Source organism: Arvicola amphibius, chromosome 6 (genome assembly GCF_903992535.2).
Source record: "Arvicola amphibius chromosome 6, mArvAmp1.2, whole genome shotgun sequence".
NCBI classification, from domain to species: domain Eukaryota; kingdom Metazoa; phylum Chordata; class Mammalia; order Rodentia; family Cricetidae; genus Arvicola; species Arvicola amphibius.
The window spans coordinates 22,605,008-22,725,672 of NC_052052.2; the positions used below are offsets into that span (position 1 = coordinate 22,605,008).

Genomic DNA, 120,665 nt, shown 5'->3' on the forward strand with positions numbered 1-120,665 from the left:
AACAAAAACAAAAACCACACAAAAGAGTGCTGAAGATGAAGCTCCTGGCCTCGCACCCGCCAGTGCCCACAAGCAACTGAAAATTTCTGGAGAGAAAGGTGCCATTTTTTCCTTTCTTTGTGTGAAGTAAGGTGTTCATGGGGTTGGGAGGAGTTTCAGACAAAGCACAGGCTCAGTGAACAAGGGCTGTGGGCCCAGGACTCAGAATTTCAGCTTCATGGGAACAAGAATCCTGTCTGCGTGACTCATTCGTCTATCTCCCAGGCTCACAGTGATCCCTTGATCGCTTTTGTTGAACAAAAGAATGAATGGTGGTGGCGCATGCCTTTAATCCCAACTCTTAGGAGGCAGAGATAAGCGGATCTCTGAGTTCGAGGCCAGCCTGGTCTACAAGAGCTAGTTCCAGGACAGGCTCCAAAGCTACTGAGAAATCCTGTCACAAAAACAAAACAAAACAACAACAACAACAACAAAAATTGCTTCTCACAGCCCTAACCAACCAGGGCCTGTAGAGGCCAGCCAGACAGTTGTGAGCCACCATATGTGTGCTAGAAATTGAACTCAGGCCCTCTGGAAAAACAGCCCGTGCTCTTAACCACTGAGACATCTCCCCAGTACTGCTGAGCATGCATATCAGGATCCACACACAGGAGGTAGAGAGCACACTTTTGAAATCTCAAAGCCCACCCCCAGTGACACACCTCCATCAACAAGACCACACCTCCTAATCCTTCCTAAGCAGTTCCACCAACTGGGGACCAAGTATTCTCCTTCAAACCACCACACCCCCTCCTCAAAGTGGATGGCTGGCCTCAATGCTGAGATAGTCACATGACCCAAGGCTAACCAATCGGAGTCACAGGAACCGAAGACTCAATCAAATGCAGCTAGAACTGAAACTATTGGAAAGAGGACATTACTTTCCTTTTGAGGAAGCTAAGTCAAGAGACCATAAGAGAGTTCTGCTACTGACCACATCTTGACACGAAAGAGTCTCCCTAGGCACGAAACACACAGAGAAAATGGGCTGAGAGATACAAACGCTCCTGGCAGTGTCCTTGAGGAAGTCTATCTGGTCCAAAACCAAGCCCTTGACCTTTCTATTAGAGATCATCAAATGCCTTTGCTTTTTGTTTGTTTTGTTTCCTCAACTTGAGCCGGATTTCTGTCACTTAACTCCAATAGATTCCCGGGTTAAGGTTCTCTAGACGAAGGGTCATAGTGGATATCCACCCACACCCTTGTCGTAGTCTGTTCCACAGAACAGACTAACAGCCTCGTGGGTACTATCTAGCCCTGCTCCCCCAGGCTACACTTGGTTAGAACCGAAGTGGACACACAGTTCAAGGTAATCAAGGCAGATTGTCACCTCTGGGGATTAGAGCTGAAGATGAGCAATCTGGGCAGGCTGCGGGTCTGAACAAAGGCGACGTGAAATCGGAAAGCGGGAGCAGGGCGTGTTCTCAGCACTGCAGAGAGGCCGGCAGTCTGCCGAGGAATGATGTAGGGGAGCCTGCAGAGAGAGGCTGAAGGCCATGGTTTCCCAGGGAGAAAGAAACAGAAAGAGGGAGAGAGCGCGCTGCTTCCTCAGCCCTCATGAGACTAATTACTTCTCCTCCCCGGCCCCAGGAGACTTCTCCTTGCTCATAAGTCGCCTCCTCAACCATTACTCCTTAAACTTAAAAGAGTGCCACTGTTGCTTGTGCTTTTGTTTTTTACTCGCCTTGAAAAGGCCTTTAGACTGCTGCCCTAGAAACAAGATTACAGCTAAGCCCTCTTGTTCAGTAAGCTGACAACAGCCCTGGCTCACTGATCCAAACACCCAAACATCGCATTACTAGCTTTGTACCCTTGGCCCACACACCTGGCTTCACAGTAATGGATGGGTCCTCTGTACAATGCTCACAATAACGGCTGGCTTATGGGGTCCTCTGAGAGACAGAGCGAAGGAACGGTGGACAGGAGCTCTGAGCACAGAGAAGCCATGTGGCCAGCGGCTGAGAATGCAGAAAAGCGACTCAAGCCTAGAACCAGCCCTCTGGGAGGGAGGGCCCAGCAAGCACAAGGAAAAGAAGCCCACAGGGACACACGTTTCCCTATTACTATCTTCTCATCTCGTTTGTATCAATGTTTCAAAAGCATCAAGGAGCAAAAGAACATTCTGGAACTCCGCTCTAATGCTATTGTCAGACTAGAGAAAACACGCAGGCACAAGGATGCTCGCTGCGCCAGGGCTCAGATGAAGGAAGAACTACAGTGACTTAATGTCCCATACTGTGCTCTGCTCCATCTGTGCATCAGAATGTCACAGAGATGCAAGGGATGGTACAGGGGCTCACACCTGTACCCCTAGAGAGGCAGAGGTGGGAGTTCAAGACCATCCTCAGCTACACAATGGGTTCAAGGCCAATGAGACCCTGTCTGAAAGACAGAATTGAAACAAACAAACAAAAAAAGACATAGGGGAGAAAAGACACAGTATTTAATTTTTTAGAAAACTATGCTGGGCATGGGGTGATAGAAGACAATGGTTAAGATCATTTGTTGCAAGCCGGGCGGTGGTGGCGCACGCCTTTAATCCCAGCACTCGGGAGGCAGAAGCAGGCGGATCTCTGTGAGTTCGAGGCCAGCCTGGTCTACAAGAGCTAGTTCCAGGAAAGGCTCTAAAAAAGCTGCAGAGAGCCGGGCGGTGGTGGCGCAAGCCTTTAATCCCAGCACTCGGGAGGCAGAGGCAGGCGGATCTCTGAGTTCGAGGCCAGCCTGGTCTACAAGAGCTAGTTCCAGGACAGGTTCTAGAAACTACAGGGAAACCCTGTCTCGAAAAACCAAAAAAAAAAAAAAAAAGATCATTTGTTGCTCTTGCAAGAGACCTGTATTCAGTTCCCAGCACCCACGTGGTAGCTCACAACCACCCTTAACTCTTCTGGCCTATAGGCACCAGACACACATGTGATACACATACATACATACAGTCAAAATACTCACGCGTGGGACTGGAGAGATGATTCAATGGTTTAAGAGCATTGGCTGCTCTTGCAGAAGACCCAGGTTCAGTTCCCAGCACCCACATGGAAGTTCACAATTATAATTCCAGTCCCAGAAGATATGATCCTTCTTCTGGCCTCTGCAGGCACCAGGCATACAAGTGATACATGCAGACAAATCACCCATAAACAGTTTTTTAAAAACAAAAAAACTTATACACATAAAGTAAAATAAATAGCTGGGCATAATGGCCTACGGCTTCAATCCCAGCACTCAGAAGGTAGAGACAGGTAGATTTCTGTGAGTTCCAGGCCAGCCAGGGCTACATAATGAGACCCATTCTCCAAAATGCATACAGCTTCTCTTGTATGTGCACATGTATGTCTGGTGGGGACAATGCCCCCATGTCACTGTTGCGTGTGGCGGTCAGAGGCTACTTGCAGGACACTGCTCTTGCTTCCACCGTGTGGTTCAGAGGATCAAAGCGGCCATCACATGTGACCTGAGCCATCTTGCCAGCCCAAGCCACAATATTTTTTAAATAAAAACAAGCACGGAATAGAATTCAAGATATTATCTTGTCTAACACAAAGTCTGTCTGGAAGTTTTAAAGATAAAAATCCAATATACCAAGCCACTTCCTCCTGCTCGTTTGCATTCCAGATCCACGCAGCCTCCCAGATCCCCTGCCTGGGAAGGCATTCATCTTCTCTGCCTTTGGGGTTACCTGAGCCGGAAAAAAAAATGAAGCATTTATGTAAGCACCTGGCCCGAGGCTTCCAACACTAAGGATATCGACAAGGATAGATACCCACAGCTTTCTTCAAATGAAAAAAGCAGGTGTCTAAAATATTTACCAAATCCACGACTGGTGCATGTCTCAGGCTGCAGCCCATCAGGGGATCTTCCTTTTCTACTATGTATTTTCGCAATCGTTAGAAGATCCTATAATATACATAAAAAATTGCACTAAGCTATCTTCATGGAGGCTACACACCTTGCGTTTACTCTTTTCTGTGTTGTCATTAGACCATGTCCAAGAGATTTCCTCTAACACATCATCAGCCTTCTTGGAATAGGAGGGTTTACCTGGCTGCCTACCCTTCTGTGAGGTTGCTTCAGGCAGGAGCCTCTTTTACAGGGAAGAGGCACTTCCTTGAGCCTGGTGGAACTGCTAGACGGCTCACTAGTGCCCTCTAGTGGGGATAGCAGGTGTTTGTTCCTCCTAAATAACTCAGTGGCTCACAAGGTCATCCTCAAAGGTTGATTTGTTACTGTTACCACTGCAGTCGGTGTGCTTGATGGCAGGTCGCCTCCCAAACAAGTCGTGATCTTGGCTGACCTAGGTTGCAAGCTCACGTGAATGACACATACTACATCCTTCAAACCAGAGGTTCCTCAATGCTCTTTAACAACTGTTGGGGCAAAACTTGGCAGCTTTCTGGTCTGATAAAGAGGACCAGTGAGCAGGACTAAGGTGGGGACAGTAGAAAGCAGCTTGCAAGGAGAAGACACAGTCATCCTGATCATAAAAGGTTTACCCCTGTGGGGGCTGGAGACTTTGCTCAGCGGTTAAGAGCACTGACTGCTTTTCTCAAGGACCTGGGTTTGATCCCCAATACATGGTGACTCGGGATCATCCATAATTCCAGCTCCAGGGGATCTGATGCCCTCTTCTGGGCTTTACCACCCCGTATGTGCATATTACACCAAAGCACTTATACACACACACAAAAAGAAAAAAAATGCTTGTTTTTTTGAGACAGGGTCTCTCTATTACATAGCTCTGGCTTTCCTGGAGTCAGTGCTATCCTATCTATGTAGACCAGGCTGCCCTCAAACTCACGGAGATCCATCTGCCTCTGCCCCCTGAGTGCTGGGATTAAAGTCTCAACAATAAATTTGTGGTGGTTTGAATAAGAATGGCCTTCATAGGCTCATATATTTGAGTGATTAGTCACCAGAGAGTGGCTCTACTTGAGACAACTATAAGGATTAGGAGATGTGGCCTTGTTGAAGGAAGTGTGTCACTGGAGGTGATCTTTGGGGTCTCAAAAGCCTGGGCTAAGTTCAGAGTTTCTCTCTGCCTATTGATCAGGATGTAGAGCTCTGGTATTGTCTGTCACAGCCGGGCATGATGGCGCACACCTTTAATCCATGCCTGGCTGTGACATACAATATTTGTAAAACATAATCTTTCTTTCCTTTTTTTGTCTTTTTTGTTGTTGTTTTGTTTTGTTTTGTTTTTCAAGACAGGGTTTCCCTGTGTAACAGTCCTAGCTGTCCTGGAACTAGCTCTTGGCCTCAAACTCACAGGGATTCACCTGCCTCTGCCTCCTGAGTGCTGGGATTAAAGGTGTGTGCCACCACTACCCGTCCCAAAATTTCTTTTAAAAACTCAAAGTCTTGCTGGGCGGTGGTGGCACACCACCTTTAATTCCAGCAATTGGGAGACAGAGGCAGGCAAATCTCTATGTGTTCGAGGCCAGCCTGGTCTATGGAGCAAGTTCCAGGACAGGCTCCAATGCTACACAGAGAAACCCTGTCTCAAAAAACAACAACAAAAAAAAATTTAAAGTCTCTCAACTGTAGGTGCCTATAAAATAAAGAATAAGTTAAATAATTTCTTACTTCAAGAGGAAAGAATTATGCTGGACGGTGGTGACACATGTCTTTAATTCCAGTACTTGGGAGGCAGAGACAGGCAGATCTCTGTGAGTTAGAGGCCAGCCTGGGCTACTGAGTGAGTTCCAGGATGGCTAGGCTGTTACACAGAGAAGCCCTGTCTCGAAAAACCATGGAAAAAAAGGGGGGGGGAGAACCAGGGCACAGTCACAATCTGAACAAAGCAAAATTGCATTCCAACAGTGTAAATAATTAAACATCCAACATCTGAGATTCACTCAGGATCTTCTGGGCTCTTCCAAGGGTTCTTGGGTCACTCCTCCTGCAGCTCTGCCCACTGCAGCTCTGCCCACTGCAGCTCTGCCCACTGCAGCTCTGCCCACTGCAGCACACACAGCTTTTCTTCTGGCTCCAGATGGCTCCACTCCACTGTGGCTGCTCTTCTTGATGTTCATCTCACGGTCCTGGCACCTCCAAAATGCGGGGGTCTTCTGCTGCAATTGGACTGCCTCTTACCTTTAGCCTCTCCTGGGTTCTCTTCGCTGTGCAAGGCCTCGAATTTTTCGCATGACCCCTTCAATCCTAGGGCTCCCACTGCTACTATGGTTGCACCTTTACCAATGGCCTCTTGCGACCCTCACAGTGTCAAGCCTCAGCTGTTCTCCATGACTCCTTCATGCCTTCAAAAACAATACCACAGGTTGGAGAGATGGCTCAGAGGTTAAGAGCACTGGCTGCTCTTACAGAGGTCCTGAGTTCAATTCCCTGCAACCACATGGTAGCTCACAACCATCTATAATGAGATCTGGTACCCTCTTCTGGCGTGCAGACATACGTGCAGACAGGACACTGTATACATAATAAATAAATAAAATCTTTTAAAAAAATACCATCTGGAAGGCTCTTACACATGACCAAGTTTGGCTGGTAGCACAAGATACAACCGTGGCCACCTCTGACCATGGCTTGCATGTGCTGACCCTGAGGAAACACTTCCCAGATTTCACCTCAATGATGCTAGCCGCTTCTTCATCATGGCTGATTCTTCAGCCCCCACTGACCAGTATCCATGGTCCCAGCAAAACAAAGGTTTTACTTTAATGGTTCTGGTCTCTAATCAAAGCCAATTCTTCAGCTCTGGCTGATCAGAAACCACAACTTGTTGTATGTCAAATTGACGAGGGGTTAATTGCTCTGGCTAATTCTTTGTCAACTTGACACAGGTTAGTATCAGCTGAGAGGAGGAAACCCCAACTGTGAAAATGCCTCCTTAAGGCTGGATTGTAGGCAAGTCTGTAGGGCATTTTCTTAATTAGGGGAGGGGAGAGCTCAGCCCATTGCAAGTGGTGCCATCCCTGGGCTGGTGGTCCTGTGTTCTATAAGAAGGTAGGCTGAGTATGTCATAAAGAGCAAGTCAGTAAGCAACATCCCTCTATGGTCTCAAAGTTCCTGATTCCAGGTTCCTGCCCTTCTTGGGTTCCTACAATAGCTGCTTTTATTGATGAACTGTGTCTTAGGGTTTCTATTGCTGTGAAGAGACACCATGACCATGGCAACTCTATAAAGGAAAAACATTTAACTGGGGTGGGTTATATTTTCAGAGGTTTAGTCCATTATCATCATGGTGTGACATGGTGCCATGCAGGCAGATACGGTGCTGGAGAAGGAGCTGAGATTCCTACACCTTGGCTTTCAAGCAACAGGAAGTGGTCTGAGTATCACACACTGAGCAAAGCTGGAATAAAAGAGATCTCAAAGCCCGCCCACATAGTGTCACACTTCCTTCAACGAGACCACACCTACTTCAACAAGGCCACACCTCCTAATAGTGCCATTCCTTTTGAGGGGTCATTTTCTTTCAAACTGTTACACAGAACTGTGAAATAAACCCTTTCCTCTCCAAGTTGCTTTTGGTCATGGTATTTCATCAGAATAATAGTAATCCTAACTAAGACAAATATAAATCTTAAAATACACACACACATTAGACCTGCTTGTGCTGCTGTGGAGCAAAATTCCTGATGTGTTGTTACTATTTATTTAAAAAATAATCTGGGTGGGGCTGGAGCGACGGCTCAGTGTTTAAGAGCTTTGCCTGCTCTTCCAAAGGTCCTGAGTTCAATTCCTAGCAACCACATGTATTCACAACTACCTGTAATGAGATCTGGTGCCCTCTTCTGACCTTCAGGGATATATACAAGCAGAAAACTAAATACATAATAAATAAATCTTTAAAAAAATAATCTGGGTGATGATGGTACATGCCTTTAATCTCAGTACTTGGGAGGCAGAAGCAGGTAGATCTCTGTAAATTTGAAGGCAGCCTGGTCTACAAAGCAAGTTCCAGAACAGCTCAGGCTACACAGAGAAACCCTGTCTCAAAAAAACGTGTGTGTGTGTGTGTGTGTGTGTGTGTGTGTGTGTAAAGGAAGAGCCAGAAGTCAGATATGGAGACTCATGCCTGCAATGAAACCGGGGCAGGAGAATTTCTGAGAATATTAGGCCAGCATAGGCTATACAAGTGAGTTTCAGGCCAGCCTGGGCTACAGAATGAGGCCCTGTCTCAAAAACAAAACAGGTCAAAGACTAGAGAGGTGGCTCAGTAGATTAAATGAGGACCTGAGTTCAGATCCCCAATGTAGAAGTCTGGGCTTGACAATGCTCCCCTGTAATCCCAGCACTGAGAAGTGAGGACTTGGAGGCTCACTATTGGTCTAGTCGATCAGTAAACTCCAGACTAGGTGAAAGACCCTGTCTTAAAATATAAGGTGGAGTTTTGTGGGGTGACACATGCCTTTATTCTTTCTGGAGCCAGAGGCAGATGGAACTCTGAGTTCGAGGCTAGCCTGGTCCACATAGCAAGCTCCAGGCTAGAGAGGACCACATAGTGAGACCTTGTCCCAGGAGGGGGAAAAAAAGGATGGGGTGGAGAATGATAAAGGATGACATTCAACAAGGACCTCTGGTTTCCACAGGTGTATATACAGGTATGCAAGCATACATGTACACATACACACAAACACAAAAATAAAATAAAACAAATTAATAAGATAAATAAAGCTTCAGGGCAATATGCATGAACGTCATTAAGATAACACACGTATTTCTGGTAAAGATCTATGTAACTTTTTTGTTCAATTTAGTTTTTTTTTTTTGGTTTGGGTTTTGTTTGTTTGTTTGTTTGTTTTGGTTTTTCGAGACAGGGTTTCTCTGTAGCTTTGGAGCCTGTCCTGGAACTAGTTCTTGTAGAACAGGTTGGCTTCGAACTCAAAGAGATCCACCTGCCTCTGCCTCCTGAGTGCTGGGATTAAAGGCGTGTGCCGCCGCCCAGCTCATTTGTTTTTTAAATTTTATTTATTTATATGTATATAGGTGTTTTGCATGTCTGTGCACCACATGTGTGTGTACAGATAAATGAGGAAGTCAGAGATGTCAGATGGAGCTGGACTTGTCGGCCATTGTGAGCCAAACTCAGGTCCTCTGGAAAAGCAGTACACACTCCTAGCCACCAAGCCATCCTGCCAGCCCCCTGCAGCCCCTGCAGCCCCTGCAGCCCCTGCAGCCCCTGCAGCCCCCTCTAGTCCCCTCCAGCCCCCTCCAGCCCCTCCAGCCCCCTCCAGCCCCTCCAATGCCCTCCAGCCTTATCATAATTTAAAAGTGGACTTGTGACTCTGGCTAAGTTGATGAGAATCTGAGACTCCTGGAAGTTTTGTTTAGCTTAGTTTAGTATAGTTTTTTCTTTTGTCACTGGAGAGAGAACTCAGAACCTGACAGTACATCCTACCCACCACTGAGTAGTAGCCCCAGCCCTTTTTTTTACATTTTATTTTCTTTTTTCTTTTTCTTTTTTTCATTTTTCTTTTTTTCATTTTTCTTTCTTCTTCTCTTTTCTTTTCTTTCTCTCTCTCTCTCTTTTTTTTTTTTTTTTGAGACAAGAGTTTCTCTATGTAGTCCTGGCTGTCCTGAAATTTGCCTTGTAGACCAGGCTGGCTTCCAACTCACAGATCCGCCTGCCTCTGCCTCCCAGTGCTGAGATTAAAGACATGCGCCACCACCACAGCTTTCTTTTTACATTTTCATTTTGAGACAATCTCTTACTCAGTTCCCTAGGCTGGTCTTGAACTTGCAATCCCCCTGCCTCAGACGTCCAAGCCGCTAAAGATTTCAGACCTGTGAAACTGGGAGAACACAAAGCAAATCAGGGGACTGGAGCCAAAGGATGGACATTCTGTGGCCTACAAGCTTGTTTCTAAACTCAAGCCTCAACTCTTGGATAGACTTGTCTAAAGTTTATGCCTCAAGTTTCAGGTACATGAGGCATGCATATATATATATATTTCTCTCTTTTCTTTCCTCTCTCTCCCTCCCTAACAACCAAAAGAACCCTTATTTGGCAAATGTATCAGTCAGGGTCCCAACAGAAAACAGATGGAACTCTCAAATTAGAATAATTTCAAGAGGGCTTATTCACAACAGTGTGGGCGGGTGTCGGGGAACTCACAAAGGATGGTTTGGAGACCTGCAGCCAGGAGCAGCTGAGGGATTGTCACTACCCTAAGGTCTGAGGGGCAGGGGAGATTGTTACCAGATCCCAGGAGGCGAGAGGCCTGTTTGAGAAGACCAGTGACTGTCAATCAAGGCTCATGCCAACCTGAGAAGGAAGAACAATGGCCCAGAAGCCTCTGATTCCTCTGCCTCACTGACTCCCCTCTCCTTGGCTGAGCACAGCCAGAAGCCAGAAGGCAAAGAACCTGTTGACAATGCCTCCAGACCCAGTGACACGGGGCCAAGCAGAGCAAAGTGTGGATCTGGACGAAAGCAGCAGATGGCTAGCTTACCCAGAAAGGGGGCAGCTGCCCTGGTTCCCTCTCACAACCCGACATGCTGGTCATTTGGAACCAGTTGAGTTTGATTTTTTTTTTTTTTTTTTGTAGCTCTGGGGATTGAGCCCATGGCATGTTAAACCCTCTACCACTTGGCATCGCCAACCCCAGGGCAAAGTTTTAGGGGACTGACTTTGTTTTGGTTTTGTTTTCCTGGTTGGCCTGGAACTCAGTATGTTGGTCAGATTGAACTTGATCTTTTGAGTGCTCTTGTCTGTGCCTCCCCTCATGGCCGGATGACAGGCATGAGCCACCACAACTCGCTTCAGGCCAGAGTTCTGGACATTGCATAGGTCCCTATCTTTAGAGATGACCCCACGGAAAGGGCACATTCTAGAGTCTGAGTATCTAGGAAGAGGCCACTTAACCAGCCTCATTGACTTTGCAGGGATGAGAAGGTCGCCAACCCTGTCTGCCCCTTGGCCAGAGAGTCCTGTTCTATCTTCAGGCCATTGTTCTGCCAGCTCCAGCCCCCCCCCCCCCCCCCCCCCCGCACCGAAGTCTGTCCTCAGGTCAGTGGCCCCAGTTGCTAGCCACCAGGCAGCAGCTTCATGACTTATCTTTCTCTCCACAGGAGATGTCTGCTTCCTTCTGCAGCAAGCTGGAGAAGCTTCTGGGGTTCCCCCTCTGCTGGCAGGGGCCCAGCGGTGCTCTGAGGACAGGGCTGAGCTGTGTCCAACAGTCTCATTTGGTCACACAGACACTTGTCCTTTCTTTTCTGCCCAAATGCTTATCCTCCTTTGCTGCCAAAGTGAGTTCTGGCATCTCTAAGAGAATGACCCTTATGCCCCTCAATGTCAGTATCCTTCCTTCTTCCCTCCCTTCCTTTTCAGTGCTAGGAATCAAACCCAGAGCCTTATAAGGAAGTGCTCCTCTGAGCTACCCCCCAGGGGTTCTCCTCACCTCTCAGATCCAGCTAAGTTAGACCTTGGCATCTCCCCAAAGGCCTTCCTCATACCAAACAGAAGAACTTCTGCAGCAAAACACCTGATAATAGCATTGAGTGTTTACTGAGCACTCTGCACCTGCCCATCTGAGCTAGCTCCCTTAAGGGAGCTATCTCAATCCTCGCAGGAGCTTTGTGAAGTGGGTGTTATCAATGCACGGGGTGTGCTATGACTGGCACCCCAAACACACACACAAGCACACTGTGCCATGAGGTAACTCTGGGAGCCATTCCTTTATCCATCTCCATAAGTGAGGAAAATAGTTCCAAAAGAATGCCTTACTTAAGTTCACGAGAGCAATCAAACGGCAGAGGTGGCACCCAAACCCACATATGACAGAGCCCAAAGCCGCCTTCTTGGCTCTGCAGTGTGTCACTGCGACTAGGCCGCGTGCGTAGTGGCTGGAGGACAGTTCCAGAATGGACCCTGTAATGTGGTTGCACACATCACAGTGAGTCTAGTTTCCCGCACAAGTGAAGTACATGGTGTGTTGTCAAGTGTTTTCAGTTAGGTTTTTGCAGCAAAGGCCACCTTTGTCCTTTCGCACTTAAAACTCCTTTGGTGGCCATTGTGGCTCTGGAGCCCCATAGGGATGGCAAACACTTGAGAAAGAATCCCATTAGTGATATCAGTGTGAGATTAAGAATACTCGACTCACAAAATGCAGAAACCAAAAGAACTCACTGGAAGTTTCTGGTGAGGTGCAGACTGTTAAGTGGCTGCAGTCCCTGCTTCTGACCAAACTGTCTTTAGCTACCTAGAAACATGGCCAAGCCCTCACTTCCTTCATTAAATGTTCTATGTGGTACCCACACTAATCCCAGGGATACTCATCCTAAACCCAGTGATATCCACCCTAACCCCAGTGACACCCACCCTAACCCCAGTGACACCCACCCTAACCCCAGTGACTCCCACCCTAACCCCAGTGATATCCACCCTAACCCCAGTGACACTCACCCTAACCCCAGTGACACTCACCCTAACCCAAGTGATATCCACCCTAACCCCAGTGACACTCACCCTAACCCCAGTGACACCCACCCTAACCCCAGTGACACCCACCCTAACCCCAGTGACGCCCACCCTAACCCCAGTGACACTCACCCTAACCCCAGTAACACCCACCCTAACCCCAGTGACACCCACCCTAACCCCAGTGACACCCACCCTAACCCCAGTGACTCCCACCCTAACCCCAGTGACTCCCACCCTAACCCCAGTGATATCCACCCTAACCCCAGTGACACCCACCCTAACCCCAGGGACTCCCACCCTAACCCCAGTGACTCCCACCCTAACCCCAGTGACACCCACCCTAACCCCAGTGACACTCACTCTAACCCCAGTGACGCCCACCCTAACCCCAGCATCAACAAGTCCCTTTACATTAACCAGTTCGCTTAGTTCTCACAGCATTGGGTAGTATTGTCACCTCCGTTTGCTATCACACCCAGCCCTGTCCTCTTAGTCTAGAATCTGTATACTCTATAATGTGGAAGATCCCCCCCCCCCAAGTATGTGGAAATTAGGATTGCGGCTCAGTACTAGAGCCTGTGTTTAGCATGACTGAGGTCCTGGATTCAGTCTCAATTCCCCTACCAAACGAACATGGACTGTCAGGTGGGCGAGGCCCAGGACTCACTCTCTGAGCCTCTCTCTAGTGCTTCACAGCCTGTCAGTCACTCTCTGGGGGACAGGCATGAGATACTTCTTTCCTGTTTGTTCCAGCAAAATCCTAAACCTGTGGCGCACGCCTTTAATCCCAGCACTCAGGAGGCAGAGGCAGGCGGATCTCTGTGAGTTCGAGGCCAGCCTGGTCTACAAGAGCTAGTTCCAGGACAGGCTCTAAAAAAGCTGCAGAGAAACCCTGTCTCGAAAAACCAAAAAAAAAAAAAAAAAAAAAAAAAAATCCTAAGCCTGGTTCTGATCAACCACCGGGTCCAGGGTTTAGCACTGACTCTGTAATGAGGCTAAAGAGGGGACATGTCAACCAGCCAGGAATGGGTCACAGGCACACCGCTGCATCAACCCCAAAGAGTGAGGAGGGTTCCCCAGAAAACTGAAGTGCTAAGGAGATGGGAAGTGAATGCTGAGTAAGCCAAATGCCAGCTATCTGGTCCAGAAATTCAGGCAATGACACTGGTAATTACAGCCCACAGTGAAGAATGGAATCGGGGTGGGGGGAGCACAGGGAGAGAGAGTGTACTGAACATCTGACCCCCAGGAAGAGGCTGATAAGCTGAGACCCCCCCAGAGGAGACATCCAGGGTAAGGAGAGAAGGAGGCAGGGAAGAAAAAGAGGGCAGGCCAATTTCTTGAAGCGTGTAGGAGTGTGGACTGAACACTGACAAGGGACAGTGGGCATGAAGATGAAAGAAAACATGCCTGGCACCTTGACGTGTGCCTGAAGGAAAGGGAGGGAAGCGGATTTGGAGCTGAGAAGAGATTGGAGAGTTTGGCTTGGAATGCTGATTTTGAAAGGCGAGCTACCAGAGAGGGGGTTATGTGAGCGTGGAGTTAGGGTTACAGTCTCTGGACGGAGACCTCAGAATGGTGAGCACAAAGGTGATCCATAGTGAGCCCTAAGTGGTCCTTGGGAGAAGAGGTAGTCCTGGGTGAAAGAGCTAGAACAAGCTCTTCAAAAAGTACGTCTAGAGATGGGCATGGTGGCTCACATCTGTAAGTCCAGCACTCCAGAGTCTATAGCTGGAATTTAGAGGATTGAACTCAAGGCAAAAGGACTGAAAGTAAAAGACAAAGGTTAGGACTCCCAGGCGCTACAGATGGGACTATAAATTAGTGCATTCACCTTGGAAGACCCGTGATATCACTAATGTTAACTGAGTACCGCTCTAAACCGGGTGGTGGTGGCGCACGCCTTTAATTCCAGCACTCGGGAGGCAGAGGCAGGCAGATCTCTGTGAGTTCAAGACCAGCCTGGTCTACAAGAGCTAGTTCCAGGACAGGTTCCAAAACAACAGAGAAGCCCTGTCTTAAAAAGCAAAAACCAGAGCCGGGCGGTGGTGGCGCACGCCTTTAATCCCATAACTCCGGAGGCAGAGGCAGGTGGATCTCTGTGAGTTTGAGACCAGCCTGGTCTACAAGAGCTAGCTCCAGGACAGGCTCTAAAAGCTGCAGAGAAACCCTGTCTCGAAAAAAAACAAAAAAAAAAAAGCAAAAACCAAACCAAACCAAACAAAAAACCCGAGTACCCCTAATGATTGAGCAATTCCACTCAAATATACAGTCGGGAGAAACAAGGGCTAAGTGTTCCTAAAGTCAGCACTCACAATAGCCAACAGCTGCAAACAGACCAGATAGCCATTGTCGTGTGTTTGCTGGTCCTCAGAAATGAGCCCACAAAGTGGACTGGCTGGACTTCACACAGCCTGTCCGGAACAGCACAGGCAGACAGGGGTTATCTGTACTCTCTCCTGCCTGCCCTCCAGGCAGGATTCTATGAAGACTTGGGTTGTAATGAACCCTGTCACACTCTACACAGCTCAGGGGACTGACCTAACTGGGGTAACAGGAATGAAGAAAGTGTATGAACACATACACATAGAGAGAGAAAAGCAGGGATCCGGTGACCTGTGCCGTTCCCGTGGGTCTGAGGCATGGGGTGTCCTTGCTCTGACTGTGCTCATAGCAACAACACACAATCACAGAACTCTCTTTCCAGATTTCTCACCCATCCAGGAGGATTGAAACTGACCATAGGAAGGAAGACCAGAGTTGATTCCGTACTCAGAGCCTAGCCAGTCTTTGGCCCCACCTGCTCTCTGTTCTTGGGATCCATTCATCTCCCCTGAAAAACAATCTGCTCTTCCTTTCAAATAACTTCCATGTCCCTCCCTGGGAAGTGGTGTAAGCTTCTAAATCACACGGGCTTATTGAATTCTTCCTTCCTTGTGGTATACACGTGCACACGATAAACTTGTGTGCTTGGTCTGTTAATCAGTTTATTTCAGCAGATTTAATTAGTGAGCCTTCAGATGGCAGAAGGGAGCTCCTTTTGCCCATACAAGTGTAGTCAAAATAGCAATCCCCCCCACACGCCCACACACCACTTTCCAAAGAATTAAGAACTTACATGAATGAATCTTTATTGAATAGAAGAATGCCAGATCAAAATGATACATATCCTAAGATATGCTGGTGCCTGCCTATAACCCTAGCACCCAGAGGCAGAGGTAGAGGAATCAGAAGTTCAAAGTCACCCTTAGCTATGTAGCAAGGCTGAGGCCAGTCTATGCTACACAAGTCACTGTTTCAAAATACAGAGGCCCAGCAAATTGGCTCAGGGGGTAAGTGCATTTGTCTCCAAGCCTGTCCTGAGTTTGATCTCCAAGACCCACAGGACTGAGAGAGAGGATCAGCTGCAAAGGTTGTCCCCTGACCTCCATTCCCATACTGTGGCACTAGCAAGTGCACCCACATACTACGCAAAATAAATAAATAAAATGTCATTTTAAAAATAAAAATAAGGGGCTGGTAAGATGGCTTAGAGATTCAGAGCATTGACTGCTTTTCCAGAGGACCGGGGTTCGATTCCCAGCACCCACAGGCAGCTCACAACTGTCTGTAACTCCAGTTCAAAGAATCCGACACCCATGGTAACATACCAATCCACATAAAATAAAGGTAAATAATTAATTAAGAATCATAATTTATATAGCTGGAAGTACCACTGTGGTTCAGGGTTCGCCTAGCATACATAGGCCCCGAGTTTTACCATGAGCGGTACCACCAAAAGCATAGTTGAGCCCTCAAGGTGGCTCACTTATAAAGGCAACTGAAGTACAAGGCTGCGTACATGTGAGTGCACAACTCTTAAGTGAACAACTAGAAAGACTTTTACACACATTTATACCTGATTAACTTCAATGGCCCATGGAAAGTTGGAAGGAGAGAACCAACTTCACAAAGCTGTCCTCTGACCTCCACACGTGGGCCATGGCACACACCCACATACCTCATACACACACACTCACACACAATACAGAATAACAATTTCTCCAAGTGCGTATTACCATATCTATTTTGTACCTGTGAGGGCTTATTCCCTCCCATTAAAGACAGCACAGAACTAGAGATTGTGGGTATTTTATAGTTTATACTTTGATATGACAGATTCCTGAGTAAAATCCAGCTCGATGAGGAAGACCACAAGTCCAGAGGCGTTCTTTAATTTTCCCTCTGTTGTCTGACGTTTTCCCCTAGGGGCTCAGAGCAGAGCAGGCCCACAGCACCTGAGAGTCACCTGTGAGCTCAGAACAGCAGAGGAGCCCAAGTCAGCACACTCCCAAAGTGTCAGCTGTATGCCAGGCCTTGAGCTGAGAGAGGTGGGGACACAAAGTACTTTTTTTCCCCAAGACTTTAAAAACATGTATGTGCATTACACATGTGTGTGGGTACCCTCAGAGAACAGAAGAAGGTGCTAGATCCCCTGGGGCTGGAGTTACACATGGCGGTCAGCTACCCAATGTGGGTGCGGCCTCTTATCTTTTGTTTTGTTGCTTTATTTCTCCCCGAGACAGGGTTTTTCTGTGTTGTCTTGACCATCCTGGAACTTGCTCTGTAGACCAGGCTGACCTCGAACCCAGAGATCTGCCTGCCTCTGCCTCCCAAGTTCTGGGGCTAAAGGGTGAGCCCCTGCATCTTGCTATCTCTCATCATTTTGAAAGCAGCCAAGAAAGAAGGTGGAGCCGGGGCCGGGGATCAATGGGAGAGCATGTAGCACACGTGAGGCCCAAGATCTGATCTGTTGTACCACAAAGTGAAAGCAGGCTTTTGTGTGTTTGCAATGCTTGAGCTCAGAGTGTTTTTCGTGACTGCACAAGCCTGGGACATCGACAGGCAGATCCTGGGAGCTCCCTGGTCCATCAGCCTAGCCCTCTACCCCGAGCCACATCCCCAGCCCTTCATTGTTTGAAACAAGGTAGCTCAGTTAGTTCAAAGTCTCTGCCATCCTGCCACCGGCCTCCAGAGTGCTGGGGTTACAGTCTTGAGTGCCAGAGTGAAAGATGGGCAGCCTGAAAGGGAGTGTGGATTCCTCAAGAGGGAGGGAGGATCTTTGCAGCAGCCAAGGCAACGAGAAACCCATGGAAAACAATCCTGGAGACAGACGACCAGCCTGTATGAACTGCCAGGTGCTTTATGCACACAACAGATTTTTTTTTTAATTGCTATTTAAAACCCCAACTGCCTGCAGCTACTTTTGTCTGTCCTGGGAGTGGCATAATTTTTCTCCGGGTAGATGGCTCTTTGTTTAGGAAAACACTTAATAAGTTGCTTTGGCATAAAGAATGAAGCTCCCCAGGGCTAGCACAAGACAAAGAGGGCTGCAATGCCCTGCAAATGAGAGTGGGAAAAATTGGCAGTGGAAGAGGAAGAGGGGGCTAAAGCCGGAGCGGAGGCTGGAGGCTTGTACAGTTAGTGGGGTCGCTGTTGCTGCTGCTTTTCCAGACCCCTTTCTTCAGAGAACCACCCTTTTGTCTGACTGATCTCCCTCATCCTTCAATTTTCACCTTAAAAAAAAAAAAATCACTTCCATCTATCTTACGACCTTCAACAAGAAGGAGGAGCACTTGCAATTGCTGTGTAAAAGGCATTGTCTATATTGTGAAGTCAGGAGTGGGGAGCAACTGGAAGACTAGGTGCATTATATGATCCCTTTAAAAAAAACATTTTATTGGGTTAGAGAGATGGCTCAGCTATTACGAGAGCTGACTGCTCTTCCAAAGGTCCTGAGTTCAATTCCCAGCATTCACATGGCAGCTCACAACCCTCTCTAGTGGAATCTGATGCCCTCGTCTGACCCAAAGTCATACATGCAGATCAAGTATTCATGTACATAAAATAAATAAATCTTTAAAAAAAATAAGGAAAATAGCCATTCTACTGGCTGAAGACAGTCTTCTAGTTACCGCCGGGTCTGCTGCCCTCCCCTCTTCTTCTTTTTTTTTTTTTTTTTTGGTTTTTTTTCTAGACAGGGTTTCTCTGTAGCTTTGAAGCCTATCCTGGAACTAGCTCTTGTAGACCAGGCTGGTCTCGAACTCACAGAGATCTGCCTGCCTCTGCCTCCCGAGTGCTGGGATTAAAGGCGTGCGCCACCACCGCCCAGCTCCTCCCCTCTTCTTTAAAACATACATGTTTATTGGGACTGGGGAGAAGGTTCAGTTGGGCAAGCATATTTGCTGGACAAACGTGAGGACCTGAGTGTGAATCCCTAGCGCACACATAAAAAGCCATACTTGGTTCCTGACACTGAGGGACAGCCTCTGTGTGTGTGTGTGTGTGTGTGTGTGTGTGTGTGTGTGTGTGCGCGTGTGCGTGTGCGCACGCACATGTTGCACATACATGACTACATCCACAGCATTCAGAAGCCAAAGCAGGCGGTCAGGTGTCTTCTGTTGCTCTCTGCTATCGGTCTGGTTGCCTCTCATTGATCTCTCACTGAGAACTGGAAACTCTCTGGGTGGCTGGCCAAGGAGCTCTTTGGATCTGCTTATGTCTGTCCCTCAGTGTTGAATTGAACCTGGGTCCTCTGTAAGAGCAAACAAGTGCTCTTAACCACCGAGGCGTTTCTCTGGCCCCTGTAATCCCATTTTATAAAAAAAGGAGAGTAAGGACTGGAGAACTGGCTCAGCAATTAGGAGCGCTGGCTGCTTTTTACAGAGGACCCAGGTTCAATTCCCTGCACTTACAGGTGGCTCCCAGCTAACTGTAAGTCCAATCCTAGGGATCTAGTGTCCTTCCTGTATGGGTATCGCACACACATAAAAGCAAACATTTAACTTTAAAAACATAAAAAGGATCCCAGCACTCGGGAGGCAGAGGCAGGCGGATCTCTGTGAGTTCGAGACCAGCTTGGTCTACAAGAGCTAGTTCCAGGACAGGCTCCAAAGCTACAGAGAAACCCTGTCTCGAAAAACCAAAAAAAAAAAAAAAAAAAAAAAAAAAAACCATAAAAAGGAGACTATACAACTGAGCATGGTGACACGTCTTTAATCCCAGCACTCAGGAGGCAGAGACAGAAAACTCTCTGTGAGTTTAAGACTAAGCTGCTCTACACAGTGAGTTCTAGGCCAGCCAGGGCTTCAAAAGCAAACCAAACAAAACTAACAACAACAACAACAACAAAAAACCCACATAGATATAAATGTATACATTGAAATATTACGGTAAATTCCTAGAAAAGCACCTAACACTACACCCGTGGCTATTCCGACTCGGTAGAGAAGGAGCAATTAGGAGTGTCTATTTTCCATTCAGCCTACCGATTTCCAAGCATCTACCATGAGATCTTCATCCTCTTTTTAAAGCGTTTCCTCCCCCCCTGCCCCCAGCCTGTCCGCACTTCTGTGGCAGATGAGATTTCCTTGGCATCCTGCCCTCCTCCTTCATGACTTTCCACAGCCCTGTAGATGGCCTTTGCTTTCAGTCCCCAGACCACAAGGGCCAGGAAAGTGAGTCACATTAACTGAATGAGTGAATCCCTTCACCTTCCAGAGTGTTCTCCTGCCTAGAGAACATCTGTGCACCACCTGTGTGCGTTGCCCAGGCCTGGCTCACATCATTCCTGCTAATAATAATTCCCCGGCCCCGGGGCTGCATGAGCTGCCTTTTCTTGTTATGGAGACAAGTGGAAAAACAGCTGCCCTTGCCCTCCACCGCCTCAGCCCTGAGGGACACCGATAACCTGAGAGGAGGTGTGAGCAGGTGGCGAACCAATTACCACCACCGCCCAAGCACCCTGCCTGACCTTGGCAGGCCGAGACTGCTTGCCTTCCATCTTTTCTTCTAGCAGCTGGGGAAGTAGGGGGATGAAGGCCTAATTGCTTTCACCTTGAGAAAAATCGGCTGCTGACCGTGCGCACAGAAAATGGCTCAGTTATACAGCAGGGGGGTTGAAATTATATCAGATCGGGATGGCTGACATTTTCCCAGAGGCTCTCTGACTAACAACCCAGGAGAGGAGAGGCATTTGGCCCCATGCCCCTCCTCGCTCTGCCCTACCAATCACACAATGTCTGTAAGCTCACTCTCTCATTTCGGTCCAGAACCCCACAGGGAACTCTGGATGCCAGTCTCCTCCCTGCCCAGGCTGCTGTCGCTAAGATCGTGCCTTTACTTGGTCTTGCCCAAGCCGTAGCTAAGGCTGCTGGGAGAGAACTGGAGCTGTCACACAGGCCCCCGACTGCCAGGTGGAAGCTTCGACTGACTCAGTCAGCCTCTCCCCGCCGAGTTCAGAGGAGGAAAGTGATAGCAGCCATGGGAACTACCAGGGAGAGACACTGACCAGCCACATGTTCCTGATTCTGCCTGGACACTCTGACAATTAAGGCAGTGGATGAACTCTCACCATCCCTGATGAAAAGGAAGCTTAAAAGCTACACTGTCCCTCCTAACCCCTGGGGCGAAGCCAGGACTGTCTAAAGAGGAAGCTATGTATTTCACTAGAGCAGACTTGAATGGTGCGGGCGCTAGCAGAGCCTACCACCAGAAGCTCAGCATCCCAGCCACTGGGAACCACCCACGCAGGGCACCACGTTTAAATACTGGTTTAAACGATCGATGAATTAGAAGCTTCGGGGCACACGCTAGTCATCTCCCGGATCTCATATACAAAATTTCCCTTAAGAGATCCTGGGGCAGCAGCCAGGTACTTGGGAAACTGAGACAAGAAGATCATGAATTAAAAGGTTCAAGGGCAGCTGGGCTTCCTTTTACACGCCTTTAATCCCAACACACAGGAGGCAGAGGCAGGTGGATCTCTTTAAGTTTGATGCTAGCTAGCCTGGTCTAAAGAGCCTAAAGAGCGATTTTTCAGGACAGGTAGGGCTACATAGAAAGACTCTGCCTTTTAAAAAAAAAGGGGGGGGGGGGTTAAGGGCAATTTGGGCTACATAGTAAGATCCTGTGTCAAAACAAACAATAACAAATAAAGATTCCACGTGGAAAAACAAACAAACAAACAAAACCAACAACAACAACAAAACAAAAACAGGAACCAGGCAGTTGTGGCGCACACCTTTAAGCCCAGCATTTGGGAGGCAGAGGCAGGTGGATCTCTGAGTTGAGGCCACCCTGGTCTACAGAGTGAGTTCCAAGACAGCCAGAGCCACACAGAGAAATCCTGTCCCAAGTGCAAACAAAAACAAAAACAGGGACCGGTGTTGGAGAGTTCGATTAGTGGCTAAGAGCACTTGTTGCTCTTCCAGAGGACCCAGGTTTGGTTCCCAGCACCCACATGTCAGCTCATAATTTTTTAACTCCAGTTTGGGAGTATCCAACACCCTCTTCTGACTTCCCTAGGTGATAGGCACATATGTGGCACACATACATACACGCAGACAAATGCACATAAAATGAAATAAATAGGGCTGGAGAGATGGCTCAGAGGTTAAGAGCACTGACAGGTCCTGAGTTAGATTCCCAGTAACCACGTGGTTACTTGCCACCACCTGGAATGAAATCTGGCGCCCTCTTCTGGCCTGCAGACATACATGCAGACAGAACACTGTATACATAATAAATAAATATTTTTTAAAAATGAAATAAATAAATATGTACTTAAAAAAATAAGAGAGTGCCTGGTGAGGTGGCTCAATGGTTAAGAGTACTAACTGTTCCTCTAGAGGACCCAGGTTCAATCCCCGGCATCCACGTGGCAGCTCACAATGATCTATAACTTCAGTTCCAGGGGATTTGGCATCCTCACACATACATGCAGGCAAAACACCAATGCACATAAAATAAAAATAAGTAAAATTTAAATAAATAAATAAATAAATAAATAAATAATAAAGAGCCTTTTATTTTTGATGGCTCAGTGGTAAAGGCAGATAGTTGAGTCCTGCATGACGGCCTAAGCTCAGGCTCTGGGACTCACGTGGTCATCCTGACCTCCACATGTGCAGTATGGTATGTGCGCATGTGTGTGGCTGCACACACATATGCAAGAGATAAAGAAATAAAAATGTAATAAAGTCAGGTGTGGTGGCACACACTTTTAATCCCAGCACTGGGAAGGCAGAGACAGACAGGTCTTCATGAAAGTCTGAGGGCAGCCTGGTCTACGTAACAAGTTCCAGGATTGCCAGGGTGGCATAGTAAGACCTTGTCTCGAAAAGAAAGAAACAGCTATTCTTTTCCAAAGGATAAAAAGACAGAAAGAAATTCTGGGGAGGCAACAACCGCCTGCAGCTTCAGATATCATCTAATCGCTTCCTGGTCACCTGATTTGGGTCCTGCTATTTTGTTAGCATAGAGCGGAGACACAGCTTCACACTATCACCCTCAGCAGCCTGAGGAGATCCTTCCATCTAGCAGGGACCTTGATTCAAACCAAAGCGGGCTTTGAGGCTTCAGTGCAGAAGGGGATTTCAGAAGTATCCAATATGAAGCAGATTTTCAGATTTTTATTTATTTTTTTGGTTGTTGGAGACAGGGTTTCTCTGTGTAGCATTGGCTGTCCTGGAACCTGCTCTGTAGACCAGACTAGTCTTGAACTCACAGAGATCCACTTACCTCTGCCTCCCGAGTGCTGGGATTAAAGGCGTGCACCACCACCACCCAGCAGCTTTTCAGATTTTACTAAAGATATTTTCATATATGCTTTGAGCATGAGGACTGGGAAGGAAGAGGCCTTCACAAAGAAAGTAAGACATATCCAAGTATGGATATGGGCTCTTTAAGGAAGAGTTGGAATGAACTTTTTAAACATTAACTATAGAAACCATTTTTGTGGCTCTTAAGTTACATCTCCAAAGATTGTTAAGAGAGAGGAAATGGCTCGCGCAGGCCCACCCCAACCTAGAAGCTGATGACAAATCACGGACACTGGTGGTACAAGAGTCCTACCTGAGGTCACCTCTCAGGGAGGTGACCCTGAGAGGCCCCACATGCTGTAGACCAGTGCTTCTTGACCTTTTGTTCACAAACCCTTTAGAGGTCAAAGGACCTTTTCATAGGGGTAGCCTAAGACCATCAGAAAACACAGAAATTTATATTACAATTCATAACAATAGCAAAATTACAGTTACAAAATAGCAACAAAGATAATTTTATGGTGGGGGGGGGGTGTCTCCGCAGCACAAAGAACTGTATTAAAGCGTCCCAACATTAGGGAGTCTGAGAACCACTGCTGTAGATGGTCCTGCATCTGTGCGAACACAGGTAAGCACACTAAGTGGCCTCTAGGGTAAAAGCTAAGCACATGAATTTGGGAGGGAAAAGGAGTGGGGAGATGGGGGAGAAGTTGGAGGGGAGGGAAGGAGGAGCGGATTTGATAAAAACACATTATATGCATGTATGATAGTCTCAAATATAAAAGAATTAATTTAGAAAAAGAGTAGGGTAAAGGTTGCCAATAATTTTTTTTCTCCTTTTCTCTCTTTTCATAAGTGAGATTACAAGGTGGTTCCAGCAATGTCTTGAATGGAACTATAATCTAATAAGGTGAACGGGGGCCAAGAGGGCTGAACACAGGGTTTAGTGGGTGTTTTTTCCCTGTGAATGGGGTTCCTGACGAGATTCCCAGGAAACTGCTGATTTGCAGCTAGGAAGGGAGAACGGCCTTGAGACGTTGTTAACTGCTTTTCTGTCAGTTTCACCTGGATTTCTGTATAAGGGATATCCCTGCTTAAAAAAAAAAAAACAAACAAGACATATTGCCAGTTGGTGGTAGTACACACCTTTATTCCCAGCACTTGGAATGGATCTCTATGAGTTCGAGGCCAGCCTGGTCTACAGAGTGAGTTCTAAGACAGCCAGAGCTACACAGAGAAACACTGTCTTGAAGAGCCAAAAAAATTAAATATTTATATGTATTTTAAATAATTCATTGCATTGGTGTGTTGTCTGCATGTATGGCTGTGAGAGGAGGTAGAATCTTGGAGTCACAGGCACTTATTAGCCGCCATGTGGGTGATGGGACTTGAACCCGAGTCCTCTGGAAAAGCAGCCAGTGCTTTTAACCTCAGCCATCTCTCCAGCCCCTGAGACTTTTATTTTTAAAGTTTACATGTAGTGTAAGCTTCTGAGCCTATGTTGAGTATGTGTAGCACCACATGTATACAGAAGCTCACGGAAGCCAGATGAGGGGGGTCAGATCTCCTGGAACTGGAGTTACAGGAGGCTGTGGGCTGCCACGTGGGGGCTGGGTTTCAAACTCAATTACTTCTCAAGAGCAATTTGAGCTCTTAACCACTGCACCATCTCTCCAGCTGCCCCATCTCCCCAGCCTCCCCTCTCTCTGCGCCATCTCCCCAGCCTCCCCTCTTTCTATGCCATCTCCCCAGCCTCCCCTCTTTCTATGCCATCTATCCAGCCGCCCTACTCTCTTTTATGCCCATAATCTTCCGGGTCTTTCTATCCTATGTCAAGTTAACCTCTCCGAACTTCAATTTCCCTATCTGTAAAACGGATTAATAAAAATAATAATGGGACCAATAGAGGGCGGTCATAAGAATGACCTCAATATAGGGGCTGAGACTATGGCTCAGTTAGTAGAGTGCTTGTGAAAATAGCATGAATAATTGAGTTTGATCCCTAGTACCCACATGAGAGCACGAGCCTGGTCTCTTTCCTTTCCTCTTTCTGAATCCACCAGTGCACAGACATCGGAGGTTTGCTCTTCAAAACAGTTCCAACATTTATTTGTTTTGGATGCATGTATATACATGTTCATGTGTGTTCATGTTTGTGTGGGGTTACTCGTGTGTGCATGTATATGTGCTCATGTGTGCATGTGTGTACACATAGGTTTTGGGGTATGTGCATATGTGCTTGTGGGTGGGTGGGTGTGCATGTTTGTGTGTGTCTGTGCCCAGGTGTGTGCTTGTGTGTGCGCGCACTTAGGTATGAGTGTGTGCTTGTGTCTGTGTGCATGTGTGTATTTGTGCACGGTGCACGTGTGTGTGTGTGTGCTTGTGTGAGTGCCTGTGTGTGTTTATGTGTGTTTGTGCATGTGTGTGTGTGTGTGTGTGTGTGTGTGTGTGTAGGCCAGAGACTGGCATCAGGTGTCTTCCTCCATCACTCAATCTCTCTCCATCTTATTGAAAAATCTTAAATTACGTTTACTTATTTATTTGTGGTGGGGAGCATGAGTATACAGACCGCTATAAAGACCACAGTGAGTGCCCAGGACGTTCTCAGTCATCTGCCCTTTTACCCTACTCGAATACCATTAACCCCCTCTCCTTCTCCCAGCAGACTCAGCCCTGAAAGCCTTCTCAGGCTTTCATGCTTTTCCCATCAGGCTGCACCCATAGTATTCATTCCCATCCACATTCAGTTTTCATTCTTTGCCATTTCTGCATGAGGTACCAGCTGCCTTCTGTCCATTTCCTCGCCCCTTCAAAGCCATCCTTCAAGGCCTGGCTCAGACCACCCCCCCCCCTCAGACCTTCCCTGACCACTTCCTCCGAGTTCACGCTGAGGGTGCAGGGGTAAACAGGCCTTGGCTCTACGAAGTTAATGCCTGTTGGCACATGTGCGGTGGCCTTCCACCTATACCTGGAGGCAGCGACAGTGTCCTCCACTTCCTCCTGGGTGACAGAGCATTGTTCCTAGCTGTCACTCCACTCACAGGTCGTGAGGCCTTAGCCACTTCTCCAAGTCTCATTTTTCCTCATGGAAAAACGGGTCATAAAGGCCTCCTAGGGCTTGGAGACCGAACGATGGCATCCGCAGACTGTGTCTCACAGACCTGGCACATAGTCCGTGCTCAAGAAAAGGTGGAGATTATTATATCCCTGCCATTCTCTCGGCAGCCCCACTCATCCGCACAGCCAGGCAGTAATTTACATAGACAGTTATAGTTCGCTCTCTCCGCTTCCAAAGCAGCTCTCTTCTCCAACTTCCCATTTTTATAAATGACATCACTGTTCCAAGGCTCCCAGGCAAAAACCTTGGCAAAATACTCGGATTTTCTCCTGATCTTTGGCTGGCACTTAACCGTGGGCTGTCTCCAACTGTCCTGGGGATGTCTTAACACCCCACTGGGACTGTAAATACCCGATACTGCCTTGGAGTCTATTACGGTAGCACAGAGCACTGTTTTCTGAAAAGATTTCACCAACAGGTTTGCAGGGACCAGTGTGAAGAGGCATGACAAGGTGATAAAGGACGTGACAGGCTGATCTTGGCCCTTGGCTTTCTCTCCTGCACGGCCCTCCTACCCCTCCTACTCCTTCATTCACACTTCCCATGCAATTGCATAGGGATTTACCCAACTCTTACACCAGACGTTGAAAAGAAATGTAAATAACGTAGAAATGCCTAACGTGATGAGTTTCCCTATCTTCCCACTTCTCAGAGGCAACAGCTTCAAATGTGCTTGTGGGCTTCTCTACAGACCGTTTTCTGTCACGCTGGGAATTATCTTATGTGAAGAAAGAATATGAAAATAATCCTTTGTAAAAGAGAGAATAATCCTTTTAAAATAAGTGTTTCTCTAAGATTTTATGTGCCCCCAAATGGCCATTGGGTGGAGGGCTGGCTACATAAATCCCAACTGTGAAATGACTGCCTTGTCTTTGATAACGTTGAGAACTTAGCACCCTGTGTGCTTTCTCTATGTAGCTCTCAGAGCGAGCTGGTCCTCCAGGCAAAAGCTGACATTAATTTGTATGTTCCCAAAACCTAACTTGCGCATAAGTAAATAATCAACGAATGCTGAGTACAACTTAACGTTCATCTCATATGGTTTATGAGATTCCTTTGGAAAATTCTACAACTCACCTTGTTTTAGGATTTGCTTGTTTGAGACAGGGTATCTCTATGTAGCCCTGGCTGGCCTAGAAGTCACTGTGTAGACCAGGCTGGCCTTGAGCTCACAAAGATGGCCTGACTCTGCCTGTCTAGGGCTGTGATGAAAGGCGTGTGTCACCACACCGGGATGTTTGGGAGACTTTTTTTTTTAATTTTATGATGGGCAGTGGTGACACACACCTTTAATCCCAGCATTTGGGAGGCAGAGGCAGGTGGGTCTCTGCGAATTTGAGGTCAGCCTGGTTTACAGAGTGAGTTCCAGGACAGCCAAAGACAGAGAAACCCTGTCTCAAAATAAAATAAAATAAAATAAGTAGAATAAGTAGGGCTTTACTTTGTAGCCCAGGATGTCTTTGAACTCATGGCAATCCTCCTGCCTCAAAGTCTGGAGTGCTGATTATATTTGTGAGACAGCACTCCTGGCACAAATCACCTTTTATATTTTTTATTTTTACCTTAAAATGTATTATTTGGGACTAGAAGATAGCTCAGTGGTTAATAACACTTTGTTGCTTACAGGGATCAGGGTTCACTTCTGAGCACCCACAGAGTAACTCGCAACCATCTGTAACTCCAGCTCCAGGGGATCTGATCTTCTAACCTCTGTAGGCAGTAACCACACCAAATGTATGTATAAACATACATGTAGTCAAAACAGGCATGCACATATAATAAAGAGAGCTAGTTGGGCAGGGGTTCTGTACACCTTTAATCCCAGCACTCAGAAGGCAGAGGTAGGCGGATCTCTGTGAGTTTGAGGCCAGTCTGGTCTACAGAGCAAGTTCCAGGACAGCCAGAGCTACACAGGGAAACCCTAGCTCAAAACAAACAAACAAACAAACAAAACAAACAGAAAAACTAAAACAAAAACAAAGCAACCAAATCCTTTTCATAATTTATTTTTATTTTCTGTTCATTTGGTGTGTTGCCTGCATATATGTCTGTGTGAGAGCATCAAAAGCCCTGGAGCTGCCTTAGAGCCAGGCGTGAGCTGTCGTGTGGGTGCACTGGGATGCTGGAGTTAAGGGTCTTCTGTAAAAGCAGTACATATACACTCTTAACCACTGAGCCATCTCTCATCCCCTCCCCCTCAAAACCTCTTTAAGAAAAAAATCACATTTATGTATTTACGTGTGTGGACACATGTGCTATGGTTCATATGTGGAGATGAACAGACAGTTTACAGGAGTCAGTTCTGTTCCTCCACCTTGTGAGTCCAAGGGTTGAACTTAGGTCATCAAGCTTAGCAGCAAGTACCTTTACGTGTTGAGCCAACTCGTCAGCCCTTACTTTATTTTGTACAGATAATTTTATATAATATACAAAAAATTCCAGCAAAAAAGGCTGCAATATATGGGAGAGCACACTGTTGCTAAAGTAAGAAACAAAAACGTGTAATGCGAGAAAAGAAAAGAAGGGGCTGATGATGATTCAGCAATGAAGAGCGCTGGCTGTTCTTCCAGAGGACCCAGGTTCGATTCCCAGCACCCATGTGATGGCTCACAACTGTCTGTAACGAGTTCCAGAGAATTCTGACATCCTCCAGTGCTGCATGGGTGTGGTGCACAGACATATGTGCAGGCAAAATACCCATATGTATGAAATAGGAATAAATAGTATAAAAAAGGAAGGAAAAAAGTGTGAGTTCTTGACTCTAGTACTCAAAACGAAACACACGGAAGGCCCCTGTGCGACAGGAAGTGAGATGCGTACCCAAAGCTGCGTGCAATGACAGCTCGCCTTTAAATAACTGATCAGGATGTCAGCAGGAAACGGAGTTAACTTTAATCAAGCTTAACTTTTTCAGAGAAACTTTAATGTTGGGACCATTCAAGAGGCATAGGTAGAATAAAAAGAACCAAAATGGGAAGTTGAAGTGGGTAGAAGCTGGCAATATCAGGAAGCCATTGCCAGGCCTACTTGAGACGGCAAAGGGTGTAGGGGTGGGGTGGGTGGAGGTGGCGTGTCCTGAGCAAACAATAGGTGGTATAGGTGATGTCTTGGAAGGAAACAGCCACTACAAGGAAGGCTAAAGAGCAGCCAGAAAGCTGGGGATGGGGGGATAGAGGGTGGGAGAGTAGTGGGGGTGGTACACGCCTTTAATCCCAGCACTCGGGAGGCAGAGACAGACGGATCTCTGTGAGTTTGAGGACAGCTTGGTCTACAAGAGCTAGTCCTAGGGCAGGCTCCAAAGCTACAGAGAAACCCTGTCTTGAAAAACAGAAACAAAAAAGAGCCACCAGAACAAGGCAAACCCTAAACTCTCACTTTTCTTGTATACCAATATACTGGTCCTTTCTTTGACTAAATCCAAGAGCAGTTGATAAGCCCATGGAGATTCTCTTCTTGGGGCAGGAGATATACAAGGTCAGACAATGGGTAGGGGTTGGGAGAGATGACAAAGACGGGCACAAAGTCCTGGACTATCAACTATCAACTACATCGAAGTCAAGAGATTTCAGTGTATTTAGCCTTCCACTTGGAATCTAAGCAGCAAAATGAGCCACTGCTAATACTTTTCATATCGGATAGCGGGAAAACTGTGGAGAGAGAGGGAAAAAAGTATGTTGTCCATAGAACTGCCAATCCCAGTATATAGGAGTTTGAAGCAGGAGGATTGACAGCCCAAGGACAACTTGGGCCACATATTAAAACCCATTTCTAGGGCTGGAGAGATGGCTCAGTGGTTAAGAGCATTGCCTGCTCTTCCAAAGGTCCTGAGTTCAATTCCCAGCAACCACATGGTGGCCCACAACCATCTGTAATGAGGTCTGGTACCCTCTTCTGGCTAGCTGTATGCATAATAAATAAATAAATATTAATAAAAAATTGTTTAGAAAAAATAAATAAAACCCATTTCTAGTTACATAATACATAACCAGAAATGAAAAGCCAAACAATTAAAAGACATCTGCAGAACTATGCACCCTGCCTCGGCGAGTAGTAATGAGGCTATACTGATGGCTGCCTTCTTCCTCAACAGAGCCCATGTTCCCTTCACCACTGCCAACACATTGCTATAATGGCCCTTTGCTTGGTTAAGAAGACCTGACCTTCATTTCCGTGGTATTCAAGCTGTTAGTGGTTCCTTCTTTATTGCTTTGCTACAGCTTTTACACCAACAGTTATTAGAAACGGGAACACTAAGAGGCTCCCTGGTGGAGCCACTGGAAGCCAACAGTTCTCTTTGTCCCTTTGATAGTTGCAATCTAATTTCTGCACGATGACGAAGACCACTCCAGCCAATACTGTAAACTCCTTTTCTACAGTCGGCACAATAGTATGACGAGTCCAAGTTAACAGGGGGAAGTTTGAGCTCGCAAAACAGATAGAACCAATTTAATATGCACCTTCCCTGAAGGAAGCATTGCTCCTTTGGGACGCAGGCTCTCCAAACCCACTGAACAGAAAGTTGCAAGGACAGAAAAAGCCACTATTAGGGAGGAAAAAGTCATTACAGTCTCCACCCTGGAATCTCGCATTCTGACATGTTGAAGAGAGCACCTGCACCAGTGCCTTTTATTGGGGCGGAGGGGGTTGTTGAGACAAGATGTCACTATGTAGCTCTGGCTGTTAGCCTCAAACTCAGAGATTTGCCTGTCTCTGCCTCCCGAGTGCTGGGGTCAAAGGCAGGCGCCACCACTGTCCAGCAAGTTTCTGAAATCTTTCATTCATCATAGAGCACCACAAATAATTGTTAACATAAATACTTTGTTATTAGTGTGTGTATTTGTCAGTGTGTGTGTGTGTGTGTGTGTGTGTGTGTGTGTGTGTGTGTGTGTGCTCTTACCCCTGAGCTTTCTCCAGCCCCTTCTTAGCATATTTAAAGGCTGTGGTATAGCCGGGCGGTGGTGGCGCACGCCTTTAATCCCAGCACTCGGGAGGCAGAGGCAAGCAGATCTCTGAGTTTGAGGCCAAGTTATGAGTTCTGGTCTACAAGAGCTAGTTCCAGGACAGACTCTAGAAACTACAGGGAAACCCTGTCTCGAAAAACCTAAATAAATAAATAAATAAATAAATAAATAAATAAATAAATAAAGGCTGTGGTATATGGTAGACACATTGTACTCTGTATTGGGCAAAGCCCAGAGAGAAGAAATATGAGTGACAATGGCATACCAGATAATACAGAAAATAAACAAATACTGTCCAAGACTAGGGTTTGCCTAGATAACCTAAAGAAAATTAGATCATGGCTTTCTTGATTTGGGTAATAAAAATGCAAGATTGCAGTTGGAAAGATGGCTCAGCGGTTAGGAGCACTCACGGTTCTTTCAGAAGACCCAGGTTCTGTTCCCAGCACCCACGCAGCAGCTCGCGATCACCTGTACTCCAAGGGGCTCTGTCTCCCCCTTGTGGTGTCTTCAGGCACCATTGCATGTAATTCACTGTATACATTAAGAATTCTTTCAACTGGGCGGTGGTGGCGCATGCCTTTAATCCCAGCATTTGGGAAGTAGAGTCAGGTGGATCTCAGTGACTTTGAGGTCAGCCTGGTCTACAAAACAAGTTCCAGGACAGTTAGGACTGTTACATAGAAAAATCATGCCTCTGAAAAAGCAAAAACAGAAAAACAAACAGAAAAGATTTCACTAAAAGAAAAAGACTCCGGATTGTTTTTTTGGTGTTTGTCTTCATATGGGGTCGTCTAGACTGACCTGGAACTATGTAGCTGACCTTGAATTCCTGACCCCTCTGTGACCACCCTTCTAGTGCTAGCTGGGATACAGATGTTTGCCATCACACTTGGTTTCTACATTTTCTTTAGTTTGTTTTGTTTCTTGAGACAGGGTTTCTCTGTGTAGTCCTGGCTGTCCCGGAATTCACACCATAGACCAGGATTCTCTCAAATTCACAGGGATTCACCTGCCTCTGCCTCCTGTGTGCTGGGATTTAAGTCGTGTATCACCACGACCAATCAAGAAAGGACTCTTAATTGCTTGATTTGAGTTTTAGCATAGTAATTCAGTAGTTTCATAATTAATCAGTTCATTAAGGCTGACTAAAGCGTTTATGGATTATAAGTATAGCTGGTAGGCTATTAAAAGTGTTGCATAAGGAAATTACGTGATTAAAAAAAGCTTACCAAATTTTAAAGTAGAAGCCAGAATGTACCACTTCACATAATTTTAGGGGATTATGGCTAAATCTTGGATTTTAAATCCCTAAATTGGTCACAGAGGGGATAAAATAATGTCCTCAAGTCAGAAAGCAGATAAAAGACAAAACAGAGAAAAATAGTTGATTGTCAGAGCCACAACATTACAATGTTCAAATATCCATTTTTAAAACTTCACAAAAGCAACCCAGTTGTGGTGGTATATTTCTTTAATCCCAGCACAGGAGAGGCAGAAGCAGGTAGATATCTACGGGTTCTGGGCTAGCCTTGTCTAGCTCGTTACCTGCCTGCTCAAAACCAACTGCCAAGTATCTCAGAAATGAGTGCCAGGCTAGCGGGACCCCAGTTGAGATGGCTGCCTAAGCCACGTGACTCCGCAGAGCCCCTCAGGCGAATCCTGCCCAGAATGAGTATGGACTGTAAGTACAGGTGACAGCTCTGCTGGCTCCATAATCACTCTGGCCCCGATCCAAAGGCTGCTGGGGCTGCCGGTACCCACGGCATGTTTGAAGCCACAATACCCAGCTTCGGTGGCGTCATATCGCACTGGAAGAGGACGTGAAGCTGGACTGGATCTTCTAGCCGAGTGTGACCCTGTCTATCCACCACACCTGTGTTGATGCACCGGCACCTGATCAGGGCAGGTGTCCTGACCAAAGCCCTTCCTTGTCTGCCGAATACCAGAAGTGGACTGATTCTTCCTCTGCTCTTTGTCCATGGGTGGTCATCCATGTACATCCCATGAAGAGGAAACACCATGATGATGAGCCAGGGATGTCGGGGAGAGGTGACATGTGTAGGGGGGAGCAGTGATTTAGAAGGGGCTTCAGCCCATCCCTTCCTTCCTTGGCCTGTGGATCGTCTAGTTTTCCAGTCAGATTATAAAACAGGATCAACACTTTGTGGGGGTGGGGGAGTCACACACCTCAGAATCACAAGTATGATAAGCTTGTCTTAGGGACAAGTCGTCTTCTCTCACACGTTGTCCCCTGATCTCCACATACATACATATATGACATAGTATGCTTGTATGTATACACGTGTGCACGTGCATGCGAGTGTGTACTCGAGTGTGTGCATAAATAAATTCTTTTTCAAGCCTTCCCGTAGCATCTCCTGGCACTGGGTCCTGGATCTTCAGAAGCTCTAGGGAGACTCGGGCAGTTTCCAGGCAGGCCGTCACAACACTGAGAGCAGGAATGTCTTCATTTCCCTGCCTGTGCTCCCCTTCATCGTATTAGGCGAGAATGGAGGTGTTGTTCAGCCGGCGCGTTTGGCTTTCCTACACAGAGTCTGGTGTCAGGCTGGAGGCTCTGACAGGACGAATGGTTATTAAGACTGACTTGAGGAGATTAGGGAAAAGCAGGCGAGAGCTGGGCAGGCCCTGAACCATCATTCGGCTGCTGAGAAACCTTTGAATGCCTTTCCTGTGCACGCTCAAGAGGCTTATAAAAAGAAAATAAAATCAACTTAAGTGGATTTGCTTTTAAATAGAAGGGCTATCCCTCAGACCCAGACACGCTGAACTACTCAAGTTCCTCGCGCTGGCCAGGTTCTCTCTTCCCTTCAAGCCCCATCCTGTTTGGTTTCTTCCCTTTTTATCCCCTTCGGTACTGGGAATGAAACCCACAGCCTCACCCACGCTGCTGCTGCCAGTGAGTACATTCTCAGGTGCGTCCACATGGGTTTCTGTATGCATGTATGGGTCCATACGGAGTGTGTTCATGTGCGACCGTGTGGAGGTGGGTGTACAGGCAAATGTGTGTGCGTGGGCACGGAGACTAGAGGTCGACACTAGGTATCTTCCCCCAGCGATCTTAATTTCTTAGACAGAATCTCTTAGTGAACCTGAGGCTCACAGATCTGCACAGACCAGCTGGCCAGAAAGCCCCGTAAGGGTTTTCCTGCCCTGCCTCTCCAGTGCTGAAGTAGCAGGTGTGTTTCCCCATGCTAGGCTTTCCTCTGGGTGATGGGAATTGAATTCAGGCCCTCATGCTTGCAGAGAAGACGCTACCAACCGAGTCATCTCCCCAGCACCTCCAACCTTTAAAAACCTTTCAGTTACAATTTATTTAGTACCTACGGACACACACGGGCACATAGAAACCCACGCGGACACATGCACAATGGAGCAAAAAGGCCTGAGAATGTACTCAGCGGTAGCGGAAGCATGAGTGAGGCTGTGGGCTTGTGAGGGCACATGAGTGCTGTCGTGTGTGTGTGTGTGTGTGTGTGTGTGTGTGTGTGTGTGTGTGTGTGTGCGTGTGGCGGCCAGAAGAGGACCTGTGGGAGTCAGTTCTCTGCCTCTCGCACCTGGGTCCTGAGGATGGAACTCAGGGTGCCCAGCTTGAGGGCTAGGGTCTTCTGCGGTAGAGCCATCTAGTCAGCTCCTCCTTTTTGGTTTTCCAACGAGGTCTTGCTGAGTTGCTTGGGTTGGCATCCAACTCACTATGCAGTCCAGGCAAGCCTTGGACTCACTATCCTTAAGCCTCAGCATCCCAAATACTGGCACACAGGCCTGTGTCACCATGTCTAGTTTCCGAGCTTTCTCTTTTTTTTTTTTGTTTTTTGTTTTTTTGTTTTTCGAGACAGGGTTTCTCTGAAGCTTTTTTAGAGTCTGTCCTGGAACTAGCTCTTGTAGACCAGGCTGGCCTCGAACTCACAGAGATCCGCTTGCCTCTGCCTCCCGAGTGCTGGGATTAAAGGCGTGCGCCACCACCGCCCGGCCCGAGCTTTCTCTTGATGCTCTGAATATACTTCTCTGAGTCCCCTCATGATACCCTTGAAGGACATCATCTCCAGGAAGCGCTTCTGGGTGCTGATGTGCTGATGACCAGGTTAGGCAATTCTTCTCTATACTGCTAAATACCTGTCCTTACACACACACACACACACACACACACACACACACACACACACACACCCTGCCTTTTTTTTTCCAAAACAAGGTTTTCCCTGTGTAGCCCTGGCTGTCCTGAACTCACATTGTAGTCCAAGCTGGCCTTGAACTCACAGAGATCCGCCTGCCTCTGACTCCTCCTGAATGCTGAGATTAAAGGCTTGCACCTCCACCACCTGGTACTGGCTCCACTTTTTAAAGAGTTTTTGTAGTTGTTGTTGTTGCTTATGAGTGTTTGCAATATGTAGGAGCACTGCATGTATGCAGTACCTGCAGTAGCCAGAAGAGGGCACCTGATTCCTGGGAACTGGAACTGCAAGCCCTCATTTGGGAGCTGGAAATTCAACTCAAGTCCTCTGCAAAAGCATCAAGTGTTCCTAAGAGCGGAGCCATTTCTCCAGAGCCTTGCCCTTACTCTTATTCTAGTGTTTACCAAACTGACTGATTCTCAGTTGCCAGTTTTCTTACCTGTGTCCCCATTGCCATCAGTCACCTGAGGACAAGATCCCACATAGTGTTTAATTTCACCACCGTCTTTGTAGTGTCTAGCTCCCTTCCTGGCACGTATCACATGCTCAATAATAGCTGCCTAGTTGGTCGTCTTGATTCAATTTCTTCACTACAGTAATCTTTCACACAGGCTGCAAGGCCACACGATTTGACTCTAGCGGCTTCATCTACCTCACTGCCCCCTTGTGCTCACTGAATTCCCAGCTACATATTCTTTTTTATGTTTTTGTTTTGTTTTGTTTTGTTTTGTTTTTGCATCTAAATATACTGTGTTTGTGCCCAGTACCTTCAGAGGCCAGAAGAGGGCATCAGATAAACTGAACTAGTACATCAGCTAGAACTGGAGTTACAAATGATTGTGACCCACTGGGAATTGAAGAGTAGTCCGTGTTCTTAACCACTGAGCTACCTCTCCAGCCCTTATATTTTCTTATTTCTGACCCACTCAACCCAGTTCCTGCTTCAGAGCTCCTGCATACACTATTCCTTTTCCTCAGTATATCCTTCCTGCACGCTTCTCCATCAGGACCCCTGGGAGACTTTCCTGGACCACCCTACCTAAGCTATCCAATCCCACATCTTCTCAGCCACTCTGCCACCACTCCCTGCTTTATTCTCTTCCTAAAATTTCTACCCTGTTTGTTTACTTGGTGTTTGTTTTCCCTGCAGTGAAAACGGCACAGTTCACTGAAACCTCGAGAGCAATGTCTGGCACCTGCTTAGGAAAGTGTGCAAGGTCCATGTAGTGAGGAGATGCACGCATGTGACCATGGCGTGGGGGGGGACGACAAGCGCTGTCTTGAAGCAGCTCCTGTGGGTAGGTGTGTCCAGCTTTGTCCTGAAAGTGTCATCCTTGCTCAAAAGTACTTTGGAAGCTCATCCTTTAGAATGGCCTACCACACCACATTTGCAATCCCTGCACTTTGGAGGCCAAGGTAGGGGGATCTGGAGTTCAAAACCAGCCTCTGGTACACACTGAGTTTGAGGCCACTCTGTCAGCTCTGTGAAGCTACCCATGATCGTTGTCTTCATCATGACTGTGTCCCCACTTTCCAGCACAGTGTCTGCTACATACTGTTCAAAGTATCTTTGTTTTAAGTACTACATATATGTTTTTTTTCTTTGCCTAAATTATGTAAATGACCTCTATGCTCTAACCTTGGTGTGAATGTTCACACTTGTAATTCCAGATTTTACAGACTGAGCCAGCAAGTTTCCAGGCCAACCTTAGTTACAGTCTCAAAATACATATGTGATCTGGGCTTGGTAGCCTATGCATTTAATCCCAGCACTTTGGAGGCAGAGACAAGAGGATATCTGGAATTCAAAGCCAGCCTTGTCTATAAAGCAAGTTCCAGACCAGCCAGGGCTACACAGGGAGACCTTCTCAAACAAAAAGATACTCCTAGACTGTCCATTTCATGCGTAGAAAAGACGATTGTCTCATCTTTAGCTTTCTTTCCACAATGGAAAATTTAGGGGTATTGTCTCATTGAAATTCCTGTTGGTTCTTGGATCAATCATCAGCAGTTGGTTTCCTATTTTCCTTTTCTTCTCATGGAGCTCAAATAAAAGTTCTGATGGCAGAAGATGGATCCTATATCCTGAAGCCTAAACCAGTCCTCTCCCTGACCATAAGGCTGGCTAAGCCCAGGTTGAGCTATCTCTTGGGTCTAGGTGTCTTCAACTTGAATTCGAACTCATCTTTCTTTCTAGATGCTTTTGACTGCCATTACCTTCAGCTTGCATCCTACTTCAGTCTATTTATTTCCTGATCCCACTGCTAGGAAAAGCCCTCTAGAACAGGGTCGCTAATTTAAATGCTTAAGGAGACATGTGATTGTCTGGGGAACTGAAGGCAGTGGACACCGACAGGCCAAAGGTTTGAGGTGTATAGTTGGTCCCAGGGCTTCCTAATCTCCAAGAAAAACTGCTAGACTTTGTTGAGAAGAAGGGGGGAGGCTGGAGAGATGGCTCAGTGGTTAAGAGCATTGCCTGCTCTTCCAAAGGTCCTGAGTTCAATTCCCGGCAACCACATGGTGGCTCACAACCATCTGTAATGAGATCTGGTGCCCTCATCTGACGTGCAGGCATCCACACAGACAGAATATTGTATACACAATAAGTAAGTAAGTAAATAAATAAATAAATAAATAAAACAAAAACAAAAGGCCGGGCGGTGGTGGCGCACGCCTTTAATCCCAGTACCCGGGAGGCAGAGGCAGGCGGATCTCTGTGAGTTCGAGGCCAGCCTGGTCTACAAGAGCTAGGTCCAGGACAGGCTCTAAAAAAAGCTGCAGAGAAACCCTGTCTTGAAAAACCAAAAAAAAAAAAAAAAAAAAAAAAAAAGAAGAGGGGTCTCAGTGGGAGGGGATAAGAGAGGATAATGGGTGACATGAAGTAAAAACACATTATAAACATGGGTGAAGTTGTCAAGGAACTAAAGATGAGAATGCAGGTCTGTGGCGGAGAGCTTGCTTAGCACATGGAAGGGTGATATGAATTAAGTTGACCCGCCCTTGGAGGTGTGAGGAGCCCTTGTGGAGAAGAGGCCTGTGGATGTGTCTCAAGGATAGGTAAGAGATACCAGGACAAATCAGAGTTGGATGCGGGGGAGGGAGCAGTGGCTGAGTCTTAGGCTAAGGAGCCAGCAGGTATGTGGTCTGAGAGAGGCAGGAGTTTGTCTTGATGAAGGAACTGAAAGCTAGGGTTGTACACACAGGAACTGAGACACTACTAGCAGGAAGTAAGCAAGCCAGCCAGGGGCAGACATGCTGGCAGACCCAGATCAAACATGTAATAAGTGTTCTTTTCTTTATGCCCCTCAAAGGTTAAATTATTCTGTGTGTCTGTGTGTGTGTGTGCGCGTGTGTCTGTCTATAAAAGAGAATCAAAGGTCTAAGAAGATGGTTCCCTTGGTGAAGTGCTTCTTATGTGAGCATGAGGACCTGAGTTTAGATCCTGAGCACCCACATAAAATATCAAGTGCAGGGACATGTGTCTGGTCCCAGCTCTCAGGAGGATCCCTGGGGCTTACTGGACAGCCAGGTTAGTCAGTCTTAGCGCTCCAGGTTCAGTGAGAGATCTTATCTCAGTAAATTAGGAAGAAAGCAGTTGAGGAGGACATCCAATGCTGACCTCTGTCTGGCCTACACACACACACACACACACACACACGCACACACACACACACACGCACGCACATGCATCACGCTAATGAGATTAAAAGATATAATTCAATTTGGTTTGCATCTTGAGTATTGTCTTGTCTAGTTTTATGGCAACCTGACAAGTTAAATTCATCTGAGAGGAGGGAACCTTAGTTGAAAAAAAAAATGCTACTGCCGGGCGGCGGTGGCGCACGCCTTTAATCCCAGCACTCGGGAGGCAGAGGCAGGCGGATCTCTGTGAGTTCGAGACCAGCCTGGTCTACAAGAGCTAGTTCCAGGACAGGCTCCAAAGCTACAGAGAAACCCTGTCTCGAAAAACCAAAAAAAAAAAAAAAAATGCCACCATAAAATCAGGCTACAGAAGCCGGGCAGTGGTGGTGCGCACCTTTAATCCCAGTACTTGGGAGGCAGAGGCAGGAGGATCTCTGTGAGTTCTAGGCCAGCCTGGTCTACAAGAGCTAGTTCCAGGACAGCAGGACAGGCACCAAAGCTACAGAGAAACCTTGTCTCAAAAAAAAAAAAAATCAGGCTACAGGCAAATGTGTAGAGAATTTTCTTAATTACTGATTGATGCAGGGGGATGGGGGTTAGTGTAGGTAGAGATGTCCCTAGGCTGGTGGTCCTGGGCTCTATAAGAAAGTAAGCTGAAAACCATGAGGAGCAAACCAGTAAGCAGCACCCCTCCATGGCTACTTCTGCTTCCAAGTTCCTCTCTGTTTGAGTTTCTGTTTTGGCTTCTCTCACAGCCTGTAATTCAGGATGTGTTAACCAAATAAACCTTTTCCAGTTTATTTGGCTGACCAGTTGCTTTTGTCATGATGGTTTCATCACTGTGACACTAACCCTAACTAAAATAAGGTGTGTGTATATGTGTGTGTGTGTGTGTGTGTGTGTGTGTGTGTGTTGAGACAAGGTTTCACTATGTAGCTCTGACTGTTCTGGAACTCACTATGTAGACAAGGGTGGCCCTAAACTCACTGACATCTGCCTGTCTCTGCTTCCTGAGTGCTGGGATTAATTTGTTTTTAAAACAAGATTCTATTCTGGAATTTAAATTTAGGTCAATCCTTCTGTTATGGCCTCCCAAGTGTTAGGATTAGATGTGTGAGCTAAGAGGCCCAACTCCCAGACTTGCATTTCAAAAATAGTGTGCTAAATTCTGGCTTGAGAGTAATGAACACAAAGTTTAAGGGTGGGAAATTGTTGGAGATTTAGAGATAGAAATGATGGCTCCTCAGATAGAGGCAGTGGAAGCAGAGAAATTTGAGTGGGATTTGTGATACTATAGGGTAAACAACAGGATTTACGATTACAGGGGTAGGGCTGAGCAAGGTGGCTCATGTCTTTGGTTCCAGCACTTGGGAGGCAGAACTCTGAGTTTGAGGCCAGCCTGGTTTATAGAGTGAATTCTAGGGACAGCCAGGGATATGTAGAGAGACCCTGTAGAAGGAGGAGGAGGAGGAGGAGGAGGAGGAGGAGGAGGAGGAGGAGGAGGTCAGGCTTCTTCTTCTGCTTCTTCTCCTTCCTCCTCCTCCTCCTACTCCGCCTCCTCCGCCTCCTCCTCCTCCTCCGCCTCCTCCTCCTCCTCCTCCCCCTCCCTCCTCCCTGCGTCTAGCCCTCATTCTTATTACTTTCTTCTTTCTTACTTCTTCTCCTCGCCCACCTCCTCCTCCTCTCCTCCTCCTCCTCCTCCTCCTCCTCCTCCTCCTCCTTTCTCCTGTTTTTCTCCTTGGGGCTACTAGAGGGGGAGCCAGAGTGTGGTAGCACATACTTTTAATCTCTGTAAAGGCAGAGACAGGAGGATTTCTGGGAGTTGGAGGCTAGCTAAGGTTGGTGGAACAGTAAGGTGTGGAAAAATGTCAGGATAACCCAGGTTTCCCACATGTGCAGTGAATTGGAAGTACTCCCCTGTTGTCAGGGACCAGACTCAACAAAACACCTCTTGCCAGAGTAAGGGCGTGGGAATGAGAAATATAAGTAAAGAGTATGAAGATGCGAAAATAATGAAACAGAAACCACAGAATAGCACCGGAAGGGAATTCCAGTGAACACTGAAATTGCCTGTTTAATTTTTCATATACTTTTATACCCAATACCAAAGGGGGAAGAAGGCCACAAAAGACTTCTTCAGCATGTTACAAATGACAACTCGAACAGTTAATTGCTTCAACACTTTGAGACATCAAGTCATTAGAATTCTGTTGTTTAGGCAGTGAAGCCACTCTAGACCAAGTATCCTAAAGGCAGCCACTCTCCAGGTAACCTCATATTACAAAAGAAGGAGCAGAAGTATGCTTGCACATCCTGACCATCTGTCAGGATGGAATGGATCTACTTGTATGAGCTATTTTAATGTCAAAAGAACCAAGTAACCACATCCTGAGTCAGGCTGTGTAGCTACACTCGTTGTCAGCAATTTTGAGCAACCTCCAAACTCTCTGACCATCAGACAATGTGGAAATAGGCTCACATTTTTGGGCCTCCACACCCTGTCATACAATAATGTGCTGAGGCAGAAGAATTGCAAGTTTCAGTCCAGTCAGGGCTACATAGTGAGACCCTACCTCAAAAACAAAACAATTTAGGTATCATGCATACCCCAGTGGTCTGTAGGTTCCAGCAAAGCCACATGAACATTTATCTTCATTGTCTTAAGCTCTTGCTCTTGCCTTTGTAATGTCCCTTCAAGTACTTATGGAACTTCCAAGGACCAGTAACTGCAAGTGATGGAGCCTCCACAGGCGATGGATATTATATAGTTATATATTAGAACTTTAGTGACCCTATATTAGAATATCTCTTATTAGCAACATAACCATAAACATGGGTTAAAAGTTTAATGTAATTTATTATCATTGTCACAGATTTTATTTAAAAATATGTGTGTTTATATGTGCACAGAAGAGTAAGAGCCCACTGCAGTCGTCAGAAGAAGGTATAAAATCCCTTGGAGCTGGAGGCACAGCTCTGAGCTGCCTGATGTGGGTGCTGGGACCTGAACCCTTCCGGAAGAGCCAGCTTTCCAGCCCTGATTTATTATGTGACCATACACTAATGGTTCAATTTGTTTCTGTGCTTTTTTTAAAATATTTTTTTAAAGATTTATTATACATATAGTATCTTGCCAGTGTGTATGCCTACATGCCAGAAGAGGGCACCAGATCTCATTACAGATGATTGTGAGCCACCATGTGATTGCTGGGAATTGAACTCAGGACCTCTGGAAGAGCAGCCAGTACTCTTAATCTCTGAGTCCTTGTTTTGTTGTTTTTGAGATAGGGCCTCATTATGTAACCTTGCCTGATTTGGAACTCAATATGTATTCCAGGCTGGCCTCCAATTCACAGAGATCCACCAACCTCTGTCTTCTGGGTACTGGGTTGAAGGGCATACCCAGCCCAATAGTTCCACATCTTAATGTATATAAAAATAGAGGCATGGTGGTGCAAGCCTTTACTCTCTCCTCTGAGGCCCCGCCTCTGCCCACTGCCCCTACTGAAGATGACATCTGTGAGGGACACATTAGGAGCGAGTCATGAAGTTTAGCTGGCTCAGCACTCTCTCTAGGTGAGTCACTGCGGCAGGCTGGAAATGGGGAAAGTTTCACACGAAAACTCCGTGAAGCCATCTGTGCCCCAGACCTGCACTGGTAGTCACCATAGCTGTGTGGCTGGAGTCCTCCTGGGAATGATGATGGGCTTCTGAAACACCCGATTAACCAGGATGCAATCGGCTCTCTGGGTTTTGATTTCAGAAGTTCGAGCTACAGATCTAAATTCCAGAGCTGAGAATTCTGGAAGGGAATACTGGCATGGGACCAAGCTCTGCTGGAGGCAAAACATGGAAATGTCCTGCCCCCATCCTATCTGACAACTTCTCAAACACCCTACTTGGCTAACTCCAAGATGGGGTTGGGTGGGTCCCTTCTCCCTGAGCATGCCCACAGCTCTTTGTGCACCTCTGACAATACTGTCCCCTTACCCCCACCCTGCTGCAGTGCTTAGAATAAACCCAGGGTCCTGAACATAGTAGGCAAGCCTTGTCACTCACCTATATCTCCAACCTTTTTCTTAAAAAAAGATTTATTTATTATGCGTACAACATTCTGCCTCCATGTATGCCTGCAGACCAGAAGAGGGCGCCCACCAGATCTCATTACAGATGGTTTTGAGTCACCATGTGGTTGCTGGGAATTGAACTCAGGACCTCTGGAAGGGCAGTCAGTGCTCTTAACCTCTGAGCCATCTCTCCAGCTCTCCTCCCAACCCTTTTTGTTTATTTGTTTTGCTTATTTGTTTGAGACTTTTTCTTGCTATGTAGCTCAGCCTAGCCTGCAACTCATGGTGTAAACTCACTGCCTGTGCCTCCCAGCCGCAACCCATTTTAAGCCCTTTACTGATACTATCTCTTTGACCATGGGTAGCCCTGAGATGGGCATCATTACCCCTCTGATCAAAGAGGAGGGGCTGAAGAAAGCTAAATGATGCACAGATCCACACAGCAGGTCAACCGCAGCCCCTCATCCCATCCGAATCCCTATGTTTCAATCTCATTGTATCCTACCTCTGAGGAGCTGCACCAAGGGCGGCAAGAGGGCAGGAAAAAAAAAAAAAAAAAAAAAAAAAAAAAAAAAAAAAAAAGCAAAACAAAACTGGGGTTTTGGAACTTCACCTCTAAAACAAAGTCTAGCTAAAAGCCAGTCAAAAGGATAGAGACTGGAGAGCAGGCCCTTCAGATCCACAGCAATAAAATGCACCCCGAAATCTTCGTTAGGCACTAAGCGTGTGGGCATAAGCATTGATTGTTTTTCCATGGCTGTGATAAAACACAGGACCAAGGTTTTCAGGAGGAAGAGGTTATTTAGGCTTAGGGTTCCAGAAGGATGAGTCCATCTCCATCGTGGCAAGGAAGCAGCAGGCCAGGCAGGAAAAGCTGAAAGAGCTGAGTGAACTAGAAACGGAAGGAGTCCTTTAAAGTCTCAAAGCCCCCCTCCAGTGACAAGCGGCCTCCAACAAAGCTCACCTCCTAAGCCTCTCCAAACAGCATCAGCAACTGGGGACCGTGCAGTCGAAGATCTGAGACTGCAGGGGACGGCTTATTCAAACCACCACAGCTGGTTTGCATTCGTTCGCCTTATTCCGCACGCGGGCTTTTCAAGTCTGCTTCCCTCGGCTGAAGCTGGGGAAGTCCAGACCTCTAGGCTTCTGGGGATGGGACTGGCTTCCCCGGCCCCAGGGAACCCCTTCTATCAGCCCCCACCCCACATATCTAGAGGGTTAGTACAACAGCAGCCCCCTCAACTAAGGTTCTCAGAGATTAAAGTTTGTGTTCTCACCGGGAAGAGGACCTCATGTGGCCTCCCGTAAAGATGAGGCACAAAGCCGGGCTGCTTCTTAGTTTCTGTCCTGTGTATGTGGTAAAGTGTATTGCGGGATGTTCTGTTAGACATTTACAATAACTAGTGATGTCAGTCTTGAAAAACCCCCACCAGCTCCTTCCCAGCCACGGCTTTATCAAAGTTTTAACAACCTCCGCTCAAGGTTTTTCTATCTGGGCATCTTATTACAGAGCAAGGACGCGCCAACCATCTGTAACACCGTCACCCAGGGTTTTCATGGACGGGGGAGCACACAGGAATTGCAGGGGACCCATAAATCCTCCTCTCCCCTGCACCTCCTCTGGGATTTACTCTGCTCTCAAATTGGATTACTTCCACTCCCTGACAGCAGCTTCTACATTTCATTTCTGCTCATTTATTCACACTTCCTCTCTCCTGGAACTTATTCTCCCGATTAAAATCTGCCTTCTGCCTTGAACTCAGTAGCACACTTAATTTTCACTTGTGTCTCAGCTCTTGTCACATGGGATTCTTCATTACAATTATCAGAGACCATTCTTTTAGAAGGCAAGACTCACTCTATTTTATGGAATAAGGTGTTGCCTGATTCTAGGACATCAAATAAAAGCCAATTAAGACTCTTACATTTTCCACTCAGGAGGCAGAGATGGGTGGATCCCTGTGAGTCTGAGACCAGCCTGGTCTACAAGAGCTAGTTCCAGGACAGGCTCCAGAGCTATACAGAAACCTTGTCTCGAAAAAACAAAAAACAAAACAAAAAAAGTCTTACATTTTCCAAAGGCACCCCCACATATATACACATATATACATAACTAAATAAAAAATAGATTTTCAGCCGGGCGGTGGTGGCGCACGCCTTTAATCCCAGCACTCGGGAGGCAGAGGCAGGCGGATCTCTGAGTTCGAGGCCAGCCTGGTCTAGTTCTAGGACAGGCTCTAGAAACTACAGGGTAACCCTGTCTCGAAAAACCAAAAAAAAAAAAAAAAAAAAAAAAAAAAAAAAAAAAAAAAAAAAAAGAGCACATATTGTTCTTGCGGAAAACCCAAGTTCGAGTCCCAGAATCCACATAAGACATCTTACAATTCCTGTAACTCTAGCTCCAGGGGCTCCCATTCCCTCTTCTGGCTCTTCTGGCCTCTGTGGGCACTGTATTTATGTATGCAAAACTACACACATACATACACACAATAAAAAAAACAAAAAAATTAAATATTTAAAGCTAGGTGTGGTGGCACACACCTTTAGTTCTAGCACCTGAGAGGCAGAGGCAGGCTGATTTCTGTGAGTTCTAGTCCAATCTGATCTACATTGCAACTCCAAGCCAGGTAGGGCTGCAGAGTGAGACCTTGTCCAAAAAAAAAAAAGCAGCAGTCAAGAGAGAAACATGAACATTACAGGGTCTCATAAGGAAAATGTTTAGTTGACTGACTAGCTACCTAACTAAGACAGAAACTGACAACAAGCGGAAAGCAGGACCGTGTGAACTCTGGCTTTCTCTTCAGTGTGCTCGGGAGAGAATCCCGGCCCTCACACGCTCAAGCATTCCACCACTGAGCTCCATGTCTACCTCTTCCTCGTTTCATTTTCCTAGGGAAGAAACCGCTGGCCAGATGGCCAAGGAGATCTCAGAGAACCAAAGCTACAGCCTGACAAGTGAGTACAGGTCAGACAGTAGGATGTATTAGAGAACTCAATGGCAAATCTTCCATGAGAGGATAAACCGGTCATGGAATAGGATACTTGCAATAGGTCATCCATCAGAGATGTCGGGAAAGCTCGTGAGGTTGCAGAGATGTCTTAGTGGTTAAAGAGAGCTTGCTGCTCTATCAGAGGACAGGCGTTCAGGTCCTCTAGCCCACATTGGGTGCCTCACAAATGCTGTGGCTCCAGCTCCAAGGAATCAGATGGCCCTTCTGAACTCTATAGGCACTTGTGCATACACGTATGCACACATATACACAATACAATACATTTTTTTGAGACAGGTTTATGAAGCCTTGTCTGGCTTGGAACTCACCATGTAGACTAGTTTGGCCTCAAATTCATAGATATCTACCTGCTTATACCTCTAGAGTTCTGGGATTAAAGGTGTGTATTACAAACCTCAGCTAAAGCCTGGCAGTGGTGGCACATGCCTTTAATCCCAGCACTCAGGAAGCAGAGGTAGGTGTATCTCTGCAAGTTCGAGGCCAGCCTGGTCTACAAGAGCTAGTTCCAGGAGAGCTAGGGTTGTTACACAAAGAAACCCTGTCTCGAAAAACCAAAAACCAAAACAAACAGCTAAAAAGATTTCAAAAGAAAAAAAGATCATGCAAAGATCATGCAGAACTTAGTACACAACATGATTCTATGGTGTTTACCTTTTAGGCTTTGACTGGCTCTAAGGGACTCAATTGGACCAATTGTCAGGGTCCGATTCCCCAACATAAACTACTTTTCCCTCTCTGAACTGGCATGGAGGTGGGACAAGAGTAAGGGTCCCTTGAATTATACTGTGCTGGAGTGGTGTGGTAGTTTGAATAGGGATGGCCCCTGTAGACTCATGTGTTTGAATGTTTGGTCACCAGGAGGTTGTTGGAAAAAGAGTGTCACTGGGGGTGGGCTTTGAGGTCTCAGATGCTCAAACCAGGCCTACTGTCACTCTCTGTTCCTGTTGACTGCTGATCCTGATGTTGAATTCTCAGCTACTTCTCCAACACCATGTTTGCTTGTGTGCTGCCATGCTTCCTGCCATGACAATATGGCCTAAAGCTCTGAAACCATAAGCCAGGCCCAGTTAAAAGTTTCCCTTTATAATAGCTGCTGTGGCCATGTGGCTATGTGTCTGCATAGCAACAGAAGAGTGGCTAAGACAATGGTTATGATGGTTAGAGATGAAGAGATATCCTCAGAGTAAACCAGTTGGGGGGAAGAATTTGGGGGTGCCTAAAAGAGTAGGTAAAAGGCCAGGGGGTGACTCATGTCTGTAATCTCAACGCTCAGAAAACAGAGGCAGGAAGGTCACAGAAAGTTCATGGCCAGCATGATCTTGAAGTAAGTTTGTCTCAAAAAAACCAAAACAGGACTTGGAGATATGGCTCAGTGGTATAGAGTAATTACTGCTCTTCCAGAGAGTCTGAGATCCATTCCTGGTATGCACTTTGGGTAGCTCAAAATCTTCTGTAATATCAGCTCCAGGGATGAGGTGATGTCCTCTTCTGGTTTCATTGGGACCTGCACACACACACACACACACGCACACGCACACGCACACCACCCACCCACCCACCCACCCACACCCACACCCACACCCACACACACACAAATCTTAAAAAATTCAGGTCAGGCTGGAGGGATGGCTCAGTGGTTAAGAGCAGTGACTGCTCTTCTAGAGGACCTGAGTTCAATTCCCAACACCCACATGCTAAGTCACAACTGTTTATACCTCCACTTCCAGGGAATCCAACAACCTCACTCAGACACACTTGCAGGCAAAACACCAACACATATAAAATATTTTAAAAATTCTAGCTTGACACAAAAACTATATGGTATTTTTGTTGACTTTGTTTCATTTTGCTTTGCTTGTATTTTTTTTTTTGTCTAATTGGTCTTTTGCTTAAGTGTTTTGTTCTCTGTTTCTGTGGAGGTCTTTGTGGGTCTTTTAAAAAATATTTTTATTTAAGGCATATGGGTGTTTTGCCTGCATGTATATCTGTGCAATGCCAGTAAAGGCCAGAAGAAGACATCAGCTCCCCTAGGACTGGAGTTACAGATGGCTGTAACTGTGACATGGGAACCAAACTGGGTCCTCTGCAGGGACAGTTACTGCTCTCAATCATGGAGACATCTCTTCAGTCATTTTGTTTTTTAAAGAGAGAGAAAATAGAATATAAGGTTGGGTGTGTAGAAAGATAGGGAGGATCTGGGAGGAACTAAGGGATGGAAAAATAAGATATAAATTGCATGAAAAAATTTTAATTAAAAATACCGTGTTATGAAAATAAAACATAGCCCTCCAAAGGTCCAGTCATGGTCAGCAGAACTAGTTATTATATAAACTATGTAAAATTATATATTACTTTGCTTAGAATGTAGTTCAGTGTTGGGACTAATTGAGTCCTGGCCTTCAGCTGCTCTTCCCTGCTAGCGCCTACTAATTGAAGTGACTAAAAGCTGTGCTTAGGCTAGAGGATCAGAGGATGGGATTTTCACCTGTTGGCCATTGACTGCAGGGTATTTAAGCCTCCATGGTGCTATTAAAGAAGGGCTTTTGTACCAGCGATTGGAGGTCTGTGTGTCGGTCTGTCCCTGCTTGTGTTTCCTCAAGCTCCAGCCCCTTGCCCGAAGCTCGCGAACTGGGTTCTAGCGCATAGAGAGCGCAGAAAGGGGGCACGGTGCGCGGCAGTTCAGATTGCTTGAATGCTTACCTACCTAGCATACACAAAGCCCAAAGTTAGATTCCCAGTACCACAAAAGCATGGTGTGGTCATGCAAGACAGTAGACAGAGGCAGGGCATGAAAGGAGAGTGAAGGACCCAACAAAGACAGGACTGACACTCCTACTGACAGAAGGAGTGTGAGAACTAGACAGCCAACATAGATTAAAGGACTGGGCCTGTGATCATTTTTTTTAAAGATTTATTTATTATGTATACAACATTCTGTCTCCATGTATGTCCGCACGCCAGAGGAGGGCGCCATATCTCAGTACAGATGGTTGTGAGTCACCATGTGGTTGCTGGGAATTGAACTCAGGACCTCTGGAAGAGCAGTCAGTGCTCTTAACCTCTGAGCCATCTCTCCAACCCCACTGTGGTCATCTTTTTACAGAATAAACAGAAGGCAACAAAACGTATAAGCTAAAATGGCTCAAATGCCTAAATCTCACAAGGGTAGAACTACAGGTGTGTCATTTGCCTTGGTTTGTTCTGGGGGGACTGGGAGTCCCTTCAATACCCTAGGTGGCCTGGAGCTCCCTGAGTAGATCAGACCTATCTCAAATTTGCGGTAATTCTCCTGTTGCTCCCTTCTCAGCGCAGGTGTACGGTGTACGCTACAATGGCGCATCTTAACCGGACCTCCCTCACACGGGGTGGGGCACGACACATTGAATGCCAGTGTGTGTATGTGTGCGTGTGTGCATGCATGCGTGTGTGTGTGTGTGTGTGTGTGTGTGTGTAGAGGTTAGAGGACAACTTGTGAGGGCCGATTCTCTCCTTCCACCATTTAGGGCATGGGGATAGAACTCAGGAAGACAAGCGGATTTACCTGCTGATCCGACTCCAAATGCATCTTTTTTTTTTTTTTTTTTTTTTTCTGTTTCAAAAGGCTTTATTTTCACTTGGTCCAAGACTTGAGAGGGGCTCCAGGGCGTTACAAAGCTGCATAGTGGCTTCTTGAGAGGTTCGGGTGAAGGTCCTGAGGCCGGCTGCAGAGCAGAGGTGGGAGCCCCTTAATGAGAATTCTCTTGCCAATTTTGAACCTGCTATAATGGAAAGCTTAGTATCACGACTTCCTGGGTGCTTTGCTTTGGATCTGGAGCCACTTTCTTCCGGCCTTTGCGTCTCTGATTGACACTTCTCTAAGTCTTTTATTTATAAGTCTTCTATTTCTCCCTCCAGGCTTCCCTTTCTCATACCCACGACACTTATTCCTTGGGTCAGCCTCTCCCAGTGATCCCATCTTCCCATCCCGTTGGGGCAGTCTTTCCCTCTCTTCCGGCCTCACACTGCTCTAACCCTCTTTTCCCCTCTCCCGGTCCCAAGAAGCGTTCTTTCATTTCCTGGCTGGTGGGGCGGCCCCCGATTCCTCTCGGTCTTTCCAGGGAGCTCCCGAGACTCGGCCGTTGGAGGAGGCGTGGCCCACGAATAACAGGTCCGCGGCCCCACACTCTGCGGGCCCGCGCGCAGACAAAGACATTCCACAGCTCCCGCCCCCTCCGCCAGAGTGTGGGGAAGGGGGGGGGGGGGAGACACGTGTACCGCTAGCGCCGAGTCACGTGGAAAAGAAAAAAAAGAAACGATCGAAGGCGGCTGGCGCCCGCGCAGGCGCAAAAAACTCGAAGCCTGAGCGGGGAGGCTACGTCCTGAGTCGGCGCAGGCGCTGTGGCCCGACTGGGGACTTTGTTCTCCACGGAGAAACTCAAGGGCGGTGCCGGTAGACGCCTGCGCACGCGCGCCGCCTCATTTCCGGTGCTCTCTCGCTGGGTCGCTCGGGTCGGCTTCGGTCGCCGTCGCTCCCGCTCTTCCACCCCCGCCAACCGCCGCTCGGGCCTCGGCTGCCGTCGCGTCGCTTCCTCGCTCGCTCGCTACACATCCTCCCCGATGCAGCGCCGGGACGACCCTGCCGCGCGCCTGACTCGGTCCTCGGGCCGCAGCGGCTCCATGGACCCTTCAGGTGTCCACCCCTCGGTGCGTCAGACCCCGACTCGGCCGTCACCGCTGCCACACCGGTCCCGGGGAGGTGGAGGTGGGCCTAGAGGGGGCGTACGGGCCTCGCCCGCCACGCAGCCGCCACCGCTGCTGCCTCCCTCGGCCACGGGTCCCGACGCGACTGTCGTGGGTTCCGCGCCGACCCCGCTGCTACCCCCGTCAGCCACAGCCGCGGCCAAGATGGAGCCAGAGAATAAGTACCTGCCCGAACTCATGGCTGAGAAGGACTCCCTCGACCCGTCTTTCACTCACGCCATGCAGCTCTTGTCCGTAGGTAAGCGGGTCTTGGCGGTGGGTGGCTGCCGCTTTGTTCCTCTTGCTCCCGCCCCCTCGGACTGTCCGGGCATCGAGAGTTCCCTTCTCGATCTGGCCTTCGAGATCCTGCACCCACGAGTCCCACCCCGGCTCAGGGTGTAAGGGGAGATTTCTGAGCCTTGGACGAGGCCCGAAGAAGACTCGCGATCTGCGAGCGCGGGGAGCTTGATGGATAGTACGGTGCTCCCGCCCCGTTCCCGACCCTGCCTCTTCCTCTAGTAGTTGCCCCGCGCGCCAACGACCAGATCTTTCCAGAAATGAACCCGCTTTCCCAAAAAGGAAAAAAAAAAACAACAAAACAAAACCCTTTTTGATTGCGCGTGGTGGAGAGCGCCTTGAACTGGGGTGTAGGAGGGAAAGACGGCCGGAACCGGGAGGAACTGGGAGGGCGGGCCGGGATGCTCGTCAGCCGCTGGCACGGTCTAGTGAGAGGTGCGGGACTTAGCGGGAACTCGGTTTTAAGTTACTCAGAGTCTGGAGCGACGAGACAATCGGACGGAGGTTGAGGTTTTCTCGAACCGAGTTTTCCCGCTAAGGTCTGTCGAATATGAATAGCTGCGGACCCGGACGTTTTTTCTCCTTTATTTTAAAGTGTGTCTTTGCAAGCATGCAAAAGTAGGGAAAGTAAGCCAGAGAGACCGTGGGAAGAAATAAGAGGGAGGTAAGGGACCTAGGTTTTTTTTAGTGTGAGATGAACGAGAAATCGGTCTTGTTTTAATTTTGGCTTGAGTAGAGGTAGTTTAAGAAAGGTGGCCTTTGTTCTCTGCTTGCAGACTAGCGAGCTGTCTTAAGTTTTCTTACTCAGACCCTCATTTGTAGTTAAGGCATGGTTTTAAAGCATCTTATGATATCCAAATCTTACTATGCATATGAAAACCCACTGTCCGTCTCACTGAATGAGTAGTTGGACTCTGGCCAGAATGATACTGTGGACAGTTCATTGTGAAAATACCATTATCTGGTGGAGAGATGGATCAGCGGTTAAGAGCACTTTCTGGTCTTCCACCGGGATTCGGTTCCCAGCACCCACATCATGTGGCTCACAAACACCTGTAACTTCAGCACCAGGGGATCTGATGTTCTCTTTTGTCCTTTAGGCACTCAGATACTAATCTGAAATGAAATAAAAGGAAAAATATCATTTGCCTACATTTGTTCTCTATCTCCCAGCATTGATGAAAGAGCTTTACTATTTTTACATTGCAAAGAAGTCTTGTATCTACAGAATGATTTAAGAACTGGTTTTCTTTACAGGCAGATTATAAAAACAGCAATTAAGGGTCTTAAAGTACAGTAAGCAAAACTGGTCAGTAAATACAAACGTTTAAGATCAGTTGGTTGCATTTCAACTTAGTGTCCTTGGGTTGTGTCCCCCACCCCCACCCCAACTGGGTTTCTCTGTAGCTTGTCCTGCCTGTCCTGGAACTAGCTCTCCTAGACCAGGCTGGCTTCGAACTCACAGAGATCTGTCTGTCTCTGCCTCCCAATTGCTGGGATTAAAGGCATGTCCCACCACCGCATGGCCATACTCAAGTTCTTATGTCTCTTTTTCTTTTTTTGGTTTTTCATGACAGGATTTCTCTATGTTTTTCTGGCTGTTCTGGAACTTGCCTCAAACTCAGAGATCCACCTCTATCTCCCAGAGTGCTGGGATAAAAGCTGTGTGCCATCACTGCCCTGCTAGGTTCTTAGGTTTCAGTCCATTACATTCTAACAGGTTATTACCGATAAGAATTTTCATATTTTTCCTTTTTAATTTGAGGCAGGTCTAATGTAGTTGAGGCTACATGATGTAACCAAGGATGACTTTTTCTTATTAAAGATTCATTTATATATACACACACACAGCACACGAGAGGGTACCAGATCTCATTCTAGGTGGTTGTTGGGAATTGAACCTCTGGAAGAACAGCCAGTGCTCTTAACTGATGGAGGATGGTCATGGGCTTCCCCTTCACTTAACCTCTGAGCCATTTCTCCAGTCCCCCAAGGATGACTCTGAGCTTCTGTTACTTCTGCCTCTACCTGCAGAGTTTGGGAGGTGTGCCTCACCACACTCAGTTTGTGCAGTGCCTATGATCAAACACAGAACTTCATGCATTATTTACACCCTATTAACTGATCTACATACTCAGGCCATCTTTTTATGTTTTTCATACTGGCTTGCAAATAACAAACACCCGTGTTTGATTTACTGAGACCAAGAACCTGCAGACTGAAGAGTGTCTATGGTAAAGGCTGACTTGGTAGTAGTCTTAAATCTTTATAACCTGACAGATTAATTGCAGGAGAATTAAATATCTGTTTTAAGATGTTAACTTTGGAAACTGACCTTTAACTAGTTAATCTTGAGAAGCTTAATCTAGCGAGCTGTCTTAAGTTTTCTTACTCAGACCCTCATTTATAGTTAAGGCATGGTTTTAAAGCATCTTATGATATCCAAATCTTACTATGCATATGAAAACCCACTGTCCATCTCACTGAATGAGTAGTTGGACTCTGGCCAGAATGATACTGTGGACAGTTCATTGTGAAAATACCATTATCTGTATTTTCATCTGTAAAGTGTTTGAGAACTAAATTATATGTAAAATCAGCCAGTTTGTTGTGGCCTACACTCAATAGATTAAATGTCACCACTGTTTTCTTCTGGTTATAAATTACTGCATGTACAAGGTAGAGTTTGGCCTTTCTGATCTCAGGTGCTGGTGGTCATCTTGTAAAGGTTTTCTGGGTTCATCAAAAGGAAAAAAAAAGATTCTTAATGTTACTTTTAACTTTGTAGTCAGTTTCAACTTGGGTGTGTGTGTTTGCTAAGAGAGAATGCTTTAGTTAATTTAAGTTGGGTCTTTTTTCCCTTTGTTTGGTTTTGCTCTTTTCTTTCTTGAGTTAAAGTCTTAACTATGTAGACCAGGCTGGCTGGCTTTGAACCCACAGGGATCTGCATTGCCCTTTGGCTTTTACTTCCTTTAAAGTTGTTTAGTTGGGGCTGGAGAGATGGCTCAGAGGTTAAGAGCATTGCCTACTCTACCAAAGGTCCTGAGTTCAATTCCCAGCAACCACATGGTGGCTCACAGCCATCTGTAATGGGGTCTGGTGCCCTCTTCTGGCCTGCAGGCATAGACACAGACAGAATATTATATACATAATAAATAAATAAATATTTTTAAAAAAATAAAGTTGTTTAGTTATGTTTTTTGTTTGTTTAGTTTTGGTGGTTTCTTTTTTTCTTTCTTTTTTTTTTTTTTTTTTTCCTGAGACAGGGTTTCTCTGTGAAACAGTTCTGGCTAACCTAGAACTCACTCTGTAGGCCAGGCTGGCCTTGAACTCCCAGAGATCTGTCTGCCTCTGCCTCCCAAGTAAGTGCTAGGATTAAAAGCAATGCCACCACCTCCCAGCCTTAAAAATATTTTTATTTTCTGTATTGGAGTGTTTTGCCTATGTGTGGTGCTTGTGTGTTTGTTGCCTACGCAGACCAATAGAAAGCATCAGTCCCCTGGAAACAGGAACTGTAGTTACAGGTGTGTGTTGTACAGCCTTGTAGGTGCTGAGAACTGAACTTGGGTCTTCTGGTGGAGCAGCCAGTGTTCTTAGCTGCTGGGTCAGCTCCTCAGCCCTTTTCCTTTGGCTTTTTGAGACAAGGGTCTCATGTAGCCCAGGTTCTATTTCCCAAGTTCTGGGACTATAGGTGTACATTGTCATGTCTGTTTCAAACTGATACTTCCATTGGAGAAATGAGATTGAGGTAAATATCGACTCATTGAAGTACCAGAATTGGGATGTATGGAGATTTTTCTTAAGAATTTTAATGTATTTATTATTTTGAGACAAGGTTTTGCTATATGGTCTTGTCTGGTCTGGAAATTTTATATATTATGCCCTATTGCTTGTAGCAATAATCCTGGCTCAGATTTTCCAGTAACATTCATCCCTCTTTCCTTAACTGGTGCTAAGCAAGCACTACCACTGAAAGCTACTGGCTTTGTAATATTTTTTAGGTGGAAGATGGCAGTACACACCATTAATCCCAGCACTCTTGAAGTAGATCTCTGAGTTCCAGGCCAGCCAGGGCTACATAGTGAGACCCTGTCTCTAAAATCAAAACGAAACAAAAATTATTTTTATGTTTGTGTGGGGGAAAGTGGTATGCCATGAAGGGCCTATGGCAGTCAGAGTACAGTTTAGGGGTGTAAGTTCCTCTCCACCATGCTGGGGTAGATCAAAATAAAGCTCGGGTTATCTGTATGCTTGACATCAATAGAGCAGCTTTACCTCTGAACTCTCACAATCCTCAAAACTAAATTTGAGGCAGCTTCACTAACGTATTTAGGCCGCCTTTGGGCTCTCTATAGCTCGAGCAGGCAGTGAACTTGTCATCCTCATACGGAACAGGCACCTTGCCACTGGAGCTGCTTTCCCAGCCAGCTCAGACTGCCCTCTGATGTGAACTATTTTCTGCCTTCTTCCTTAATAATAAGATTATATGCCAGGTTTAAGATATTTCTGAATAATTCAGAAAAGGGAAAAATGTAGGTGAAAGTTTCTGTCCTGCCTGATCCTGTAGCCATTCAGTCCCCAAATAAGCACACAGAGGCTTATATTAAATGCAAACTGGGGGCTGGAGAGATGGCTCAGAGGTTAAGAGCACTGCCTGCTCTTCCAAAGGTCCTGAGTTCAATTCCCAGTAACCACATGGTGTCTCACAACCATCTGTAATGAGATCTGGTGCCCTCCTCTGGCCTGCAGGCATACATGCAGACAGAGTACTGAGAATACTGTATACATAATAAATAAATAAATCTTTAAAAAAATTGCAAACTGTTTGTTTGACTTATTGTTCGGGCTTATTACTAACTAGCTCTTACAACTTAACTTTTATCTATGTTTAGCCATGTGGCTTGGTACCTCTTCTCAGTAAGGCATTCTTGCTTCCTCTGCATCTGACAGTTGCATCTGTCTTTTCTCTTCCCAGAATTCTCCTAGTCTGCTTGTCCTGCCTATACTTCCTGCCTGGCCAGTTAGCTTTTTATTAAACCAATAGGAGTGACAAATCTTTACAGTGTACAAGAACATTATCCCAGAACAGAAAAATGTGAGAAAGGAAGACTGAATTTAAGCTGTAGACAGATCACATGTAAGGAGAAAACAGCTAAATGTTTATTGTGCTGGGCAGTGGATCAAAGTATATTAGCTTTTTTTAAAATTTATTTTTGCCAGGCAGTGGTGGTGCATGCCTTTAATCCCAGCACTCGGGAGGCAGAGGCAGGCGATCTCTGTGAGTTCGAGGCCAGCCTGTTCTACATAGAGCTAGTGCCAGGACACAGGCTCCAAAGCTACAGAGAAACCCTGTCTCGAAAAAAAAATTATTTTTATTTAAGTGTGTGTATGCCATGTGTATATAGGTGCCTCTTAACTATGGAGCCATCTCTCTATTCTATATTTAACTTACATAAGGACTATGAGAAAATAGTCTTTTTGTCTAGGCAGGGTTTCTCTGTCAAATCCTGACTGTCCTGGAACTTGATCAGGCTGTCCTCAAACTCAGATATATGCCTCTGAGTGCTGGGACTAAAGTCATGCCATGGCTGAGAAGATAATGTTATTACCATTACAGATAATAGTTGGTGAAAATTAAATTAGCAGCACAAAACTGGATTTACAGTCTACATTTTGATTCACACACTTGACTCTTTTTCCCTCCAGCACCTAAGTTTTTTTCTTGATTCCCTCATTATATACTACCTACTACACATTGAACTTTCAAAATAAGCTCTAGTTGGGTGAAATAAGAAAGGAATGATAAAGTATAGAGTGCTAGAAGGGAAGTGAGGGTGGAAAAGGTAAGATAAAGAACACTAGAGAGAGCCAGGTGGTGGTGGTGCACGCCTTTAATCCCAGCACTCGGGAGGCAGAGGCAGGCAGTCTAGAAGAGTTAGCTCCAGGACAGGCTCTAAAGCTGCAGAGAAACCCTGTCTCGAAAAACCAAAAAAAAAAAAAAAAAAAAAAGAACACTAGAGAGCAGAGCCCAACACTTAAGACATCTCTGTCCATTTCCTATAAAGTGCAGTAAGGTCCAGACCACCGTTCCTGTTACCACCACACAGCTCTCCCAGTTTATTTTGTATTTATCAGCTTCTGGTGTACTACATAATATAACAGTACATTATATGTGTATGTATAGTGTGTGTGTGTGTGTGTGTGTGTGTACACAGTATGGGGTACAGGGTCTTCTACATGGTGCTGGCTGTCCTGAAGCTCACTGTGGCCTCAGAACTCACAAGACTACTTGCCTCTGCCTCCTGAGTGAGATTAGCCACCAAGACCAGCTGTAATTATGTATTTGTTGAGCATCCCCATTTGCCATGATCTTTTGCACCTTCTTGCTTTCTTTTTCCTGAGACAGGGCTTCTCTGTGTAACAGCCTTGGCTGTCGTAGGAACTAACTCTTGTAGAATAGGTTGGCATCGAACTCAGGAAGAACCTCCTGCCTCTGTCTCCCAAGTGCCGGGATTAACAGCGTATGCCACCACCTCCCGTCTTGTCTCATTTCACCAGTTTTCCGTCTTGGAAAGGTGCTGCCCAGAGTGGCCTTACACTTTGTTATAAATGACTTTGATGGGAAAACACTGACAGAATTCTGAGGAGTGTAGAACATAGGCAGACTTCACTGCTACTTCTGTAGGCCAAATCCATGTTCAGCTGTGATAATAGATACCATGTAGATATATAAAGACTCGGTTACCTATCCATGCTAGACTTTTTTTCTTTTGGCTTTTTGGGACAGGGTTTCTGTCGTCTGTAGACCAGGCTGGCCCTGAGATCCACCTGCCTCTGATTGGGTGCTGGTATTAAAGGCCTGTACCACCACCACCTGGCTAGACTAGACCTTTTCCCAGGGAAATTCACATAAAAATTATAGTCTGTTAATGTTCTTTACAGTTAAGAAAGTAGGCATTATAAATGACTCAAATAGTGAAGAGTTGGGATAGAGTAAGAGTCATCAGAAGATCTTTATTTGAATCAGAAGAATCATGTTCAAGTAGATTTAGTTTTCTGTCTTGAAGGCCTGGAATGTAGTTCTGTGGTAGAACACCTGTTTGGCATGTGCAAGGTCTTGTGTTTGATGTTCTGCACAGCAAGGGATTTTAGAGGGTTGTGGGGGAGAAGAATATTTTTTGCCTTGATTAGAATATAAAGCAGCTAAAAGAGTAAATGAAGGTAAACAGTTAAAAGTCTTTAGAGACAGGAAGACGTTGAAGATGTGATACATGGACAAGTTTAAGACCAAGAAATGTCCTGAGACCTTGAGTTAGAAGTAATTTGTACAATACTGCTGGTAATTGGCATAACTCCGGATCACAGTTTGAGATTTCATTTGAAAATCAGAACACTCAAATTCCTTGAAGCTTAGCAACAAACTGGACCTGTTGGTACAGGCTTCTTAATCCCAGCTGCTCAGGAGGCCAAAGCAAATCTTGAGTTCAAGGCATGCTAGAGTTGAGGGCCAGCCTGGGAAATTTAGTGAGAACTCATTGCTAAATGAAAATGTAAAAAAGCTGGAGAAATGTCTCAGTGGTTAAGAGCACTGACTGCTCTTCCAGAGGACCTGTGTTCAATTCCCAGCACCACACTTTCAGCTCGTAACTGTCTGAAAATCCAGTGCCAAGGGATCTGACACCTTCACACCAATGTACATAAAATTTTAAAAAAAATCCTAATTGTCAAAAAAAAAAAAGCTGTGTATAGTTTAGTGGTAAAATGCCTAGCATATGTAAAGCCCTTGTAATTTCTTTGTGATTGGGTCTCACAGTAGAGACCTGGCTAGCCTAGAGCTAACTGTAAACCAGTTTGGTCTCCTAGAGATCCCCTTACCTCTGCCTCTGAGTGCTGGGATTAAAGGCATGTGTGTTATCATCATACCCTGCTAATGCAACATTTTTCCTTGAGACAAGATATTGCTATTTAGTTTGGGTTGGCCTTGAACTTGTAAATTTAATGCATTCAGTCTCTTGAGTACTACCACACCTGAGTCTAGCATTCTTGAAAACAGTAAGGGTGGTAAACAGATTGGTTACTGATGTTTTGGGGAGAAAGTGGTGACGGAGCCTATAAATAAGGTAGCGTGGGCATGGGAGGATGGCTTGGCGTTTAAGAGCACTTCCTGCTTTTATATATGACCTTGGTTTAGTTTTGTAGCACCCACGTTTCAGCATGTAACTGCCTGTAATTCTAGTTCTAGAGGATCTGATTCATGTCCTCGTCTGGTCTCTGAATACCAGGCATATATGTGCTTTACATACACACAGGAGGCAAATGTGGCTGGAGAGGTAGCTGAGCAGTTGAGCACTGGTTACTCTTCCTGAGGTCCTGAGTTCATTTTTGTAAGCAGCCACATAGTGACTCATAGCTGTATGTAACTCCACTTCCAGGGCATCTGGCCTACACTACCAGGCATATTAGTGGTGCATAAACATGTATTCAGGCAAAACACTCATTCACATAAAATGAAATGTTATTGGGGGAAAAGTGCATATAAATAGATTTTTTTTCTTCAAAAATTTTTAATTTAAAAAGAAAAATCCCCAAGACAGGCTGTGGTGGCACACACCTTTAACCTCCCGGCACTTGGGAGGTGGAAGCTGGTGGATCTCAGCTTGAGGCCAGCTTGGTCTACAGAGTGAGTTCCAGGACAACCAGGGAAACACAGAGAAACCTTGTCTTGAAAGCCAGAAACAAGAAAAGAGAGAGAGAAATCTTTAAAGTCTTTCCCTAAGGAAAGAATTTGGGAAGCCATGATAAATATACTATAATTGGGTTTTACCTACAAGAACTGAGCTCCTATACAAGGATTCCAAACTCAGGCTTTGAGGGGAGCCAATATCCACATTTTCTCTATTCTTTTTTGTGGAGAGGTTCTAGGCAGGGTTTCTCTGTGTAGTAGCCGTGGCTGTCCTAGCACACAACTTTGTAGACCAAGGCATTTTCTCCATTCTTAGCCAATATTGTATGTAGCATATTGTTACTTTGTATATTTGTGGGGCAGAAGAGCCAGTTAACAGCTTTCTTCAAATTCTTGGAGGCCCATGACCACCCTGCTAAAAAAAGATTAGGAGCCAGGTAGTGGTGGTGCATGCCTTTAATCCCAGCACTCAGGAGACAGAGACAAGAGGATCTCTGATCCTTCAAGGTTAGCCTGGTCTACAGAGCGAGTTCCAGGACAGGTGCCAAAGCTACAGAGAAAATCCTGTCTAAACACCTCCCCCCCCCCCCCCCCCCCCGAGAGATTAGGAACCTAATATGCTAGGTGTTTGCTTGAAACAGTTTGGTAAATACACAAAGATATTGGGGTTTATGGTTCCAAAAAAAGATGGTGCTAATGGAAAAAGTTGTAAGACTAGAAGTAACATGAATGAGGGAGGTTTCTTCCCATGTTTACATGTGTGTATCAGCCTGGCATTGTACTTGGAATTGCAGACATTTAGTTTTGATGATTGTAGAATTCCAGAAACTGTTAACAGAAGGTTGTAGCACTCAGAGTCTTAAGAGGATGACAGAATTTCATTCTTTGGAGCAAATTTGTTAAATCAGTCTTGACACCTTAATGAAAAAGAAAAATCTTGACTGTTGTCTTGCTCCATATGCAGCTCTTATCAGATGTTAAGAAATTAATATAAACCGGGCGGTGGTGGCGCACACGCCTTTAATCCCAGCACTCGGGAGGCAGAGGCAGGCGGATCTCTGTGAGTTCGAGACCAGCCTGGTCTACAAAAGAGCTAGTTCCAGGAAGGGCTCCAAAGCCACAGAGAAACCCTGTCTCGAAAAACAAAAAACAAAAAAAAAAAAAAATTAATATAATGTACCTAGTAGTCTGTTTTTACTCAAGGCAGTTGTTTATAAAATTTGTTATGGTCCTGAGGTTTGAACCCAATCCTTTGCAGTACAGCATGCTAATAATCTCTGCTTTCTTTTTACCTTTTGGTTCTTTTTTTTTTTTTTTTTTCCGAGACAGGGTTTCCCTGTAGTTTCTAGAGCCTTCTAGAGCCTGTCCTGGAACTAGCTCTTGTAGACCAGGCTGGCCTCAAACTCAGAGATCCGCTGGCCTCTGCCTCCCGAGTGCTGGGATTAAAGGCGTGCACCACCACCGCCCTTTTGGTTCTTTAAGGCAGGGCTGTGTGGCCTTCCCTGGCTATCCTGGAACTTGCTCTGGTTACTAAGCTGGCCTCAAACTCAGAGATCTATCATAAGTGTGTACTAGCACTGCCTGGCTCTTTTTACTTTTTAACTTGAGACCAGATCTCACTAAATTTTCTGGGCTTGACCTTGAAATCTTACTTGCTCCAGCCTTCTGTTAGCTGAGATTGCAGGCCTGAACCACTCAGTCCAATCCATTTTCCCCCAGGCTTATCTAATACTAACCTTTTTGTGTGTGTGGTGGTTTTGTTTGTTTGTTTGGTTTTTGTTTTGTCCTCTTCATTTTTGGGAGGTATAGTTTGAGGCAGGGTCTTATAACCCAGGCTGGCCTTCTGCTTCTTCCCAAGGGCCTGGGTTATAGGCATGGGTTAACATAGCATACACTCAACTTATTCTGTTTTAAAGTAAGACCACACTTTATAGACGCTGCAGTGCCAGGATTCAATTCAGTTTTGTCTATCCCTCAATATATGTTTTAGCTAGTTACGCATGATAGTACACATCTAGAATCCTTGTCCTCTGGAGGTTGAGGTAGCTAGGAGTGTTTGCCTAGATGAAAGCTCCTTTAGACAGGCAAACGGCCCTCTTCCTCGGTCTGAGATGCATTGAAGAATCCTTATTTTTGGAAGCTTACAGAGGGACAAAAGGGAGAAAAATTTGTGAAAGTTTTTTGAAAAAGCCATATGTTTAATTCAATCTACTATGGCAAAAGCAGTGACTTGGTACAAGTGTGCTGTTTACTAGTTTGATAGCAAATTTGGTGGCAAATTTCCTAACACTTCTGAATTCAGGTTTCTTGTCCATTAAATGAGGATAATGTTGCTTATAATGAGTAATCCAAAACTCCTGACACATCAAAGACACTGGATAAGATAAAATAAATTAGCCAGGCTATGGTGGCTCATGCCCTTAATCCCAGCACTTGGGAGGCAGAGGCAGGCAAGTTTTTGTGAGTTCGAGGCCAGCCTATTCTACAAACTGAGTTTCAGGACAGCTAGGGCAACACAGTGAATCCCTGTCTGGAAAAACTTTTTTTTGATGCAGGGTTTCTCTGTAGTTTTGGAGCTTGTCCTGGAACTAGCTCTTATAGACCAGGCTGGCCTTGAACTCACGGAAATCCGACTGCCTCTGCCTCCCTAGTGCTGGGATTAAAGGCATGCATTACCACTGCCCGGGTGGAAAAACTTAAAAAAAAAAAAAAAAAAGATAAATTATAATTGCCAAGCCAATGGACGTATGGGTCACATCTCTGTGTTGTTTATCCTTTAGCTTTTCTTTCTTTGGCTCTTGGGACATCCAAGGTCTCCAGTGGCCCAGGCAAATATCATTTGAGAGAATCTGTTTTAGAAGTGTTGTCTAGAAAGTGCTTTTGCCTGAGGTTAAGACATCTTTTTAGTTGTTCTCTCTCTCTCTCTCTCTCTCTCTTTCTCTCTCTCTCACACACACACTTAAAAGACAAGTTCTTTTTTAATTATTTTATTTATTTATTTATTATGTATATGATATTCTGTCTGTCTGTATACCTGTAGGCCAGAAGAGGGCACCAGACCCCATTACAGATGGTTGTGAGCCTCCAGCCCCAAAAGACAAGTTCTTGATGTATACCTTACGCTGGCTTTGAACTCACAGTTCTCTTGAGTGCTGGGATCATAGACATGTTCTACCACATTTGGTTTTGGGTAAGCCATGAGAAGCTTCCTTTTCAAATTCTTTTCTTTTGAGGAAGCAAAAAATAGGGTCTCACTGTATGCATAGCTTGCCTGGAACCTGCTATATAGACCGCCTGCCTCTGCCTTCAAAGTGCTGGGATTAAGGGTTTATGCCACCACACCAGGCATAAATTGTAATTTGTAAAATTTTTATAATTTAATTGCTTAAAGTGTCCTTTGTCTTTCACTAAGAACACAGGAGGGAACTGGGAGGTGGTGGCGCATGCTTTTAATCTCAACACTCGTGAGGCAGAAGCAGCAGATCTCTGTGAACTCAAGACCAGCCTGGTCCACAAGAACTATTTCCAGGACAGGCTCAAAAGCAGAGAAACCCTGTCTCGAAAAAACAAGAACACGAGGGATATGAGGGATTTTTTTGTTTGTTTGTTTTGTTTTTTGAGATGGTTTCTTTGTGAAGCCTTGGCTGTCCTAGTACTAACTCTGTAGACCATATTGGCCTTGAACTCACAGAGATCATGTGTCTCTGCCTCCACCAGTGCTGGGATTAAAGACATGTGCTACCACTCACTGCCCGGCTGTGGGATGTGAGATTTGAAGTTAGAAAATGCCTAGTATTTTTGTTTTGTTTTTGAAGATTTGTTTATTTTTATTTTATGTGTATGAGTGGTTTGCCTGCATGCATGTCTGTGCACCATGTATTTGCCTGGTGCTCATGGAGACCAAAAGGGAGTATTTGGGTCCTCTGGAACCAGATGATTGTGAGCTGTCATGTGGGTATTAGGAACTGAACCAGTGTCATATATGAGCACTCTTAACTTGTGAGCTGTATCTTTAACTCCACACCTAGGTTTGAGTTTGTTTGCTGATACTTGAGCAGCTTTGTGACCTAGAAGTAATTAACGTACAGTTTTCAATAATTCAGTTACAAAATGGGGCTATATACCAGCAACTCTCTTGTTTTTGAGGGAAAATGAAGTGATATTTATTATGGTATTGAATAAATGTTCAGTTCTTCTACTTGTAAATATGGTTGCTGACCCTAGTTGAAGGCTCAGCTTACTACTTTCGCTTTGTAGGCTACTCTGACTCCTTTGCATGTATGTGTGGAACCAGGTCAAAGTCTGGTGTCTTCCTCAGTACTTCTTTATCTTGTTACTTATTTTACTTGCTAGCTTATTTCTTTTGTTTTTTGTTTTTTTTTTTTTTTCCTAGACGGTTTCTCTGTAGCTTTGGAGCCTGTCCTGGAACTACTAGCTCTTGTAGACCAGGCTAGTCTTGAACTCACAGAGATCCGCCTGCCTCTGCCTCCTGAGTGCTGGGATTAAAGGCGTGTGCCACCACCGCCCAGCTGCTACCTTATTTCTTAAAATAGTTTCTCACTGAATCTGGACCCCACTGATTTAGACTCCTAGCCAGCTAGCCAGCAAGCCCACATCTTCAGAGCTGGGATTACAGACACATGCCACCTTAATCAGTTCTGTGCGCGTGTGTGTATGTATGTGATTGAATTCATATCATCATCTTTGTGCAGCAAGCACAGATGACTAAGACATCTCCCCAGCGCTACTTCAACCTCAAGTTTCATTTTATTTATTTTTATCATTATTCTGAATTCTCTGAAATGCTTTATATTCTTTTTTAAATTATGGACAAATAGGAAAAGGATTCTAAGATCCAGTAACTAGTTCAAAATACTAGTTTTTGTTGTAGAGAGATCCTAAATTTATAGAGTATGTTACATTGCATGTAAACAAACTTTCATCAGTCAGTTTTGCAGTTCAGCTTTTGAGTCTTGTACTGGTTAAGTAAGGTTTCTGCAAAGTGGCATAAGCTGCAACTGAAGGGCCTAACTACATCTCAGTAGTTAAGAAATGTAGAGGAGCCTTGTACTTAGGGGAGATGTAAGCAAGAGAATCAAGAGTTCCCATCTTGATGAAACTGCAAATTCAAAGTACCTTCGTTCTGCTTATGTCTGTGATCTTGGTGGTTATGATGGTTTTAGGGGAGTATGTTTATCTCTATAAACTTCTTGTCATATATCCTGTGTATAACATTTTTGCTTCAGTCATACTTCACTTGAGAATTTTTCTTTTAAATTTATGTATATGAGTGCTTTTCTTGCACGTGCGTATTTAGCCAAGGAGGCCAGAAGAAGGCATTGGATCACCTCAAACCGAAGTTACTGATGGTTGTCATCTGTCATATGGGATCTAGGGAAGGAACCTGTTGTGTCCTATCTATAAAGAGCAACAAGTGCTCTTAACTTCAGAGCCATAACTCCAGCCCTCCCTGTTGTTCTTAAATTACTTTTTTGTATTTTTTTCTTTTGGTTATTAAGTTTGGCCTAGAAACTGTATTATCCACATACTAAGAAATAAACTTTGATCTTGAGTACATGTCTATTAGTTGATTGGATTTTTCTTTTTTTTTTTCCCTTTCTTTCTTTCTTTCTTTCTTTCTTTCTTTCTTTCTTTCTTTCTTTCGTTCTTTCTTTCTTTCTTTTTTGGGGGGGGGGTTTTGTTTTTATCTTTCAAGACAAGGTTTCTCTGTGTAACAGCCCTACCTGTCCTGGAACTAGCTCTTGTAGACTAGACTGGCCTCGAACTAACAAGAGATCTACCTGCCTCTGCCTCCCAAGTGCTGGAATTAAAGGTGTGTACCACCACTATCCAGCTTCTTTTGTTGTTTTATTTTAGGAAAGACCTCATTTATCCTAGGCTGTCCTCAAACTGGTGATCTTCCTGTTTGGCTCCTGAGTGTTGGGACCATGGGCAGGCACATCACACCTCATTGTTACTCTGTCCTTGTAGGTTGATTTTTGCCTTTATTTTACAAATGAGCAAACAAATATGCAGAATAGTTAAATAACTTATCTAAATTGACAAATAATGTGTGACAGAGCAAGTGCAGGGTCTTTCAAACTCTTAAGGCCTAGAAAACAAAAATATTATTGCTATAGTGGAATGGTAATGAACCGTATGTTATTATATTTAAATAGTAATTTTTGTTTTCTTTATTGGGATACTTCTCAGCTGGTCAAGTAACAGTGGGACTGGAGAAAGAACAAAGAAATCTCTAATTTATTGTGATTACTTAGAAACAGCCATCATGCCCCACCTTTATAAAAAATTACTATTATTTTTAGAGTTTTTTATTTGTGTAAGTGCTCATGCAGTCCAAAAGTCTTCTTTGGTTCCTTGAAGCATTGAAGGCAGTTGAGAATCACTCTGCTGTGGGTGCTGAACTCAAGATTTCTGGAAGATCAGTGTGGGTCCCTAATAGCTGAGACATCTGTAGTCACCTCTGTGTTTTTTTGTTGCTGGAGATTTTGATTTGTTTTAACTTTTATATCTCTTTTCTCCATCTCACTCTGTTAATTTAGATAAATGCATATACTCTTTTTGTTTTTGTTTTGGGTGTTTTTTGAGACAGGGTTTCTCTGTGTAGCTTTGAAACCTGTCCTGGAACTCACTCTACTGGAGACCAGTCTGAACTCAAACTCAGATATCTACTTGCCTCTGCCTCCGAAGTGCTGGGATTAAAGGTGTGCGTCACCATGGCTGGCCAGTGCGTGTACTCTTATATAAAGAAACATGTAAATGGATGACATAGGCTCTTCGGGTGATGGTGGGAAAGAGGATTCGGGTTTCATAGTCAACCTTTTGCAGCTTTGGATGCCTCCTCCAGTCTATCTAAAATTAGCACTTCTGAACTGAACTGTTGGTTTTTTTTTTTTTTTTTTTTTTTGACACAGTACTCCATAATACTGCTTTAAACAGTCTTGCCAGGTGCTTTTATTTACAAGTACAGAAATTAAACTCTGTTTTCCTTATTCAGAAATTGAGAAGATTCAGAAGGGAGAGTCAAAAAAAGACGATGAGGAGAATTACTTGGATTTGTTTTCTCATAAGAACATGAAACTGAAAGAACGGGTACTGATACCTGTCAAGCAGTATCCAAAGGTAAGTATAAAAGCAGCTCTCCTCTATGAGTTAACATTGTAGGCTGGCGTGATGTTGGCTGTGATGAAGACATGGCATGGTCATATATCCAGCCACCTGTAAAGCTTCCTTGTACTTGAAGTATCTGTTTCTGGTAACCTATAGCTTAAATACAGTCAAGAAGGAAACACAATTACTTTAGTAATCAAAAGTAGTTTCCTTTTCATATGTTTATTCAGGTTCTAGACCCAAAGTAAAATTCTGGATACTTAAAGCATTGCCCTTTGTCACAAGATCGGCTGTAGTTGTTTTTGTTTTTCTTTAGGGGCTAGCCACCCAGTTCCCAAATAAATGCATGGAGACGTATTCTGCTTATGAATGTCTGGCCTTAGCTTAGCTTTTCTAGCCAGCTTTTCTTCTTTCTTTTTTTTTTTAAAGATTTATTTATTGTATACAACATTCTGCCTCCATGTATGCCTGCAGGCCAGAAGAGGGCACCAGATCTCATTACAGATGGTTGTGAGCCACCATGTGGTTGCTGGGAATTGAACTCAGGACCTCTGGAAGAGCAGCCACTGCTCTTAACCTCTGAGCCATCTCTCCAGCCCCCTCTAGCCAGCTTTCTAACTTAAATTATCCTATTTCTCTCTTACCTGAACTTTTGCCTCTGAACTTTTTACCTTTCTTTATTCTTTTCTTTTTATTTATTATGTATACACACACCATATCTCATTACAGATGGTTGTAAGCCACCCTGTGATTGCTGGGGATTGAACTCAGGACTTCTGTAAGAGCAGCTGGTGCTCTTAACCTCTGAACCATCTCTCCAGCCCCTACCTTTCTTTATTCTGTATATCTTTCTTTATCTTATTTTATGTATATGTTTAGGTCCTCCATATATATTATATGTGTACCACGTGCATGCCTTGTGCTTAAGGAAGCCAGAAGAGGGTAGCAGATTCCCCTGGAACTGGGGCTACAAGTGACTGTGAATCATCTTCTGCAAGAGCAATAAGTAATGTTAATCATGAGCCACTTCTCTGCCCCCTTAGACCCCATTTTCTCCCCACTCCCAGACAGGGTTTCTCTGTGAAACAGTCCTGGCTATCCTATATCTCACTCTGTAGACCAGTTTTCTCAAACTCAGAGATTTGCCTGCTTCTTCCTTGCAAGTGCTGGGATTAAAGGCGTGTGCAACCACTGCCCAGCCTTCCTCTGCATTTTTTAAGTAAATAGTTAATATTCAGCTTACCATACATGCTACCAAGGAGCACAACATTTTTCGTTCTGTCTTAGAAGCAAGATACCTGCTTGCTTATGTACATTGTCTTGAGTCTGATCACTAATAAAAATTTCTGTATGTTACTGGGCAGTGGTGGTGGTCACCTATAGTCCCAACACTTGGGAGATGGAGGCAGGCAGATCCCTGAGTATGAGGCCAGCCCAGTCGACAAAATGAGTTGCAGGATAGCCAGGAAGGCTACACACAGAAACTCTCAAAAACAAACAAACAAATTTATGCCTGTTAAAATGTTTATGTTACAATATCATGACTTGAAGTAAGTTGTAGAAAGAGTACCAGACTTTATAAGGAAGTCCAAATTCAGGTCTAGTACCTGCACTTAACTTAAAGTTATATAACTTAAAGCTAATCACTAATGATACAGTTGCAATGTATCTTGAGTATAATGAGGATTTTATATATTCTTACATATAAAAAATTCTTTATAGGCTTGTTGAAGATCAAATAGCATGTTGTATGTTTAAATGTTTATAGAGAGGTATATATATTTAGAATTTTTTTTAATTTTCTGTCAGTTCAATTTTGTGGGGAAGATTCTTGGACCACAAGGAAATACAATCAAAAGACTTCAAGAAGAGACTGGTGCAAAGATCTCTGTCTTGGGAAAGGGTTCAATGAGAGACAAAGCTAAGGTAAGTTCATAGTAGTGAGGCAAAATAAAACCAAGGCTAGTTGCACAGTATCTGATATGGATGCTTTGTGCAAGCAAACATTTTGGAGTTTGTTTATGATTTGACACCATGTCTCACTATGTAGCTTTGGTTGGCCTGCAACTTGCTATGTGTATAGACTAGGTTGGTCTCAAAGATCTGCCTCTTTCTGCCTCCCGTGTGCTGGGATTAAAGACAGTCACCATTATCTTTAATCATGTGCCCTCCAGCAACAAAATAAGGCTGTTTTAAGTTTTTGTTGCATATAAGCACTCATTTGGTAATGTTGGGAAGAGCCTAGATATGCCCTCATTTTTTTTAAAGCTGTGCTTATTTTATGTATATGGATATTTTGTCTGTATGTACATCAGCATATCAGAAGAAGGCATCAGATCCCTTAAAAACTAGAGTTATAGACAAATATGAGCCACTCTGTGGTGCTGAGAATTGAATTCAGGACCTCTGGAAGAACAGCCTTTACCTCTAAGCTATCACATACACACCCTCCCTCCCAGGCTGCATCATGATACAATTAAGTAGCATTGTTAGCTTTGATAAGCTTATCTCTAAAAACTTAAAATGATAACTGGGTATACTAAACTTGAAGATTGAACACACAAAAAAATGTGACCAGTGCACCCTATTTTCCAGGGACAGGAACTAATGAGACCACTGGTGTTAAGTGCTGGCAAGTTTGTGGTTAGATCATTTGATTTCTAGAAAACAGGAATGTTCCAAAAAGAAAATGTTCCATTTCATAGCTCCTTACACAGTGAACTTTTAGCTGAGAAGAAACTTACTACCACACTTAATTCCCTTCTAGGGTCAGTTTGGTTCATTCATTCATTCATTATGTATATAACATTCTGTCTCCAGGTATGCCCCCAGGCCAGAAGAGGGGCTCCACGCCTCATTACAGATGGTTGTGAGACACCTTGTGGTTGCTGGGAATTGAACTCAGGTCCTCTGCAAGGACAGTCAGTGCTCTTAACCACTGAGCCATCTCTCCAACCCTTAGGGTCAGCTTTTTAGACAAGATTTACCTGCTAAAATCTAGAAATTCATTTATTGAGGACCTAACTTTTGTGTGTGTGTTTTATTTATTTTTATTTTATGTGCATGGGTGTTTTGCCTGCATATATTTCTGTGTGAGGGTGTCAGATCTTGGAATTATAAACAGTTGTGAGCTGCTGTATGGATGCTGGGAATTAACCACTGAGCCATCTCTGCAGCCCAAGGGCCTAACTTTTGTGTAGTGTTTTTCCTTCTGTCTCTCTAGGATACATAGTACACTATGTTATTTTAGTTGATGAGATTTGTAAGAGTTTCTGCTGTCCTGACTTTGTTCCTCCCTTAAACTCCTAGGCAATTAAAAACACATAAGAAGGGTTGATGGTGATAAAGAGCTCTAATGAATTTAAAAACTAATGCTTGGCCATAAACATATACACTAAATACCAACCAAACAACTATTATCTGAGTGGATTCTAAAATTAAGCTTTAATAGGTTTTTCCTTCAAATTCACTACATTGAATGCTCCAGTGTTTAAAGGAACAGTTAACCAAGTATAATTTTGTTTGTTTGTTTGTGGTTGGTTTTCAAGACAGGATTTCTCTGTAGCTTTGGAACCTGTCCTGGAACTCTGTAGATCATACTGGCATCGAACTCACAGAGATCTGTCTGCCTCTGCCTCCTGAGTACTGGGATTAAAGGTATGTGCTGCCACCACCTAGCTAACCAAGTATAGTTTTAGCTGGTACTGTAAGTTTCAGTTTCCAGGACTTGATTTACCTTCCTTCTTAGGATTTCAGGTTTGTTTTTTGTTTTTTTTTTGTTTTTTTTACATATTATTTCTGACTGTCCCTTTGATCTAGTATTAAAGGTGTTGTTTTCTTTTAGTCTGTATATGATTTGATATTACTTTGTATTTTTCCATAGGAGGAAGAGCTTCGCAAGGGTGGAGACCCCAAATATGCCCATTTAAATATGGATCTGCATGTCTTCATTGAAGTCTTTGGACCCCCGTGTGAGGCTTATGCTCTTATGGCCCATGCCATGGAGGAAGTCAAGAAATTTCTAGTACCAGTAAGGAAATGCATATTCTCTATTGTCTGCACAAGGAAGAAACAGGATCATACTGTTGAGAAAGCTAGGCTTCCTGACTAGGGGTCTGTACTTTGGTTCATTTTTCTGAGGTTTTCCCACTACTTACACCTCATTCTCAAGGCACTGTTTTCCAAAGCCTACTTGTTTCATTAATATGTACTGTTATCTATTGTCAATATTTTGGGTCCTTGAGGTGTTTACAATCTGTTTAACAAAGATTTAATACGATCTTTATTCAGTTTAGTATTTTGGTACTACTGTGGAACCAGGAGACATGATATTAGGAAAATGACTTAAGGTAAATCTGCAAATTTGTGTGCTAGAATTTTGAATCTAGAGTTGACAACAGGAAGTTTATAGCACCCATTGTTCTAATGTGGCTCACTGAAGGGTTCTTTTGGTGGAGGGTTCCCCCCCCCCCCCCCGAGTCCAGTTTAGAAGATACCATGTTACATTCATGACTGTTGATGATATGGAAATTTTCTTTCTTAATTGTTTATTTGAGACAGGGTCTCGCTATGTATTCCTGCCTGACCTGAAACTCACTGTGTAGACCAGGCTGGTCTCTAACTTGCAGAAATCTACCTGCCTCTGCCTCCCAATTAGTGGGATTAAAGATGTGACCCACCATACTTAGAAAATTGTTTATAATAGTGTCACTTGATTATAGTACAAGCTAATAGTGTCTAAAAGTGTCACCTGATCGTAATACAGGTTAAGTATCAGTTATCTGAACTCTTCTAGAATGTTTGGGAATTCCCTGCCCTCCTGATTTTAGAGTTTTTCCAACTGTAGAAGAAAGTATCTTGAGAATAGGACTCTAGTCTAAACAAAACACTGTTTTTTTTTTTTATTTGTTTTGATGAGAACCTTTATTATTGCCCAGCCTGGCCTTGAATTTGCTTTGTAGCCAAGGGTACCCTTGAATTCATTGATCTTCGTGCGTCTGATTTGCTATTAAAGGTGTGCATTGCCACACCTGATTTGATGTGTTAGGGATCTAACCCAGGGCTTGTTCATGTATGTTGTAGGTAAGCACTACCAACTGAGCTAATTCTCCGACCCCCACAAACTCATTTATATTTACTAAATACTTTATAGTAGACTGAAATTTATCTTAATTAACAAATGTGACAGTTGAAGATACCTGAGCATTGAGTCTGTCCAGTCTTAAGTAGCAAAAAATGTATAAGACTGAGGAAAGTAGAGAGTTGTAGGAGACATTGCTCTACTAACTATGTCACTTTCGTTTTATTTGTTTGTTTTGGTTTCCAACACAGGGTTTCTCTGTAGCCCTGACTGTCCTGGAGCTCACTCTGTAGACCAAGCTAGTCTCAGACTCACAGATAACGCTAGTCTCTACCTCCCAAATACTGGGATTAAAGGCATGTGCCACTATGCCTGGCTTTTCTTGAATAACTTTTAATTTTACTTTCTTTTTCCTTTTCTTTGTGGGTGTGTGTGGGAGAGTTGTTGAGACAGATTTTTTTTCTGTGTAACTGTCCTGGAACTCACTTTGTAGACCAGGCTGGCCTTGAATTCATTGCAATCAGATTGTTTCTGCCTCCCAAGTGCTGGGATTAAAGGCGTGTGCCACCACCACCCAGCTAATTTCACTTTTCTAAGTCATGGGCTGCTTGTTTACCCCAAATGTTAAGTAGTAGTAGATTAGTAATAAATTGCACTTGGGTCTAAAGATACAAAAATGGCTCTTGAGGCTGGGGAGATAAAATCAGTTCATAAAGCACTTGTGATCAAGCTTATGAATCTAGGTTGGATCCCTAAGCACCAGCATGAGAGCTTGTCATGATAGAGCATACATCACATTGCTGGGGAGACAGGAAGATCTGTGGAGCTTTGTCTAGCCCAGTGAGTGAATGAGCTCCAGATTCAGTGACAGACCTTGTCTGAATAAGGTGGAGAAGCAATTGAGAAAATGAACCTCTGATTCCACATTCATGTACATGCAATGGCTCTTGAAAATCTCAATCTTAAGTGGAAAACATTTTAGGGGAAAAGGTTGGTTAGGCAACATCAGAAAAAGAAGGTCTTCCCCTTCCTCCCTTTTGTGCCAGCATTAGGAATTTTACTCAGGGCTTTGTGTGTACTCTAGGCTACCTTCTACCACCTAGTTGTACCCCTCTCCTTTGTGTCTTGTAAGAGAGTTCCAAATTATACTGTGAGGTGATGTTGGCAGGATCATCTTGACAGTTAAATAAAATTCAAAACTTATTGTATAGCACACAGTACCTAGAGCCTCATTAATGGTAGTGGCTTCTGTTATTCTAGGAAAAGTAACTGTTTACAAAGAATGTATGTGTGAGAATATTCCAAGCTATAGGTTGTTTTTTTGACTTAAGAGAAAGTTTTTGTATATAGAGAGAAAAGAAGTGATCGAGGGAACTACTTTCTGAAGAGCCTTGTCTGTCAGTAAGGGTCTGTTGTCAACATCTTCCTCAAAGAAGTAACAGTATAATTTGACTTTAAAGAACTAATTACTTGACTTGAGACATTACCTAGACTTTTACTACTGTTCTTTTTCGGGTGGTATTTTGAGACAGAGACTCTATATAACTCATGCTGTCCCAGAACTCAAAACTATATGGTTCAGGGTGGCCTTAATCTCACAGAGATTCACAGTCTCTGCCTCTGAGAGTGCTGGGAGTCAAAGGTATGTGCCACTATTCCCGGCTTCAAGGGTGTTCTTAAGATCTAAGGCTCATGTGGACCACGTGAATTTTAGAAGATGTTACATTCTTTGCTGTCTTTAATTCCCAGGATATGATGGATGATATATGTCAGGAGCAGTTTCTAGAATTGTCCTACTTGAATGGAGTTCCTGAACCCTCTCGTGGTCGTGGAGTACCAGTGAGAGGACGAGGAGCTGCTCCGCCTCCTCCACCTGTTCCCAGGTAAAAAAAAAATAGTTGAAAAGGAAATATAAATGTGACTGCTGGTAGTCTTCTTAGCTCTATCTAGATCAGGAGTCGTCAGGGTTTGTATGGTATATCAAGTATAGAATTCTGGATCTTAGCAGTTTGACCATAGACAAGTGTTACAGTGCTACTGAAACGTTGGAGCCTCTAATTTTGGACAGTCCTAGCGTTAAAAAAATTTGTTTTTATTTGTGAGCTTTGGGGATTCATATGTAGGTGTGGAAGTTAGAGGATAAGGAATAGGAGTCCTATCATGTGGGTCTTAGGGATTGAACTCAGGTTGTCGGTCTTAATCAGCTGTGTGCTTACCCACGAAGCCATCTCACCAGCCCCTAGTTGTCTTTTTCACTGTGTAGCCCTCACTGACCTGGAACTTGCTATGTAGACCAGGCCAGTCTGAAACTTAAGAGAGATCTCCTATTTCTGCCTCCCAAGTGCTGTGACTAAAGTCATAAGCCACCAAACCTGACTATCTGGTATGACTTCAGAATAGTCAGACTTGCTTGTGATCTACTATTGCACCCAGAGAATCTGCTAGTTTAGTTCCTCTTACATGTATATTATTCTGTGCTTTAAAGTCTAGTTGAGGGTTAGAGATATGCCTCGTTGGTAGACTGCTTACCTAGCATGCACAAATCTCTGGGTTTGATCCCTAGTACTTCACAAACAGGCTGTGGTGAAACACCGTTGTAATTCCAGTACCTGGGCAGTAAAGGCTAGAAGTGCAAGAAAGTTATCTTCAACTACATAGTTTGTTCAAGACAATACTGGGTTATATGAAACCCTATCCCCAAAAGAGGAAAGGAAAAGTAAAAAAGAAAGGGCAGAGCAAGAGATACAGTCTCTGGCTTATCAGGTGTGGCCACAGAGCCTCCCTTTAAGAAATATAAATTAGCTGGCATATACCTTTAATCCCAGCACTCTAGGTGGATTTGTATGAGTTCTAGGCTAGCCAGAGCAAGAAGGGATACCTTATCTCAAATAAGTGAGCAAGTATGTGAAATCTTTTTAGCTCCAGAATTCATCAACAACCCTGAACATGAATATGACTTGATTATTAAAAGCTCAAATTAATACAAATTTTCTTTTTGTAGAGGTCGTGGTGTTGGACCACCTCGAGGGGCTTTGGTTCGTGGGACCCCAGTGAGAGGCTCCATTACCAGAGGTGCCACTGTGACTCGAGGAGTGCCACCTCCACCCACTGTGAGAGGTGCCCCAACACCAAGAGCTCGGACCGCAGGCATCCAGAGAATACCTTTACCTCCACCACCTGCACCAGAAACTTACGAAGACTATGTAAGAATGTTTTGAACGATGTATCATTTCCTCCATACCTAGGTTGCCAGGGAAAGTTGAATGTCTTATCTATGTGTGTAGATAGAAAACAGTACCTGCATTCTTGTTACATTGATTTTGAACTATGAGATGATTTTTCTTCTATTTTGCTTTCATTATTGCTATCTCTATATAAGGTAAAGGAGAAGTTGGTTGGACATAGAGAATTGTACTAAGAGATTGTTGTTTGTAAATTATATTTGATTCTTGTTTTGTCTTTTTTCACTCTTCTGCGGTGGATCTTAATATTTTTGAGAAAATTTTCATGGCCTGTTCATTCAGAACCTCATGATCCCCCCCTCCCAATGGGTTGTAATTATCTTCTCTATTATATGGAATTCTGACCTAATAATTTATTTGTTACAGGGATATGATGATACATATGCAGAACAGAGTTATGAAGGATATGAAGGCTATTACAGCCAGAGCCAAGGGTGAGTCGATAGTATACTATATAGTGTCCTAGATAGATGTGGGGTGGAGCTGGAAGAACGAAAGATTTGGGCAAATACCAAGCTCTGGAGTAGTCTGACGTAACATTTTGAAGGTATTGTATTGCCTCTGCTTTTGACAACTTGAAGGCATATAGGTAGGCCTGCAAATTTGTATAACTGCATTTTATATAATAGTTTAGGATTTGGAGCTAATGAAAAATTCCTGAGCTATGGCTATAGAAGCATTGAGAAAATGCCATTAAATAATTCTTTCATTAAGAAATAATAATTTCTTAATTATGGGAGGAAGTAGCTCAGTTGGTAGGTAGGCTGTGCCTGCCTTGCATGTGTGAAGTCCTTAGTTTGATTTCAGCATGGGACCATAAGTTCAAGAACAGCCTGGGATACAGGAGGCTTTGTCTCATTACAGACAAATCAACTCACCCCACCCACATTGGAGATGCATTTAGTCTTAAGAACAAGCTAGAAACTTAACCTACGTGTTTTGTTTTTGTTTTTAATTCCTTTAAAACACAGCTTTGGGGGCTGGAGAGATGGCTCAGAGGTTAAGAGCATTGCCTGCTCTTCTAAAGGTCCTGAGTTCAGGGCTGGAGAGATGGCTCAGTGGTTAAGAGCATTGCCTGCTCTTCCAGAGGTCCTGAGTTCAATTCCCAGCAACCACATGGTGGCTCACAACCATCTGTAGTGAGGTCTGGTGCCCACTTCTGGCCTGCAGGCATACACACAGATAGAATACTGTATACATAATGAATAAATAAATTTAAAAAAAAAAAAAAGGTCCTGAGTTCAATTCCCAGCAACCACTTGGTGGCTCACAACCATCTGTATAGGGGTCTGGTGCCCTCTTCTGGCCTGCAGGCATACACACAGACAGATTATTGTATACATAATAAATAAATAAATAAATAAATATATTTAAAAAAAATAAAGCACAGCTTTGTGTGTGTCTCAGACATCTATAATAGACACAAAACAGGCCTTTTCCAATTCTCTTCCAGTGAGCTAAATGAATACATATATAATCATTATAATCATTATATTGCAAGAATCTGATTTAGAATTTGGTTTTCTACATTAAGTTGTATGATATTTGTTTTTTTTGTTCTTGCTATACTTAACCAGATGTTTTGGTAAATACATGGTTTATGCCTGTTTTGTAAATATTGGGGTGGTTAGGGGTGGGACAGAACATATATTTCCCCCTATTTTATAGATAATAAACTTCCCAGATATGGAATATTTGAAAGAATGCTAAAACCAAAGCTTTTAATGTTCTGGTTTTTTTTTTTTTTTTTTTCCCTTTCCAGGGAGTCAGAATATTATGACTATGGACATGGGGAGGTTCAAGATTCTTATGAAGCTTATGGTATGTTTTTATTTCTGTGCTGGGGTAAAATGTACAAGAAAGTGTCTAGAAAAATACTGGCTGATGGGTTCTTGGAAGTCAGGCAGTCACACCCAAGGAACAGTAGAAGCTTGCTGCATTGGTAAATGGAACTTTGAGAGTTCTTAATTTATGGTGCTACGTGTCTTGGACTCAGCTCTATCTTAGCTGGATTGGTATACTTCTCAGGGGATGCTGATTTCTGTTAGATAGGACATGCCTAACCCAGAGCTGGTTTGGGACCTTTTGCTACTAAAGCCTTGTTCATATTGAGAGAGAGAAGAACATACTTGTCTAACTCTACTCTCCTGCTCCTCCCTCATCTTAAAAAAAATTTTACTGAATTTACTGAAAATACTAAGCGTAGAACAAAATGCCAGCTGAAAGAAGCTCATTAAAGCAGATTAGAAGGCAAAGTAGTACTGGTTAGAATCAAATCAGAGACATCAGGGGAGCTAAGTCACATCAGTAGTAGCACCAAACTCCTTCCTAGTTGGAAGATGTCGCGAGTCAAATTTCTTCCTCTTTAAAAAAGTTTATTTTTATTCATTTTATCTCACCTATCTCAGGCAGTTCTGAATTATGTGGCTGATGATGACCTTGATTTTCTGATTCCTCTGCTGGGGATTATAGCTTGTTCTACCATGTCTGGTTTTATGGGGTATCTAAGGATGGAACTCAGTACTTCTTATCTACTAGACAAATACTACTATCACCTGAGCTTCATCCCCAGTCCTCAGCTCAGTTACTGATCGCATAAAGCAGTTCAGGCTGGGAAGGTAGCAAAACCCAGGCTGACTTCCCTGAGGTTTGGTTGAGAACACATTGCTCAATTGTATCTTTAAGAGCTAATTATGGCTTTGTGCTAATGGGCTTCTGCATCCCTGAGGAATTCTGCAGAGGTTTTTAGATGCTAACTGTTCGAACTATCTTAAAGTACTCTATAGAGCCAGGTGGTAGTGGCGCACACCTTTAATCCCAGCATCCAGGAGGCAGAGACAGGTAGATCTCTGAGTTCAATGCCAGCTTGGTCTACAAAGGAAGTTCTAGGGGAATCAGGGCAGAGAAAACAAAACAAAAATCAACAACAAAAAAAGATATTCTACAGAGAGTTAGAAAAAGGAATGTAGTGGGTCCTCTCATAAGACACTAAGCTTGGGAGCTGGAGAGGTGGCTCAGAGGTTAAGAGCACGGACTGCTCTTCCAGAGGCCCTGAGTTCAAATCCCAGCAACCACATGGTGGCTCACAACCATCTGTAATGAGATCATGTGCCCTCTTCTGGCCTGCACGCATACATGGAGGCTGAACAGTGTATATAATAAATAAATCTTTAAAAAAAAAAGGCACTAAGCTTAACCTATTGGCATGATATGACAATATGACATAGCCAATTAGATCCTGATCCCCCAAAAAACAATTTTTACCAGTTTTAAGCTAATTTAGTACTGCACTATTGCCATAGTGACATTGTAGCACTCCACTCCTGTGTCATTGTTTAGATGGATGGGTCATTGTGGCTCACTATTTCCCTCTATCAGTGAGGCAATAAGGAGCTTCTGTATGTGTCTGGCAAACTGTATTTCTATTCTGCTGGAGAAAAGACTGAACTAAAGAGGCTGAAACGCAGCCTGGTGGTTCATGACTATCTTAGCAGTTCTGAAGGAAGTAGAGAGAGGAAGATCAGAAACTCAAGGTCATTGTCCCCGATATACCAAATTTGAAAGCAGTGTGAACTACATGAGATCCTGGTTCAAAGAAAAAGAGAGAGAGGTGCATACTGCATCTGTTGCCATGATCAGTGTGTTCTGGTATGTGCCTTTCTAAAGAGAATTAGAAGCATAAACTTTTCTGTTCGTACCTAGGAGCATCTTGCAAATAGATGGGCCTTGCATATTGTACTAGGAGCATAGGTAGAATTCTATGTCATTTTTGATTCATACAGAAAAGTAAGACCTGTAGTAATGTACCTAGTATTTATATGTAGTCATGAATTGGTACGGCATAGATGAGGAAATTAGTGGGAAGAATAAGAGGTCATCTGTAGAAGTAAGTGATCATCTCAGGCTTTGCTGTCACCAAAAAACAAAACAAAACAAAACAAAAAAAACCTTTTGGGGCTGGAGAGATGGCTCAGAGGTTAAGAGCATTACTTGTTCTTCCAAAGGTCCTGAGTTCAATTCCCAGCAACCACATGGTGGCTCACAACCATCTGTAAAGGGGTCTGCTGCCCTCTTCTGGCCTGCAGACATACACACAGACAGAATCATTTTTACATAATAAAATAAATATTTTTTAAGAAACCCTTTTGAAATTGTTAGCGCTTGTCAGGGCTGTTGGCATGAGAAAAGAACTAAAAATTCTTAGCAGAGAATTATCCCCAGTGTTTGAGTTCCATGTCATGGTAGAGGGTTTCATTTAATGTGGCTTTTTTTGCTTCTGTAGAACCAGAGTACGTTTTTCCACAGTAAAACCTGTCTTGCTCTTGCATTGAAAGGAGCTACCAGCAAAGTGAAAAACTTATTCAGATGTTTTGCCATGTTAACTGAGGAATGAGGGCCAGATGGGCTTGGGAACAGGAATGTTCATTGCAGACTCCCTGAAATTAATGACTTCTTTACTGCCTCAAACTGTGTTGCATTTATCCAGGTTTTGAGACTGGGTATCATTCATGTTGCTGTTCAAGAGAACTATATAGTAAAAGTTAGCATTTTCTGAATTACTCCCTTTTGTTTTGTACTCAAAATGGTAGGAAATTACCCATACTTATCAAGGAAGGCCAAGTAAAGAGGAGAGCAAGGAACACCAGGAATATATCAAGATAGTAGAAGACAAACAATATTGTTGGTGATACATACCTGATGTTGACTTGCCCTGGTTATGCCCAAAAAAAATGGGCCCATGGCTTATAAACTGTTTTTGTTTTTCCACAGGACAAGATGACTGGAATGGGACCAGGCCATCACTGAAGGCCCCCCCAGCTAGGCCAGTGAAGGGATCATACAGAGAGCACCCATATGGACGTTATTAAAAACAAACAGGAGGGGAAAATATCAGTTATGAGCAAAGTTGTTACTGATTTCTTGTATCCCAGGATTCCTGTTGCTTTACCCACAACAGACAAGTAATTGTCTAAGTGTTTTTCTTCGTGGTCCCTTTCTTTTCCCCACCTTCCTCCATTCTTAACTCTGCATTCTGGCTTCTGTATGTAGTATTTTAAAATGAGTTAAAATAGATTTAGGATATTGAATTAATTTTTTTAAGTGTGTAGATGCTTTTTTCTTTGTTGTTTAAATATAAACAGTGTACCTTTTATAATAAAAAAAGAAGTTGAGTAAAAAAAAACACAAACATGTTAGTTTCAAAAGTGGCATTGCTTGCTTAAAGGTTCTGAAGTAAAGGCTTGTTAACTTTTTCTTAGTTTTGATTTGAGGCACCCCGTAAAGTCATAGTTGCAGAATCCCAAACTAGGCTACATTTCAAAATTCAGGGCTGCTTAAGATGTAAAATCACAATGTTAACGGCAGTAGGCACCACCATGTAAAAGTGAGCTCAGACGTCTCTAAAACATTTCCTTTAAAAGCACATGGCGGTTGAATCTTAAGGTTAAATTTTAATACGAAAGATCCTCATGAAATAAATAGTTGATGCAATTTTTAACGTTAATTGACTTAAAACAACAACAAAATTAGGTTTGTAAAACTGACTTTTTCTTTACGTGGGTTTTGAAATCTAGCCCCAGGCATACAGTGTTGAGAGATACTTAGTGGGGGGAGGGAGTAGAGATTGACTAAGAATGATGGGGGAGAGGAGCTGGCCACCTAAATGGAATTTGATGGAGTACTTTTTAGCCACAATCTTTTCAGTAGTAGTACTGATAATCAAATTTTCAGTATTTAAAATGTCAGAGTATTTTGTCCATTTGAGATTCTGCACTCCATGAAAAACTCACTTGGACACTGGGGCCAAAAGCTGATGATGTTCATTAAACTGACCATTGTCAATTCTGAGCTGTTCCCGAGGTAGTCAAGTATGTCTCAACACTAGCATGATATAAAAAGGGACACTGCAGCTGAATGAAAAAGGAATCAAAATCCACTTTGTACATAAGTTAAAGTCCTAATGGATTTGTACCGTCCTCCCATTTTGTTCTCGGAAGATTAAATGATACATGTGTTAAGTCTGCCTAAATAGGTAGCTTAAACTTATGTCAAAATGTCTGCAGCAGTTTGTCAATAAAGTTTAGTCCTTTTTTAATCAAAGTAAATGTGATGAATTGTCATTTTTGGGGGTGGACAATAAAATAGTTTTCTCTTTCACATAAACTTAAATTAACTCTAAAGTTAATGGGATTGTTAAAAGTTGGAGACATTCTTAAAAGTGGTGGTGGGGATTTTGTTTTAAGTTTACCAAAAAAAAGTTTATGAGTTGTTAAGTTTTAGTTTAAAAAGAACCAAAGCTTTTTCACCCCCTGGAAGTTGTTGAAAGCAGTTTTATCCAATCCTATCACAAAATTAATTTTTAGAGAGAAAAACCCAACTGACTAAATCACAGATTGGTTTTCATGTAAAGGTATAATAGGTACTTTAAGTGCCAGCCACCCTAGCTTGCACCTTCTGTAGAACCCTTAGGTGGCCTTAAAAAATGACACCAAATCTCTGGGCTCAGATGTTGATTTCACTTGCATCCAGATACCACAATTCAGTAAAACCTGGGTGCCCTTGAGGGTTTCCCTTCCAATTCTAGAGTTGCTGTTAACAATCCAGCTGGCTCGGGGCAGGAGCTAGTATGGTAGGCTGGTCCTGAACTCTCTCCCACAAAACGGCATGTAAGAAAATGGAATTGGTTGGCTCTGTTTCACTCTTAATTCCCGGGGAACCTCATTCCTTCCCTAGGAGCCACATAAACTGCTCGGGGGTGAAAAATCCTGTGTCAAGTGCCAAGCTGCCTGTAGCAGTGCATGATGGGCATTTTTGTTTCTTTAAAACACACCAACAAAAAATGTATTTATAGATTGTGATAAAGTGTAAATAACTGAATTTTCAACCATGGTTTGAAGTCAGCTTTCAGGGCATTATGTCTTGTTTTGATGAAAAGAGATCACTCTATACCCCCCTTTTTAAAGGAAAATTATCGCAAGAGAATCAGGATGTGTAAAGCTAACATGCATCGCAAAAAACCAAAGGTAACCTAAATGTCTGATTTTAATAGCACATATTTCTCTTTTATATAAACTGTGACAGCAACTTGCATAAACAATTCTTTAGTTGTTAATTTTAATGTTAAAACTTTGCAAAAAATGTTTAAAAATAGCTGTAAAAAGAAAAACCATATGCTGCCACATAAATTCTCCATAACTCTTAATAATCCTGCCCATCAGAAGTGAACTGTAATGTAGCCTGGGCACAAAGTCTGACATCTTAAATGACACATTGTAAAATTTCAGTGACTGTAGATGAGAAGACCTGCTGCACCCCAGAGTAAAGCTTTTTGCTCAGCTGTTTAAAATATATAAGGATGAGCCCCCTATGTCACCGTATCTATTTACAGTGCAATGTTGTTTGAATTTTCTGAAAAGTTGCATGTTTCTTTCCTGTAATGTGTAAACTGCATGCAGGATCTCTCTCTGATTTTGTATGTCTTTACAGCTTCTTCTAAAGACTCATCCCTGATTTCTCAATTTTCAGGTGACTGAAAATTCCTGAGGCTTTTCCTGGAGTAGAATGGGTATCGAAGACCCATGTCAGGTATGTTAGGGTGGTTTTTGTTGAGGATGGTAGATGTGTCGTGGTGGCAAAGCTGTAATGCTAGGAGGTTAACAGGCCGGTCTTTCCTGAACTTGCTTCTGCCATGCTAATCACACTTCTGTGTCAGCTTACTGAACTTAATGGGTATGTGTGATAGTTAAGACCAGCCCGTGTCCAGGAGGTGGTGGAGCGCACACCTTTAATCCCAGCCTTCTGGAGGCAGAGGCAGGCAGATCTCTGAGTTTGAGGCCAGCCTGGTCTACAGAACCACCTAAGTGTGGGGAAGGCATGCACCACCATGCCCAGCATTTGTATAACTAAGTCCTTGTATCAACTCTACATGCAAAAAAAGAAACTAAAATTTGTGGCACCCTATTCAGTGTTACATATAATAAATATTAGTGTTCTTTAGAATCCTTTTAATTCTGCTTTAACTCTGATTGGCAGAGTTGAGGACTTTTAGCCTTCCTGTTGCTTGAATTCAGTGAGGCGCTAGCTACCATAGTTTTCCCTTTGCTTCTGAATAGTGTTATTGAGAAGAAAGCTTCTAGCAAGGCAAACTAAAGGTATGTCTGGATCCTTGAGAGTGAAGCTTGGCTTCTTGGTGTTGCTTCCTCCAAACCCTATACTCTGTGCTGGTATTTTCTGATATCTGGATACTTACGAAGGGCAACAAATACAGAATGTTGTTCTGAACACCCTGAAGTTTGAAGTTCGTCATGTAACTGGCCTGAAATTTAGATGAGGAATCCCTAATTCAAAGAGTTTAAGGGCTAGAGAGGTGGCTCAGAAAGGGTCTGGTTCTGGTTCCCAACATCCATATGGTAATTCACAGCCATCTGAAACTCCACTTTGAAGGGATCTGAGTCTCTCTTAACCACCATGGGCACCAGAAGCACAAGCAGTGCATATAAACATGTAGCCAAAATGCGTGTAAAATTTAAAAATTTTAAGACTTGACTCTCTAGGGTAGTCTTCTGACCCCCACAGGCACTAGGCATGTCCATGGTATACATGTGTATATGTAGGCAAAACACTCAAACACATTAAAATCTTTTTTTAAAATACGTACTATAAGCCACTTGGGAGGCAGAGATATTCTTGAGTTCAAGGCTAACCTTGTTTACCGAGTGAGTTCCAGGACAGGCAGGGTTACACAGAGAAATCCTGTCTCAACAAAACAAAGGTGTGTGTGTGTGTGTGTGTGTGTGTGTGTGTGTGTGTGTGTGTATTAAAGTAGGAGTTGGTTACGATTGGTTGGGTTATTTTAGTGTCACTGAGTACATCTGCATAACACAGCTGTGAGGTGCTGGGTAGGTGATTATAATGTCCTGTGAACTACACTGCATTCTACTAAGGACGCTGCTGTAGCTCTTCTGGAGTTCAACAGCTAAACACACCCGTTCACCGTTTACACACCTCATGACAAGTAATACTAAGAACACGCCTCTCATAGTCTAAACGTGCAGCGATCATCCAAAAAGTTGGAGTTTATTTAGTTTTGCACTCTGTCCCTCACTTGCTACCTGCTGCTCCAGATAGGAATGAATTTAAGGATGCCCCATTAACTGCTAGACCATTGTGGTTGCCAACAATAAAGTCAAGTCCGACTGTTTTCTGATTCAAAAAGAGCAGCAGCCTGATAAAATTCAGCTTTCTTATAGAAATGGAGAATGTATCTGAGCCAAGCAAGTGGGTTTGATGGGAGACAGATGTGTTATTAAATGTTTGGCTTACAGGTTTTGAAGCTCTGTGGTCCGCAAGCTTGGTCCAAAGAACACTTGTGGATAAGTGTGCATACAGTGGGAATGTGCTTCTTCACTTGGGTTGCACAAACTTCCTGATCAGATGTGAACAAATGTCTACCCAGATAGGGCACCGGTGACTGTAATGATTCTACCAAAGCCAACTTGCAAAACAACTCGTTTATAGCATATGTTTGAAGAATTACTTACAGTAGTGGTTGACCCCAAATTGCCCTCATTACCAAAGGCTGAACCCAGCATAGATAACAGCTTTCTCAAAGTTGCCTAAGATTCTCCTTTTCATACTCTTTAAATTGGTATAGCTGGGAAAGAATTACAGCTGGAAGGAGTGACTGGGGTCTCAGGTGTGCATCAGGTGACCTCCCACCCCCTCCTCCTCGTAGGGATGACTGTCAACAAGTCTGAAGTTTAGGGTACTCACAAGTGTTTGCAGTTGCTTTTGATTTTGTTGGTGATAACGGGTAGACTTCCAGAACACCTTGATGTTATCATGTACTCCGTGTGCACACCCCACACTTTGTATTTGAACTGGGATATAGTCAGCAGTCGAGTGTCCTAGATTTGACTCCTGGTACCATCAGTAGGAATTAGAGCTGGGCATGATGGCACATACACTTGGGAGGCTGAGTCAGAAGAATCACAAATTCCGGGCCAGCCTGAATTTCTTTTATTAAGGGAAGGTGAATGTCAAGATAGGTAGATGCAGCCAAACCTGCTGAGTAATTTAATCCCCAGGACCCACATGGTAGTAGAGAACAAACTCAAGTTGTCCTTTAACCTCCATATGTGTGATGGTCTGTAAGCATCCACATAACACAATAACTAGTTAGGTGTAATATTTTTCTGAGTTAGAAGGGGAAAGTGGAAAGAGCAGAGTGAGTGAGTGTGGCTAAGGGAGAAGGTAACTGTTGCAGTAGCTCTCCAGAAGTTCTGTAATTTTTTTTCCTAGAGACAGGGTTTCTGTGGGTTTCCTGGCTTGTCTTAGAACTCAGTGGGTAGACCAGGTTGGTTTTGAATTCACAGAGATCTTCCTGCCTCTGCCTCAAAAGTGCTGGGGTTAAAGACATATTCTGTGGAAAACTCAAATTTAAATGCAGGTGGTTCTTTGAGACCAGCCTGGGCTTCAGAGCCAGGGCCAGGACAGCCAAAAAACCCAAAACTGCAAACAGCCAAGCAGTGGTGGCACATACCTTTAATATCATCGCTTGAGAGGCAAAGGCAGGTGAATCTCGGAGTTCCAGGACAGCCAGGGCTACACAGAGAAACTCTGTCTGGCGGGGGGAGGGGAAGGCTGCAAAGAAGCAACTGCTGTGTAAGTGACAGAATCGTCCCCTTTACGTGATACGTAACATTTCTGAAGTGAGGCCTTGGTCGCCACTGTTTGCCCTGGTTTTTCCAGTGAAGCAGACACCATCTCACTAATGTATGTCTATGGAGGTTTTAGGACAACTTGGTAGAATTGGCTCTTTCTCCTACCTATACATTGGTTCATGGGATTGAACTCAAGTCACCAGCCTTGCACTGCAGACACCTTTACCCTCTGAGCCATCTAACTGGCTCCCTAATTTCTTTATATATAATGAAACTTCAGCCTCAGAAAATAGCAGTAACATTTAGAAGGACTTTCACCTACCAGCTAAAGCCATTTTGGAGAACCCGTCATTCTTTTTCCTGGAAGGAGACTTCCTCTGCCAGGACATTATCCCAGATATTTGCTAAAGCATGTGTGCCTTTACGCTTGCTGTGTGAATCACAGGTCTTCATCTTTTTATCATAACTGCCTTCAAGAAACTCATCTGACTGGAGAGGCTAAGGCCTATATAGTTACAGTATCTGCTGCTACACAGAGTACTAGGAAGCCTGGAGTTGCTGAGAGGCCTCAGGAGTACCAGAGGGGACAGTAAAACTTAGGTTCATTAAAGGATAACTAAAAATTTACCATGTTAAGACAGAAAATATAATACCTTATGGCTTTGAACAGGTGAGTTTTAAGTTCTGCCATTTCCTAAGCAAGTTTTTGAAACTCTAGTTGAGTTTTCGTCCAAGTCCCCATTTTACTGATAGATGCTTCTCAACATTACTGCAACTGAATGAACAAGTATATGTAAAACAAGGGCTGGTGATGGAGCTCAGTTGGTGGTGTGCTTGGCTGGCTACATGAAGCCATTGATCCTTAGCACCACGTAAATTGGGCATGTTGACAATACCGCTGTAAATACAAGAGTAGGTTAGGGCTGAGTTTGAAAAGTTGAAATTTACGAAAATAAATGTTTACAGTCTTAGGACTGAGTTTTTAGAGCCACACCTGTTTGACAGTTATGCTAGAAAGGTGGGGAAAAGAAGTCTTAAAGTGCTACCACGTTAGTCTGGCGTTGGTGCCGCACGCCTTTCATTCCAGCACTCAGGAAGCAGAGGCAGGTGGATCTCTGTGAGTTCAGGGCCAGCCTGGTCTACAAGAGCTAGTTCCAGGACAGGCTCCAAAGCTACAGGGAAACCCTGTCTCAAAAAAAAAAAAAAAAAGGTGGAGAACACAAGGGATGGATCCTCTCCCTCGTCTTGTCTTCTCTTGCCTGAAGTCATTTTTGCTCCTGGTTTACAAGGAGAATCTTTTCTCTCCCATCAGGTATTTATGCTGAGTAAGGGTGGGATCTTTGCACTTGGCTATATGTCTGTAGTCTCCTAGTGTTCTGTGCTTTTTGGTTACTTGTGAGTGAGAAGCCAAACTTTATTTTCATGTATCCCAGGCTAACCTTGAACTTATGATCCTCCTATTTCAACTTCCCAAGTGCCAGGTATTTGGTGCTGGTGTTTGAACTCAGGGCCTCATGCATGCTAGGCAGGTACTCTGCCAACCAAGCTACAGCCTCACCCCCTGTCTAAGACTCTTTAAGGACCTGAGGTTGGGATGATGGGTTTTTTTTTTTTTTTTTGAGCCAGGGTTTTACTATTTAGCCTTGACCTGGAACTCATTAAATAAATTAGGCTGGCCTCATAGTGGTTTGCCTGCCTCTGCCTCCCAGTTGCTGGGCTTATAGGCATGTGCTACCACATCTGTCACTTATGTCAGAATTCTTGAGTCTCTCCTAATAGAAACTCTCTATGGATTATCAAAGCTTTGTTCAACTACTGAGTAGAAGAGTTTTCCGCTTCATTATTATCATCATCGTCATCATTATTATTATTATTTTGATTTTTTGAGACAAGGTCTCACTATGTAGCCCTGGCTGTTCTGGAACTCATGTAGACCAGGCTAGCCTCACAGAGATCCACCTGCCCCTGCCTTCTGACAGATCTAAAATCATGCGCCAGTAGACCTGGCTTCTGCCTCCATTTGAAAATTTCAATTCTGCTAATTGCTAATAATTCAATTCTGATATTGCTAATATCGGCATCCCATTTAGTTTTCACAGTTGACAGTGTGAGGCTAGGATTATTACTAATAGATAGCATGCCACATTATATGATGCTAGTCGAGCCTTCTTCCAGGTGTAGTGGTTTAGAGGATGACAGCATTGAAGAGCTAAAAGCCAAGCCCAAGTTGAAAGATTCCTGCTTCACTGTTGTGTTCTGGACTCTTGTAATTTGAGTAGTAACAAAATCAGATCCCTGAAAGGTGCTCCCAACCTTGGGGGTTTAGAATTCATGCTTCTGACTTTGCTTCTAGATTCCCGAAGTTAAAAGATTTGAATTCTTACAAATTTACAGCCTCTGTAGACTCAAAAGTACTCTTGCATGGCCAGATTAATAGTCATTTCATGCTTAACGCTAGCACACTCTGATGAATATTTAATAGCGTCTAACAGACAGGCTGGAAACAGCTGTATGAGACAGCAGCTGTTGGGGGAGGGGAGAATGTGCACTTCACTGCCTAATTACCCGTTCTTTTGTTTCCAGGCTTATAGAAAAACCCATCTTTCCTAGGCCCTTTAGCAGCAAAGTGTTCATGGTGGTGAACACTAAATTCTGGACCAGTTGGGGTTAATTAACAATTTTCCATACCCTAGACTGATGATGTCTTCTTTAATATTTAGGGTCAAGTATACATTCTCATCCAGTATTTTGCTAACTGCGTCTCTCCTACAGGAGAAAGGCTTTTTGTGCTATCTTAACAGCTGTAATCCCTAGCACTCAGCAGACAGAAGCAAGAGATGAAAGGCCAACATTTACTACATAGCAGGACCCTGTCTATAGACAGATACACTGACAGACTTGTGTCAGGTAGGAAGAGTGTAAATAAATAGCCATGCATGGTAGTACATGCCTGTGATCCCAGCACTCGAGGTAGAGGCAGTAGATCAAACATTCAAGGGTTGCCTTCATTATGTAGCTAATTTAAGTTCAGCCTAAGCTGCAGAATGAGACCTTGTTTTAAACAACCTTTCCCCTGGAAAAATCCATAGTCTTAGCTTCTAGTCTGAAAAGCAAGTTCCAGGACAGCCAGGACTGTTAAACAAACCCTGTCACAAGAAAAACAAGAAAAAGGAAAAAGCAGCAGTAGCTGGGCTGGAGAGGTAGCTCAGCCTTGGTTTCCAGCAGTCGTGTGCACCAGCTCACAGCCACTTACAGCTCTGACACTGGGGAATTTTGTGTCTCTGATTTCCAAAAACATCTGCTCTCGGGAGCACATACACCCTCACATATACATAGAATTTTAAAAATATTGAGAACTTTTTCAAAACATCAGGTCCCTGCCCTGTGTCCTCTGTGGCTGATCCTGGGTTTCAGGGACAGGGATGAACTCGTCTATGAGGCACATGAGATGGACTCTTGGACCTAAAATTGAATTTTCTCTTTTTCTTCCAAGAGTTTTTAAACTCAGCTTTTTCTTTTTTTGAGGGTGGGGGGGTGGGGGGAGAGTTAAGACAGGGTTTCTCTTTTGCTTTGGAGGTTATCTTGGAACTTGCTTTGTAGCCCAGGCTGGCTTCGAACTCACAGAGATCCGCCTGCCTCTGCTTCCCAAGTGCTGGGATTAAAGGTGTGCGTCACCACCATCCAAATTCAAGCTTTTTCATGTCTGGGGAAACCAAAGCATTTTCTTATTTAATGAAAGCTGGAAATGTTGGAGTGTGGCAGAGCATGCATAACCTAAATCTCAGCACTATGGAGGTAGAAACAGGCATATCTCTGAGTTCAAGGCCAAGCCTGTTGTTCTACGTAGTGAGGTCCCAGTAGGGGACTCTGTGAAAAATAAACATGAAAGCAAAGTTAAGGCCTCGGAAGTTTAGTTCATTTTTCTCCAGATCACTCTGCTCACTCATATTCAAAGCTTAAGACATTACCTGACTGGCTGGAGAGATGCTCACCTGTTAAGAGCACTTCCAGAGATCGTGAGTTCAATTTCCAGCACCCACATGGCAGCTCACAATCATCTGTAACTGTAGTCCCATGGGATCTGATGTGCAAATGTGTATTTAGACAAATCACTTGTATACATACATAAATAGATAAATCATAAAAAGAGAACTCACAGGGACTATGTATTTTTGTCTTCTGCCCATCTGTGTGCACCTAGGAACCTGCTTGCTGAATGCAACAACTGGAGTTGAGCTACGGAAATGGATGGTTGTAAGGAACGAAGCCAGACCAGATGAAGGCTGAGAAAAAAACCCCATCAGCCTCAAGTTTCTTAATTTTCCACTTTGTGTCTTTGCAGTGTCAGAGGACCCTGAATACCAGGAGCTACCCGCTGTATCGAGGCTGGCCTGGGCATTTGCTGAAACCTAGAAACTCGAGAGAGGAGATCAACAATTGTTTCACCCTACCTCTTGATCTGATTTACTCACAGAAAGCCAGCCAGGATCTTAGGAGTCTTTAGGCCCAGAATGGAGTTCTCAGGGCTTCTGAAGACTCATTGCTAACAATTCCTCCTACTCAAAACATTTTAGTAAGAGGGGTTGGGGCTGAACTCCGAAGTTGACCATTTCACTAGCATAGACGGAAGACCGGGGTTCATTTTTCATCACATTTTTAAAAGGCTTAAAGAATTGAGATGGAGCCAGGCATGATGGCATACACCTTGAATTTCCAAACTCAGGAGGCAAAGGCAGGCACATCCCTGAATTCTAAGCCAGCCTGGTCTGCAGAGCAAGTTACAAGATAGCCAGGACTACATAGAAAAACCCTGTCTGGAGAAGGGTGGGAAACAACAAAAAAAGGACTAAATCTCTGACATGTCCCTCCAGGTCAAAACATACTCAGCTCCTTGAGCCACCTATGCACCTTACTGCTTCTGTGTCCCTGTCCTGTTTCTTGTGCCCCACCCCCCACCCCCCCCCCACACACACACATTTGTTGGAACTTTCAGCCTGGGAGCCCGTAGACATTTCCAGAGGACTCCCAGGAAAGATAGTCCCTGCCTCTGAAACATTCTAAGGAAAGTCAAGAATCATTTACTTTGGACAAATTGTTTCAGATTCTGAGCCTTATCTATCCTTTGTTGTTAGACCTTGTCCAAGAAGTTCTTGAAGGATGGGGCTGTTCCTGCTTCACGTTTGTATGATATTTCTCAAGTATCTGTCCCTGCATGAGGGGTTCAATAAAGGTTTGGTCAAGTAATGATTGGTGAATGGTTCTGATCAGCTTTGGGAGAGAGCCAAGGCCCCCTCTCCTGGGCAAGCGTTTTGTCCTAATGTTTTCTCTTGAGAGACTGGCAAGTCATCCACAATCTCCAGGTACCAAGATAGCCACTTGTAAGTCACATAATTTTACAGCAAAGTTCAGAACTGAAGTCAAACATCTGGATTCAGATTTTAGCTCATCACTTGTGTATTATTCAGGTCCTGTTAATTCCATAAGTAATTCTTCCCCACTTCATAGACTGAGAAACATTTATAAATGCCCAGTACTGGGTCTGTACAGAACACTGCTTGCACTTAAGATTCTGTCTTCCTTTCTTCCAGGTTTATTCTTAGAAGTCCAGTCACACAGCTTCCACCTTTCTCCCATTACCACTTAGCACCCTAGTGATCTTTTTTGAGAGTTCTGACTTAGGAAATTGGGCCCACCCACCCAGCTGCCATGCTCTTCAGGCACCTGCAAGCTGAGAAGGATGACATCAGCTTTCCCCAAGCCTCTGGATGCTCTGAGCCATAAATATTTTAGAAAGGCCTTTCTCTAGCGGTTGTCAGGGTGATGGACTCTCCAGGGACTGTGGTGGGAGTGTTGGGGCTGGACTGACTCTGGAAGGGTGGGTACAAGGCCTGGCCAAGAGCCAGGACTGGGCTCCAAAGGCCCCTGCTCTGCCTTCAAGTGCCCCTTTCTTGAGTGCTTTAGTCGTGGTGTAGTTTCTAGGCCCTTACTGGTCTTGGAGGCTGTTTAAGCTTTGGTAAGCTGAATTTTCTTGGGCCTTTGTTTTGACATTTCTGGGGATAGGAGCTCTCTTAGTGCAGGTAAGTTGAAAATAAATTAGAAGTATTCTAAGTTTGTAATGCTGTGCTTTGCTAGTAAATTGTATGTGGAGAAACTAGACCCCATTGCTGCTTTTTGATTTGTGTGGTGGGGAAGGGAAGACGAGGTCTAACTGTAGTCCAATCTGGTTTCAGACTTGCCACAGCCTTGGAATTTCTGGCATACACTACCTCACCTGTCTCCCATTGCCCTTTCTGATACAGAGGCTGGAACCCGAATGCCTCGTGGATACTGTTCCCACAGAGTGGTATTACAGAGTGGTATTTTTTCTCTCCCCTTCACACAGTAATTTCAGCTTTCTGTGTTTTATGTTGAAAACGGGGTTCAGGCTGGCCTTGAATCCTGGCTCTGGCTCCAGCTTTTTTTAAAATATTTATTTATTATATATACAGTATTCTGTCTGTGTGTATGCCTGAAGGCCAGAAGAGGGCACCAGACTCCATTATAGATGGTTGTGAGCCGCCATGTTGTTGCTGGGAATTGAACTCAGGACCTTTGGAAGAGCAGGCAATGCTCTTAACCTCTGAGCCATCTCTCCACCCCCATGGCTCCAGCTTTTTAATTACTAATCTTTAGCATTTTGAGACAGTGTCTCCTTATGTAGGCCTGGCCTACCCTAGATCTCAGAGATTGGTCTGCATCTGCCTCTCAATTGCTGGGATCCTTGGTGTGCGCCACCATAGTCTTCCCAAGCTCCTTTTTCGAAGGTTTTCAGGTGGGAACCTTCAGCCTAGGAGTCCTTAGACATTTCCAGAGGACTCCCAGGAAAGATGGTCGCTGCCTGTGTAACATGCTAGGGAAAGTCAAGAATCATTTACTTTGGACAAGTTGTTTCAAATTCTGAGCCTTATCATCCTCTGTGGATATGTAGACTGTTTGGATGGCACAGGGTATCCTAATTGTGCCTAGTAATTTAGAAGCAGAGCTCATGGGCGTTGGGGCTTATAATACAAAAATCTTCCCCCACAGACATAACTTTCATGCCTTACATCTTCCTGCTTGTCACAGTGTAACATTTCCCAACCCCTCAGCATGTGTCTGAGAAGGAAGCAAGACAGCACTTGGGTCAGAGCTGCTTTTCTTCCCTGTTGCTTTGCAAACTATTTCTTTGTACTTGGCTCCCTCTGGTGGGATGTTCATGGTGGGAAAGTAAGGTCAGCTATGAGACTGACATTCAGATCATTCTGAAGGACCCAAGCTAGGGGAGAAAATTGAGCTTGATGACAGCCACTCCATTCCTCATGTACTGTGTCTCAGCTATCTGCTCTCCTTTAAAACTCAAGAGAGTGACTAGGAATTAATCCTGACTTTCCAATTAGACAGGTTCAAAGACATGGACTTAAACTGAAATTCCTTGCAGCATTTAGGATCCTCTATCAATGTTTTTCTAGCTTCAATTCCTTTGTTTTCCGTTGCTGTAAAAATATCCTGACAAAAGCAACTTGGGAGGGAACGGGTCAATTTTCTCTCAGTTCTAATTGTAGGCCAGTCGAGCAGAGAACATGGGTGCTCACATTCATTTTTTCTTCAGTTCAGGATCCCAAATCCAGGGAATGAGTTCTCCCACTTTAGTGAACACAATACAGTCACTGCAGGCCAACCTAATCTAGAAAATGCCTCATTGAGACTTTTCCCCAGTTATTCCAGATGGTGTCTCAAGTTGACAAATCACAATTATTCTCAAGGAGGAAAGCTGGAATACTTTGGTTGCCAGGCACTTGCCCACTGGAACTGCAAGCATATTGACTCAATCACAAATGAACGGAGTGAGGAAGGCTAATTCCCCAAGGAGAATCGGTTTTATTGGGAGATGGAATGGATGTGGAGAAGGCAGTCATACAAAGTGGTTGGAACTGAGTTGCCCTTGCTCTCCTACACTGAGTTGTATGTATGTCAAGTCAATTCAGTAAATAGTTCCTGAGAATTCACTTCTGCAGGGGCATCTATATTACACATTCATAGACATTTTCCTACCAACTCCACTGGCAGTTACCAAATTCAAGCAATTGCTTCATCCCCCATGGTAAAGCACACTTTAAAAACAAACAAAAATGGTAGTGCTAGAGATGAATTTCAGGGCCTTATGTACAACAGGCAGACACTAGACCATTGAACAAAACCCTTGAACTATAGCAAGTTTATTCCTCAGCCGGGTGGTGGTGGCGCATGCCTTTGATCCCAGCACTTGGGAGGCAGAGGCAGGTGGATCTCTGAGGCCAGCCTGGTCTACAGAGCTTGTTTCCCCCATTAGGGAGTAGCAAATTGTCATCACCATGTCCTCAGGATATAACTAAAAATGTTGCCAGGTGTTTCATCTATGTTTCCAGATATGGCCTGGCTTCAGTGTATGCATGCATGAGGATAGGATCAGATCCTTTAGAACTGGAGTATAGGCAGCTAAGAGCTGCCATGTAGGTGCTAGGAATTGAGTCTGGGTCCTCCAGAACAGCAAGTTGTGCTAACCACTGAGCCATCTCTCTGGCTCCTCTTTTATTAAAGGTTAACTTGGAGACGGGGGGGAGGGGGGTGTGAGCATGAGTGCTGGTACCCTCAGAGACAGGCTGTCCTGTATCCTAGTTGGGTTTCTGTTGCTATGCTAAGCACCATGAGCAAAAGGAGTGTGGAGAGGAAAGGGTGTATTCAGCTTACCGCTGTAGTCCATCATGAAGGGAAGTCAGAGCAGGAACTTGGAGACAGGAACTGGAGCAGAGGTCATGAAGAATAATTACTGATGTGTTCCTGATGGTTTGATGCTTTCTTATACATCCCAGGACCACCTGTGGTATCACCCACAGTGAGCTGGACCCTCCCACATCAATCATTAATCAAGAAAACACCATATACTTGCCTATTGGCCAATTTGATGGATGCAATTATCAGTCTCTCATAGATGTCCCTGGCTTGTGTCAAGTTGACAAGTGTACACTGAGATGCTGGAGTTAGGTTCTTCTGTAAAAACAATATATACTCTTACCCACTGAGCCATTTCTCCATCTTACTTCTTGCTACTTTAAAAAAAAAAAAAAAAAAGAACCTCTGGAAGGGCAGCCAGTGCTCTTAGTCCCTGAGCCATCTCTCAAGCCCTCGGGGTTTTTTGTTTGTTTTTCCCTGACACAGGGTTTAACAACCCTAGCTGTCCTGGAACTAATTCTATAGACCAGGCTGACCTCAAACTCACAGAGATCTCTGCCTGCCTCTCCCTCCCAAGTGCTGGAATTAAAGGCATGTGCCACCACTGCCTAGCCCGTTGTTACTTCTTAAACATAACAGAGTGCCCTTGTACTCTGTCTAGAATCTATCCCCTCTCCCCAGATACTTTGTTTTATAGACTTCCTTCCCCTGTTAAGTGCTTCCCCAAACATAATGATGGCTCACATTTCAGGGAAGCCTGCCTTGCCCATCCTATTTGAACTGGCACACCAAAGCTCTTTCCTGTTTTTCCTTTCTTCCAACGTTCTCTTCAAACATACTACAGAATCTACTAACTTTATGTCTACCTGCCTCTATAAGATGTAGAAATCTATTAATATTTTCCAATTGTTCGATTAATCTGTGCTAAGCACTGTGCTAAGCAATGATGTCACAAGATGATTAAAATTGCTTATGAGGCGGGGAAGGTAGCTCAGTGGTAGAACACTTGCCTAGAATGTATGAGGCCCAAGTTTCAATCCCCATCACCCCTACCCCATAGATTGCCTATCAGTCTTGCAAGGGAAGAAATCACAGTAATGGTAGCTGTCAGTACTTTATAGACTACCTTCCCCTGTTAAATGTTTGCCAAGCATGATGATTGCTAACACTGATTAAAGCAGGTACTATGTGGATTACCTCATTCAATCTTCAACGCCTGGGAGGTAGAGAGTGCTTACATTAGGTTTGATTTCCAACTCTGCATAAGCCTATCCTAGTGTGAGTAATAATCCCGACAGTCTGGAGGAGGAGGCGGAATTCCGATCAGAAATTCAGGGTCATCCTCCAATCCTTAGCAAGTTGAGGGTTAGCCTGGGCGACCAGAGTCCCCGTCTCAAAACCCAAAATCAAAGAGCTGTTGAGATGGCTCAGCAAGCAAAGACTTTTACCACCAAGCCAACAGGCTTAAATTGATCCTGGGGCGCCTACATGGTAGTTAAAGAAACTCGACTCCTACAAGTGGTCCTCCGACCTCCTGCTACATGCCGCCCCCGCACGCCAAATTTTAAAATGTGGAAAAAAACACCCAAACCCTAACAGGTGATTATTATTGGTAACCAAGAAAATAAATTCAAAGCTTGAAAATGGATGGCACAGGCCATAAGCTAAGGTAGTGGCAGTGAAGTAAACAGTCGAATAAACGTGATGCTTAGAGCTTAGTTAGGGTCAGCAAGACTAGGTCAAAGACTAGATGTAGATAGAATTTTGGAGGAAAAGGGAAGTGACTTCTAGGCTTTCACTGGGGTTGACCTAAGTACAATAAAAGGAGAGAGTAAGGGGAACCCAGTTTGGGACGCGCAGAATTTGAGGTGACTGTGGTGCTCAAGGATAGGATTTCAGCAGCGGCGGAAGACCCCTGAAAAGAAACGGAGAGAAACACAGGAGGTTGGTCCGTGGCTCTCAGAATCTCTTCAGCAGATATTGCAGGAAAGGCGTGGGGAAGGCTAGACAAAGAGCGCAAGCACAGCCTTTGATCAGACGGCCCCTTTAAGAAGCGCGCTCTCGGTCCCAGCCCGCCTAGTATGCAAATTGAGCAGCTGGCGGGAGCGCGCGGCTGATACCCGGCCTAGGCTGCGGCTGTTAGTCCTCTCCCGGCCGCCGTCGCCTCCGACATATTGCCCGCAGGAGCTGCGGCGGCGAACGGAGAGCGCCGGGGGAAGGAGATGGGTGAGCAGAGCTGGCTGGGCTCGCCGGGGCCCCGGGATGGGGCGGCTCGGCTGCTAACCGTCGCCCCACGCGGACCGGAGCCGCGGGGAGGGGGAGGGGAAGGGACGCGGCGCAGACGGGACCCCGCCCCTCCGGTCCTGAGGGGGCGGGCCACTGCGTGGTGGGTGGAGCTTCCAAATCTAGGAGGCCCGGGCGGTGGGGAGGGTGGGGGGGACGGTGGGGGAGGTGGGGGGGACGGTGAGGGAGGGTAGGGGGACGGTTGGGGGGCGGTGGATGAGGACGGGGACGGGACACACTTGGGCTTCCGTGGGGGTTCACGGGGGTGAGACACACTTCTCCGGGCTGGAAATGGGGACGGGCTGCGAGCTAAGGATACGGGTGGGCGCCGGTATAACAGAGAACCTTCTGGACTAAAGGGACTTACGCTGCGTGAGATAGGACAGTAGGGAGATCCAGCCCCCGAAGATAGCCCATTCTGAGCCAAGCTTCTAGTCCTAGAGAGCTTTGAGTGGCATGTGGGCGCGGTCTTTGGGGTGACAGTTGTGTGTGATGGGGGTCCCTGGGCTGAGGACTTTATGTGGGTGCTGAGCTTCTAAAAGAGTGGGCGTGGGCAGAGTTCCTGGGCTGTGTGGGGTTTTCCAAGCCAAATATAACAGTGTATGAACAAAGCTTCCGGTGTGGGGGCTTGGTGAGGTCAGAGCTTTGGACGTGCACATTTTGAAGACCTGTCAGAAAACCCTCAGAGCCAGGGAAGCGTGGGCACACTATATATGAATGGAGGCTACCGTGTTGCTATGAGGAAGATGAACAAGATATAACTTCGATTAAGGGTTTGGGAACTGTGTGCAGGGAGCTGTGTGCAGGTTGCTGTCTGGCATCTTAGGCTAGACCACTAAGCTTAAGGATATAGCTTTGTAAAATCTTAAGTTTTGGATTCACTACCACGGCGCTGCCTCAGAGGCCATGCCAACGTTAAGCTCAGGCCTTGGATCATTGAGTTAGATCTCAAAGCCCTGGAGGAAAAACATGTCTCATATCCTACTAGATCGTAAATTACTGGAGACTCATCCAGATGAAGTGCGGCAGATACCAGAGCTGAGAAGCTCATGACTCAGATCCTCCTACTTACTGCCTCTTGCATCCTGGAAATTCAGTTTACTAATCTGAAAATACTACCTCACTGCTCCTATCCACTTATTGATATATTCCCCAGTAAACTGGAATAAAGAAACAGCAGTGGTAAAGACATATATGGTCTGGTGGCACACGCCTGAAATCCTAGCACTTGGGAGGCTGAGGCAGGTGGATTGTGAGTTTTAGGTTACCCTGTGCTACATAGTGAGTTGCTTTTAAAAAATTAATTTCCTGACCTTCCATTTTAGTGGAAGAGACAGTAAACATGTTTTTTTTGTTTGTTCGTTTGTTTGTTTTTCAAGACAGGGTTTCTCTGTAGCTTTGGAGCCTGTCCTGGAAATTAGCTCTTGTAGACCAGAGCTGTCCTTGAACTCACAGAGATGCCTCTGCCTCCCAAATGCTGGGATTGCATGCGCCACCACTGCCCAGCCGAGACAGTAAACTTGTTAACATATAAGATAATTTCAGAGGTCCTGGAGAGATTGCATGGCAGTTAAGAATGTTTGTTACTCTTTGCAGAGAGCCTAGGTTCAATTTCCTGACACCCACATTATGACTCACAGCCATCTCTAGTTCTGGCTCCAGGGATCTGAAACCCTCTTCTGACTTCTGCACCCACTGGGCACACATGTGGTTCACATGCATACATGTAGGCAAAACATTCATACACATAAAATAAATTTTAAAAAAATTTAAAAAAGAGAGACAATTTCAGCCAGGCAATGGTGGCACACACATTTGAGTTTGAGGCCAGTCTGGTCTGCAGAGTGTGTTCCAGGACAGGCTCCAAAGCTACAGAGAAACCCTGTCTCGAAAAACAAACAACAACAAAAAAGACAACTTCAGGGATTGAATTGTGGGGAAAAAATAGAAGTAAGAGAGAGTAATAGGGCAACCCCTCAAAAATGGGGTTGGGGGGCTAGGGAAAAGGCTCAGTGGATGAAGTGCTTGCTGTGCAAGCTCAGGGAGCAGAGTTGGGTTCCCCAGCGCCCATCTGAAGGTGCCTGGGTGGGTGTGGCAACCCACCTGTAATCAATCCCAGCACTTGGGAGGCAGAAATAGATCCCTGGGGCAGACTGGATAGTGAAGTGATGAGCTCCGAGCTCAACAAGAGACCCTGTCTCAGTAAACAAAGTGGAGCACAATCAAAAACGTCACACTGGCTGGGCGGTGCTGGCAAGCACCTTTGGTCCCAGGGCAGAGACAGGTAAATCCTAGAGTTTGAGGCCAGCCTGGTTTACAGAGTGAGTTCCAGGATAACCAGGGCTACACAGAGAGACCTTTCCTTTAACCCCCCCAAAACCAACAACAACAACAACAACCAAAAATCACTACCAACAAAACAAAACAAAATGAAAAAGATACTGGCCATAAATTTCTGGCTTTCAGCCACACACACACACACACACACACACACAAACATACATACATAGGTACACATGCGTGAGCACAAATGTCAGTAAGGTGACATTTGCTGGTGGTGAATCTTAGTGGTAGAGCATGTGCTTAGCATGTTTAAGAAAGAGGGCTGGAGAGATGGCTCAGAGGTTAAGAACATTGCCTGCTCTTCCAAAGGTCCTGAGTTCAATTCCCAGCAACCACATGGTGGCTCACAACCATCTGTAATGAGATCTGGTGCCCTCTTCTGGCCTGCAGGCATACAGGCAGACAGAATACTGAGAATACTGTACACTAAATAAATAAATAAATAAATAAATAAATGAAAAAAGATATGGTGAAAGTCATTTTTAAAAAATGGAAAATTTCCACTAGAAGAAGAAAAATAAATAAAAAAGGGCCTCCAGGAAGAGCTCTCCTGACCAAAGGTACAGGACATACAAGGATGACTTACAGGGGAGAGAAGCACGCTAGCTAGAGCACAGGGCGGGATGGGGTGCACGGCAGAGAACAACAGGTGAGTCTGCTTTATAGGCCCCTGTGAGGTTTGAGTAAGAAAGTGTAGTACATGAACTCAAGGCTGGCCTCCCCAACATAGCAAGTTCCAGGAAAGCCAGGCTTATATAAAGAGACACTGTTTCAAAAATCAAACCGAAGAAAGGAAGACAATGAAATACCAGTTAACCAAGATAGTATTGTTGTCATCCTTGACATATGCCCTACAGGAGGACGAAGAGGTCCCAACAGGACATCTTACTGTCGAAATCCACTCTGTGAGCCAGGATCTTCAGGGGCCTCTGGTGGAAGCCATACTTCCAGTGCATCCGTGACCAGTGTGCGTTCTCGAACCAGGTGAGCCCCCTCTGCATCTCATTCCTTCCTGTCGCAGTGTGGAGGCCAGTGTCCCTTATTGAATGTTAGGATGCACTGTGTCCTACATATCAGGTGGAGTTAGAGGGGTCTGAGCAGCCGCAAAAACCAGAGCAAGCTTCAAGGGTGTTCATTTGGAAAGATGCCATGAGACTGGGTGGAGCAGACCACAGCCCTTGGTTCCAGTTGAGTTCTAGTCCTGATTTACTGATGGCTTGCACAGGTTGCCAGCTGCCTCTGGACCGCCTTTTCCTATCTGTAAAGCAAGCCTAATAACTCCCTCCTGGGAAGAGTGGGAGACTGGAATCAAATCGGGAGGAAAGGCTCTTTTCTCATGTCCTTTGTCAGCTAAGGCAGACTCCATCCCTGTGAGCTGATAGAATCCACAGGCCTGTGCTCCAGAAGCTTTTCCCATCGGGTCCTCAGGTTTGCTCCTGATGTTACTATTTTCTCTCTCCAGGACCAGTTCTGGGACGGGCCTCTCCAGCCCTCCACTGGCCACCCAGACAGTTGTGCCTCTGCAGCACTGCAAGATTCCCGAGCTGCCAGTCCAGGCCAGCATTCTGTTTGAGCTCCAGCTCTTCTTCTGCCAGCTCATAGCCTTGTTCGTGCACTACATCAACATCTATAAGACAGTCTGGTGGTACCCACCCTCCCACCCACCCTCCCACACCTCCCTGGTATGTGCTCAATCACGGTGCCCTGTGTGTGTGTGAGTGTGTGTGTGCATGTGCTGCGTGCGTGCTTGTGTGTGCTTGCGTGCGTGCATGTGCGTGTGTGCGTGTTGCTTGGTTTAAATTTAGCATAGCTTACCAAGCACCACTATATACCTGGCTCCATACTGGGCCTGATGAAGGTAGAGGGAACAAAACTGATGGTTCTTAACTATTTCTAGTGTGCTTAGGACTATGCTGGGCACTGTGAGGATAGAAGATTTGAATCTGACACAGACTGGGTCTTAAGGCCTGTCTGAGAGATGAGTCATGGGACTGTATGACTGTTCCAGGGGTGGAAAGAACTCTGGACAGAAGAGGAGGTTCAGGGACATGGGTGTTAGAGCAAGAGTGCTCACACACCACTCTCTTATCCCCAGGGACTGTCCCACTTCCCTTCTCTGGGTCCTGTTCTACTCCTCTAGGTAATTTCCTGGCCTGAGTCAGCTGGAGGCCAATGAAGGTCAGAGAATGGGGACAGTCTCTGTGGAAAGGACTGGGCAGTGGGAGGTAATGGGTATGAGAAAAACCTGTGTGTGGAGAAGCGGCCCATGTGACCCCCAGGCCTCTGCCCCGACAGAACTTCCACCTGATCGACTTCAACTTGCTGATGGTGACCACCATTGTGCTGGGCCGCCGCTTCATTGGGTCCATCGTGAAGGAGGTGATTGGGTCCTAGAGGCTGGCCAGGGACTTTGGGACTCCCCTTTTCCCTTAGGATGCCAAGAAGACACCTAACCCTTAACCCTAAGGCATTTCTTTGAGGTCCTTGTGGACTTATTTGAAGAATGTTAATGGTGTCCATCGGCTCTCCCAGCCCACTGGGCATCAGGAAGACTGACTGTACCAGGCTCCTCCCAGCCTGCTGTGCACCTTTCCCTGGGTGGGATTATAGGCCATGTTCAGTGGGGTTTGGGCGTGACTCCTGTGGCCTCCATCCAAGGCCCCATCCTGTCATATCTCACCCCGACCCAGGCTTCTCAGAGGGGGAAGGTCTCCCTCTTTCGCTCCATCCTGCTGTTCCTCACCCGCTTCACCGTTCTCACGGCAACAGGCTGGAGTCTGTGCCGGTCCCTCATCCACCTCTTCAGGACCTACTCCTTCCTGAACCTCCTGTTCCTCTGCTATCCGTGAGTACCCTCACCTCAGCCCTCACTGCCTAGCACCAGATGCTTGACTCTGTCCTTCGTATGGCTGGGTAATCAGGCCTCCCTCCATATTTGGAGGACCCGCAGGCAGGCAGCAGCAGTAACCTCTCACGATGTCTAGTGACATCTCCTGAGATCAGGGTGATTAGGTTTTTTCTTTTGAAGAAGAAATTGAAGTGGTATAAGCTATTCCATCTCTACTAATGGGAGGTTGGAATGGGATTCAGATCTAATGAATACCCAGGGGAACATTTGCAGATGGAAATGATTGGGTTTTCTTTGTCTCTGTCTTCCTTTCCTCTCTCTTTCTCTCTCTCTCTCTCTCTCTCTCTCTCTCTCTCTCTCTCTCTCTCTCTCTCTTTTCTGTGGGGGCAGGGTTCTGTTCTCTCTGTATCCCTCACATCCTCCTCCCCTTTCACCCTCTCTCCCCCTCCTCAGTGTTTATGAAATCTCCTGATGCTTCTTCATGTCTTTGTTTACATGTCTCTGTGTATGTCTGTGTGTGAAATATACCTGTGTGTATATGTGTCTGCATAAGCACATGTATGTTTGTCTCAGCGCCTGCTTAGCTCACTTGCCTGCCCCACCGGAAATTCAATTGTTCAAGATGGAGAGATGGTATCTGGGAAGGGCCCAGAACTGCCCTTTTCTGGTTCAGAATCCAGCAGTCTTCTGGCTACCAGGGCATTAACAGTTACTACCTGACTTTGTCCTTTCTGGGTCTTGGAAAGCCTCAGAGCTAGGTCCTCTGGTTCCCTACACTACAGGACTAAGAACATGCTGGTGTAGGTGCCCTGTCAGACCTGCTGTATTATAAGTAGGGGTTTTTGTGAGTTTAAAAGGTATTTATCAGCCAGGTGGTGGTGGCACACACCTTTAATCCCAGCATTCAGGAGGTAGAGGCGGCTGGATCTCTGAGTTCAAGGGCAGCCTGGTCTACAGGGTGAGTTCCAGAACAGCTAGATGTAGATGGATTTTCCTTTGGGCTGCCAGCTCACAAAAATGAGACAGAAACTTATTAATTATGAAAGCTCAGCCTATAGCCTGGGATTGTCCCACTAGCTCTTATAACTTAAATCAACCTGTTTCTATTCATCTGTGTGCTGCCACCTAAGTCATGGCTTTTACCTCTCTGCATACAGCTGGTGACTGTCTTTCTTCCCAGCACTGTCCAGAAGTCCTGCTTATGCCTAGCTATTAGCTGTTTAGCTTTTTATTAAACTAATCACAGTGACACTCTTCACACATTTTAAAGGAATAGTCCACAACTACCAGGGCTCTACAGATAAACCCTGTCTCAGAAAGAAACAAAACAAAAACACACACGCACACACCAGTCTTTAAGTATATGGGTATTTTGGCTGCGTGTCCATGTGTATGAAGTGCCTTTGGAGGCAGGAAGGTGGTGTCAGATCCCTTGGGTTTGGAGTTATGACATTTACGAACTGCCATGTGGGTGCTAGAAGCTGAACCCAAGTCTTGTGCAAAGTGTCTTAACCACTGAGCTATCACCCCCAAGAGAGAGGTTTTTATATACTAGCCTGACCTTGAATTTGAGGGCTAACCTTGAGATTGACCCTCCAGCCTCCACCTCAGGAGTGCCAAATAACAGGTTTTTGCCGTCGTGCCCAGTATATGTGGTGCTGGGGATACCAACCCAGAACTTCCTGTATGCTAGGCAAGCACTCTACTCCATCACTTAGATTTTAATTATGTGACTGACATCTGTCTTTTAAAAGCCTTTTTTGTACCAGGTGGTGGTGATGTACACCTTTAATCCCAGCACTTGAGAGGCAGAGGCAGAGTTTGAGGCCAGTCTGGTCTACAAAGTGAGTTTCAGGACAGCTGAGACTGTTACACAGAGAAACCCTGTCTTGAAAAACCAAAATTGTTTTGTTTCTTAGTTTTGTGGTACTAGAAATGAACCCTATGAGCTCGTGCATTTCAAACAAGCACCCTGCAGCTGAGCTACATTTCTGGCCCTCTACAGAAGCTGTATTGATTTGGTTTGGTTTTGGTTTTTTTGGACAGGATTTTGTGTAGTCCTTGTTGGCTCCAGCTTGCTGTGTAGCTGAGTTCAAGCTGTGACTCTGAACTCTTGATGCTTTTACTTGTGCCTCCGGGGTGCTGAGGTGACCAGTATATGTAACCATACCATCACTAGACTTTTTAAATAATCATATCATACTATATGTGATGGCATATAACTGATATTTTGGTAAGCAGGCGGTTTGCCTTATCTAGTTCCTTTGGTTTCTTCCAGTCCTTCCTTGAAACACTTCTGTGTTGGGCTAACATTTTATGGGTAGGTGAATTTATGGGGAAGAAAATACCTGTATTGGATATACACTATGCTTATTGGAATGATTGGTTTTTTGTTGTTGTTGTTGTTTGTTTTGTTTTTTTTCCCCAGACAGGGTTTTTCTTTGGAACCTGTCCTGGAGCTAGCTCTTGTAGACCGGGTTGGCCTCGAACTCACAGAGATCCGTCTGCCTCTGCCTCCCGAGTGCTGAGATTAAAGGCGTGCGCCACCACCGCCACTTTTTTTTTTTTAATTCTTATTTGCTGAATGTGGAGGTTCATGCCTTTAATCCCAGCATGCTGGAGGCAGAGGAAGGTGGAATTCTTTGAGTTTGAGACTAGCCTGGTCTGTATATTGAGGACCAGGCCAGTCAGAACTATACAGTTTAAACCCTATTTCCTTCCTTCCTTCCTTCCTTCCTTCCTTCCTTCCTTCCTTCCTTCCTTCCTTTTTGTTTATTTCATTTTATTTATTTATTTTGGTTTTGCGAAATGGGGTTTTCTCCGTAGCCCTGGGTGTCCTAGGCTCTGTAAACCAGACTGGCCTTGAACTCAGATCTTCCAGGCTCTGCCTCCCAAGTGCTGGGACTAAAGGTGTGTGCACAACCACCACCTGGCAGGAGAAACCCTGTTTGTAAAAAAGAAATAGAGGGAGCCGGGCGGTGGTGGCGCACGCCTTTAATCCCAGCACTCGGGAGGCAGAGGCAGACGGATCTCTGTGAGTTCGAGGCCAGCCTGGTCTACAAGAGCTAGTTCCAGGACAGGCTCTAAAAAAGTTGCAGAGAAACCCTGTCTCGAAAAACCAAAAAAAAAAAGAAAAAAGAAAAAAAAAAAGAAATAGAGGGTTTTATCTATTTGCACGTGTAGAGTGGTGTGTGCGCTGCAGTGCTAGAGCTTAGGTTGCGAGAATAGGTTCTCCTTCCACTCTGGGTGTTGCTGGGCCAAACTCAGGATGTCAGACTTGGCCGCAAGCCCCTTACCTGCTGAGCCGTCTCACTGGCCCTCGCGTTTCCACACTTGGATTTGTCTGCATTTGTGAGACTTTAGAGATTCTGTCTTTTCCTTGTAACAAGTACACACAGTTTTGCATCCCTTCAATATTACTGCACAATGGATTTCCAGCCATTAGAACCACTGCACAAAGAGTATTTCGCCTACATTTGTTATAAACTTTAACACTGGGCCAGTGAGATAGCTCGGTGAGGACTGACACCCTGGGACCCACATGGCTAAGGAGAGAACCAGCTCCTTCAGGTCGTCCTCTGACGTACACAGGTGTGCTGGGGTGTGCCTCCCTCCCTGCTCACCCCCTGCTTCCAGTAACTAAATTAATCTGGACAGTGGAGGCACACACCTTTGGTCCCAGCACTTGGGAGGCAGAGGCAGGTGGATCACTGAGTTTGAGGCCAGTCTAGTCTACAGAACAAGTTCCAGGACAGCCAGAGCTAAACAGTGAAATCCTGTCTCGAAAGAAAGAAAACAAAACGAAACAGTAAATTAAAATAGTTAGAAAGTTAAATTAATATAAAAAGTAAATTAATATAGTTAAAAAGCCAAAACAGCCTCCAATCCCACCATCCAGGTTTCTAGTTCCCTGCTATAGGATTTCACTACTTAGCCCTGGCTGTCCTGGAACGCGCTCTGTGAACTAGGCCGGCCTCGTGCATCACCACTGCCTGGTAAAATATGTCTCTTAGCTGGGAATCATGGTGCAGTCGTAAAAACCCTGCACTCAGGAAGCAGGGGAGTTTTTACCAGCTACATAGCAAAGCTGAGGTTAGCCTGGGCTACAAGAGACCTTCCACCCCACCCCCAAAAGCTGGGTGTCACGGTGTAGGCCTTTAATTACAGCACTTGGCCGGCAGGCAGAGTTTGAGGCCAACCTTATCTCTGTAGTTCAAGGACAGCCAGAACTACACCAAAGCAAGACCCTGTCCTAAAAAGGAGAGTTGGGGGGTAGGGAGATGGCTCAGCAGCTAAGAGCATTGACTGCTCTGCCAGAGGGCCTGAGATCAGTTCCCAATACCCACTTGACAACTCACAACTGTCTGTAACTCCAGTTCCAGGGGACCTGACACCCTCACAATAAAAGTAAATAATTAAAAAGCCAGGCAGTGATAGTGCACACTTTTCATCCCAGCACTCCAGAGGCAGAGGCAGGCAGATCTCTGACTTCAATGCTAGCCAGGTTTACAAAGTGAGTTCTGGGACACAGAGAAACCCTATCTCAGAAAAAAATCAACAGTCAGCCCAGGTGGTAGGAGGCAGAGGCAGGTACTTTGGGGCCAGCCTGGTCTACAAGAGCTAGTTCCAGAATAGGCTCCAATACAGAAAAACCCTGACTCTTAAAAACCCAAAATAAATAAATAAAAACTTTTACTTACAGTGTCTTTTAGTTTTTTTGCTTTATTTATTTGTTTGAAATAGGGTTTCATTGTATAACTTTAGCCGACCCAGAGCTAACTCATTGTGTAGCCCAAGCTGGCATCAAACTTGCAGTGCTCCGCTTGCCTCTGATTCTCTAATGGGACTAAAGGCGTTCCTCCATGTCTTACTACTTAAATTATTATATCTATACCTTTGATTGTCACTTAAAACGCTTATCAATTTTATAATTAGCTAATATATTCATATAATTTGTTTTTGTGGGATTTACATTTGTTTGGTGTTTTTTTGGTTGATTTTTTCCTTTTTCTTTTTTTTCCTTTTTTTTTTTTTTTTTTTTTTTGAGACAGAGTTGTGTTGCACTGGCTGTCCTTGAACTCACTGGCCTGGAACTCAAAGAGATTACCTGCCTCTGCCTCCCAAGTGCTGGAATTAAAGGTGTGCACCACCACTGCCTGGCTTATTTTTTGTTTCTTTGTTTGTCTTGTTTATTTAATGTTTGGGGTTTTGTGGGGGGGCGTGTGTTGAGACAGGATCTTCCTCTGTAGCCAGTTAGATGCTCTGGCTGCTCATCCAGCGGCTCTGGGCTCCATTCCAAGCACTCATGATACTGACAAGTGCAGCTTCAGCTACAGAAGATCCAGACACACTCTTCTGGCATCCTTGGGGATACGTGTAGGCAGAACACTCAGAAAATAAAAGCAAATATTTTTTTAATTAATTTATTTATTTATTTATTTATTTATTTGGTTTTTTTCAAGTCAGGGTTTCTCTGTGACTTTGGAACCTGTCCTGGAACTTACTCTGTAGTTCAGGCTGGCCTTGAACTCACAGAGATCCGCCTGCTTCTGCCTCCTGAGTGCTGAGATCACTGCCCGGTCCTAAAAGTAAATAATTTTTTAAATCAAAAAGATAATAGTGTTAGCCGGGCGGTGGTGGCACCTGCCTTTAGGAAGGCAGATGCAGGTGGGATCTCTGTGAGTTCAAGGCCAGCCTGGTCTATAAGAGCTAGTTCCAGGACAAGCTCCGAAGCTACAGAGAAACCATGTCTTGAAAAACAAAACAAACCAACCAAACAAACAAACAAACAAAAACATACAATAGTGTAAATTGAAAACGTCTACCTTGACTGCTGCTACCTCCCAGTCATCTCATTTCCCTTCTAAGGACTACTCAGTGCTGTTTCTGGTTTCTTATATACCCTGGATGGGAGATGAGCGCATCCACAAGCATACCACACACAGCGTGCAAGCGCATGCACGCTGATTCCCTACAATTTGGAGCTCAGCTCAGTGGTTAAGAGCACATATTCTTGGGGGCTGGAGAGATGGCTCAGTGGTTAAGAGCGCTGCTTGCTCTTCCAAAGGTCCTGAGTTCAATTCCCAGCAACCACATGGTGGCTCACAACCATCTGTAATGAGATCTGGTGCCCTCTTCTGGCCTGCAGGCAGAGCACTGAGAATACCTTATACATAATAAATAAAAAAATTAAAAAAAAAAAGAGCACATATTCTTCCTGGGGACAGGAGTTCAGTTCTCAGTACCCATGTTTGTGGCTGACAACTGTCTGTAACTCTAGCTCCAGGGGACACAATTCCGTGTCTGGACTCTGGGAGTGCCTGCAGTCACACATGCACATATTCACATGTACACACTACCATATGCATATGATTTTTTTTTTATGTATTTATTTATTATGTATACAATATTCTGTCTGTGCGTGTGCCTGCAGGCCAGAAGAGGGTACCAGACCCTATTACAGATGGTTGTGAGCCACCATGTGGTTGCTGGGAATTGAACTCAGGACCTTTGGAAGAGCAGGCAATGCTCTTAACCACTGAGCCATCTCTCCAGCCCCTGATTTTTTTTTATTTAAGAAAAAATATTAGGACTCTAGCCACCCCCTGGTTCTTTTCTCTTTCCTCCTCTCACTTCCTGGCGACTGTGGGGATTTATGTGTCAAGGTTGGTATTCTCATTTTCTTATATAACCACATCTAAGCTCTCCATCTTTGTCTGAAGCTAATTATAAAAGTTAAGCACTGCTAAGTTTGTTGCCTGAGGAAGAGTGCAAAAATAACATTCATTGTAGTTCCTAGGCTATGGTCTTGGGCCTCATGAGAAGACTTGCTAGTTTAAGAGTCAGATGGTTTCTCCCCGCTTCTATCAGTCCTTAAACTCATGCTGTATTTTAGTGTGCTTCATATTTAAATAATAGCACCCTTAAGTGGAGTTTGTAATTGCCTTGTTTCTTGGTGACAAAAGAAAGATGGCCTGTCATCACATCCTCATGTTTACCCAGCCCCTCCAGCATGCCACCTGGCGCCCGTTCCCTCCCTACCAGAGGTCTCCCACCTTAGGCCTCCGTCTTCCTGCTCTAGAATGAAGGCCTGCTTTGTAGGCTTGCTGTGTAGCTCAGCCTGGGACTTCCCTTGCTGACCTCCTGAATTGCATGCTTTCTTAGATCCCATGCCTTCTTGGGTTTCTCCCTTATTTTGCTAAGTGCATTGTCAGGTAATGGCCTTAGCAATGACTGTTTGGGAAATATGTGTTTTATTTCCTTATATATCCAAAATACCTTTATTCTACCTTTACTCTGTTTTGTCTTTCAGAGTCTTTTTTTGTTTTGATCTTTTTCTCCATTTATCTATATATATATATATATGTGTGTGTTTGAGCCTATGAATATATGTGTGCTGCAGGATGTATGGGTGATGGGAACCGAACCTGGCTTGAAGAGGTGTAAGCACTCCTTTTTTTTTTTTTTTTTAATTATGTATACAGCTAGCCAGAAGAGGGTACCAGACCTCATTACAGATGGTTGTGGGCCACCATGTGGTTGCTGGGAATTGAACTCAGGACCTTTGGAATTGGAAGAGCAGGCAGTGCTCTTAACCGCTGAGCCATCTCTCCAGCCCGAGATGTAAGCACTCTTAGCTGTTGAGTTACACTCCAGCTCTCTCATCCTTATTCTTTGGTTTTGTTTTGTTTTGAATTTTTGAGACAGGGTTTCTCTGTGTAACAGCTGTCCTGGAACTAGCTCTGTAGACCAGGCTGGCCTCAGACTCACAAAGATCCGCTTCCCTTTGCCTCCCAAGTGCTGGGATTAAAGGTGTGCGCCTCCACCACTGGCTTGTTATTCTTGTAAAAAAGGAAGAGGCTGCATGTAGAATACTTAGTCTGAGCCAGGTGGTGGAGGAGCATGTCTTTAATCCCAGCACTCAGAAGGCAGAAACAGGTAGATCTCTTGAGTTTGAGACCAGCCTAGTTTTCAGAGTGAGTTCCAGGACAGCTAGAACTACACAGAGAAACTCTTGTCTTGGAGAAAAATAAAAAATAAAAAAGGAAAAAAAAGACTTAGCCTGAATCATAGACTGTGCTCAATGAACGTGGGTTGCTATGGTGATTGTTAGTTATCACCATGCAGGAAAGAACTTCCTTCTTGCTTCCTACTATATCCTCAGTTCCAGCATGTGCTTGTTGCTGAGATGTGCTTTCATTGACTTGGATGGAAAGACAGAGGTATAGGAGAATGAGATGTGAGGCCCAGAGGGAAAAGCAGAGTTGAAGTCGGGCTTCTGCCCCTTGGGCAGACCAGGCCTCATCACTGTCTTCTGCAGCAGGTTTGGGATGTACATTCCGTTCCTGCAGCTGAACTATGATCTTCGCAAGACGAACCTCTTCAGCCATGTGGCTTCCATGGGGCCCCGAGAGGCGGTCAGTGGCCTGGCAAGGAGTCGGGACTACCTGCTGACACTGCGGGAGACGTGGAAGCAGCACACTCGACAGCTGTATGGCCCAGAAGCCATGCCTACCCATGCCTGCTGCTTGTCACCGAGCCTCATCCGCAATGAGGTGGAGTTCCTCAAAATGGACTTCAATTGGCGCATGAAGGAGGTGCTTGTCAGCTCCATGCTGAGTGCCTATTACGTGGCCTTTGTTCCTGTTTGGTTTGTCAAGGTACATAGCTCAACACAAGCAAAGTGGCTTGCCGCCCTCCCCTGAGCCCACTTGTATAAGTAACACTCCTGGGGTTTTTGTTATTTGTTTTCTAGGGGTGTGTGTGTGTGTGTGTGTGCGCACATGTGAGAGTGCATTTGTGCATGTATGTTTGTGCGTGTATGTAGGTGAAGCCAGAGAGATTGTCTTTCTCAGTAGCTTTCTACTATATTTAAGATTTATCATTCATACAGCGTTCTGTCTGCATGTATGCTTGCAGGCCAGAAGAGGGAGCCAGATCTCATTATAGATGAGATCATGTGGCTGCTGGGAATTGAACTCAGGACCTCTGGAAGAGCAGCCAGTGCTCTTAACCTCTGAGCCATCTCTCCAGCCCCATCTACCTTATTACTTGAGATGGTCTGTCATTGAATCTGGAGCTTGCTGATTTGGCTAGACCCAGAGACCTTCCTGTCTCTGCCTTCCCAGTGTTGGATATACAGATGCCGAGCTACCATACCCAGCATAAGTTTTGAAACCGGAAGTCAGTTACTCTTGCTTGTGCACCAAATGCTTTACCTATTGAGTCGTCTTCCCAGACTCATCTCTACCAGTTTTGATTGGATATCTCCTCTGGAGATCTGGAATAAAGAGGATAAGGTTCCCTTAAAGGGAGTGACCTATCCAAGAACTCCTGATTAATGGAAGAGACTTGGTAAGTCAGTGGCTGCTTTGGCATGGGTCTGAGTGTCCTGTTTTGCCATTGAATAAAGAAGTCAGGAGCTAGGACAGGAGTGATGACTCAGCAGTTCATGAGCACTGCTGCTCCTGCAGGGACCAGGGTTCGGTTCCCAGTGCCCACCCACATGGTGCCTCATAATTGTTGATGTCCTTTTTTGTTTGTTTGTTTTTGTTTTTTCGAAGCAGGGTGTCTCTGTAACAGCCCTGGCTGTCCTGGAACTAGGTCTGTAGACCAGACTGGCCTCGAACTCACAGAGATCCGCCTGCCTCTGCCTCCCGAGTGCTGGGATTAAAGGTATGCGCCACCACCGCTTGGCAAGAAATAAATCTTGAAAGAAAGAAACCAAGAGTTATCAGATCTTAGTGACCTCAAAAGTGTCCTCTCTCTTCTCAGCTTCTTCTGGGAAGGTACCTTCTTGGCTGTAATAGACTGGAAATCTTGCTCCAGGATGCACTGTGTTAACATTGGTGTGTGTGTTTGTGTGTCAGTGGGCAGCTTGTGGGAGTTGGTTCTCCGCTTCCACAATCTGGGTACTAGAGATTGAACTCAGGTTGTCAGTTCTGGAAGCAGGTGCCTTTACCTCCTGAACCAGCTCTCTGGCCACTGGATAAACTTCAAAGATTGGAGTTAGAAGCTGGGTAGTGTTGGTGCACACCTTTAATCCCAGCACTTGGGAGGCAGAGGCAGGTGAATCTCTGTGAGTTTGAGGTCAGCCTGGTCTACAGAGCAAGTTCCAGGACAACCAGAGCTACACAGAGAAATCCTTTCTCAAAAAACAAATCGAATTAAAAAAAAAAAAAAAAAAAAAAAAAGATTGGCGGTTGAAAGCTGTTCTCTGCAGGGACTGCATGCACGAGGTACACAGACACACATGGAGGCAAAATACTCATACACATCACATAAAATAATTTGTTTTCTAATTTGTATGTGTGGGTGTTTCTGCCTGCATGTATAGGTCTATGTACCACTTATGTGCCTGGTGCCCTCAGAGGCCAGAAGAAGGTATTAGATTCCTTGAAACTGGAGTTAGAAATAGTTATGAGTCACCATGTCAGTGCTGGGAATTGAATCCAGGTCCTCTGGAAGAATAGCAGTCAATGCTCTTACTTATCGAGACACATCTCTAGCCCCACATGACATCATGTTTTTTAAATTGGATGTGTTGAGGACTCTGCCGGCAGAGAACTTTGCTATGTACGGAATCTCTCATGCCTGGGTTGGTGGTGATTCCCCTTACTCTCATCTAACTAAAGAAGAAAGGAGAGCATAGACGAGTTAAATTATTTGCCAGAAGTCCCAGAGTTGTTAATGTACAGCAGAGCCGAGACTGCTCCACTCTTTTCTTTGGATCCCTGGGCATGCTCTGACCCCGAGCGGGTGGCAGAGCGATGTTCCACCATAGGAAACTGGTGGACATGGATCTGAGCTGCCCTTCCGAGGTGCATAATTGTTGATTTCAGGCCCTCCTGAAATCTCCAAGGTTCTGCCCTGGCTTCTAGGTCGAATCAGGGAAGGACGAGGGTGTGAGGCCGTCATGGACATTTTGAGCCTCACCCACCTCCTGCTCTCCCCAGAATACGCATTACTATGACAAGCGTTGGTCCTGCGAGCTCTTCCTGCTGGTGTCCATCAGCACCTCTGTGATCCTCATGCAGCACCTGCTTCCCGCCAGCTACTGCGACCTGCTGCACAAGGCTGCTGCCCATCTGGGCTGCTGGCAGAAGGTGGACCCAGCTCTTTGCTCCAACGTGCTGCAGCACCCGTGAGTTGCCCCACCCTGCCCTGGCCAACTACCCTAGTTCTCCCGGTCACAGTATGAAGCTACTTCCCATCTTCTCATTGACTCATTCAGTTGGCCAGCAAATGGTTATTAAGCTTGTCTTATATATTAGAACTAGTATCTAGAGTATGGTGGAGCTCTAGACAGACCTGTTCTTTGTCCGTGGGGAGCTTGCAGGTGTGCTGCACATGGGAGGGCACAGGTGCTAATGCAGGAACGCACTGACTTTCTCGTTCACTCTCTGACTTCTGCTCATGCATGCAGTCATTCTTCACTCCTGCTCACTCGTCCCCTACCCATTGCATTGACTGCTTCTTCATTTGTCATTCGCTTCTACCTACGCCATTTCAGGCCTGGGGCTCTGCATCAGGCAGAGGAGTTTGCTCTTTGACCTGTAAGCTAAGGGGAGCTATAGAGGACTTTGCACAGTAGAAAGAACCTCTCCAATGTGTTCTTTTCAAAATCTCAGTGAGGACAAGAAGCCGTTCTGCTAGCTCATGGCAAAGCCTGACCAGGGAGGGAGAGCTGCAGGGGTAAAACAATGCTTGAAATCTTTAAGAAGTTCACAGACTGATGCAGGAAGATAACCACATGAAAATTAGCTAAGATTGTGAGCAAAAGGCCTAACTGCAGGCTAACCCTTCCCAGAGCGGAAGTTCACGTCTCCCTGTACAGGTACCTTGGGGTGCTGAGCCAGCCTTCCTTCAGCTGAGTCCCTGTCATGATTATACTAATTCTCTTTCATTGAAGGTTCTCATACCTGCATCTGAAACCACCTGAGAGGAGGGCTTCTTTTTTTTTTTTTTTTTTTGGTTTTTCGAGACAGAGTTTCTCTGTGGCTTTGGAGCCTGTCATGGAACTAGCTCTTGTAGACCAGGCTGGCCTCGAACTCACAGAGATCCATCTGCCTCTGCCTCCCAAGTGCTGGGATTAAAGACGTGCGTCACCACTGCCCGGCCCGAGAGGAGGCTTCTATGACAGCTTTGTAGAGGGAGGCCAACTAAGGTAGAAGCACAAACCAAGAGCTCCAAAGCCAAGTATTAATGCTCCTGTCAATCAGGATTCTTTCCTGCTAGATTTATGAGGTTCAGAGAGAAGTGACCTTACTGAATGCTCCATAAGAGGGCTCAGCTTACCCACCTATGCTGGAGAGAAGAAGGAATAGAAGGAGAGAATGTAGCCGGATATAATGGCGCACGCCTTTAATCCCAGAACTTGGAAGGCAGAGGCAGCCTCTGAGTTCGACGCCAATCTGGTCTATAGAGTGAGTTCCAGGACAGTTAGGGCTCTACAGAGAAATCCTGTCTTGAAAAACCAGAAAAAGAAAAAAGAAAGAAAGAATGCTGTCTGTACCAGGGCCCGACTAAGATCAAGACCCTTTGCATAGCTTCCGGGCTTCTTGGCTGGGGCTGATGAGCCCTTCTTCATCTTTCGTCCTGTATACTAATGCACACTTGCCTCTAGCCAACCAGACCTCTTGGTTCTCATGCTTTATGCCCTTCCACAGCCAGCCTGTCCCCGTGGTAGCTTTTGCTTGGAATGTTCTTTCCGTCTTCCCTTATTTCCCAGCCCCCAGATGACCCCAGGTGCCCTCCTCCATACAGGACCTCTCCTTTCAGTGCCCTACACCATGCTCCTCCACTCGCTACCTTCTGTTCCTTTGTCTCCTGCCACTCATTCCAGGACTGCAAGCCTCTGGAAAACATGGCTCTTGCCCATGTAACATGCAGCTATCTCCTCTCTCCCATTGCAGTGCCTGGCTAGATTTCGTGTTTATTTTTATTTTTTCCAGTTGTTTAGATTCATTTATGGATATGAGTGTTTTGCCTGCATGCCTGGTGACCACAGAGGTCAGCAGAGGGTGTCGGATTCCCTGGAACTGGAACTACAGATGGTTGTGAGCCACTGCATGGGTGCTGGGAATTTAACCCAGTTTCAGGAGCAGCTAGTGCTCTTAACTGCTGAGCCATTGCTCTAGCCCTATTTTTTTAATGTAAAATTTACATAGAGTGAAATATACTATATAAACTACAAATTCTACAATTTTTTGAGGGTTTTTGTTTGTTTGGTTGGTTTTAGTTTCTCTCTCTCTCTCTCCCTCCCTCCCTCCCTCACTCCCTCCCTCCCTCTCTCCCTCCCGGGTTTTCTGTGTAGCCCTGGCTGTCCTGGAACTTACTATATAGACCAGGCTGGCCTCAAGCTCAGAGATCTGCCTGCCTCTGCCTCCTGAGTGCTTGGAGTAAAGGTATGTACTACCATTCCCAGCTCTTTTAAAGTTTTGACAAAGGCATAAACGTTCATTTAACCTACTACCTACATCAAGGTATAGTAAATTTCTAGCTCCATAGAAAATAATCTTTGTGGTCCTTCCCAGTATATACCTCCCCCAACACACACACACACACACACACCTACACCTAGCTACCTACCTTTTCTTTCACTGTAGGTTGGATTTTCCTGTTCTAGAGTCTTATATAAATGAAATTGTACATAAAATTTAGTTTGCATATTCCAAAACTTTATATAAATAATAGGTAGACACTCCTGTTTGGTTGGGTTTTGTTTTTTTGTTTTTGTTTTTGTTTTTGTTTTTTTATCAAGACAGGATTTCTCTGAGTAACCCAGCTGTCCTGGAACTTGTTCTGGCCTCAAACTCAGTGATCCATCTGCCTCTGCCTCCCAAGTGCTGGGATTAAAGGTGTGCACCACTCTTGGCCTAAGAAATCACTCCTGTGTCCAGCTTCTTTCAGTCAGTGTTCTACTTTGTGGCTGTGTGTTTAAGGGAATGAATCACTGCAGCAGGAGTATAGGGTACACATGAGCTGTGGATAGCTGGAGGTCTGTCAGTGGCCCAGGACCATTGCGGTCCCTGGACTCTCACGGGACACCGGAAAATACCCTGCTCTTATTTGGCTTCTCAGTGCCAGGTTTTGTGGCATGCCCTGAGGACACAGTCATGAAGTAGATGCTGTCTACTTCCTAAAGGAATGATACAGAATAGGAAGCAAAGTAATGGCAAACCCTAGGGAATGTAGACCAGTAAGTAGCAGGAACTTCAAGGAACAATAAAAGATACTCAGTTTTGTAAAGAGTTTGAGAAAGGCTTTCTGGAGGATGATAGGTTTGGAAAGATGAGAAAGAACCTTTCAGGACAGGGCGTCTGGAAGGTTAGTCTGTTTGGAGGGAGTGACTTAGGCAGGGATATGAGCAGTGCAGTGGACGTCAAGGATGCTGTATAGGAGCTCAAGAAGCCATGCCAGATCCCTGGGATCTTGCAGAACCTTCAGGACATTTTAAACATTTATTCCTGGTTCTGGGGACCCCTAGGAGGTTACAAGTGAGGCAAGTAGAAAGGGGAAAGGGTTTTCTTCCTAACCCCTCACCCCTAGATGTTTGAGTGCAGTGAATTACTTATCCCATTTTTTAGAGGAGGCAGCTGGGACCAGAGGCGGAGTCCCAATGTCAGAGTGATAGAAATGGAAGTAGAACCCTAATGACCACCCTGTGCCCGATTCTTTAGTACCCATTTTCATGGATGAGCTGGGGACAAAGTGAACTCTTGGACTGTGCCTGCAGGTGGACTGAAGAGTGCATGTGGCCACAGGGTGTGCTGGTGAAGCACAGTAAGAACGTCTACAAAGCAGTAGGCCACTACAATGTCGCCATCCCCTCCGATGTCTCCCACTTCCGGTTCCACGTGAGTGCTCTTTTCTGGGCAGGAGGGTGGTGTCTGATCTTCAGGGCAGGGAGTGGGTGGGTTTAACAGGATGATGATGGATTTTCTCACTGTTTCCAAAACCCAGAGGAGGACGGTGCACACATGCAGCCCAAGGGTGTGCACACCATGAGCATAGCTGCAGTTCCCTTGCTGCAGAGCACTGGCTGGAGGGAGAGATGTGCATACAAAGGAAGGTTCTGCAGTCTGGCTGCTCCTGCCTCTAAGCCTACAACTGAGAGAGGAGGGGTTGGGGGAGGACGGACAGAGAGATCTTAGCAGTGGAGGGATACTGCTGGTTCCGTGCTGTATTCCACGCTTGTTTAACATAGCCAGGAGAAACTCACTGAGAAACCTGGGAACTCATGCAAATGGCCTGAGTCAGCATAGGGAAAAGGCTTGCTTGCCCTGACTCAGTAAGGCTGCTGTCCTCCAATACCCTTTTTCAATAGAAACTTCATGACACTTCTCTATTTGAAGGGCCTAGAATTTTCCCTTAATTCCTAGTGACCTCTACTGGAGCTGGAGGACCCTGTGGAGCCAGGACACTAAGGGTCATAGCTTGGGAGACCATTAATCTGGGTAGTTATCTTCATATCTCAGAGAGAGAGAGAGAGAGAGAGAGAGAGAGAGAGAGAGAGAGAGAGAGAGAGAGAGAGAGAGAGAGAGGAGTCTTGTTCCTAACTCACTGCCCAGGCCTGAACCCAGCATCCTGGTCCCTTTAGCTCCCCGACCCCCAGTACAAGTTGGAAGTTCTTTCCTTGTAGACTGAGATCCCTGGACATTTTTTTCTTGAGTTCTACATTTTGTTTTCCTTCCAGACACCTTGTAAGAGGTGTCACATGTCCTCCATACTGGCAGTCAATGCTGTAGTGCCTACTCAGGCTTCCCATACCTGTGATGCCTAGCAACAAAAAATAAAGGAATGCCGTTCCATGCTGGTGATACCAGATTTGCTGCGCTAAAGTCTGTTGCACATGCAAAGCCCGGGTTCAGTCTCTAGCACTGTTAAAAAAAAAAAAATGGCAGGGGGATTCTGATTTGTTCAAATCCAACAATACCACAGAGGTTGACATTAAAAACAGTTGAGCGGGGTGTGGTGGTGCTTGTTTCTAATCCCAGCACTCAGGAGGCAGAGGAAGGTATTCAAGGCCAGTCTGGTAACAAATAAATAAAAAGAAGTTGATTTTAGGCCAGAAAGAGTTTGAAATAGCAAACAAGACCTCTTTCTCAGAGAAGGCTTTTCAGAAGTATCTTCAACAGCTTATGCGGAAGCAGCAGAACACTATAAGCAAAGACAGATGAGGTGGCAGAGTTCACCCCTGACCTTGCACAGTCTTCCCCCACCCAAGTATACATGGGACCCCTTTACCATGAGCCAAGACCCCCTCATCCAAGCAGCAGGTTTTGGAGCATGCCCTCTGGCCTCTGCCTACCCTCCCCTGGATAGTTCTTTTTCAGCAACCCACTGAGGATCCTTAACATCCTCTTGCTGCTGGAGGGCGCTGTCATTGTCTACCAGCTGTACTCCTTGATGTCCTCTGAGAAGTGGCACCAGACCATTTCACTGGCCCTCATCCTCTTCAGCAACTACTACGCCTTCTTCAAGCTGCTCCGGGACCGCCTGGTATTGGGCAAAGCCTACTCGTACTCAGCCAGTCCCCAGAGAGACCTGGACCACCGGTTTTCCTGAGCTCCAGGGTGATCCTCGAGACAGCAGCCAGGCTTCACCCAAGGCCTCCTGGCTAAGGGCTGTTGGGTTTGGTTTGGGGAGGGTGGGGAAAAAAAACAAAAAAACAAAAAAATCCACCAGAGCTTTGTATTTTTGTTACGTAATGTTTCTTTCTTTGATAATTGATGTGATAAGAAGAAAAGAAGTCTTATTTTTATACTCCCAACAAGCCTGTGTCCTGTGGTTCTTTCTCTTGTTTCTGCCTGTCATGCACAGTCAGAGGTGTGGGCTTCTGCGCCGGGAAGCTCCTCATGGCTTCTGTGGATCCCAGAGGCTGTGGTAACGGTGATTGCTGTGGCTAACTGAAGGTCAGTTGTATCCAGATGCTTCTGCATATACTCCTTCAGCCTTGTCGTTGTTTGGACAGCCCTGGGGAGATGTGTGCTGTCACTCCCACAGGTGAACTGAAACTCAGAGCTCTAATGAGTTGCCGTGGTGATCCAGCTGTGGAGTGATAGAGCTGGGTATAAAAATCCTCTGAAAGGTGTGCCCCTGTTGTCCTAGTGGGATATGTCTTGATTCTTCCAGCATGCAGTCACTGCAACCCTGCCCCGTGCCTGATGCCAAGCAGGACACTGCTTCATGGTGGGGAGGTGGGGAGGAAATGCCGGCAAGGTGGCTCACATGGTCAAACTCCTTAGCACCAACCCCAACAACCAGAGTGCAGTCCCTGGACTCAATGTGATAGAAGCAGAGAACTGGCTCCTGTGAGTTGTCCTCTAGCCCCTACACACACATCAAATAAATGTCATTTTTACTTATTTTCAGATTTATTTTTTATGTATATGAATGCTTTGCCTATATGCTCCGCACATGTGTGACTAGTGCCACTGGATGTTAGCAGACGACATTGAACCCCCTGAGATTGGGATTACAGATGGTTTGGGAGCCACCAGACGTTTGCAATACTCAAACCCTGGTGCTCGCAAGAGCAGCAAGGCTCTGAACTGCTGAGTCAACTCCACCCAATCAATGTAATTTTAAATCTTGTTATAAGCCAGGTGTAGTAGCACATGTCTTTAATCCCGGCACTCGGGAAGCAGCGGCAGGTGGATCTCTGAGTTTGAGGTCAGCCTGGTCTGCAGAGCCAGTTCCAGGATAACTAGAGCTATAGTGAGACCCTGTCTTGAAAAACCAAAAAATGTATTTCCTGGAAAGAGCAGCCCAGTGGGAGGCTGTTGTGCTCTCCGTGCTTCTGAGGTGGCAGTTGGGGTTACACTGGCCACTAGTGGGCATGAGGAGGAAAACACCCCGGTGAGAGGAAAGGCTAGGGGTTTTGAGACACTCCTTTGTTGGGAGAGGACAAGCGGAGTGTGGTTCCTACCACATGGAAGTGCCGGACATCGGGACAAGAAAGATGGGGAAGATGTCTTTCCTCCCTTAGATGATGGGAAGATGTGACTAGACCTTGGGACCCGATCCGTGGGCAAAGCTATAGAGAAGCAGAATACTGCTGCCAGAGCAGAGGACAGACACCCTGACCGGGAAGACAGGCAGCGGTGATGGTGGAATTGGATCTCGGAAGGTTTACTGTATGGTCAAACAAGACAAGGGACGATGCTGTGTTCCTGTGGAGGGAGCTGCATCTGCCTACACAGAGAAGCTAGGAGCCCAAGAACCAGCTTGTGTGCCAGATGTTTGGACATTCCTGAAATCAGACAGTGGGAAATTGCTAGGCAAAAGAGTGATACTAATGTATTCAGTTACCTTTCGTGTGTGTGTGCGTGCGTGTGCGTGTGTGTGTGCTGATCTTTTTCATATATATATATATATATATATATATATATATATATATATGTTTTTTTTTTTCCTTCCAGAACTCAGGACTAAACCTTGTGCTTGCTAGGCAGGTACTCTACCACTGAGCTATGGCTCTAACCCAAACACTAATGTTTTTGTTTGTAAGTATTTGTGTGTGCATGCGCACGAGCAGGTGTGTTTCTGTTACAAGAAAGTGTATAGAGATAGTGAACAAGTTTCAGAAGTTGGAAACCTGTGTGCCCCAGAAAATCCAGAGGTGCAGCTCCAGTCATCAGGCTTAGGCCGTCGGCAC

The 120,665-nt window shown here is 45.1% G+C and overlaps 2 protein-coding genes across 4 annotated transcripts; both read left to right on the top strand.

Annotated features, from left to right (window-relative positions):
* Positions 1 to 50,460: 50,460 nt before the first annotated feature.
* On the top strand, positions 50,461 to 91,034 carry Khdrbs1 (KH RNA binding domain containing, signal transduction associated 1). 2 transcript variants are annotated; one of them, XR_005285838.1, is made up of 11 exons: positions 50,461 to 50,968; positions 66,708 to 66,832; positions 68,630 to 68,746; positions 70,704 to 70,850; positions 73,650 to 73,783; positions 74,902 to 75,103; positions 75,509 to 75,576; positions 76,905 to 76,963; positions 79,913 to 80,103; positions 82,667 to 82,726; positions 90,146 to 91,034. XR_005285838.1 is itself a non-coding variant. In XM_038333867.2 (9 exons), exons 1-9 carry the CDS (start codon positions 50,587 to 50,589, stop codon positions 80,008 to 80,010), a joined length of 1,332 nt encoding a protein of 443 aa, XP_038189795.1. In that variant the 5' UTR covers positions 50,461 to 50,586; the 3' UTR covers positions 80,011 to 81,241. The 2 variants fall into 2 exon arrangements, 1 of the variants encoding a protein (XP_038189795.1); XM_038333867.2 differs by lacking the exons at positions 82,667 to 82,726; positions 90,146 to 91,034 and having other exon boundaries at positions 79,913 to 81,241.
* Positions 91,035 to 96,642: 5,608 nt separating this feature from the next.
* Tmem39b (transmembrane protein 39B) lies at positions 96,643 to 118,778 on the top strand. Of its 2 annotated transcripts, XM_038334597.1 has the most exons (9): positions 96,643 to 96,756; positions 100,014 to 100,140; positions 100,619 to 100,838; positions 101,452 to 101,535; positions 101,847 to 102,001; positions 110,328 to 110,664; positions 112,960 to 113,147; positions 116,742 to 116,862; positions 118,331 to 118,778. In XM_038334597.1, exons 1-9 carry the CDS (start codon positions 96,753 to 96,755, stop codon positions 118,571 to 118,573), a joined length of 1,479 nt encoding a protein of 492 aa, XP_038190525.1. In that variant the 5' UTR covers positions 96,643 to 96,752; the 3' UTR covers positions 118,574 to 118,778. The 2 variants fall into 2 exon arrangements, with proteins under 2 accessions (XP_038190525.1, XP_038190526.1); XM_038334598.1 differs by lacking the exons at positions 96,643 to 96,756; positions 100,014 to 100,140; positions 100,619 to 100,838 and adding an exon at positions 101,252 to 101,334.
* Positions 118,779 to 120,665: the final 1,887 nt, after the last annotated feature.

What these genes read in the sequence shown, in the direction of transcription:
- Tmem39b (XM_038334597.1), top strand. An exon ending in AGTGTGCGTTCTCGAACCAG is followed by an intron (nt 100,141 to 100,618) that starts GTGAGCCCCCTC and finishes TTCTCTCTCCAG; the next exon opens with GACCAGTTCTGGGACGGGCC. An exon ending in CTCCTGTTCCTCTGCTATCC is followed by an intron (nt 102,002 to 110,327) that starts GTGAGTACCCTC and finishes CTTCTGCAGCAG; the next exon opens with GTTTGGGATGTACATTCCGT.
- Khdrbs1 (XM_038333867.2), top strand. Translation starts at nt 50,587, where the DNA reads ATGCAGCGCCGGGACGACCCTGCCGCGCGCCTGACTCGGTCCTCGGGC. An exon ending in CAGAAACTTACGAAGACTAT is followed by an intron (nt 75,104 to 75,508) that starts GTAAGAATGTTT and finishes TATTTGTTACAG; the next exon opens with GGATATGATGATACATATGC. An exon ending in AGATTCTTATGAAGCTTATG is followed by an intron (nt 76,964 to 79,912) that starts GTATGTTTTTAT and finishes GTTTTTCCACAG; the next exon opens with GACAAGATGACTGGAATGGG.